General features: G+C 52.7%; 2 protein-coding genes across 8 annotated transcripts; one reads left to right on the top strand and one right to left on the bottom strand.

The window, feature by feature from the left end:
• The first annotated feature begins 25,619 nt into the window (after positions 1–25,619).
• LOC101844510 (maestro heat-like repeat family member 5) lies at positions 25,620–102,599 on the top strand. 6 transcript variants are annotated; one of them, XM_040736302.1, is made up of 30 exons: positions 25,620–25,760; positions 35,185–35,366; positions 36,397–36,542; positions 37,299–37,427; positions 54,525–54,684; positions 56,018–56,070; positions 61,543–61,650; positions 61,937–62,053; positions 63,468–63,587; positions 64,450–64,596; positions 65,146–65,268; positions 65,944–66,023; positions 67,123–67,258; positions 69,131–69,226; positions 70,304–70,408; positions 72,218–72,353; positions 72,595–72,764; positions 74,144–74,293; positions 74,951–75,105; positions 89,965–90,124; positions 91,074–91,255; positions 97,776–97,913; positions 98,345–98,459; positions 99,176–99,319; positions 100,175–100,351; positions 100,884–101,039; positions 101,509–101,631; positions 101,782–101,884; positions 102,068–102,142; positions 102,386–102,599. In XM_040736302.1, exons 1-30 carry the CDS (start codon positions 25,681–25,683, stop codon positions 102,484–102,486), a joined length of 3,867 nt encoding a protein of 1,288 aa, XP_040592236.1. In that variant the 5' UTR covers positions 25,620–25,680; the 3' UTR covers positions 102,487–102,599. The 6 variants fall into 6 exon arrangements, with proteins under 6 accessions (XP_040592236.1, XP_040592232.1, XP_040592233.1 ...); XM_040736298.1 differs by having other exon boundaries at positions 64,372–64,596; positions 72,598–72,764; XM_040736299.1 differs by having other exon boundaries at positions 64,372–64,596; positions 97,779–97,913.
• A 1,652-nt stretch (positions 102,600–104,251) lies between these two features.
• Positions 104,252–135,412, bottom strand: Ptp4a3 (protein tyrosine phosphatase 4A3). Of its 2 annotated transcripts, none has more exons than XM_040736304.1 (6): positions 135,305–135,412; positions 109,703–110,604; positions 107,567–107,659; positions 106,071–106,201; positions 105,395–105,469; positions 104,252–104,698 (listed from the first exon to the last, which is right to left on the bottom strand). In XM_040736304.1, the coding sequence occupies exons 2-6, from the start codon at positions 109,805–109,807 to the stop codon at positions 104,581–104,583; spliced, it is 522 nt and encodes a 173-aa protein (XP_040592238.1). In that variant the 5' UTR covers positions 109,808–110,604; positions 135,305–135,412; the 3' UTR covers positions 104,252–104,580. The 2 variants fall into 2 exon arrangements, with proteins under 2 accessions (XP_040592238.1, XP_005085505.1); XM_005085448.4 differs by lacking the exon at positions 135,305–135,412 and adding an exon at positions 113,039–113,147.
• Between the last annotated feature and the right edge of the window lie 6,577 nt (positions 135,413–141,989).

The following is a 141,989-nucleotide window of genomic DNA, read 5'->3' as shown; positions in this document are numbered from 1 at the left end:
TGCGTCAAGATGACAAGAACTAACTGTGACAGGTTGATTCGTTGCAATGCGGTGATGACCCTTTCCCTGTCATCTCTCAGGCAGAATTCTGTCGACTGCTTCCGGGATAGGTGAGGCTGGGTGCGATGTGAGTGGGACAGGGCGCTATCTGGAGCAGCGGCTTCCGTTTAGGGCACAGCTGGTGTGCAGTCATCCTATAAACACAAGTGCCACCGCAATGCTGCCACCTAGAAAGAAAAGGCTTGCGAGGAAGGAAGCCCACGCCCAATAATGCCTAGCTTCCTTCACCCGAAGAGGAGTCAACCTTCCCACTCCCAACTCCTGTAGCTTTGAAAGGAGAGACATCAAATGCAGCGCCAGGCTTTGAGGGATTTCCACACAGTGTGCTGTGTGTGCTCAGAGGCTCGCGCTTCCACAGGCCCTGGGGCAGAGGGGCCCTGCTTGCTGCCCTCCTCAGACCCAACCATCAGGTGCCAAGGACAGTGCCCTCGGTTGGGCAGGAAAGCCCCAGCGCAGGCTGGGACCAAGAGACAGGCACTTCCTGCCTGATCCTCATTTATCTCCCTTTCATGGCAGATTTCCGCCTCAACTGTGGTAATTACTCTCTACTCAGCTGCATTCTTCCCTTCATTCAAGAAGGGGAAAGCACACCAGAGTCTCTTAGAGGAGGAAACTCTGAGAAGGAGCGTCTGTTCTCTTCACGGGGTGGCGGGGTGGGGGCAGCGCCTCAGCTCCACCCTCCTGTCCTTGTCCCTTCTCCATGTGGCTTCTAGTCTGCCACCAAGCATCCTTCCAGCCCACCGCCACCCAGCTCGCAGCACCAGAACCGACCACACCTGGGAACTGGCTCCTGAGAGCTGTGCTCATCAACTGGAGTGCCCTTGCGCTCACCGCACTGCGAGGGAGATCAGGTCGCACATTCGCAAGCTTGGCCAACAGTTATCAGGCACTTAGGTATGCTATGTGGGGAGCATGTTGGGGACTCGGTATCCCCCAAGGAATGTACAATCCCGGCAGGGAAGAAAACAGAAATCACAGCCGCACCCCCGGAAGAGGTGGCATCACAGAGCAGGTACTACAGGAGCCAGGCAACGGTGGTCAGTGGACGATCTCCAGCGTAGAGATGGCGTTTAAACAGGCCAGGAACAGCTTGGCCCAGACCACTCAAGGCAGCCCCTGAAGCCATCACACATCACCTCCTACTGAGACTCAGACCTCTCAACACACTGCGGAGCTCCGGGCCACTTAGTATGATTTATTAATCTGCCAGGAGCTTTTGGGATCTTAATGTGGTGTTTAAAATCTATTTAACTGTGCAACAAAAACCTCCAACACCAGGCGAAAGCAGATCACGTGCACAGGGCCTCCCAGACCCTGGCTGCCACACCCCCTCTGTACGCTCCATAGCCCTCACTTGGAACAAGTGTCCAGTGCATCGAGGAAGCCATCGCTGTGGTTGGGGGGTAGCATAAAAGGACCCCGCACATCTGTGATTAGAATGCAGGAGGGATGGTCAAGGTAATTAATTGTTTTTAACTTTGAAAAAATTAGTCTTCCATCAGCTTCCACATGCCTGCGTGAATCCTATCTGCTTATGTAAATAATGCTAACAGTGATAACATTAATTAGCAGAATAAGACTTGTGCTCACCCGGCTGCAGATAGCAGGTAGTTGGGGAGAGGATTAATTTCTATTTTAATTAGAAATGTATGTTTTCGGCAGCTTGGCCTGCAGCACCAAACAGTGTCCATGTCCTGAGACAAACTCTGCAGCCTTCCAAATGTGGTGGCTTCCTAAAGGACACTGGGGGACATTTGCTTCTAAATGGCATCCCTTTCCAGCGTAGAGCTGGCTAATGACAAAGGAAGGGACAGGATAAAGGCCGTCCAGTCCAAGGGGCCAAAGGGCCTGTACAGGACCAGCTCCTCAACTGCAGTGTCTGCCTTCTGCATTTCATCTGCAGCAGTAGTTTCAGGGTGGCCGGAGGGCAGAGGTGCAGCCAGCCCTATGGAGTCGTGATGGAGGAGCTGCACGGATGTGGAGGGGTACCAACCGTGGAATGGGGTATTTGCTTCTGAAGCACTCGATGCGGAAAGGATCCATGAGGTCAAGACTGGATATAACAGATCAGATGGCTGCAGAGAACCCCTGCCCTAAAGAGTAAAGGGTCATGCTTGCTCCTATGCGCTCCTCGTGTTGTGCTCACATAAAGAAGAGGCCAAGACTCCCACAGGCTGTGTCTGCAGCACTGTGCTGGCATGAACGCTGGAGTGTGGCTTTGCATGGGTACAACAGGAGCGGGCGATGGGCCTGGAGTCTGCAGGTGCACAGGAGGGGTAAGGACTTGTTTCTGTTTGATACTGCAGCATACAAAAGGCTACACGGTGCCCAATGGACAGTGATGGTCAGGTAGAGAATGCCTCTCGCCTGCCCACTCCCTAGGGGAAGACTGAGCGAGTGGGTCCCCATTCTTAGAGGGGGGAACTGCAAACCACACTGTGCTCCTCAGATTCCCACGCTGAGCACCAAACAGCTGGTCCCCCAGGCTGACACTGGATTTTGAAACTAAGCTTTAAGGTGGTGACAGAGGCATTATGAGGCTACTGGACTCCCATCTGTTACATTTGTCTCACAGCCCGGTAAACCATACTGGGATAGGAATCTGCCATTCACAGACCAAAGAAAACTAAGGTGCCATGTGGCAGGAAGCGGATCCCAGCGAGGGCCTGCCAAAGCAAGATGGAGGCTGGCTGGCAGGAGAGAGGCTGACCTTGGGATGGTACTGGTAGCCAAGATCCAAGTATCCACAGGGACACTCCTGTTCAGCCCGCCCTGGAGTTTGTCACTCTCCACCTGTAGCAACTCTCCAACTGTGCAGGGAACCATGGAGCCACTGAGAATTACTTCAGCCAGCTTCTGGGCCTAGTCATTGTCCCTCACAAGGTGGGCAGCCAAGGGACAAGACATCCTGGGCCTATTGACTGGTACACTTAGACCCTCAAGCATTCCTGTAGGTATGTGCACCCATGGATATTTTTGTGTGGTATGTGTACATGTGTCTGAGTCGGTGTGAGTGTGAGAGATGAGTGTGTGTTGTTTGTGTTCATTTTGTACATGTATTAATGGGTGTGTGTGTGTGTGCGCGCGCGTGCATGCGCGCACGCACACATACGTGCACGCCCACACATCTTCATGAGTCACTGCCCATGTGGCAGGTGTGAGCTTGGGGTCCTGACTGCCTAAGAACACACCACTCTCTCCACTCCACCTAGAATTAAGTGACTGTGGTCAGGCCTCACAGCCCTTGGCCTTCTCCTTCTTGTATAGCGTCTGAGTCTGGGTGCCTAAGACACCCCTTGTATGTGCCTGGCTGCTAGGAGGAGACCAACCCTTGCCCAAGACTCTCACATACACAGTCCCTTCAGACAAAGGGACAGCCTTGACCGCTTCTGCTGGACATCATCCCGGACCAGCCATCTCGGTAAGCTGCTGGACTCTCCCTGATGATCCCTCTCAACTCTTGCAACCTTCACATGAACCTCAACATCTGGCTGGGACCGGAACACATCCAGTGTTCCCAGGGGGCTACATCACACCCTGATCTAACACCTTCCATGGCTCCTCATCACCCCAGCAAGGATATAACAGACATGTGACGTGACTTCCTTCGGAGAGGATGCCTGGCATTGGATAGGGAGTAACGGGGAGCCCCCACATCTGGCCATGAGGGGCAGTGCTGTGTTTGATTAGCAGCATACACAGAGTAAGACACCCCTTACCAACCTGTCCAACAAAACCCCAAATTCCTCATGCGTCTCTTTGGGTGACCACTCACTCCATGGTCCACCTACCCTACACCAAGTGCCAGGATGTATAACACCACCAGTTTCCTCTCACAGAGCTGCAGTGACTCCCACAGAGCTGCTTGCTGCTGCTCCCCATCTCAACACCTGGCAGAAGGTAAGAGAGGCTGAGTGGAAGCCCCTCCTAGAGCCCTATCAACCAATCAGGTTCTAAAAGGAGGCTGATGGCTACCGCAGCCTAATGAGAGAAGGGACCCTAGAATCAGAAAGGGGTGACTGATTAGAGCCTCAAACCCTGATCAGGTCACACAGTATTGGTCATCTCAAGCCTGAACCTTTAGACTAACCAAGATACTGGCCTCACACCTGAGGCTCAGAAGATGAAGACTCAGCACTAGGTCCAGCCCTACACAGAATCCAGAAGGTTCTGACCACGAGAAAAAGCCCATCCCTGAACTAGCACATGCCAGGCCCTCCTGTCCCCAGAGCCTCAGATCCATGGCCTCCTCGTGTAACCCTTTGGAGATACGGGACCTTTTTGTCCCCCACTTCACAGATGAGGAGATTGAGGCCCTGAGAGGTTGGCTTGGTGGAATCAGGAAGCTGCCTCAGACACCTGGCTCCACGTCAGGCCACCTGTGCGGGAGTGAGCAGGGATGGAGGGGAACGAAGAATGGGCAGGAGTCACCGCACTGGTCTGGGTTCCACGCAGCCCCAGATGTGGCCAATATCCAGGCTGAGGAGCTGGGCAGCCACACGTGTGAGCCAGCTAAGCTAAAAGGGGCCTTTGGGGCAAGCCCACCCATTGCAGTTCCTCTATTTCACACATGGGTAGACTGAGTCCCTAAGACGGACCCAGCATAGCCCTCACTGAGCCAGACCAAGTACAGGTGAGAATTCGGCCCCCAGCAAGATAGCCAAAGAACAAAGGAATGAATAAATGAATGCGCCTGCTCCCCACCCTACCAAGGCAGTGCACACGCCACGCCTTCACTTCAGGCCATGCCATTCCGGCTCACCTTCTTGGTCTCACTCCCCAGGTTTCCTTACCTAAGGAGGGAGGCGCACACCTGCCAGCTAAGTCCTTTGGGATGCCCTAGGGACAAGTGCAGCCGCTGACACAGGTTAGTGCCTCCTAGCCTCAGGCCCTGTCCTCCCTCCCTTCTACTGCGAGTCAGTGGCTCGCCCAGCAATGCCAGGGCCCATCGTGCTCAGGCTGGCAGCTAGAGTATTCCAGAGAACAGTCCAGCCCCTCCCGCTGCTGGCTGCCTGCCGCCCCCTGGAGGCAGCATCTGTTCCCAGCAGGGGTGGAGCTAGCCCCCAGCTGCTATTTTTGTGCGTACTGGGCTTCTGAGAGCTTTGTCTAGACATCTTGGGGCACACAGAAAGAACCCTGCCCTGCCCTGTGCCATCCTAGCAGGAGGAAAGGCTCCCTCAGAGCCACATTTCAGGTTCAGAGCCATTTTTGAATCCCCAGGCAGGAAGAAGGAAGCACGGTTATAAGCTCACTCTCTGCAGGCCTCAGGAAGAGCTGGGAAAAGAGCCCGGAAAACACCCGATTCTATCATGCTACCCTCAGCTACAACCCTTCCTATCCATCCATCCAGTCCTCCCTCCAACATCATGCAGCAGTGAGAGAGCATGAGAATGGCTGGGCTGCCAGCCCCAAGATGGGCGTCACTCGACATGCTGCTCTGCAGAGGCCTGAGCTGCACAAAAACTGGCCAGTTACTCGCTACGTGGCCTTGGAGGAATCAGGCCCTCCAGAGCCCCAGATTCCTGTGCAACACAGAGGGAGATATCTATCTTGGCATCCTCAGTAAAACTGTCACTCCCAGTAGGCACTGGTACCCAGCACTCTGCAGACACCCAGGCCCAGAGCAAACTTTCTAGCAATATGGCAATAGAGCCCCAGCGCCACAGGCTATGGGCTTGGTGTCTCCTGAACACAATGTTACCAGGCTGTGGTCCATAATTTTAGGTCCATCATTCTCAAAGCAGTGGCAGGCCATGGAAGAGGCAGTATACAGAACACTCCCCTGTCCTCCCAGAAAAAGACCACTGCTGCTTGTGCTTGTCTCTCAGACAAGGACATAAGAGCTCTCTGAGGACTTCCACTCTCATGGGACGCAGCAGTGTCCTTGTGCTTCAGAGAGCTGGGGACAGGGCTGGAATGTGTCTACCTACTTGGTTTGAGCAGAGAGGGGAGGACCCTAGGAAGTGAAATGGCTGGGACCTGCCTTGAGATAGAAAAATGCCCCCACAGACCCAGGCCCAAGGTCAAGATTTTGTGAAATATATTTTTCCATGAATCTTTAAAAGCAGCTGTAGGTGAAACGGACCACTTTTGTTTTGTTGGATGTTTGCAAGTGTGTGTGGCTGAGGGTGTGCTGCCTGCCTGAGGCACCACTCCAGGCCACCACTTTGATCTCTCTCCTGCCTTGGAAGCTTCACCTGCCCTTGCTCCTGCTCAGGCCATGGGCAGGCAGCACCCAGCATGGGCACAGAGAAGGGCAGGGGCAGAGGAACCCACCAGGACAGCGGGGCTGGCATGCCAGAGAGAAGCGACGTCACAGGGGTCTCAGGCTGCACAATGTGAGTGCTGCATGCTGGAGCTAAGCAGACCTTGGGGTGGGGAGACCAGGTGGCGCTGTCCGAATGGTCACTATGCAGCTCTTCCCAGGGTATAAAGACAGAATGGCTCTGGTACCGTGTCTGACCTGGGACCCAAAAGTCACCAGGAACCTTCAGGTGAAAACAGGAGAGGGTGTTCCTGGCAGAGGGGACGGTGAAATGAAACACCGGGAAGTAGGAAAGGGTAATACGGACTGAGAGCTTCCAAGCCCTCCATCATACAGTAGGAGGGTCACGGAAGATGGGGGGTCCTCCACAACAGTGTGATTACTAGAGCCCCAGGGTCTTCAGGAATCTTCAGGCTGCCAGAACCTAACATCAGCATACTAGAAGAATGGCCAAGGAGACCACCATTCATTCACACACTCAGCCAACAAGTACCAAACACTCCATCAGAAGACCACCCCCGGAGGAAGAAGGGAGACATATGCACCCTGAAGAGGAAGAACTCAGCAGGCCAGGCGATGGTGGTGGTGCTGGCTTCCTACTCTGGACCCTGGGAGCCGCTAAAGGTCCATGGGTGAATAAATACCCCAGTAACTTCACCGCTGTGCAGCAGTGTCCTTGGGCTGTGAAGTCAGGAGCCATGCCAACAGGCCAGCACCATAGGGAGCATGGTCTGCCGTGCCCTGCTGGCTCCGGTGCCTCAGGGGAGCAAGCTTGGGGAAACCCTTGGGATTCCAGCTGAGTCCCCACTCAGAAAGGTGGCATTTTTGTGAAAAATGTGAAAAGGGAGACTTGTTAAAGAGTCAACTGCGCCAATTAAAGCAGCTTTTCTTTGGGCAAAAACTCATAAATATGACACTAAAATATGTAATTTGTATAATGTCTTCATTAATTCGATATTTTCATTATTGCCACAAAATAAAAGTGACATATCCCAACAGTGGAAGCCTTCTGCCAGCACCCAGCTGGGTGGAGTCCCCGTGACCATCTCCCAGCACCCACCAGGCACAGACCATGACGTCGTCCTCTGCCAGCCAGACAAGGTCCCTGCAGCGTTGCCTTCCTCCAGGTGACCTGGCGACAGTTCCTCCCATGCTTCCTGGCAGGTAACCCCCTGGGTAAGGCAGCAATAGGGCCACCAATCACAGCAGCCTGTTAGACAACGGCAGCTGATTGGTCCAGCCTGTGAGCATACTACCTAATATGGACCAACCAGAGACCTTCCCTGGGAGCCCTGGGCCTCAGAAGCCTTCCGTTTTTCTTAACAGAGCTACTGTGGGTCACTTTTCTCGCTGCCCTGCCCTAACACAGCAGGAAGCTGTCAACTTTCCAAAGGCAGGGGTGGTGGGCTCAGAGCAGGGCTCCAACCCGCCATAGACACTCTCCAGAGTGCTTCCCCAACACTTGTACACCCTCCAGGGGTTCACTGAGCACCTGGGTATCCTTCCTGCTGTCTGTCTTGGGAGACTGGAACAAGACAGCCTGCTGGCCCCAGCTACAATCCTGGACAGACTCCATCTCCCAGAACCAGTATTTTATGGTCTGCCTGCAGACAGTTGGGGAGGTCAGAAACAGGCATGTCAAGTTTGGCTTGGTTGTGCAGGCCTCTAATTCTGGCCATTTAGGATGCTGGGACAGGAGTGTCACACACTCAAGGCACACCTGAGCATTTAATGAGAACCTGTTTCAAAAGATAAAAGAGGAAATGAGCCTATAACTAAGGAGTGGGTGTATCCGGGACTCCTGGAAGAACTGGATGTCAGTGGTAACTCCCTCTCCTTCCAGCCTGAAGGGACCCGTACTGAATAAAAGGTGAGAGGCTGTGGATTGGACAGAGGAGAGAGCATCAATACATCTCACATAGTGGTTTGAAGGACACCCTCCAGGGATCCCAGCCCACCCCAGCCACCTTCCCTCAGCCCACGTCATCATTCCAGAGCCCACAGGTCTTTCTCGGATGTCCCACCCACCGTGTTTACCTGCATGAGAGTCACTAGCCAAGGGCCCTGAGGCCTTGGTACATATCTTATGTAGCCAATATCTGTTCCCCTGAGGTCAGAGCTCAGACCATAACCAGCAACTGAACTATGTTTGTAGCCAAGACAACGGTAAGATGGCGCCCAAGATCGGCAGCTCTCAGCCTGTGGCTGACATCATGGCTCAGCCTAAGACCAGGATCAGTGCTCAGTAGGCTACAGGGATCAAGCCTCAGCCTGTAAGCAGGGATTAGGGCTCAGTGCATGGCCACCATCAGGTTTAACATGCAGCCAGGATCAGGGCTTAGCCAGTAGCTGGAAAACAAGTCTTAGCAAGAGGGAGCCACCTCTCCCCAACCCCAGCACCCAGCTCCAGGGTCTGTGTGCCATAAAGGCAACATGAAGAGACCCAAACACACTGTCACGTCTAATGGCCAGCCACACTGTTGTCCTATTGTCTAAACAAACTGACTCTCCTGTCTAATGGCCAGCCACACTGTTGTCTGATTGTCTCTCTCCCTTTCTCCCGCTCCCAGCCCAGTCAGGCAGCAGGAGAAGGTGTAATTAAAAATCAGGTTTGTTAACACGAGCACAACGTACATAATATTTAAAACATCTGAGCGCCTTTAACTCGCTACCAACGTGCGTTTGCTCATTAAGCAGGCATCTTTTTTTTTAACAGCAGCAACACTGCAAATAGCTCTTATTAAAATGCTCAAAACACCATCTGGTCCTTCAGTGAGACTCCAAAACTGGTGGAGGTGGCCCAGCATGCTTGGAGACACGGAGATTCCTGGCTTTATCTGCTCCTGACCCTAACAAGTATGCTGGGTTCTCATCTGCAACCTCACCCTCCCACCCACCCCATCCTCACAGCTCCCGGCCTTACATGCCAAGATACAAGGCTAGGCAGGGAGATGTCTGCCCCAGGCGACAGCTGGAAGAGGATGTGCAGATCTGAGCCTGGGTCCTTCTGACTTTCGTCCAGGCTCTCACCAAGAGTATATGAGGCAGCAAAGAGGAAGGAAAGACATGAGAGCCTCACCGGTCTATGCATCCAGAAATAAAGATAGCACTGTCCCCTGCGGATGTCCGCACCAGCACTGAGGCTGGGATATGTGGATTGGGAGCCCACATCTCAGTCAGACGGTCAAGCAGGCACATGTGGAAGTATTTTGCAAACTGTACAATGATAACTGTACTCCAGATAAGGCCAAAGGCAGTCTGCAGCTGTCCCTGGAAACGAGGCCATAATCTGGGAGTGTCGGGAGGCATTGGGTCTAGTCACAGCTGCTGACCTTCCAGGGCTGGACCTCGGCAGTGGGAGCAGTGGGTAGGGTCACTCTGGAGAGGGACCGATGACAAGGTAAAAGAGACCTGACAGGACCCAAGGGCTCGTGAGGCTAAGGGGGCACCTCAGAGCAACGTGTCCTGCCTGTCGGCTGCTCGGCAGCTTGCTAACTGTGCCACCGTGTGAAATGCAGTTCAGGACTAAAATCCAGGGATCCCAGGAAGAGTCCTATCAACACAATGGTCATTTCACTTCCCAGGGAGAACAGGACTCAGACTCATTTTCCCAGGGATTTGGGACCCCAAAGTTGGTGCCAGACACTCTTCTTGTCTTTGCTGTGACAATGGGAGCCACCATAAGGCCTAGAGCTGGAGAGTTACTTGCCATCGAATCCCTACTGTCACTCTGGGCCAGTCCTCTCCTCACTCCTCAGTCTGTCCTCAGCATGAGGGTCACAGGGCTGCAGCGACAGAGTGTGAGACTGCATGGGGAATCCAGAACCACAAAGACCTCCATTACTCACACAGCAGACGGCATGCTTGGGAGCCCAGAGACACAAGCTCACATGCATGTATCACACTGACTCTTGTGTACTGGTGTTTACACAAGCAAGAACATGCATTTACACACAGGTACACACATGCACACATGCAGGTTAATGAAAGATATGGCAGTATACGTACATCAGCAAATATACTTGTACCCATGTACATATGTTCTTGACAAAGAGGCATGTTCTTGCAAAGAGGCATAGCAGTGTGTATTCATGAAAGCTAAAACATACGCATATACATGCATGCATACACAGGCACATATGTGTCCACATACACAGCATAAGCAAACAGACACGCATAGAGCAGCATTATGCACACACATGGGTGCAGAGTACGTGGGTTCCATGTGTGTTATAGCCCATGTTCCCCATGTGTATGGCTTCAATCAGCGGTGAGTGACATCAGGAATGACACTCTGTTAGAAAATAACAACCTGGCCAGGCAGTGGTGGTGCACGCTTTCAATCCCAGAACTTGGAAGGCAGAGGCAGGCGGATCTCTGGGAGTTCCAGGCCAGCCTGGTCTACAGAGGGAGTTCCAGGACAGTCAGGACTGTTTCACAGAGAAACCCTGTCTTGAGGGGAAAAAAAAGAAAAGAAAAGAACAGCCAAAATTTCAGTTAAAAAAACTGGTTTAAGACATGCTCCAATGAAACAAAAGTATAGAAAGATCTTTTAAAGGACAAGATGCAGAGATCCTCTCCTCATCCGATTTCTGTGTCCTTCCAGGGGAGCTGGCCTCAAATCCTACAGGATAGCACACACACATAAACCCAGCCCTACCTAAGCCTAGCCCTACATAAACCAGCCCTACGCCCCTGTGCACCATTCCCCGGTCCCTACCGATCACCTAGAAAGCCTAGGGCCCTGGCCACCAGCTCTAGAGATCCCAAAGACAGAGTAGAAGTTGGCTAGAGGAGGGGATCTGGGACCATGGACTAGCAAGCGTAGGCCCCCTTTTCCTGCACCAGCCCCCAACAATAAGTGGAAAGTCTCAACTTATTCCCAGCTGTTGTTGCCAAAAAAAGAAAAGGAAAAAGCCCTCAGGGTTTCAAGAAACTCACAACAACTTTAGAAAATGTGAGGATAAGATGGATGTTCTGTTTCTCTGTGCATTCAGCCAAAGCCAGGAGCCTGAGTTTGTCACATGCATTTTTGGAAACCCCTAGAAGTGGGCTGGGCCAGGGGACCTCCTTCAGGCCTGGCATTGTTTCTCCTCAGGCCAAGCTGCCTTCCTGAAGGGAGGCATCTTTCACTTCTCTTTATTCCCAGGAATAATGGCTCTTGACAAGAACGACTCCCACTAGCAATTAGCAGTGATTAATGTTGGAGTCCACTGCAGCCTGGAGACGTTCTTCAGGAGGGTGGGCACCGCGGGCATATTCATGGCCTTGGCACAGGTGCTGAGTCCCAGCATGGGCAGTGTGGAGATCCCAGCCCCTTGTCAGTGCTCTGGAATGACGAGGACTGGGCAGAGGGCATGGTGGAATCGCAGGCTGGGATCAGAGGCTACCACGGCTCCTCCAGTCACACACACACATACACACACACACACCCGCGCGCGCACGCATGCGCACACTTACACACGCACGCACACACGCACGCACTGAACATGCAGGCAGATGCAAGCTCTGAATGTCTGGGATATGTCAGGCAGGGTCCTTCTTTCTACACAATGGTCATTTCACTTCCCAGGGAGATCAGGATTCATTTGCTCAAGGATTTAAGACCCCAAAGTCAGTGCCAGACACTCTTCTTACCTTTGCTGTATGCCTCAGTTTCCCCAACTGGGACAATGGGAGCCACCATGAGGCGCCGGGAATAGGGAGTTATTTGGCATTGAATCCCTGCTGTCACTCTGGGCCACTCCATTCATCCCTGTCACCGGGGCCCACAGCCACACACACCTGAACTCCAAAGGCCTGGTAACCCACACACACCCAGCCCCACTGGCCGTGAGGCACCTCACCGGCCCCGCCCTCCTGATGTTCTTGTTCCTCTATCAAAGCTCAGAGGGAAAGGACACAGGGTCATCAGCTCCTTCTCTTAACTGAGCTTTAGGGCTCATTATTAGTGCTCAGTAATTAGGGGCTTGGGGGCACTCACCACCCCAGCAACAGCCCAACTATTTGGGCTTGAACAGAGCCTCAACCAACTGCCAGGAACATCCCGGAAGAGACATCCACACAGGGACTAGTGTTTGACAGTCCATTTCCCTGATGAGAAGCCGCCAGGGGCCTGCCTGCCCAGAGCAGGGATTTGAGGACAGTTATCCTGGAGCCTTTTAGCACCCGGCCACATCTGCAGCACTCCCTCCCAGGGCTCAGGTCTCCAGCATACCCAAGAAGGCCTCCGAAGCTAGGACTCAGCGGCTCATCCAGCCTTAGCTGCCCCACCTCCATCCCAAGTGTGGTGATGACCTCCACAGAGACACCTTTGGGCATCAGGACATCACCCTTAAGCCAACCGTCCTTGCCATCAGGTAACCGCTGGTGGCCCCAGATCCCTCCTCCACCTGGTGTGACAGCCCAGCCCAGGCCCTGCCCCACAAGCTCACGAGCATGACTCACAAATACCCTTCACTCTCCCACCGATCCCCAAGTCCGGTCTTGCTCTGAGCAGCAAATCACCCTTCCAGTCTCCAGATCCGCAGACCCCAGCCTTGCATGTGCCTTCACTGCCCTACTTAGAAGTCCTCTACACTTTTTACCCCCTAGAAAACTGTGTCGCTGACTCTGTGGGGGGCGGGGTAGGTGGGTGCACATGCACTGTGCACAGAGTGGATGTCTTCAGCTCCCAAGACCTCAGTGCTCCCTTAGGGGTGGGACACCCTCAGCCTTAGGAACACAAATCCTAGCCATCAGTTAACGTCATTGCTAGGTTCCACCCCCACACCCCTTGGGAAGTGCACTCCTTGCTTCTGTTCAGCATTCTAGAAGCTGCTGGCCAGCGTCTGGGCACCTTGCCTTTCCTTCCAGAGTTTCCTCTCCTGTCCTCTGCTCTGCTTACCACCTGCTAGGGCCTATGGGTGGTTGCAGTGACGCAGAGCCTCCTCTAGGGGGATCCTGGGTTCTTCCTGGGGAGCCAGAAGGGTTGGAGCTATGGGCTTAAAAGAGGCCCCTGGGATTCTGTTCCGTGTGCCTGCATGCTACCTGCCACACCCTCCCATGGCCAGATTCACGGGTGAAGAAACCGAGACAAAGAGAAGGGAAATCATAAAAAAATAAATAAATTCTCAAATGGGCGTGAGGCAGGGCAAAGTCTGCTGCATGAGTAGCCTGGTAGCCACGCAGAGGCACAGCCCAGAAGGACCCAAGCTGCTTTAATGATCCCTATAGCCAGAGTGTCCTCGCTCCAAATGCCATGCTACCAGGAACAAACCTCACATCTCATAGGTTTATTTCCTACGCTCGCTACAGGCTCTAACCCCAGGCAACCCCAGGACTCAGACTATGGGGATCCTGGGCGCATGTGCCATCAATCACCAAGACAGACGAGAAAGGGGTTTCCACGTGCTTTCTCCAGTCACGGTGCCTGCATTTCAGCAGCTGTCAATGGCTACCAACCCCAACTACCCAGGAGGAGCAGCCACACCCAGAAATGCCAGCAGATTTAACTAGGCCACTCCGTGACCTGCAGCGGTGACCATTCACAGCGGTGACCACATGGAGCCCACCTGAGCATTCCCAGCAGAGCCACTCACCATCAGTCTCAGCCTTGGCCTGAGGTCTTTATCCAGGCATTAGTGTCTGCCCCACCCCGCTTTCTTGTCATCCTACTCCCCTGCCTTAGCCGAACACAAGCTTTGTCTTCAGGAGGGGAGTGCAAGGTAGGCCCTCACAGCAACTCAATTATGCCTCCATCGGAAAGTCTAACACAATCAATTCAGGGAGCCAGCCGACATCATAACACAGTAATTAGGAACAACTTCCAACCCAGGGCTTCCTTTGAAGATTGTAATTGCAATTAATTAAACATCCTCACTGCTCCTCAGAATCTGCTCCTGAGGAAACCTGGGGAGGTGGGTCCCACCTCTCTTCCTAGCAGACTGGGAATGGAAGCACGGACCAGTATCCTTTGAATGTAGCAAGCCATGGGGTCATTTGGGGGTAGCTGTGAGGTGAAGGGACCTGGCCTCTTGTTTCTACATCTGTACCCTGGACTCCTTCCTCCCTCTTTCCCTTCTGTACCACTCCCAGAGTGGAAAGGGCCCCAGGATGCCCCGCCTTGTCTCTATAGGATATTCCAGACCATACGACTGCTCAGGATACTGGCTGAGCACCTGCTGCGTGCAGTCCTGCTGCGTGTGCACCACGACAGAGATCCTACTGCGGCAGGGTGGGGGCTTCATCCAGGGGGCAGATCCCCCATTAGGTGGGTGCAAGCATCCTGAGGCTGAACCAGATAAACAGCAGGCAGCTCAGGCTCCAAGAGGGGAGAATGAAGGGGCCCTGGGAGACACTGCTACACTTGGGTCAGAGGACTAGCTAGACCGTAGGATACGGGAACATGCAAGGAACAGCTTAGGAACCCCAGTGTGGCTCAGCACTCTAGCTCCTAAAAGTGGGGATAAAGTGCTACCATTCAAGGCCATGCTCTGGGACCCTAGAAGAGATACTTCCCCAATTTCTGAGGATAATTTGGAAGCTTATTTGGATTTTGAGGGGTTGGTTGGTTGGTCGGTTTGTTGCTTGGTTGGTTGGTGGGTTGGTTGGCTGGTTGGTTGGTGGGTTGGTTGGTTGGTTGGTGGGTTGGTTGGCTGGTTGGTTGGTTGGTTGGTTGGTTGGTTGGCTGGCTTATTGGTTGGTTGGTTGGTTGGCTGGCTTATTGGTTGGTTGGTTGGTTGGTTGGTGGGTTGGTTAGCTGATTGGTTGGTTGGTTGGTTGGTTGGTTGGTTGGTTGGTTGGCTGGCTTATTGGTTGGTTGGTTGGTTGGTTGGTTGGTGGGTTGGTTGGTTGGTGGGTTGGTTGGCTGATTGGTTGGTTGGTTGGTGGGTGGGTGGGTTGGTTGGCTGATTGGTTGGTTGGTTGGTTGGTTGGTTGGCTGGCTTATTGGTTGGTTGGTTGGTTGGTCTGACACAGGGTATCACTATGCAACCCTGACTGGCCTGGAACTCATTATGTAGACAAGGCTAGCCTTGTACTCACAGAGATCTGCTGCCTCTGTCTTTCAAGCTCTAGAATTTAAGACATGGACCACTATGCCTGGCCTTGGTTGAGGCCTTATGGTGGCTAGCTTTGTCAACTTGACACAAATCGAGGATCACCTAGGACAAGTTGCCTACATAGGGTTGACCTGTGGCTTGTGTGGCACACGGGAGAGTTGTCTGAATTAAGTTCACTGATGTGGGGTGATCCAGCCCACTGTAGGCAGCTCCATTCCCTAGTCAGGGGCCTGACTATGTAAGGGTGGAGGACTGAACTAAGCACGGGTGAGCAAACAGTCTTTTGGTTCTTGACTGTGGCTGTGATGTGACTGGCTACTTAAAGTCCCTGCCTCGAGTCTCCACAATGATGGACTGCAACCTAGAGTTGCTCACTGAATAAACCCTTTCTCCCCTAAGTTGCTTTTGTCAGAACTTTATCACAGCAGTAGAAATGAAACTAGGACATGCCTCATATATTTATGATCCAGACATCATGAGACTTGGAAGGCAGACAGCTGGAGGCAGCATCAGTGCTAGAGAGGAGGGGCCAAGAGTCCTGGAAGATGAAGCTCAAGGAAAGTCATGCCTGTGGCCATAGCAAAAACAGCGCTATGAGTGCTCCCCTGGCAGGCCTGTGAGTGCTCCCCTTGACAGCACTGTGAGTGTTCCCCCTCACAGCACTGAGTGTTCCCTTTGACAGCACTGAGAGTGTTCCCCCGACAGCACTGTGAGTGATCCCCTTGACAGCATTGAGTGTTCCCCCTGACAGCACTGCGAGTGCTCCCCTTGACAGCACTGAGAGTGTTCCCTTTGACAGCACTGAGAGTGTCCCCCCTGACAGCACTGCAAGTGCTCCCCCCTGTGTAATAAGAACAGGGGAAGCTGAGACCAGGAAGGACTGCCCAAGATTTCCCAGCTCCACACCCCCACCTAAGAGCCCCTAGAGGCCGAAGCTGCCTTCCCAGTCCCAACACTGCCGAGCACATGTGCACAGGTGTTTGGCCAGGCTTTACACAAACCACAGAGGCCCACTCCATAGCTTTTGGGGACAGAATGCTCCCTGAGGGTACAGGGGAAGGTGGGAGATTTAGCAGGAGCTGGCCATGGAGTCACACCCTTGAACTTCTTCCCAGGGCTCAGCTCCCATCACCCTTTGCCAGACCTTTCCCACTGTGGACAGGCCTCTAGGGAGACAGTAATTGCTTGACTTCCTGTTCCTGAACGCATGGCTCTGTGGCATACCCAATATTTCCCTGCCTTCCTGCCAAAGTGCCTGACTCAGATGGCACAGACTAGCGTCAACCGGTGTGCGGCACTCCCTGGACATGGGAACACATTCACCATGGGCCACATTTGAACCCCTGCAACTTCTAAAGACGAGGCTGTTGTTTCTGAAACAGCTCGTGGAAGCCAGGGGCCTGTGGCCAGGGTGAGGGTGAAGGCAGATGGTGTGTCAGTTGAGCTAGCCAGGTGGGGAGGCAGTCTGAGGGCACAACCAGCAGGCTGGGAGACGGGCATCCATGGCAGCCCGGGAAGCGAAACTTCCCTGAAGCTGGTGCTACTGCCCATCCCAGTTACCCGACCACACCAATCCCTTCTGGGGTTGAAGCCAGGCTGAGCTCAGCCTCTACCCTTGCAGCCACTCTTTGGGATTGCCTGGCCTTTGCCTACACCGGGAGTCCCCTCTGCCTTCAGCTCCCTTCCCTACCCACAGGGCAGGCTCCTCCTGGCCCCTTCGTTCTTAACTAAAGTGCCACCCACTCCAAGAGGCTTTCACATCCTGCTTGAAATAGTTTGCACCATTATTTCTCACCCCCTGCATCTCCTTGTGATGGTTAGTTTCCTGTATGATAACTCAATGGGGGGGTGTGTCTTGGTGCCATATATTCTTGGATTGGTCCAAGGCTCTGTCTCTGAGCTCTCAACCACATTTCTTTGAAACCATTTTGAAAATAATTTGCTAGGAAAGTGAAGTTAAAAACATAAAAAGCACAACCCCAAAACTTTCATTATTATACCGTAGTTATAAAATGACTCCATCCACCTGTAAGAGAGGAGGTGTGCACTCCTCCGCCCACAGGGCAAGCTGACCTGGGGGACTTAGTGACCTAGAGGACTCCTCAGTATGACAAAGAGGCAGCGATCAAGGGCTTGGCTTCCTGTCCCTGGGAGCATGGCTCTGAGGCACATTTTTCTCGGGACCTCCAATTGCCACAGTGTGATCTGGTTTACATCCAGTCCCCTCCCCCTACCCAGTTGGCTTCCTTGATGCTCAGAGGATGACCTCCAAAACCTAGGTACTGCTTTGAAGACACCTAAACAGCTAGGCATACCATATGGACACACAAACGCTGGCACAGGCGTCAGGACAGATGCAGCTCCTTTGGGAATCAAATGCTGGGTAGTGTTACATACAATGACACCGCTGGACATTGCTGTGGAGTTGGAGAGATGCCCAAGGAGAGAAGGAGCTGGTACAGGGGAGGAGAAGAGAGCCCTTCCTGCACAGCCCCAAGCTGTCTCTGGTGCTGTGCTGCCTCCTACCCCCCCTCCTCCCCCTTCCCCTGCTTCTCCCCCTCACCCCCTTAAGTGAACATTCCATCTAACTTGTTCTGCCAGCTCTTGGGAATTTTTTTTTCTCCCCAGCACTGGGAAATTATAAATAACTCCTGGATTAGAAGAAATAAACAAAAGCAGAAGCAAAATCTGAGTCCAGATGCCCTTGTGTGGGAATGGGCCTGCAATCCACCAGCCTCCTGTACCAGGAACCCAACGCCTCCCAAGCAGAGGGGAGCCTGGTCATTTCACTAAAGGCCACTGGGCCTTACTACCTGAGGACTCCTGCCTGGAATTTGCAACCTAGAAAGGGACAAGTTGGGAGCCCTGGTCACATGTGCCACATTCCAGGAAGTCCTATCACATTATCAAAGGAGACATAAACAGCACCCTCTGGGAGGGGACAAAGAGGAAGGCAGGTTGGAGACTCTCACAGCCGCTTCCTGACACTCTCCATGCTTATACCCTATCCCTGGGCCTCTCTCGACGCTGTCATGGAAACCAACGACGCTGTTGGCACTTGGAGTGATGCACACACAGACAGCAACCAGCTACTCCTTGGAGGCCAGGCTGTCCTCGCCCTCCTATCTGCCCCGTGAGGCCGGTCCCCATCCTGGTGCTGCGTGAGAGAGCCAACACTGGGGTGGAAGGTCTGGCCTCCGCCTTCTCCGGCTCTTCTTCTAGAAGCCTGCCTGGGTCACCTTTCTCCATCTGGCTCGCCGACTCACTAGGCAGTTGAGTTCGTGCAGGCATCGTGTCCCGCTCCCCTTCCCCGGCTTCCCTGGCCCAAGGTGCAGGGCGGCGACGCGGGATCAGGGGACAGGAGAGGCAGAGGCTTTATTCGCTGTCACGACCTAGGGCGCGCCAAGAAGGACGGCCCGCCTCGGGCGGGAAGGCGGTGGCCGCAGGCGCCAGCAGCACCAAGCCTGGGGGCCGGCCCGCACCCGCGTAGCTCAGCGCCAGGCGCTCCAGGCGTCGCTTGCGCTCGGCCGCCTGCGCCGTGGCGTGCAGGGGGTCGCAGCAGCGCCGGGGGCGGCGCACCGGGGCCGCGCAGCAGGAAGTCGAAGCCCGCGCGGTCCCGCGGGTCGTAGAAGAGCGGCCCGGTGGCCGGGTCGGGCCCTGGCGGCCAGGCGAACGGGAAGGGCAGCGTGAAGTCCTCTGTGAGCACGCGGATGGCGAAGTCGTCCTCCTTGCCCAGCGCGCGGTAGGCGCGCCCGATGCCGCGGAAATGCGCCTCCCAGAGCTGCGCGTCGCCGCCGTAGATGTCAGGAAAGCGCGGCGCGGGGGTCGCAGCGGGACCTGCGGCGGGCGCGACAATCAGCGGGGCAGGGGGGGGGGGGGGGGGTCCCATGCTCATCTCCACACGGGGAGGCTAGGGGCGCAAGGCGCCCGGGACACGGAAGGAAGGGCCACCGGGACGGAAGGACCAGGTGAGGACCACTCGGGAATGAGAGCTGGGGCCCCCTCAACACCGAGGACAGAGCCTGCGAGGCTGAGCCGAGGCTCTCAAGCCCAGATGGGACCAAGGTGGCCTGCCTCTGTCCCTGACCCTTTTCCTTGGTCACCTCTCCCTCCAAATGGGGAAGCTGTCCGCTTCGCAGAGAGGCAGCATCAACAGACTGATGAGGCCAGCAGGATCCTGAGAGTATGAAATAGTCAGACCCCTGGGCAGAAAGTTCAAGATGGGGAGGGGACCGATTTGGCCAGGCAGCTCAAGATGGTAGGATTCACCCAGCAGGTGGTGGGCAGGCAGCAGCTGGGGCAGAAGGTGACTGAGTCACTCAGTAGAAACCACTGTGACTGCTGTGGAAACAGCAGATGTGGGCCTGGCCGGGGGTCTTCAGCTTGGTTCCCATGAGGAGGAAGTAAGGGTAAGGATAGTGGAGCACTCAGCCCGAGAGATGGGGTGCAGAGCCCGGCATGACAGCAGATGCTGGGGCCCCAGGACGGGGCCAGTCCTAGGAGCTAAAGGACTTCAACCGTCAGGTTACGTGGGTTCCCACAATGCAATGGGGTCCACATTCCATCTTTGCTACAGGCAAAGGTCTAAGAACAGGACAGTCATGCAGCAGGGCTGCAGTGAACCCCCTAGTACCGGACCCATGCCCAGGAGCCCCTTGGTTATAATTCTTACATAGTGCACTTACTGAGCGCCTGCTGTGTGCAAGCAGGCTCTGTACTGGGCACTTTCTGCAGCCATGAGCCAGTCAACTAACCCTGTTTGTCCACCAGTGAGGTCCTTGCAGCCTATCCTGTCTCCCTGCTGTCTTCTGAAGCCCCAGTCTTACTGCGCAGTACCAGGGTGGTGGGCGGGGTGCAGCCTCACAGGAGGGGCTGTGGGAATTCCTGAGGTGCTGATGGAGATGTGCTTTGGTGAAGAGAGGGGGGCGGCCAGAGGATTCCCCGTCCCAGCCCTGGGCATGGACAGGGTGGTTTTATCTGACTGGCGTTGTCCAGGTAGGGAAAGGGAGGACAGTGGCAGGGAGACCCATGAGGCAGCAAGCAGCCTGGGGTCTGGGTGAAGGCATCTGGGGCCAGCAGTGAAAAGAGCCCTGCTACTAAAGATGTCTTGACGCTAGTTAGTGCGGAGATGTGGAATGGGGAGACTCCAAGGCCTGCAGAAGAGCAGCTACTGAGGTAAAGGAATGGAGAGTTTGACTGGGGGCAGGTTGAAGCCTTGAGATGGACCAGTGCAGAGCTGGAGGCAGACCTGGGGGTGCAGAGCTAAAAGAGTGGATGAAATCACCAGGGGAGGGGGAAGGGGAGGGGAGGTCAGGGGAGGGGAGGGCAGGGGAGGGAGACCCAGAAGTGCCATCTGCCCTTGACAGGTCATGGAGAGGAAAAGCCAGGGAGGGGACCAAGGAGGAGTCAGTTACCTAGAAACGGTGTGGGAGGTTCTGGAAGCCAGAGGGCCTGAGTCCCATGCTGCCAGTGGGTCACGCTCGGATGAGGCCCGAGAGCTGGCCTCAGATTTAGCATCATGGAGGTCATCAGTGACCTTGACCTGAGTTGCTTCAGGGTGGTACAGAAATTAAGCCTGGCTAGAATGGGTTCAAGAGCAGCTGGGAGAGAAAGACTGGGAGGCAGCAAGGATAAGTAAGCTTCTGGCAGATTCCGTTATAAATGAGGAGCAGAGAAATGGGGGCAGTCACTGCTAAGGGAGTGAGGTTGAGAGCAAGAGCAGGAGCCAACCACCTCTGAGGAGACCCTGAGGTGGGAGTTTGGGGTGGGGCTGAGAGGAGGGTGGGCTTGACTGGGGGTGTGTAGGTGAGCAGAGCCGGGGTGGGGCTGGGTGCTGCTGTGATGGCTTCAGTGTTATGGGGAAAGGGGTTCAGAGACAGCAGCTGTGCTGAGGAGGGGCGCAGAGAGAGAGAGAGAGAAAGCCCCTGGCTGCTGCTTAGGACAGCGACAGGCAGTCAGGGAGGTCGCGTGGGACCCGGCCTGCTGGAGGCTGCCGTAAAGAAAGGAGATTGAAGACATGCTTCTGCAGGCTTAGTGGACACAGGCAAGGGCGGGGTAGCATTGGGGAGGCGGGGTCGCCAAGCAAGGGCATGAGCCAGAGAAGGCCGGGTGGGAGGGAGGTAAGGAAAGCTGGGGGTGCGGGGAGATGTGTGAAAACGGAGTGTGGTTCCCCGACATGGGCCAGGAGCTCCCCCAAGAGAGCAGAGCAGAGAGAGCCTGAACCCTGAGGTGGGTACAGAGGATGAATCCAGAGGCCTGAGCCAGCCAATGGGATGACAGGGAAACAGGCAGTGACCAAGAGGGCCGTGTCCCCACAAGCAGGGAGGGCTAAGGTCCTGGGGTCCTAGAGGGCCTTAAGGAGGTGTGGCCGGAACAAAGAAGGGCGTGTCTGTTCTCCCCCGGGAGGGCTCCTAGGGCAAAGGAGAGACTGGGAGCAGGAAGGAGCTCTGAGGAAGAGGCCTATGCCCGCTGCTGTCCGGACCCCACCCCCGCTCTCTGGAAGACAAGGGACCCACTGCCCTGCCTCAGACATCACCCTTCCCACACGTCTCACCTGGAGTGGTGACAGGGGGCGGGGGCAGACTAGTGGGGCTGAGGTCTGAAGAGCAAGGGGAAGCCATATCAGAAGCTAGGGTCCCACGTCTGTTTACTTCACTGCCCAGGAGACTGGGAGTGGCCTTCTGGAAGACAGAACCTTGCATTTAAAGGGGCCCCATCTGGAAGGGGTTCATGGGAGTCGGAAGGTGACTGCATATCCTGTCTTGTCTCAGCTCAAGCTGGTGTTCACATCCCAGCCTGTGCCCACAGGACTCCTGAGAACTTGACTCCCCCTCGGGCCACCCTGCCCTGGGCACCCCAGGAGTGTTCCCAGAGCCCAGGAGACAAACCATCAGCTCCCGTCCTCAGAAACTCTGAATCTGAGCCAGACTAAGTCTCCCGTCCCAAGAAGCCTCTGTGGCAGTGGACATAGCACGGTAGAGGGGTCTAAGATGTGGGGCTGCGAAGGTAAGAACTCTAGCAGGAACACTGAGCACTGTGGTATAGCCTCTCTAGGTGCCACCCTAATATTCATGGTCCGGGCTAGCCATAATCCCTGAAGGAGGCTGGGATGTGTCACTCCCCTCCGTATATGCCTGCAGGCTGTAAGAAGGCCCAGAAGCCAAGACAACTTCAGAAAAGCGAACACCCAAGCTTGTAGCTGGGTCTGGGGCCTGGGGAAGAGGAGGCCCAAACTGCAGCCATCCTGTGAGCAAGCTCACTGCCAGGGGCTGCTTGTTACAAGGCCGCACTGACTCATACAGCAGCACTGCAGTGGTGGAATGGGACCTGTCCATCATCCCCATCGCCGGCATTTTTACATCTCCTGCGGGGCTTTGCCACCCCCTGCAGGGCAAGCACACTCTTGTCCCTCAGCACCACTCTCTGTCCCCTTCCAAGGAGCCCCCTGGTCTGCTGGGCACCTCCAAGCCCATGTGCCTCCCTGTCCATCTCCCAAAGCCGTGGGCCAGCAGCTCCCATCCTTCCCCAGCCCTGGCGTCTGGGTCCCACTACCCAGCTGGCCGTCTACGGACTCCAGACCTGTTGTGGGAGTAAGACCAGCCACAAGGTCTGCTGTGGCAACTCTTCACTCAGTGCAGGGTCTGCAGGGGCAGCCAGGGGTCTGAGACACCCAGCGGCTTCCCTGCTTGTTAAGAGCTGGATGGTATTCCCCTGGGTGCCTACTCATGGGCCCCACCCATCCAGTCAGAGAGGGACGCAAGCTGCTCCCGCATCCTGGCCGAGCGGCTACCTCGGCAAGCAGGGCATGACACCTCCTGAGATCCTTCCTAATCTTGATGCTTTTGGACGTGTGCCCAGAAGGGTGATCACCGAATCAGATGGCGGTGCCATTTTTAATTTTCTGAGGAACCTCCATACCGTTTCCCTCACCGGCTGCACCACGTCACACTTCACCCATGGGGCAGGAGCGTCCCCCGCCCCCACACCAGAGTCTTGCTTTCTGACAGTCTGTCCTGACAGGTGAGAGCTCTGATAGCCCTGCCTGGGCTTCCGGTGATGGAGGCACCTGTCTGGGTACCTGCTAGCCAGGTGTCTGTCCACTCTGGAGAATGCCACCCATGCTGCCCTGCCCTTTTGGTGGGGCTTGGTCTGTCTGTCGATGAGCTGGACATTTTCTTTACTGTTTGATGGTTGCCAGTGCCTTCCCCTGGCTGAGGAGAAATGCCTTTTCATCTTCCTGGGCTTTGCTGGGCTTTCTGCTTGGGCGCTGTCTCCCCCATCCATCTCCGCCCTTTTACCTGTGCTTTTGGGGTTCACATCATCCCCCCACCCCCGCCGCCAGATTTTCTTCCAAATGGCTTCCCAGCCTGAGGCTGAGGTCGGTCAAAGGGGCCGCACTGTATTGCTGAGAACAGGGGCCCACGACGCCCCCCGCTACTGGCGTTGGACCTGAGAGGGTGCTGGGGATAAGCAGCTCACTCCAGGGTCGCAGGCAGACTCAGGAGTCCCCTCCTCCCCCTCCCCTCCTCACACTGCCCCACTGCGGCCCTCTGACCGCAGTTCTGTCTGTGACCACAGCGCCACCTGCTGGCTGCATGAGGGAGCTGGGAAGCCCAGCAGGTGAGACACCGAGGCAGGATGAGGAAGCTAATACCCAGGAGAGAGAGTGCCAGATGGTCACGGGGCCTCATGCCCACGCTGGACTTATCTAGCGGCCTGAGGTGACATCCTGCTTCCTCCACCCCTGACAGCGGTGTGACCTTGAACGATTTATTATGACCCTCTGAATGTCATCCCAGACCAGGACAGTGGGCACATTTGACTTTTGGGTAACAGGAGGAAGAAATGGCCCCTACTAGACAGGGAGCCTATGTCTGGCAGAAGCTGGTGGTGCCCACAGGCAGGCCAATACCAGCATGGCACAGCCAGGAGCACAGCTGGATTCAGGTTCTCATGAACACCATGGGTGATTGTGACTCGCACAGACACCAGCACATAGCTCCCCGCCCACGCCGGTGTAGTGCACAGTAACGGGCTTAGCAGCATGGAGGACAGTGACATGGCCACAAAACCAGGAAGGGATAGTGTGGGGACGAGAGGCAACCTGTTTTAGCTTTCTGTAGCTTTATTTAGCAACCAGCACACGAAATTCCTAAAACTTCAGGAGTCGCCCAGGAAGCCTGTAGGGCCACACACCCTTGGTCGAGGGCCCCAAACAAAAATCCTCACTGGGGCTCTTGGAGCCACCACACACTAATGAAAGCCCCGAGCCAGCTGAACTATGACCTCCCTCGTGAGTAGTTAAGTGTGAGCCTTCCTGCTGTGTGAGGAAGTTTCAGGACCTCCAACAAACCTACTCCGCTGCTGAAGCAGGGCACATGGCCTGGGGGCTCGTGAGCACCAGGAAGTCCAGACAGAGCACTGCCCCTCTTGAGGACTGGTTTCCTGCTTTGCGCCCCACACTTTGGGGGGTGAGGGTGAGTCCCAGGAGCCCCCAACACTGATCACTGTGACACTCAGCGCCATCGGCCAGGACTGGGATTGCTGCCATCCTGGCTGACTATTGGACTGGTGTGGTCCCTCCAACATCAACAACACAGCTCCCCCATCCCTCTCCCACCGGGTCCAGCATACTCCAAGGGGCTGCAGCCCTTTTGGCAACAGAACCAAGACACAGTGTACTCTGTCCTCTCATTGAGCCTTGAAGCATCCCAAATGTGCTCCCATTTCACAGGTGGGGAAACCAAGGCATGGTGGGTTGAATGGCTTGGGTCTCAGGGTCACTGGACCTCAGCATCATCTAACAGTAGGCTGGGGCAGGCTGCCCCACCCTTTACTTGGAGCCTCAGGCTGCCCTCACTCCAGTAGTTGTGTCCTTGAGGGGCAGCTGGGGGCAGGGTAGCCCCAGATGGGAGTGTGTAGCACCTCGTAAGCTCAAGTGGAGCCCTCAAGTCACAGCTCCACCCTAGGCCCTGCTGTCACCACAGGGCCCTGGACTCCTGTAACCGATGGTCCCCTCATCCACAAGTCACAGAGGATATCTGGCCTGAAGACAGAAGTCAGGCACGAGGCCTCCCAGGGACGCACATCCTCTGCATATGTAGACCCAAGCGCACACCCCCAGCCTACCACCCCCAGACAGTGCGGGCTCCACACCACTGTTGCCGGAAGGCCGTTGTGAACACTGGAGCCATTGTGACGTCAGGGTGAGGTCAGGGCACCAAGAGAAGGGACAATGCCCGGGACAGAGCTAACCTGTTGGTGTGGACAGGGCTGGCAGTCGGGATCTGAGTGTCTCCTGCTCTGAGCCACAACATGGACGGGAAGCAGTCTGACAGGTCACACAGTCGCAGCTCAACTGATGGGCCCTCATCAGCCATGTCCTACGACCCCAGGTCAGTCCATCCCTGGAGGGCATGGGGGAGCCAGGGGCCACCCAGCCTCCAGGCACCTGGCTTTTTCACTTTCCGGGCAGCAACACCACCCCAAAAGGCGAATTCTGGGTGGGCTGTGCCAGCACAGTGTCTAGGGTTCTCACCTCCAAGAGCAAACCCAGCAGGACCTCAGTGTGATGGGGGAGTGACAGAACTGGACCACAAACTGTACCCTTCTATGGGGAGAAAGGGCAGCAACTGCTCATGAGGACCGGAAATGAAGATAGACCAGGGCCACAGCACAGTTAGCCAGCGATGGACGTCTGGGCAGACACCACAGGCTGCTGCCTGCTTCTGTGTCAGCTTCTTCAGGGCAGAGTGGGAAGAATGCAACAACTCGAGTTCTTACAGGCCTGACTGAGGAGAGGAAATGCTACTGCTCACTCATTCTACACACGCGTGCATGTACACACAAATACACATGTATACCCGCAGTATACACATGCACATGTACACATATGTACGCATACATACATGTATACACAGGTATATACATACGCATGTATATACACATATGCACACAGGTATACACATGTGTGCACACACACGTGCATATGCTCATGTATGTACACCCGGTACATATACACACAGATGAGGCACCCGCAGGGTGGCTTTGCCCGCCGGCCATAGCCTTGGCCTAGCCTTCCAGGCCTGCTATTTGAGTTGACTCCCTCCTCTGCCTCATGGTCTCCCACATCTCGGCCTGGCCAACAATGTCCACATCGCTGCTGTCTGGTCGCTCGCCTCTGTATCCCACCGCATTGCAATGTCGGCCCCATGAGGGCAGGAAGTTGAGAGTCACGGTTGCTGACAAACTTCGGTCTGCTCGCAGAGGTCAACTCTGCCTCAGTGAGGGCTCAGGCCGCTCTGTGCAGTGGCAGAGCAGCAAGGACTGGACACCTCCCCCCAGACTCGTCTCCCTCAGTTTCAGAGCTCATGGTGTGATGGCGTCCGATGAGTCCAGTTCCCGGCTCACGGACACCACCCTCCGGCTGGGTGCTTCCCTGGGGGAAAGAGACAGCCTCCTATGGAGGCACCAACCCTGTGCTTGGGCCCTGTCCTCAGGACCCACCTTAGCCCCAATCATTCAGATAGTCCAACCTTCAAGGATACAAGCTGTAGTAAGGCTTCCTTCAGCCCTGGAGCAGGGGCAGCAGTAAGTTCACAGCAGGGCTACAACTCACCCCACAGCCCGGGCCTCACCTCTGTTCAGTGGCCTGCCCCCTTCTCTGCCTAACCTCCCAATAGTCTCTTCCCCAGCTTGATCTCAGGACCAGGGAGGCAGTATCTCCCAAGAGCATCTGCCGGGTCCGGAGGGGAAGTAGAAGACAGGCCAGCCTGAGGTGTCTGCTTGAGCGCCCCCTGGAAGCGTGCCCCCCCAAAGCTAAGCTTCTGGGCCCTGTGATGGGGATCTCTGTGCAAGGATCCAGAGGGGCTAGGTTGCCTTAGAGATGAGAGGCAGTAGGGTCCTGTCAGTTATGCCGTCTTACAAGCTGAAAAGTGGCGGAAGAAACTGGGGACAGAAGATGTAGAGTGAGGGTCAGGCTGGAGTTTCAGAAAAGTTCGTCAAGATGACAATTAAGGGAGAACTGATGAGCAAAGGGTAAGACTGGGCTGGTTTAACCCACAGAATTGGTTGACCTGAACAAGGAGGAGCTCTTGGCCCCCAGATTGATGGCTGTGTGGAAAGCATGGGACTGACCCAGACCCCCTGAATGTGGGTGTCAGTGCGGAGGCCTAGGCAATCGATGGGGCCTTGGGTAGTATTTACCCCTGGGTACAAATAGACTTTGAGTGCCCATGCCACAATATGGGAGGCTCTCTCAGCCTGGACTCTTGGGGGAGGGCCTAGGCCCTGCCCTGGATGAAATGACAGACTCTGGAGATCCCCCATGGAGGGCCTCACCCTCCCTGAGGATCGGAGTGGAGGTTGGGTGGGGGGTGGGGGGAGACCTGGTGGGGAGGGTAGGGGAGGAGGGGAGGGAGAGGGAGCTGGGATTGACATGTGAATCAAGCTTGTTTCTAACTTAAATTTTAAAAAAAGGATGGCAACTAAGTGAAACTTGGAAAAAGCGAGCACCAGGAGCTAGCTAGCAACCGGCTCAGAGTGCACACCGCTCTTGCAAAGGACCTGAGTCTGGTTCCCAAGCACTCACATAAGGGGACTCACACCTTGTAGCCCCAGCTCCGGGCAATCCGACACCCTCTTCTGGCCTCTGCAGGCAGGAGAGAGGCATGCTTATTAAGTAACTAACTTAGACTTAACAGAATAAAAGCGATGGACCAGGAGAGCAGTGATTTGAGGGGGGGCAGAGATCTCTAGATAGAAGGGAGCAGCCAGTGCAAATGTCCTGAGGTTGCAGCTTGCCTCTCCTAGACCACAAATGAGACAAGACACAGCTGTCTGCAAACATGTCCACACAGCCTGGCAGTGAGTGAGTCCAGCCCCGCTCCACCCTGGAGCCACGGACCAATGTTACTTTTCCCATTTGTCAGAAAAACACATGAATGGTAGCCTTGGGGTCTGGCTTCTCTCACATGTCACACTGTGTTTCTGATGTCTGTGTCGTGATCGATCTGTTGCCCCTGGATTTCTGGGGTGTGCTATGGCTTATTTAGAAAGCACATCTGTAAGCTTTGCATTTTTAGCTGCTGTAAATCAGCACTATAAGCATTTGTGTGGGCATTTGTGTGACTATAACTCACTTGAGTAAGTGCATAGGGTTGCAGGGGGTTGAGTCTCGTGCCCTCTGTGTGTTTAACTTCACCCCACTTTCTTCCTCGAGTGTGGGGGTGTAACCTCCAACACTGCAGAGACTTCCCGCTCCCTCACTTCCCACTTCCACAGGGTTTTCCTGATGTTATTATTTTAGGCATCCACAGTGCTCCCCTGCTGTGGCTTTGGTTTCTTTCTGTCCTTCAAGAAGAACAGTATGGCCCCGTTCATCCGCTGCTCGGCCATCTGTTTCTCTCCACAGGTGGCCATCCCATCCACTCTTTTGCCTGTGTTTTGTTCAGTTTCTGTGTTTGGGTTTGGCTCAGTTTTCTTGGTCTATTTAGGATTCATCCCTCTGTTACCTGTGTGATCTGCAAGGATTCTTCCGGACCTGCCCCTCACCTTTCCTTCTGGACACCCTTCGAAAATTCTGTTTCTATTAAATCAAGTGTGTGTGTGTGTGTGTGTGTGTGTGTGTGTGTGTGTGTGTGTAATGCTTTTGTTGCACACCTGTCAAAAGTCAGTAGCCCTTGCTGGCCATGGTGACACACGCCTCTAACCCCAGCACTCAGGAGGCAGAGGCAGGCAGATCTCTGTGTTTGAGACCCGCGTGGTCTACAGAGTGGGTTCCAGGACAGCCAGGGATATAAATAATAATAATAAATATATATAATAATGTATACAATAATAATAATAAATATTATTTCCCTGATCTGGGTTGCTCAATGGTTGGAGCACTTGTCTAGCAACCATGAGGACTAGAATTTGGATCCCCAGAAACCCATGGATATGCTGGGTAGTCATGGCAGCCTGCCTGTAATTCCAGCCTCAGGAGGCAGAGAGGGAATCACCTGAGAAATCTGATAGCAAAACTGACCATATCAGTGAGCTCTGGGTTTGACTGAGAGAAACTGCCTCAATGAATAGGGTGGAAGAGTAAGCAAGTATGATTCTCAGCATCAACCTCAAGCCACCACACGCATTTCACACAGGTGCAGTCACACACATGCAAAAAATGCATATGCATACACGCATACCACACATGCACACATGTATGTGTGCAGAACTTTTGCTGAATGTCATGTTGTGTTCCATTTATTTATATTTCTTGGTTATATTGGGTTTTTTCTCATTGCTAAGACTATAACCACAGAAGAAGCAACTTAAGGATGTTACGGTTTGTTTTGACTCATGGATGAAGAGGGCACAGTCCCTTGTGGTGGGGACGGCATGCCTGTGAAATCTGCCTTGGCAGTGGCAGCAGGAGCATGAGGCTGCTCACACTTGAGTGGACCAGAATGCGAAGGGCAGACAGGAATCAGGCCAGGCTAGGAAACTGACAGGCTGATTCCCAGTGGTCCACCCACTCCAGCTCCAGCGAAGCCTGGCCTCCTAAAGGTTCCAAACTTCCTGAAACAGCACCACCAGCTACAGGCCAGGGTTCCAAACTCATGAACCTGTGGGGAACATTTTACATTCAAACCATATCACATTCTTCTGCTAATTCCACAATACATGGTTGCTATAGCTTTACATGTATTGAACAGCGATATGAAAGCCAGTGCCCCAATTCTACCATCTCCAAAACTGACTGCCCACATAACTGTTAGAAGCAGCTTTGTGTTAGCTTGAAACAACTATAATCACTTAGGAAGAGAGTCTGAATAGAGGACTTATTAGACCAGGTTGGCCATGTCTTTGTTGAGAAATTATCCTGATTGTTAATGGACCCTGCCCGGTGTGGCAGCATCATCTCCTGGTAAGGGCATCCTGAGTTGTGTAAGAGTGGTAAGATAAGGGCATCCTGAGTGGTAAGGTAAGGGCATCCTGAGTGGTGTAAGAGTGAAGGGAGCTGGCTGACAGGAAGCAAGCAGGCAGCCTGGGTGTGTTCGTTTCTCTCAGATTTCTTGAGCACTGTTAATCTGTGATTGCGTGTCACATTTGTGCTCCAATACCTAATGATACGGTTAGCCCCTCTGTGCCTTCAGTACCTAATGATACGGTTAGCCCCTCTGTGCCTGGCTTCTTTTCTGCTCAATTCCAAGTTACTCATCACTGGTACATAGAAATATGACTGGCTTTTATACACTGATGAAATGTGCAGATTTTCTGAATCTGTTTCTTAGTTCTACCTTCTTTGTAAGTTCTCTGGAACTTTTCTTACATAGACAGGCTTCTACAGACAGGGTTTGTCTCTTCCCTCTACATAGATTTTATTTCTTTCTCTTGATTTTTTGCAGCAATGTTTCATGGAGTGACAAGAGCAGATACCCTTGCCTCCGCCTTAATTGGGAGGGAAACAGTCTGTCTTTCATAGAGCGTGGTATGAGCTGGGGTGGCGTTGTGTTCTCTCTGTCAAGTTGAGGGGTCTCCTCTAATTTCCCTTTCTATTGTGAAGAGTTGTTACATGTTCAAGCATGTCTTCTGAATCTGTTTGTGTGTGTGTGTGTGTGTGTGTGTGTGTGTGTGTGTGTGTGTGTGTGTGATCTTCTTCTTTAGTCTGTTAAGGGAAGCTACGTTGATTTCCTCTCATTCTCAAGAGAAGCCCCACTTGGTTCTCCATATTTTTAAGAAAGCTTGTGTCTGTAGATGAAGTATATGAGCCTATATTTTCCTTTTTTGCAACTTCATTGATGGCCAGGTCTGGTAGCCCAACACCCTTAATCCTAGCTCCAAAAGAGCAGAGGCGGTTGGATTTTGTGAGTTACAGGCCCCAGGGCTACACAGTCAGACTCTGTCAGGAAAAGAGAGGGAGGAAGAGGAGGAGAAGGCTTGAACATCTCACAGAATGAATCGGACTGTTAGTCATCTACAGACATAAGCTTCTATTTTGCAGATGAATGCCATTATTATTTCTCCCCAAAAATCCTGTAAAAAGTCAGGAGCTTTTAGACCTGAAGTGTTCATTTTAGGGAGTTTCAATATAAAGTAATTTTTATCATATATGAACTTTCCTTCTTATTTGCCTCTTGAATGAGTGTTAGCCTTTCGTGACCTTAAGGGATTTACTCAGTCTACTCTGTCACCTTAGCTTAAGTAAAGTTATTCATGGTATTCCCTTACCATCCTGCAGACACCTGTAGGCTTATGCACCACTCTTTCAAATTATTGATTTTTATCTTCTCCGTTTTGCTTTTTCCCCTCCAATAACCCCACAAGGAGTTCATTGATGAATTTGACTTTTCAAAGAAAAAGTATCAGGATTTGTTGGTTTTCTCTCTTGGTTTTGGGGAGGAAGGGCTCTGCTTTTTATTTTGAGGTTTGTTGTTTATTTTTTCATACAGCATATTTTGATCATATTCTTTCCCTACCTTAACTTCTCCCAGATCCTCCACCCCTTGGTTTGCTGTTATTTGTTTTATTTCTTTCTGCTTTACTTTTCATGGTCCATTCTCTCCTTCTCCCATGTGGATCTCAGGGTTAATCTCAGGTCTAATGGAGAATGTCCTCGCTGCTCGGCCATCTCAACGGCCCTCTAGTTCCCACCATTTTCTTTCCTTGGTTTTGATATGTCCTGTTTTAGTTTTACATGTAGATGCTAGTCACTGGAGATTTCTTTATTCTGTGCGCTGAAGCATGCCTGGTGCCCACAGAGTTCAGAAGAGGGTGTCAGGAATCCTTGAAACTAAAGTTATAGACAATAGTGAGTCCCTATGTGAGTCCTGGGAGTCAAACTTGGCTCTTCTGCAAGAATGACAAGTGCTGTCAGCTATCTTTCCAGTTCCTGTTTTATTTATTTTTAGACAGGATCTCTATCATGTAGCCCAGGCTGTCTTGGGAGTGCAGATTACATCTGCGCATTGCTGCTCACAGCGCAACCACAGACTTGAGTCCCGCCATCTCCCTTCCCTTTGACCGTCTCTGATACTGGACTTCAGGGTTTGAATGGCTTGCACCGGGCGTGGCTGTCGGTGTGACGTGGCTTGCACTGTTCTAACAATGACACTGAAGTCTTTAATTACTTTTAATGGGTCCTTTTTACTCTTGGTGGGTTTTTTGTTTGTTTGTTTGTTTTTCTTGTCTTTCTTTTTGGGTGGTGTTTTCTTGATATCAGTTGGTGTATTCTTTTTGTTTCCTTGCTTGAGGTTCATTGAGTGTCCTGGATGTGTGTATCTGTAGTCTTCATCAAGCCCAGAAATTGTTGACATATTGTAAGTTGTCCCACAGCTTCCAATCCATCTTTTCCATTGTTCATCTGTGTTTCATTTTTTTGATCTTTTCAGTTTCCCAGTTTCTCCTTCCAAGGTATCTAGTCTGCTGTTCAAGTCACCCACTTGAGTGTTAATCTGAAACGTGTTTTTCATCCTTTTTTATTTCTTCCCTGCATCTCCTCAGCATCCTTTTGTCTCACTGTATCATGTTGAACACACCTATTCTACTGATTCTGTGATTCCTGCATTGGTATGCATCTGTTTGTAGCCTTGGCTTGCACAGAATTTACCGTGTAGACCACGATAGTCCCAAATTTTCTGAGACTTCCCCCCACCTCAGCCTCCCTAGTGCTGGATGTACCTCATACTTGGCCCTCCATATTGATTCTGGTCTGTTAATTTTCTTCTTTTTGTGTATTGCTTTCTTGCTATGTTACATGCCTGGTAAGTTTTGAGTGACTGCCCAAACACCAGGAACTAGACCTTGCTTGGTATGACGCTGTTCCTACACACATAAATATTCTTCACCTCTGTCTGGAATAGAAAGGTTAAAACAGTTGGTCTCTTTGACAGGGAGAGAAAGAGCATCCTTGTTTGGGTAGATTTTCCCTGTGATCTGTGTGACTTCTTATGACTTCATTGTGGATTTGGGAAAGGAATGCTTCCTAGTACTGCATTAGCCTGTTTCTTTTGCTGCTACCTCCGCGTGCACCAAGTGCAGATGTAGATGTCATTGGAGGGCACTCTATAGACCTTCAGGGTTCCTCCTAGGCCTCCTCCCCTCAAACACTGGCCACTGTGATCCCCCAAAACTATCACCTCCAAGTCAGCAACTCACCAAGCTCACAGGCTTTCCTGGTCCCCACTGGGAACCCTGTAGGTTTCCCATCTCTTGGGGACCGTTATCCTGCACAAATGATGTCTATTGCCTAATGACAATTATATTGTGTGTCTTGTGGCAGTTTCTGATTTGCACAAGGCAGGAAAGAAGTCTGGTCCTGGTTGCTCCATCATGGATGCATAGGTGACAGGAGTCAGACATGCTATAACAAGTGTCACATACAAAACAGTGAATAAATAAACGTTAGAGGCTGCTGCCTGCTAGGATAGCCATGATGGCTTCTTTCTAATACACCTCATGGTCCTCTTAGTTAGTCTGCAGATGGGTTTGTTCTCCTCATTTATGGACCTAAGGAGCATCTTAGAATAGGCCTTCTCCTTGGGACGTGTGCAGAATTGAGAATTACACATGAACAAGCAGACAGGGTCTTGAAGCAGAGAACAGAAGCCAGGATAGAGTCATGGGAGAACCAGATTTGGGCAGCATCCAAAGCAAGAGTACCTTTTCTTCTGGCCCTTTACAGCAACTTCCAGTCTGGGGAACTACTTTTCCTGTATCCTCTGTGCTCCTACCCCTACTGCTCCTGCAGATCAGCCCTCACAGAGATCCCTCAAGGGGTACCTGGGTCGTCAGGACATCCCCTATGCCACTCTGAAAACCCCGGCCCTCCAAGCCCATAAGAGAGGTAGAGCTGAGGTGAGACACTCTGAGCCTTTCTGGACCCGTAGCATGTCTGTCCACCACCCCTGTTGGGCCAGGCTTCTTCTCCAGGCCTTCATGAGACTCTTTTACCTAAGAAACTTTACGAGCCCCCGGGGATACAAGTGTATACAACACCCCCATGGACAGGTACGCACAACAGGCATACAAGTCGAACACTGGCTGAACATACATTGCCATAAAGTAATTTGTCTTAATCTGGCATGTAGGATCTTACCGCTTATCAAGATGAAAGAAAATTAGCTACTAATTAGATGGATGGGCTTGTTTGCCCAACACAATGCAATCCAAAGCTATGCTGATTTGATAGTTACATGGTGCATAATGCTGACAAGGAAATACCCAAAGCCTTGTTTTCCATGACACTGTACAGCGCAGAATGTGTGGGTGATTTGTTCAGAATGTAGGTTATGGTGAAGTCACGCAATGCAGCGCAGGCAAACACTTTCAGAAACACCTCCAACTCATAGCATGCTTGACTTTGAATTTGTTTTTGGTGTAGTATGTTCAGAAATCTTTTACTAATCCGGGTGCTGATGGGCTCACACCTTTAATCCCAGTATCAGGAGGCAGAGGCAAGTGGATCTCTGTGAGGTGGAGGCCAGCCTGGCCTACAGAGTGAGTTCCAGGACAGGTTCCAAAACAATTTAGAGAAACCCTGTCTCAAAAAAACCATAAATAAATAAATATACACAAACAAAATCTTTTACTGTTATCAAGTGTTTTGAGGCTACAGCATGCTGTTATATGACCCCTATGTGGCGTCAGACCCAATTGCAGAAACTTTGGCTTATTCAACAGTGTCCTGGAGTCTCAAGGCTCCCGCCTCCGCTAGGCTCACCAGCCAACTAAACAGAAGGACAGACACATGGAAGGACATTGCAGAGTCTGACCCAGAGCAGACTGAACACACATAAGTGCACGTGATGCTTACACACAGAACTTGCTCCTTTTCAGAATCTTCTCCCACGTTTCTGCTTCTGCGAAGGAGTCATTGTGCACCAAGGCACCTCAGGACTCTGCCTCCTGGGACAAACAGTCCCATCCTGCCACCATTGTGCTGTGCGGGTCCAAAAGCAGCCAGACTACCCTGGTGCCCAAGGAACGCCAGATGTTTATGGAGGAGGCCTACAATTCAGGTGAGGAGGGCCTGGAATACAGCCTGACAAGAGGTCCCATCAAGACCCACCCCCAGAACTGGGCGTTGGTGGCGCACACCTTTAATCCCAGTACTCGGGAGGCAGAGGCAGGCGGATCTCTGTGATTTCGAGGCCAGCCTGGTCTACTGAGCGAGTTCCAGGACAGCCTCCAAAACAATACAGAGAAACCCTGTCTCAAAAAACCAAAAAAAAAAAAAAAGACCCACCCCCAGAAGCAGTTCTCAAGGTGAGGACTAGGAGGAGGCCCTCTCCAGGACTCTGTGTAGCGCAAAGGCTGTGGATAGCTGTCTGTGAGACCCCTGGCTTGTTCCTGCCTTCTGGAGCACCAACAAAATAAATTAAAAATGTCCCCTCCTCCTCTTAAACACACTTCCTCTCTAACCACACCATTTTACACCTCGGAACTTCAATGTAGACCTGGACGCCTCTTTCTGGAATTCTTTCCTCTTCCCTCTAATGCCAAGGAGTGTCAGATGACTGGATAAACAGTGGGGAAATCAAAGAATTGATACATGTAAGAATAAAGAAATGATTTTTGAGTGAATGTATGGCTGTGTGTGGATATATTGTTAAACTGTTCAAAATAGGTATGAATAGATAGTAGTTAGCCAGGTGGATGAATGGACTGACTTGTGGGTGGATTTGTGAGGGCGCCAGGGAATGGGTGCTTAAACAAATGTGAAATAGACAGACAGGTAAATGCAGAGCTAGGTCACTTGGTATACAGAAATAGGGATGAATGGGTGGATATGTGGGTCAATGGATGGGTGAATGAATAAGAGGGAAATATGAATGAGAGAATAAGAGTATGCCGATGAGCACACATTTCTGCTCTGTCCTATCTTAAACCCAGGACGGACCGAGCAGAAAGTGAGACTATCAGACTGCTTCCCGATACATCCAGCTCTTGCTTTCACTAAATGCTTGTCCCTCCTTACCCACCCAACCCTCTGACCCAACATTGCATCCCCAAGGCCCACCATCCTCACACTCCTCTTGTCAACTTCAGCCATCTGCTTCAAGATGCTCCGGGACGTAGGCACCTCAGACCCTCTCCAGCTCAAGCACATCACCAAGAAGATGAAGAAGATGGCTCAGAAGTCCCCCAACCTGGTGATGGAAACCATCCATGACTACTTCAAAGACAATCCAGAGGTGATACTGCTTGGGCCCCTGCAGCAGGGATGGGAGCATAGGGGAGGGTTTGATTCTAAGTGGGGCTTAAACTCTGAATCCTACATAGGGCAGTTGCACCATTGGGGTAAAATCTCAATCTCTTTGCATGCCAATAGGCTAAGGAGGGAGGAAGGAAAGTGTACTCACGTGGTCCCACCATGCCCATAGCTCTTTGAGGTGGAGGTTATAACTATCAAAGATGAGAAGCTATGCTTAGGGAAGAGGGGGTTTACCTAAGGTCACAGAACCAGTAAATGGTAGAAACTGATGAGTGACTACATGAGGAGGGGGTAGCGGAGAAATGGCTGGATGATGGATTGGTGGGCAGATGGATATAGTGATTGATGGAGGGGTCACTGGATATAGGGAAGGAAGGAGGGATGTGTGGGTGACGAGAACGTGGGGATGGATGCATTCATTTGCTAATGCTTGGATGCATTAATGCGTAGATAAGAGAAAACCTGTCTGAGTGCTGAGAGAGAGACGACCTCCCTTTGGAGGTGGAGTTTTTAAATCCCACAGCTGTTCACTGAGAACAGAGACAAGCTTGTCTTCCTCTCGGGTCTGTAGGTCAAGCTCAAGGTCAGCACAAGGCGGGTGTACACCCTGAGAATTGCCAAATGAATGTGCCCGCTTGTGCCCCTCCCTCCAGCCTCCTTGCATACCCCTGCGGTGTTCTCCTTGGCATCCCCTGTGCTGTCAGAACCATGGTCTGACATAACCTCTGTCCTCCAGATCTCCAGCCGGCACAGATTCCGACTCTTCCAGGTCCTGCAGGCCGTCCTCAGAGTCCCTGATGTCTTGCAGGAGAAATGGCAGAAAGACTTCATGCGGCTGTCCCTGGAGCACATGACCAAGTCCACGGTAAGCCTCCCTCCGCTGGCACATAGACTAGTTCCCCAGGGGCTCAACGCATGTGGGTGCACACGGTTTCTGAGCTTTCCTGGGTGATTTCTGTATGTTTGTACCCTTGAAATAACTTCTTGGTGCAGGTCCACTAGGGCCCCGGGGCTCATATGCAGGAACCAACCATCTGGTTGCAGCCCCATCTCTCTCTCAGAATGTCTCCTCCTCACCATCCCTCCCTGATGCCCATACACTGTTGCCAGTCTCACCCACTCCTCGGGCCCTAACTCAATTTCAACTCCCTCCTCCTGCGTTCCTGCTTGATGGACACACGCAACCTTGGGACTCAGCCATCCCAGCCCACCAAACTAGGTGTGAACCAGAGATCTCAATGGCCCTCCTCCACCAGCCTGTAGGCCATAATGGACAGGTCGTTTCTCCAGATCTCCCGGCTTTAGGAACCCTTGTGTTGAACTACTCTACATGCATGGTACAAATGGTGTTCAGGGAACAGTTACTGTATACCACAGCCCAAGCTCTAGCCTAACCCAGGTTTATTGCCCTGTCTGTATTACACTGTGGAGCTCAGAAGGATAATATCAAAACCATGGCCCAGCACAACACCATACAGGGCTGTGGAAACCATCCCCACACAAGGGCAGGGAACCGACAGAGGGAGGTTCTGACTGAGAGACTCTGGGTGTGGTAAGTAACCAGATGGAGACAGTCCCCAGGCCACTGATGAGAAGCAGGTTGGCCAAGGCCCATGGTTGCAGAATTATAATCCAAGTGCAATACAACGCTCACACACCCATCAGGATAGGGGTGTTTTGCACAGCCCTGTGCTCAGCCAGCTTACCAGGTGGTTATTATTACAGGAATAGGGGCATCTGCCCTACCAAGAGGTTCTTATGCCCCAATTTTACAGAAAGATGGATAGGAGTGCTCACAGAGATAGGGGACTTGCTAGCCGGGGGGGGGGTAGAGAGCAGACGTGATGAGCTGCCTGGTTCCCACAGAAGTCAGAACAGCCTCAATGTGCAGAGGAAAATGGGAAGCAAAGGCTGTGTCTGCCTCGCTCTCTTTTTTCAATGATTTTTAATTATTTCATCATTGGGAAGTATGTCGGACTCACAGCAAAGCCAAGATGGGCAATGCCTGTCATACCAGCATGTAAGAGGCTGAGGCAAGGGGATCACCATGAATTTGAGGCCAACCTGGACCACGCAGTGTGTTCCAGGCCAGCCTGAGCTGTGGAGCAAGGGCCTTGTCTCAAGAAATTGAAAGAAAAGAAACAAGCAGACAAAAAGACCACACACATGCAGCTACAAGCCTATTGCAGTAGGGCTCCTTGGGCGGGGGCCATGGCTACAAGTCAGCTTGAGGTATGGTCTCGCTTCCATCTCCCCAGAGTGGACATGGTTCCTCCCGAGGCTTTCTGACACAAGGCTGGGGTTTGGCAAGCTGTGTGTGGGCGTGGTGAGGAGGGCAAGGCCACTCCACATTCTCTGCCTCTGAGCATGCCCAGAGGTGCCCCCATGGCTGCACTTCAGGCTTGTTCGGGACTTGTCATGGGCTTGCATTGTCAAAGCCCAGGCTGGTGTCCTGGGGTCACCCTGGCTCTCCATGTCCCTGGCCCTTCCTCGTTAGTGCCTGTTCCCTTCAGCCCACGCCTCCTTCTTCCCCATCTGCTCTTAAGTTAGGCTCACACACAGCCTGGCAGCTTCTTCACCAAGAGCGTTTGTAAGGTACAAATTTGAGTTCTCTGTTTCTAAGAGTCTCTCCATTCTTTTGCGCCATGGACTGCCCCCATCCCATCTTTGTGCCCTCAGTGAGGTTGTTAAAATCCAGGGCCGTATGAACCCAGGTCCTTCATATATGTGTACTGCTTTTCCTCCTTTCCAAGGCGAGCGTGGCTTTGCCTTGCATGCTCCAGACCTCCACATAGTACATTGAGTCTAATCATAGCCACACCTCCTAATGCTGCCATTCCCTGTGGTCCTTTGGGGGTCATTTCTATTCAAGCCACCGCATCATGTGTCCTCAATCTGTCACCAGAATTCTTTGATTCTAGAAAACTGCTCAGCATCCTGCACTGATGATGCCATCCCTCTGCTCTGTGTCAATGCTGAGACAGAACTCCCTCTCCATGGTTCTCACCTCTCTTCTCTGCTCCTCTCCTCTCCTATTCCAACTTTCTGCACTTGGAGTTCACAACATTTCACCTTTCACCAAGTATTGTGGCATTCATCTAGAACTTTTGGGAGAAAAACCATCGTATTTTTATTAGTATATACATCAGTATATTCATTGTACAAAACAATAGGTTCTGCTATGACACATGGAAACACATGTATTTTGCATTTTTCTTTTATTCATTCTTGATATTCTTTCCTGCCCAACTCCCACTAATCATCTTTCTCTCCTCAAGTAGTCTCCTGCCCATTTTCATGTGTTTTTTCCAATCTAGATTCCACATATAAGATGGAACAGGCGATATTCATCTTTCTCTGTCTAGCTTATTTTATTTGATCTCCTGTTCCATTCCTTTTCCTGAAAAAAATGGAAATTTTTATCTTTTGTATGTCTGAATAAAGCTCCATTGTCTGTTTATGCCACATTTTCTTCATCTGTTCATCTTCTGGTGGAGAACAGCGCTAAGTCCATATGTTGGCTATTGCACACGGTGCCAGGTAAGCATGGGTGTGCACGTGTCTCTGTGGTGTGTGTAAAGATGTGGTATATCTAACTTTCAGTTCTTTGGGGAATCGTCTTACGGATTTCCACAGGTGCTGCACGAGCACAGCTTTACATTATCACCAACACTGCATAAGCCCCACCCCCCACTGCCATCCGCACCAGGACTTGTTTTATTGATGATACCTTGTACTGGTTAGATTTTATTGTCAACTTGACATAAGCTAGAATCGGCTGGAAAGGGGGCCTGCGAGCGTGTTTACGGGACCTTGACTTGATTGTTACTTGATGTAGAAGGACACAGTCCGCTGTGGGCAGTACCATCCCTAGGCAGAAGACAGCTGAGCAGAGGCCAGTGTTCCTCCACGGTTTCTGCTTCAGTTCCTGCCCTGACTCCCCTCAGTAATGTATTGTGGCCTAGGAGTACAAGCCAAGTAAACCCTTTCCTACTCTAAATTGATTTCAGCCAGTGATTGCTTCACCACAGCAGCAAGAAGACCAAACTAGAACACAGCCATTCTTCAGGGATGATAGGGAAAGCATCTCAGTGTCGTTCTGACTTGAATTTCCCAGACAGCTGAAAATGCTGAGCATTTTTTCACATTCTTATCGACCATTTGTGCTACTGCTTTTGAAAACTGCCTGTTCAATTCATTATTGGATGATTTGTCTTTTGGTGTTTAATTTTCTTAGCTCCTTAAATGCTCTCAATATTAATCCCCTGTAGATGAATAGCTACCAATGATTTTCCCCATCCTGTGGGCTGACTTTTCACCCTGGTAATTGTTTCTTTTGCTGTGCCAAAGCTTTTTAATTTCATGCAATCCCATTTGTCAATTTTTGCATTTGTTTCCTGAGCTATTAGAGTCCTTTTCAGAAAGTCCTTGCCTCTGCTGTGTGGACAAGGATTCCTGGAAAGAAACTGTGTCTGTGAAGGTTGATACACTAACTAAAACTGTAGCCATGAGGAGAGAATGGAATGTTACAGACCCAAAACCTAATTACAGTTTATCTTGGGCTATCTTCAGCCTACTCAATAGCCATTCCTTGAGCTATGTCAGAACAAATACTTCATCACTAATAGACCTAATATCCTAACAGATTAAAAAAAACTTCCACTATATATTAACTTACCAAAACCAATCAAAGGGATACATGTTATCAGATGCATCTAAGACCTAAAGCAGAGCTCTGTCTTGCTTTAGCCCACCTATCCGCTGCACCCACAAACCTATTTGGAAAATACCTTGACTATAACTTTCCTTTATTCTGTCACTATAAAAAGTTCATTAAGATGCTACCTCATTTGGACATGGGATTTGGAGTAACCTAACTCAAGATTCCAGAGCCATGATCACTCATAGAATAAACTATCTCTTGCCCCTTTGAGATTACATCTGTTTTTGTGTCAATACCTGTATCGAAGTGTTTCTTCTATTCTTTTTTCTTCTAGAAGTTTCAAATTTTCAGGTCTTTGATCCATCATGAATTGATTTTCATACAGGGTGAGATATGGTGTTCTAGTTTTAGATTTCCAAGATAACTTGTTTTTCCCAACATCATTTGTAGAAAGACATCACTTCTCTGATATATATTTTTGCCATATTTGTTGTAAACCAAAAGGCTATAGGTAGCTATGTGGGTTTATTTCGGGAGACTCTACTCCATCGGTTTGTTTGGTTTTGTGTGAGTAACATTCTAGTATTGTTACCGAGACCTTGTAGTATAATTTGAGATTAGGATGATATGGCGGCATTGTTGTCACTGCTTAGGGTTGCTTTGGTATTCAGCGTCTTTTGGGACTCCATATAAATTTAAGGATGTTTTCTCTTCCTGTAGAGCATCATTACTTTTGATAGGGATTGCACTGAATCTGTAGACCACTTTTAGTAATATAACCATTTTCATAGCAGTAATCCCGCCAGTCCATTAAGAGTGGAAGGCCGGCCGGGCAGTGGTGGCCCACGCCTTTAATCCCAGCACTCAGGAGGCAGACACAGGCGGATCTCTGTTCGAGGCCGGGCTGGACCGATAGCCTCCAAAACAATACAGAGAAACCCTGTCTCGATAAAAAAAAAAAAAAAAAAGAGTGGAAGGCCTGCCTTCTAGTGCCTTCTTTAAATTCTTAGGCACTGTTTCTTTAAATTCTTAGGCACTGTTTCAAAATTTCCATGATACAAGTCTTTCAAGTCCTTTGTTGGTTTTATGCTTGTTTTGAGGCTATTGTAAGATTTGTTTCCTTCTTAGCATGTGCATTATCAATAGAAGGGCATTATTGATCGATAGAAAACTGCTGACTTTGTGTGTTGACTTTGTATGTGTCCTACTATTTTGTCAAGGGTCTGTTGGACTTGAGAGTTTTCTAGTGGAGTCCTTAAGGTTTTTAGCATAGAATCATGTCATCTGCAAATAGGATGGAGATAATTTGAGTTCTTAATTTCCTCTCTGTGTCACGTCTGTTTCTTTATCTTATCTTTGTACACTAGCAAGTCATTCAAGCTCTGTATTGGATACAAGTGTAAAGAGTAGGCATGTTTATCTTGTTCCTGATTTTAATGGGAATGCTCTCAGCTGTCTTCATTTATTGGATGTTAGTTCTAGGCTTTGCATGCATGGCCTGTGTCATGTTGAGGTGTGCCCCTTTCAGTCCCGCCTTCTTCAGAGCTTTCATTATGGAGGGATGTGAACATTATCAATTGCCTTTTCTGCATCTATTCATATGATCATGTAATTTCCACCCCTGACTCTGTTTATAGCCTATAGACATTTTATTAATTTCTATATATTAAACTATCCTTCCATCCCTGAAGTGAAACTTCATTATGAAACTTGATTATGATGTATGCTTGTCTTAGTTACTGTTCTGTTGCTGGGAAGAGACACCATGACCAGGAAACTCTTATTGTTGGAAAAGCATTTAATTAGGGGCTTGCTTACAGTGTCCCAGGGTTAGTCTGTTACCATCATGACAAGGAAACATGGTGGCAAGAAGGCAGCCATGGTGCTGGAGAAGGAGCTGAGCACTTTGCATCCTGATCCACAGGCAGCAGGCAGACTGGCCCTGGAACGACTTTTGAAACCTCAAAACCCACCCCCAGCAGCACGCCTCGGCCAACAAGGCCACACATCCTCCAACAAGGCCATGCCTCCTAATCCTTCCCGATAGTCTACCAACTGAAAACCAAGCCGGCAAACATATGAGCATATGAGCATATGGGGGTCAATCCTGTTCAAACCACCACATTCCACCCCCTGGCCCCCCATAGGCTTATAGCCATGCCATATTGCAAAATTCATTCAGTCCGACTTCAAAAGTTCCCAGTCTTTCACTGTCCCAAGACTGCTTATAAGTCCGAAGTCTCTTCTGAGACTTAAGGCAACTTCTCATCCGTAATCCCCATTTTGAAAATAAACAGGAGGTCGCATACTCCCAACATGCAATGGTCCAGAATGTGCACCACCATCCCAAAATGAGAGAAAGGAAGCACAGTGAGGAAAACTGGACCATGGCAAGACCAAACCAGTGTCCAGGACCCCTGCTCCTCCCAGCTGGTTGACAGGCTTCTCCCGCTCCTGGGCTGGGGCCCTCCCTGGCAGGTGCACCACAGCTCAGGCAGCTCCAAGTCTCCAGTATAATCCAGGCTTCCCCTTCATGGGGTCACACAACGGCCTCTCCAGGTGTCCGAGGGGCCTTCCCTGACACACACCTGGCTTCAGTGGCTTCCTTAACTAGAGAGGCGAATTCCACAACCCTTTTCCTGTATCCTCTACTCTAGAGCCAGAATCACGTGGCCAAAGTTGCCAAGTTCTTCCTAGTGCTGGGGCCCGACTGGACCCCCTCCTTGAGTTACACTTACATCATCTTTCCTCCATTGCTGTTTTCCTTTGCTGTGTGAGCATTCCTTTCATTCCTCCTCACAAACTGGAAGCTAACCCAGGTGGGATCTAGCCCTGAGGTCACCACACTTTTATTTCATTTAGCCTCAGGCTTTTCTTTAAATTTTTATCTCCTTGAGCGTAGGACGTCACTCCAATATTACATTTCATTGTGCATTTTCTGTTTTTTCCGCTGTTTGCTATTTCTCATTATAGATCTGCATAAGAGTGATCACTGATAACCACGTGACACCGCCTATACTAGCGTCTTGAAGTCTCCTCTGCCAATGACATTAACCCAAAACTCTCCAATTTAGCCTCTGGCAAAATTTTAGGACAAGGGCAAAAAGCAGCCACATTCTTTGCCAAAATATCACCAGAATGGCCTCTAATATTATCCTCTGAAGCATCCTGAGCTGGGCTCCAATTCTCTACATCACCCTCAGCACCACTGCCTTCCATGCTCATGGTAAGACGGCCCACTACGTCCACTTAACACGCTCAGCCACTTTCCAGTCCCAAACCCCAGCGGCTTCCACATCCCTGCGAGTAACAACATGATCAGGCCTATCACAGCAACACACCACTCTCTGCTACCAACCTCCGTCTAACGCACTGCTCTGTTGCTGTGAAGAGACACCATGACCAAGGCCACCCTTATAAAAGGAAGCGTTTAATTGGAACCCTGCTTACAGCTTCAGAGGATTAGTCCATTGTCGTCATCATCATGATGTGGGGAAACTATGGCAGGAAGGCAGGCATGGTGCTGAAGAAGCAGCTGCGAGTTACACATTCCAAACCACAGGTAGCAGACAGAGAGATATACTGGACCTGGTGTGGGCTTTTGAAACATCAAAGACCATCCCCAATGGCAAACTTCCTCCAGCAAGGGCCCACCTACTCCACACAAGGCCACATCTCCTATTCCTTCCCAACAGTCTACCATCCAGGAACAGGGCATTCAAGTATGTAAACCTATGGGGGCCAATCACACTCAAGCCACACAATGATTTTAATGTGTTCTTGAATTTGGTCTGATAGTGTTTTATTGAGAGTTGTTCTATATTCATTTGGGAAATCAGTCTGTATCTCCCTCTCTCCCCCCTCACCCTCCCCCCTCTGTATGCCTGTATCTGATTTAAGTATTGTTACAGTTTGAGTGTGAAATGTTCCTCACAGGCTCATGTGCTGAACACTTAGTCCCTAGATGGCTGTGTGACCTTTATAAGGTGGGGCCACATTATAGAAAAGGGGCCATTGGAGATAATGGAACTGTCCTACACAAGCTCAAGTTCTCTCCATTTCTAATCCACCCAAGATAAGAGAAATCCCACCCACATGTTCTGCCATGCTTTCCCCACCACAAGGTACTATATATACCCTCTCAAACTGAACCAAAGTCAATCCATCTTCCCTTGGGTTGGGTATTTTCATCAGATATTGTGTCATGGAAATGTGAAAAGCAACTAATTCAGACACCAGGATAATATTGGTTTCATAGAATGAGGTTGGAGTATTCTCTCTCTTTTTATGGAATGGCATAATTTGAGGAGCCCCGATGTTTATTCTTTAAAGGTCCGTTCAGCTCCGAGAGACCCTTGTTACAAGACTCCTCAATACTGACCCACCCTCGCTGCTCAGTCTGCTTAGATTCTTTCTGGCCACTTGGTTTAATTTTATCAGGTCGTGTGTTTCGGGGAATTCATCCACATCTTCTCAAGTATTCTGTAATGACCCTCTGGATTTTGTTGATGTCTGTTATAATGTCTGTGCCCATCTCCCCGCCCTCCACCCCTGCTTTTCGTCTCTAATTTTTTAGTTGTGTCTTCTTTTCTTCTTTGGTTAGTTTTGCTAAGAGTCACAAGGGTCTCTGTAACCTTCATGGCAGCAGAGTAAGGAGCCATGGGAGGCGAGAAAGCAGTTCACAGCTCGGAACGACTCAGTGTCCAGTGTTGTTTCAAACTTCAGGAGTCTGACCCCCAAGTGGTTTATTTCAGGCTTATTTAAGAACAGCACAATCTGTTAAAACTATTTTTGTGATGATTAAATAAATCCCAAGTGAACAGCAAAGCGTACGCAAATTTCTCTGAGAAACAAAGGAAGCTAAATACATATCTGATGTGACTGCATCAAAACTCTCCATAAGGTACATGTGATAGCCCCTGTAAAGATGGGTCCTATAGATTGACTGAGAAAAACAAGTTCATGAGAGGGGTCTGAAGGAGGGTCTGGTGCCAAGACAGCACCTGCCACACAGGTTTCTCAAAGGTCACCAGGCTAGAAAGCTCATCTGCTCCAGACTTCTGGGAAGAAAACAAGTTTCTAATTCTTTCCCTTGAAGGAACAACACTGTGTGCTTAGCGCTCCGGGCTTCCCTAGTGCGCATCCGCGGGCGCCAAGACCTCTGTGACCCTTACGCGGAGTTTATAATACTGTCTATCTTTTCAAAGAACCAACTCATCAACACACTAATTGTTTTTGGTGGTTGTTTTTAAACATCCCATTACATTTATTCCATCTCGTTGCTGAGTGGCTATTCCTCTTCCTGCATATTGTTTTAATGTCAGTACTCACCCAGGGGCTTCCCTTATAGAACCGCTTTTGCTGACTTCTGGGAAGACATGTTTTCATTTTTATTCTGCTTTTAGGAATCTTTAAATTTCCTCCACAGTTTCTTCAGCCACTCCTTTAGGAGCGTGCTACTTAACCACCGTATGTTTGTGTAGTTTCTGTAGTCTTTTTTTAAATATTTACTTCTAGTTTTATTCTATTATGGTCGGACAAGATAAAATACGTTTATTCCGGACCTGTCTGTGTGTCCTGACTTGCTTTATGAACTAAAGGTGGAATCTGTTTTGGAGAAAGCTCCGTGGCTGCTGAGTATACGCAGTTATGGCTGCTCCTGCGTGCCTTGGGTCTCTGCTGCCTGGAACATGACCCTCTGCCCTCTCACTGCTAGCCTGTGTGTGTCTTGGCCAGTGAGCATGCTTCTTTTTCTTTCTCTTTTTCCCAACAGGACTACGTTCTTTATTAGATTGCTTGCTTAGGCTTCCTGTATATCAGACTTGCATTTTAAATTTTTTTTTATTTTAAATAGCTTGTTTTACATGTCAATCCCAGTTCCCTCTCCCTTCCATACTCCCTCACCCCCCACCATCACCCCCATCCTCCCACCCTATTGCCAATTCCTTCCGCATAGGGGATATCTAGAGTCTATCATTTCATTCAGTGCAGGGTCCAGGCACTCCCCTAAGAGTCCAGGCTGAGAGAACATCCCTCTTTGTGCTATGGACACACGATGTCTGTTTGTATTCCAGGGATAAACACTGATCCACTGCTCAGGGCCCCATAGGTTGACCTGGCCTCCTCACTGACTCTCACATTCAGGGGGTCTGGATCGGTCCCATGCTGGCCTCCCAGCTGTCGGTCTGGAGTCCAAGAGCTCTCCCCTGTTTGGATCAGCTGTCTCTGCTGTTTTTGCCAGCCCATTCTTTGCCAATTTGCTCATCGCTCCTCTCTCTCTGTCGCTGGGTTCCTTGGGTTCAGTTCAGTGTTTAACTGTGGGTATTTGCCTCTGCTTCCATCAGTCACTGGATGAAGGCTCCAGGATTGTTATAGACATCAAGTTCATTATCAGGAATGGGCATTCAGGGTGGTCTCTACCCTATTGCTTAGCTTGACAATTTAGATCACTAGAGGTCACAATGGTGCCTGATCTGTCTTCTAGCCTATGATTCCCTCTTCCCCCTATCCTACCCCCCCAGTCAACCTTCCTGTTCCCCCATGACCTACTCTCTTCCTCTTCTCCCCCTCTCTATTTCCCAGGTCCCCCTTCCCCCCACCCCTCGCCGTGTTCCCCATCTGTTCAGAGGATCTTGCCTCATTTCTCTTCTCTTGGGTACCATGCATATCTTTTATGTTCTTTCCTGTTTCCAAGACTCTGTCATTGGAAGTGCAGACTGGCACTCTCCTGATCCATGTCTAAAATCCATATATGAGTGAGTACATACCATGTTTGTCTTTTTTGTGACTGGGTTACCTCACTCAGGATGGTTTCTTCCAGTGCTATCCATTTACCTGCGAATTTCAAGATTCCATTGTTTTCTTCTGCTGAGTAATACTCCATTGTGTAAATGTACCACATTTTCTCTATCCACTGTTCAGTTGAGGGGCATCTAGGTTCTGGCTATTACAAATAATGCTGCTATGAACATAGTGGAGCAGATGCCCTTGTTGTATGAATTTGCCTCTTTTGGATATATGCCTAAGAGTGGAATTGCTGGGTCTTGTGGTAGATTGGTTCCCATATTCCTGAGGAGTCTCCATATTACTTTCCAAAGTGGCTGTACGAGTTGGCACTCCCACCAGCAGTGGAGGAGTGTTCCCCTCTCTCCACATCCTCTCCAGCATAAATTGTCTTTGGTGTTTTTGATTTTAGCCATTCTGACAGGAGTAAGATGGTATTTCAAAGTTGTTTTGATTTGCATTTCCCTGATGGCTAAGGATGTTGAGCACTTTCTTAAGTGTCTCTTGGCCATTTTAGTCACCTCTATTGAGAATTCTCTGTTTAGTTCTGTACCCCACCTTTTAATTGGATCCCTTGGTGTTTTGGAGACTTGCTTCTTGAGTTCTTTGTATATTTTGGAGATTAGCCCTCTGTCAGATGTGGGGTTAGTGAGTATCTTTTCCCATTCTGTGGACTGCCTTTTTGTCTTGTTGACTGTGTCCTTTGCTTTACAGAAGCTTTTTAGTCTCATGAGGTCCCATTTGTTAATTGTCGATCTCAGTGTCTGTGCCACTGGTGTTATATTCAGGAAGTGGTCTCCTGTACCAACTCGTTGAAGAGTATCTCCCACTTTCTCTTCTAAAAGTTTCAGTGTGGCTGGATTTATGTTGAGATCTTTGATCCATTTGGACTTAAGTTTTGTACAAGGCAATAAACATGGATCTATCTGCAGTCTTCTGCATGCCAGTACCCAGTTATGCCAGCACCATTTGTTGAAGATGTTTTCTTTTCTTTTTTAGCTTCTTTGTCAAAAATCAAGTGTTCATAGGTGTGTGGGTTAAAATCAGGGTTTTCAATTCGGTTCCAATGGTCAACCTGCCTATTTTTGTGCCAATACCAAGCTGTTTTCAGGATTATAGCTCTATAATAGAGCTTGAAGTCAGGTATGGTGATGCCTCCTGAAGTTCCTTTATTGTATAGGGTTGTTTTGGCTATCCTGGGCCTTTTGTTTTTCCATATAAAGTTGATTAATGTTCTTTCCAGGTCTGTGAAGAATTGTGCCGGGATTTTGATAGGGATTGCATTGAATCTGTAGACTGCTTTTGGCAAGATTGCCATTTTTACTATGTTGATCCTACCAATCCAAGAGCATGGGAGATCTTTCCATTTTCTGGTATCCTCTTTGATTTCTTTCTTTAAAGACTCAAAGTTCTTGATATACAGGTCTTTCACTTCCTTGGTTAACATTATCCCCAGATATTTGATGCTGTTTATGGCTATTGTAAAGGGTGAGGTTTCTCTGATTTCTTTCTCAGTCACTTCATCGTCTGTATATAATAGGGCCACTGATTTTTTTTTTAGTTTACTTTGTATCCTGCCACTTTGATAAAGGTGTTTATCAGCTCTAGGAGTTCCCTTGCGGAGTTTTTTGGGTCACTTATATAAACTATCATATCATAAGTTAATTTGTCAGAAATGAGTCAGCCAAGAAATATTGTCTCTGTTTATGGAATTGTTGTGTTCAAATTTTACACACATGTATCTACTAGAGAAAACATAACAGCTCTAGTATAAGTCAACCAACACCGTGGGGCTGAATTATATACTTGCCTTCTCTTCTTCCTCACTGATTATGAAATTAAGTCTTTTGAACTCTTTAGTTTTTAAACTGAATGCAGCCAGTTAGTGACGGCACATGCTTTAATCCCAGCAATTTGGGAAGTAGAGGCAGATGAATCCCTGAGTTCAAGGCCAGTCTGGTCTCTCGGTGGATCCCTGAGAGCAAGTTCCAGGACAGCTAGGATCACACAGAGAAACCCTGTTTAAAAAAAATTAATGGAATGGCTCTTCCCACTTTGGCCATGTTGAATACATCTCTCCTTTTTTATTTACACACACACACACACACACACACACACACACACACACACTCACACACACACAAGAATGGAGGAACTTAATATTTCCTAAAGCAGTATCATTCACATATACATAAAAATAATTGCCGGCAAAAGGAAGTTAATAACTCCGGCTTCTGCAGGCTCTCTCACCAGGATTGACTTAACCATAATGTAAACTCTGAACATTTGGCAGTGTTCTCAACTTGGCCATATTATCTTTAAGAAGAATGCGTCTCACAGGCAACAAAACAGCCTTGTTTGTAAATCCAATCAGCAAGCCTGTGAAACCATACATTTCAATATAATTGAAACCATTTATATTTAGTTTATTATTGAGATGTATTTGCCGATTCCTACGTTTGACTTTTTGTCAACATATTTGGTTTAAGCAGTGTTCTTTTCTTCTCCCTTATTCACCTCAGAGCTTTGTTTGCTTACTGAGCTGGGCATGTCTGATCATTTCCTACTTACCATTTGTTCACCCATTTCTCTGATGGAGTTAACTCTGTTCTGAGCGCCTGGATCTGTGACTGTCTTTTCCTTCTTCAGGTATCTTCTGCAATACTACCTAGTAGTCACTGAATCCCTTTGGTTTGTGTTTATGTTGGAAAGTCTTTATTTCTCCATTGTTTTTTAAAGGTAAAATGGGTGAGTATGGCAATCTTGGTTGACAGCTATTTATTCTCAGAGCTTAAAAAAAGGTTTGAAGCCTCTGCCCTGAGAAATCCAGTGTTGGTCTGACCAGATGGTCTTTGAGTTGGCATTTTCCTCTTGAGTACTCAGAATTGTGTCTTCGTTCTCTACTCCTGGCTTTTTGACTATAACGACACTGAGTTATTCTTTCCTAGTCATGTCTATTTGGGTTCTAAATTACACTTGTTCATGGCTGCCCTCTCCTTCCCTGGATTTGGAAGTTTTCTGCTGTGTCCCTCATCAAATATGTTTTCTTTCCCTTCCATTTGTAGTCAGGCCTTTTTCCACCCATAGGCTCTTATTTTTGGTTTTGTGATTGGGCCCCAGAATTCCCACAAGCTGTGGCCGTGTATATCTTTTTCTTTTATTAGTCTCTGAATATAATATCTCCTCAACCTCAAGTTAAATTCCTAATGTTTTTTTTCTACTCCTTGCCCTAACCTGATGGTGGCTTTTCCTTTCCAGTGCTCTGTTCCATACGCTAATGGCAGCTCTTCCTTTCCAGCGGGCTCTGTTTGATATGCTGAGCTTTTCATTTCCGGCCCTTCTGCTCAGCTGTTGCTTTGTTTGCTGCTTTCAGACGCTCAGATTTCTTGGTGAATTCCTTGGTGGTGCTGACTTTTCTTGCCCAGGTTCTGAGGTTCCTTCTTACTTCTTGATCTGCTTGTTTGAATCCACTTTGATGACACTTATTATTTTTGATTAATACTTTGACATATCAGCTATTTCTGTATCTTTGATTTAGTAATTAAAGAGATGCAGTCTTATGGAGGAGTTACGACACTTTGTTTTTTCTTGCTTCTTATGTTTCTGAGCTGTGATTTGCTCATCTATTGGAATATTTGTCTCTTTCAATTTTATTTTTTTCCAAAAATTTCTCCCTGAGTGTTGGGGAAAGCCGACATCTTGTCTGTACTTTCCCACTTCAATCATTGCAGGTGTTTGTGACCTTGGAGAGGTGTGGGTGGTTCTAAAATCAAGCCGCTGTGTGGCTGTAGCCAGCCACAGGGTGTCCCTCAAACCAAGGATACCCTGACACTCTCTCCCTGGAGGTGGCATCCATTTCCACAGGCTGGGGCTAAGTTCCCAGACTGCCCGCCCCCTTTAGATACTGTCACAACCCAAGCTGTCATGCCCATCCCCCTGGCCAACAGTCACAGATGGGAACTCCCATGACCACATCCTCATCTTCCCTTCGTCTCCTAAAGCAGCTAAGGGAACTCAGGGGAAGACACTCTCAAGCATTCTCATTTTTACAGAAGATATTGCAAAGCATACCGATGAAAATGCGTAGAGGGGGGTGTACAGAAGGAAATAGGCATCCTTGCCCTTTCCCAACCTCCAGAAACATCTCTCTGTTGAGCTATCAAGGAAACTCTGTGAACTCCGACCTTTCTAGTTCCCGTGCAGACTCTATTTAATGTGCAATGGTCTAGCTGGGGAAGCAATCAAGGGCTGTCTGCTCAGGGGCCCCCTGGCCTCTGTGCGTGAGTGCGTGCGTGCGTGCGTGCGTGTGTGCATGCATGTATGCAAGGAGAAAGCCAATAAGCAATATTTTTCCATGGTTTCTGTTTCAACCTCCTGCCTTGAGTTCCTACTTTGGCTCGCCTATGTGGCAGACTGTAACCCACAAGGTGAAATACACCCTTTCATCCACAAGTGCTTTGGTCATGGTGTTTATTGCAGCAATAGAAAGCTAACTAGGACATGGAAGATAATTCTAGATTTTGTGCCCTGCCTTGGGGAGAGGCCTGTGAGCCAGGAGCCAGGGATTAAAACAAAAGGTGTATGTTGTCACACCTTGAACTGCTTGCAGCAGCATTCAGGGATACCATGTCCTCTCCTGGTTGAGTACATCAGTCTTCACTTTTTGTTTACCGTGAGTACATATATGTTCGTTTGCAGGTGCCCATGTGTGTGTACACACATACCCATGCGCACGGAGGCCATAGGTCAACCTCAGGAGACATTCTTCAGGAAGACACTGTGTTCCTTGAGACACACTTTCTCACTGGACCCTGGAGCTCACTGATTAGGAAAAGCTGGCTGACCAGCCAATTATAGGGATCCACCCCTTCCTCCCTAGCACCGGGGTTATAGGCATGGATCACCACGCCCTGCTTTTTTTTATATAGTTCTATGACTTGAACTCGGTACTTGTGCTGTCCACAGTGAGTATTTTGCCAACTGAGATGGATCCCTGAAATTTTTGACTGTGTGCAGCCTCTAGCTTCTCCACACAGCTGTTTCCTGGGTGTACTGGGTAGCGGGTTGAGTGGTTCCGTCCCTATGACATTCAGAGTTCTGCCCAAGTTGTGCCTGGACACACTGTTGCCCGCTGTACCAGGGACCTCCTAGTGCCTGGGATGCTGCAGTCCAGGGTTAGACACAAGGCCCAGCAGAGGGGGTTAACTGCTCCGTGATCAAGAGCAGCTGTAGGGAGCAGGCAGGGCCAGTCCAAGCTTCTTCCTGATGGACAGGCAGGTGGGTCAGCCAAGCTGAGGCACTGGTGGAAAGGTACAGGACTTGGCCAGAACATCTGGAAGCCAAGGGACAGTGTAGACAGGTACCAGGGTCGGCCTCACGTTGCAGGCCAGTGAGATCACCAGGGAGCACGGGGACATCCTGGCTGTGGAGTGTGACCTGTAGAAGAAGGAAGCAGTATTGTGCCATGTCCGCGGACACTTCCCTCCTACCTCAGCTCCAAAGGTGAGGGATCCAGGACCACCCTTCCCTCCAGACGGAGGGGATGGTGCTTCTGCAGCTGGCATCACTCTGTTTCCAGTTCCCTTGTCCTTCAGCTCCTAGCTTCCAGAACATGACCACTGTTGCTCCCTCTTTTTAATCTCCTAAACATAGCTTTAGATGAGGGACTTTGTGTGTGTGTGTGTGTGTGTGTGTGTATGTGTGTGTGTGTTTCGGAAGGGCAAAATCAGATTCAATCGAGTGTATTAACAAGAGGCTCTTGCAGCCGAGCCTATAATAAGCTATAAGTGGTATATTGATTTCACAGGACAATTTCCTGAATCACGGGGAGGGGGCTTGGACATCTGCCCCTACAGATGCTGCCCAACCATCAGATACACACGGGTAGCTGTGTCCTGCAGCCTCTCCAGCCCCACCCAACAGCACCCTGAGCGGGTTGGAGACGGTTCTGCCAATCACAGCACACTTGTGGAAAGAGTTGTGTGGTACCCACCAGACACTGGGCTCCTGGCCGTCTGGGACTGGCCCTGGTGCAGCAGACAGGGAGCTGGTTGGCTGGATTCTGCTGTGGAGCATTACACACCTACCTTGGCTGTCTAGGCCAATGTCTTAGGGTAGAATGTGGCCTCTGCTCAAAACTCGTGGTGAAAGAGAATTAAAGGGGGTGATTAAGCAGCCTAGGCTCTGTGGAAAAGGTGACTTTAGTCAGAGGCCCTGTGAACGATGTCCTGAACACAGGCCTGCCAGTGGGTTTTAAAAAGGGACTAAGGTTTAGATAGACCAAGTGGGATTGGAGCTCCAGGCGGAGACAAACTGGCAGCAAAGGCTGGGGAGCGAAAACAGAGCTTGTGTTTGTGTTCTGAGGTTCTAGCCCAGCGTCAGGCTCCCTTAGCCGGTGTCCCATCCAAAAGATGGCTTGGTGAAGGCAAAGCATGTGCCCAGCTGGGCTGGTGCATGCCACTCTCACCCTGTCCTATCTGTCCCCCTCCCCCTGACCACCCTTCCTCCCCGGCCCAGGACCTGGACGACATATACCAAGATGCAGCCAGCAATGTGCTACTGGCCCTCTGTCGGCATTCGTGGTCAGCGGTAGCCAAGCACTTGGAGACAGAGCTCCTGACGGGTGTCTTCCCACACCGCAGCCTGCTGTATGTGCTGGGCGTCCTGTCCTCTCAAGGTACGTGCTGCCCTAGGATGAGTCGAAGACCAGGCAATGAAGGGAGACCGTGAAGGGCCTCTGGGATCACTCCTCCCCATGGCCATGGCTACACGTGCCACCCCAAGCCCCTGCAGTCTAACCAGCCCCCTCAGCAGCTCTGAGCCCATGCCTCATGACCCTTCAGCAGCCCTGGTCATGCTAGGGACCTTCCCACAGAAGGTCCTCTGCACCACTGTCTGATAGAGTCCAGGAGTTGGCCCAGACCCTGTGAAGTTGCCTCTCCGCTTTGACCCTTCCATACAGTGGCTGTTTCACTGGTCCCCTCCCTTAGCCACACAAGGAAGATGAGAATCCCAGCTCAAAGAGGTGGTATTGGTGGTCAGGCTCACCCAGGCTGCCCTGGACCCTCCCCTTCTGCCTGATCTCATTCATTCACTCTTGACAAGCATGTGCTGTCCTTATGACCGCCCAGTTGGGAAGGTGCAGAGCTGTGACAGGGGACCAGCTGCCCAGAGGCCACTGTAGGGCTACCCAGAGGGCTTCCTGTAAGAGACAGCCAGTATGAGCCACATCCAGCCAGGCCTTGGTAGCAATAGGTCAGCAGCTAACAAGTTCAGACAGAGAAGAGGCAGAAGTTCTGGAGATTTTATGCTCAAACCTGGGACCCCCCCCCCAAAGCAAGCCCTTCCTACCTGGTGGAATTTCCAAATTTCCCAGAAGACCTTCCTGTAGACAGAAGTTTCTGTCCCACTAGGTTCTAGAGCCATTCAATCCCAAATAAACACACAAAGGCTTATATTTATTATAAACTGCTTGGCCTGTTGCTCAGGCTTATTACTGTCTTTCTCTTACAACTTAAATTCACCCATAATTCTTATCTATGTTTAGCCACGTGACTTGGTGCATTTTCTCAGTAAGGCACTCTTATCTTGCTTCCTCTGCATCTGGCTGGAGACTGCCTCTCTGCCTTCCTCTTCCCAGCATTCTCTTAGCCTGGTAACCCTGCCTATACTTCCTGCCTGGCTACTGGCCAGTCAGCATTTTATTAAACCAATATGAGTGACAAATCCTTACACTGAACAAGAGCATTATCCCACATCACCTTCCAACCCCACAAAGCGTCCCTTCCCAGCCTTTTTTCCCCATACTTAAAGGGACCGCAGCCCATCCCAAAGGACCATGCTCCCTCCAAAGGGCCCCTCCAATAACTTCCAGCCCAGATCTCTGGACCCCGAACTCCATTTCAGCTCATGTCCTACCCTACCCCCAGCCCTGTGGATCCCACCAGGCAAGAGCAGGCTGGTGTCTGGGGGGTGTAACCTGGCCTGTAACCCACTCCCTTCTCCCACAGAGGAGCTTCTCAAGAAAGAAGACAGAGAGAGCTGGAAAGATCTGCTGTCCCAGGTATAGAGGTATCTCGTCACCCCAGACTTTCTGAGGGACATCAGTGAGGGAGAGACAGCTGTGAGAGTTCACACGGGAGCCCCTGCTGTGGCCTTGGAGGAAAAGGGGAAAGGGAGAGGTGGGGAGGATGAAGGGGCGAGAAGGAGGAAGGGGAGATAGGTATGGCCGGGGCATAGACAAACAATTTCCACTTACAGATAAGCACATAGCCCAGGGGCAGGAGGTAGCTTGACCAAGGATTTAAGTTGTGGTCACTAGACACTCAGCACAGAGATGTGACACTCTGTGTCAGCACAGAGAAGACTCTCAACACAATCAAACCCTTGCCACTCATACCTGGGGGACCAGAAAGGACACAGGGGCCAGAGTTAAGACTGGGAAGGACAGAGACCAGCTAAGGTCCACTGGAGGTGTGATAGCATCAGAAGCAGTGTCGGGGCAGACCTATCTCTGACCCTTTCCCAAGTGAGGGGCTTGTCCTGGGCTCATGTCCAAGGTCAACTCCTCACAACTGTGGCCTGGGCTGACTTCCTTTGCCTCTCTGGGGCTTAGTTTGCTGATCTGTAAAATGGGGTTAGAGGCAGTTGGGAAGGGATGTCCCTCGGTGTTGGTCATCAGCGCTGTGGCAGGCAGCAGACCGAGAAGCTGGAGTAGGGTGAGGAGATGGAACGGAGCAGCAAGACTGGAAGACCAGAGGCATCGTTAGCCACGTTCATGTGATGGGCGCTCCTCGCTACTGGGAATAGGACTGGCTGTGTATCAATGCCTGATTAAATTTAAAGGGACTGAAACCAAACAAGACTTTCTATGACCGAAACATAGACGAGGTCAGTGTTAAAACACGTCTGAAAGCATTCCAAATGCTTGGAGATCAGTCAACTCACTTCTCAGTAAAATACGGGAAAGACATCTGAAGGAAAAGTAAATAATATTTTTAGTGACCATTAATGAAAGCATTTGAACATCCTGAGACACAGAAAGCTTTTTGTATTAGAAAGGGCATACAGCTTCGTTGTTGGAAGCTACCAGGGGAGAGCAAACTAAACCCAAAATAAACAGGAGGAAGGAAAAATGCACTCAGAATGCCATAAGCTTGAGACCAGCCTTGTCTACCTAGCAAGTACAGAGAAAGGAAAGATGGCTAGACTGATTAAGAGGGGGAAAATCGCTTTCAGCGAAGAATAATTAACGACGGTACAAGCATATTACTTATTAAAGGATTCCCTGCAAAACACAGATTACCAGAACTAAAACAAGAGGAAAGAGAAGGTCTCAGTAGTCCTGTTTCTGTCGAAGAAATGAGAATGACAGTGTGGGATCTTCTCATTCCAAGGCAAGCCAGCTGTTGCAGCAAGCACACCAGTCCCTGGACAGCGTGTTTGCACAAGAGTAAAGAGCTTACTCGCTGGCTGCCTAGCAAGTGGACACAGGAAAGCAGGTCTGAACTCCACCAACAAGGCCTGGGGACAGGTGACTGGGTCACACGTCACCCCAAAGCATGTTAGGTGTCACAGTCGCATGACAGTGACCGCAGGTGGAATGGGATGTCTGCTCAGGACAGCGGTTTCCCCCTGGGTTTTGTGCCCAGCGAAGAAAACTCCCAGTGATACTTAGAAGAACTCCGTGAGGCTCTGCACACCCTGCACATGCCTGCACAAAGTGCACAGCAGCCATCTTGCTCTAGCCTCAAACTGGAGACGCCTGGAGCTGGCAGATCCCCCAACTCAGTGTCTACCTCAGGGAGCCAGGCAAAGAGAACACTCCTGAACCCAAACCAACCCAAACCAACCAAATTCTACACTCAAAAAAAAAAAAACAGGAATGAGGTCCTGGTGCAGGCAGCAGCATGGATGGATCTCAGAAACACTCACCCTTAGTGCAATTCCAGAAATTCCACTGACTTAGGATATCGGGAAGGGTCCTGCTGGAGCTCTATGCAGACACCAGTAGCAGGAAGTAATGAATCTCCCAGTTCTAATGTGTGTTCAAATCTCTTACCCTTTGCACTGTGAATTCTACTGTATGTGAACTACGCCTGAAAGTTTTAAGTGATGAGAGCACCCCGTGAGTAAAGGTACTTGCACCAAACCTGGTGAGCTGAATTCAATTCCCAGGACCCACATGAAGGAGAGAATGGACTACCTCAAGTTTCCATCTGACCACACACATGCCATAGCACAAGTACACACTCACACACACACACACACACACACACACCACACACACACACACACACACACCACACACACCACACACACACACACACACACACACCATCATCACCATCATCACCATCATCACCATCATCACCATCATCACCATCATCACCATCATCACCATCATCATAAATTAAGAGCATTTTTAATTTTATTTTCATTTTATGTGTGTGGATGCTCTGCCTTCATGCATGCTTGTGTACCAGGCATGTTTCTGCAGAAGTTAGAAAAGGGCAATGGATCCCATGGAACTGGAGTGACAGATGGTTATGAGCCACCATGTGGGTGCTGGGAACTGATCCCAGTTCTTCCAGAAGAGCAGCCAATGCTCTTAACTACTAAGCAACGTCTCTGACCTGTGTGTCTGTGTATGTGTGTGTGTGTGTTGTATGCAATATATATATAATATATAGTATGTGTTATACATGCAATGCATGTTGTACATATTATGTACTGTATAATACATTGCATATTATATACATGATATATCCATATATACATTAATTGGGAATAAAAAGGCTTCAGCGTTTCAACTAGTTAGGTTTTTCTAAGTGCAGTGGTGCCTGCCCTGTATCATCCCTGACAGCTCAGCTCTGAAGAGAATGTACAGCACACACACACACAGACACACACACACACACCTGCTTCTGGGTAACCTGGAGGCTTCCAAGCACAAGCAGCCACTGTGCTCTGAGATTAAGCTGGCATCTGTTCTGTATCCTAGAGTGCGGGGAGAGGACCAAGAGTAGGACCCAGCCCAGACAAGCACGCTTTAATCAGGTTCTGCCATCTGTAGAGAGCAATTGCCATCTCAGGGCTGGGAGCTAGGGATGACACAAGCAGTCCTACCTACAGGGGGCGCTCTAAGTTAGTCTTCTTCCCTGCAAGGCAGTCCCCCTCAGGTTCACGGTGTCTCTAATTTAGGACTTCTTTAGGGTAAATTCCTAAAAGTTTAGTTGCTTAGACAAATGTATTTCAGGTTTTAATTGATGTCAATGTTGTTTTTTTATTGCTGTTGCCAAAACCTTCGCACATACACAAAGAGCTGTCAAGTGCTGTAATTAAAGAGCACTTTAGTTACAGAACTGTTGGGCATCTTCAGTGCTGTGCTCACAGGGCCTGGATGAAGGAAGAGACAGTACACACAAGCTGTGTGGGGCTGACACTGTTGTAGAGACTTCTTTAGTAAGCAGCGCACATACTCAGCGATCAAAGGACTAGATGCATGAGCCAACAACAGAGTCATTTACCGTGACCAAGGACTACACACATCACCATAATTGTGTGTGTCAGATTGGACAGTTCTGGTGGTTCTTATCCTGTTCCCACCAGCATCACCACATTACCACAAAAAAAAAAGAAAAAGAAAAAAAACACATGAACAAAGAAAGACACTATGACAGCCACAGTAGAAATTTCCCAGATCCATTTCGACTTAATGGGACCATATTGTCTGTGGTCCACAGTTGGTGGAAATGACATTATGCATCTAGTCTTCGTGCAGTCTTGGCTCAAGTTATGCCATTACTTTAATTTCCATTTTTTTAAATATTGTCTATTTGTTCGGGGGAGATTATAAAGCATCACATGAGTGTGTCTGTGTGCACGGCCATCTGAGCATCGGCTGTCTTTCTCTATTGCTTTCTGCCTCAATGATGGTCTCTAACTGAACCTGAAACTCACCATTTTTGAAAAACTAGCTGACTAGCAAGCTCTCCCCGAATCCACCTGGTTTTACTCCCCCCACCCCACCCCACACACACCTCTAGTGCTAGCATTACAGACACATGCAGCCATGCCTGGTTTCTTTGTTTGTTTGTTTGTTGTTTTGATTTTTATGTGGATGCTGAGAATTCAAACTCAGGTCCTCAAGCTTGCCCAGAAAGCTCCCTTAGCCACTGAGCCATAGTCTCAGCCTCCAGTTTCCACTTTTTAAATATTTGACGGGTTGAGCTTTTGCCACCTTCATCAGATGTCCCCTTTTGTCACTTTCAATCAGAGTGTCATAGATACTTATCTATTGCTGTGAAGAGACATTATGAACAAGAAAACTTATAAAGGCAAACATGTAATCGGGGGCCCGCTTGAGGTTTCAGAAGGTCCGTGACCACCATGGCGGGGCACGTGGCAGCGGGCAGGCAGTCACACGCCGCAGTAACCGCTGAAAGCTCACATCTGCTCCACAAACAGGCGACAGAGAGAACAAACTAGAAATGGGGTGGGCTTTTGAATCCTCAAAGCCCACCCCCAGAGACACAGCTCCTCCAAAAAAACACAACACCTCCTCCTAACCCTTCCTAAGTGGTCCCAGCAGCTGGGAGCAAGCGCTCAAACACATGAGCCTGTGGGACCATTACCATTCAAACACATGAGCCTGTGGGACCATTACCATGCAAACCACCACAGGCTCACAGCCATATCGTCATGCAAAATTAATGTAATCCAACTCCAAAAGACTCCATAGTTTTCACAGTCTCAACGCGGCTGAAAAGTCCAAAGTCTCACCTGAGACTCAAGGCAGTCTCTTAACTGTAACCCCTGTAAAATCAAAAAGTAAATTACACACTCCCAACAGGCAACGGCACAGAATGGACATTACCATTCCAAAAGGGAGAAAAGGGACACCTTTTCTCAACTGTATGTTTCAACTTAGTTTATTTTTTTAAACAAATTTCTTTGAACATTTGTCAGTATTTTATAAGATTTGGGGGTTAAGAGGATATCCCTAACACCAGAAGAATGTTGGAAACAAAAACCTCAGAGTTGTTGACTTGTGGAATCTGGGGATATTGGAAACGAAGATCTTTACAGGCATCCTGTTGACCTAGGGTGGGGACTTCCAGAATCCTGCATCTAGAAAGGGCATTGCATTCACTCACTTGATTGTTCATCTCTCTGAGAAACAGTGGAGTACCCACCAGAGTCTACCACCCTGCCAGGCACTGGCACACACTTCAGATGAAACAGACAGAGTCCTGCCTATGGTTCCCACCCTGTCTCAGGGCCACTTTCACTGACAAGGCTGGTCTGAGCCCTCTGCTTATGTTGGGAATCCAGACTCCCAGACTTGTGGATGTCCTGACATATCTGGGGGCACCTTGAGGAGTGTGTTCCCCGTCTCTGAGATCCATCCAATGAGCAAAAGAGCTGAGTCCTGGAAGCCCAGGGAGGGGTAGACAGGGCATGATGGAGTCAGGGCTGTTGGGCTGGGGGCGGGGGTAGTGCCTCCAGCCCTGCCCGCCCCACCTGCTCACAGATGGCCAGAAAGTCGGTGCCATTCCTGAACACAGATGTGTGGTCCAAGGAATTGCTGTGGACCCTTACCAAGTCTGGCCGGACACAGCAAGAGCACACCCCAGAAAAGGTAGGCCCACTGCCCCCAGAGACCCCAGCCTGCTTGCCGCATAGGCCCATGGGCTCGGTCATAGAACACATGGTCCTTGAAAGAAATATGGTGGGGCCTAACGGGAATAGGAACCAGGCCTGGGCAGCTAGACTAGAAGTGTCTCCCTCCCTCACCAGAGGCTGGGGTTTAAGGCCACCCTGGGGCAAGATGGGAAGGGAAGAGAAGGTCAGGGAACCCAGGGAAGTTGGTCACAGGAGCTCAGGCCAGGTGTGTCCCACTCAGGACAGTATGTTGAACCCCACAGGACTTCCTGTTCACCTACTATGGGCTAATCCTTCAAGCTGAAGAGAACAGCGCCACCATCAGGACACACCTCAAAACCCTCTTGGAAACGTCTCACCAGTGGCCCAAGCAGAGGGAGGTGAGGGCACAAGCGGCGGGGGGCGGGGTAAAGGCACAAGGTGGGGGTGAGAAAGCCCAGTCTCCTTCGGTCCTCTAACTGCCTAGCCCAAACCTTAGCTTTGGCCATGGTCATATACTGCGCCCTGATCCTGATCATGAAGTGACTTGCGCTAGTCACCTACTGATCCCTGATTTCCATCACACATTGGAATCCTGTCACACACTGTGCCCTGACCCTGGTCACACATTGAGCTCTCCTGAGTCTTGTCACACTGAGGTCCCCATCCTGGTCATACACTGGTCCCTTATAAGTCTCATACAATGGGCTCTCATTCCAGTCACGTTCTGAGCCCTGGTGCTAGTCACATCCTAAGCTCTCGTCCTGGCTACATGCTGGGCCCTGGTCCTATTCATGGGCTCCAGTCTTAGCCATACTGTCAGAGCCCTGATCTGGTCACACACTGAGCCCTGGTGCTGCTCACAACCTGAGACCATGAACACTCACTGAGGCCTGATCCTTGTCTTATACTAATCCCTGGCATGGACTCTAATCCTGGTTACATTTTGAGCCTTCATCTTGCACATCCTGATCTCTGCCATCATCTCACAATAGTCACTGATCCTGGTCACACCCTGAGCCCTGAGCCCTGAGCCCTGAGCCCTGAGCCCTGAGCCCTAAGCCCTGAGCCCTAAGCCCGAGCCCTGAGCCCTAAGTACTGAGCCCTGAGCCCTGAGCCCTGAGCCTGAGCCCTGAGCCCTGAGCCCTGAGCCCTAAGCCCTGAGCCCTAAGCCCTGACCCTGAGCCCTAAGTACTGAGCCCTGAGCCCTGAGCCCTGAGCCCTAAGTACTGAGCCCTGAGCCCTAAGTACTGAGCCCTAAGTACTGAGCCCTGAGCCCTAAGTACTGAGCCCTGAGCCCTGAGCCCTGAGCCCGAGCCCTGAGCCCTAAGTATTGAGCCCTGAGCCCTGAGCCTGAGCCCTGAGCCCTGAGCCCTAAGTCCTGAGCCCGAGCCCTGAGCCCTGAGCCCTGAGCCTGAGCCCTGAGCCCTGAGCCCTGAGCCCTAAGTCCTGAGCCCGAGCCCTGAGCCCTGAGCCCTAAGTCCTGAGTCCGAGCCCTGAGCCCTGAGCCCTGAGCCCTGAGCCCTGAGCCCTGAGCCCTGAGCCCTAATCACAGCATAGACCCTGACTCAGTCACAAACTAAGCCATAACCTCGTCCCTGGGTTCTCGTACATATCTTCATTCCTGCACCTGAGCATGTCTGTTCAGAGCTGTCATGAGAGACAGCCAACCCCAAAGGCTTCCTCTGTACCCCTTCCCTCCCCAACCCCACCCACAGACTCCACAAGAGACACCTCACGGGTGTCTCAGCTCTGAGTTGTGTGTCCTAAAGTGTGTGTGAGTCCAGGGCGCAGACTCTGGGGCCTCGCCCACAGGGCATTGCTCTCACAGTGGGCCTGGCTGCAGTACGCCACTTGGATGATGCCTGGGCCGTCCTAGAACAGTTTGGAAAGAGCACACCCATCAAGTGGAGCCTGCAGAGCTTCTCCCTGAAGGTATCAACAGGGCTCTCGGGCTTGCAGGGAAAGGAGAGGCGGGGCATCAAACCCCACACTGCCTGAAGGAAAGCATAACAACCACTGTGGGGTTCTGGCTGTCACTGAGGCTAGGATTTATGGACAGGGGACACCGGCCTGAGAAGTGCTTACGAACACTGGGAGGGACTCCATGTCACTCCATGCACCTCACTGCACTCTGCGCGGCTCCCCCTGGAAGACACAGTGCCCAGGGCCCGCTGCACGGGGTCCTTGGTGGGGGAGGCCTCTTGATGCTTTGCAGATCTGCTCATGCGTAACCCCGCATCCTAGAGAAGGCCGGAAGCCTCCAGTGGGTCTTCGCATCTGGCAGAAGCGAGCCTACAGAACCGAGGTGCCTGCCTCAGTGTCTCAGAGGGTACCTGGCACTGATAAATAATATCACATGCTAGTGCCCTGGTGACATCTGAGAGGAGAGGTGACTCTGGGCCACACCCAAGCAGGAAACTCCCCTTGGCTCGTTACTGTCTGTCTGGGTAGGAGCATGGTATTTTCAGGGACCCCGAAGTCCACAAGGGTGTGATGTGCCAGACTCTTTAAGAAAAAGGTGCTGGACTATAGGGAAAGGGCTATCACAGGAGACTCCCCAGCTCTTCAAGTTCCAACAGAACCAAGTGCCCTACACATAGCCCTTGGTGTCCTAGTATAATCAGTCCAACCCCCTAAAAAGCCAATCCCACTTCTGCTGTTCTCATTTGGTGAACAAAGACCCTCTAGACACCCCCTCCCACCTTGCTGGGATCAGGGTATGCCCTGTCACCACTCCAGTAGACTGTGGGCAAGGCCTGACACCGAATCCACCCCTGCCCGGCCCCACGGCCAGAGCCTCGAGGACCTGCGGTGGAAATGGGCTGGCAGCACCATCCTCCTCTCCTATGGCCAGATGGCAGCCAGGGCCAAGAGCCACATCCTGCCGTGGGTGGACAACATCCTGTCCAGGATGATCTTCTACTTCCGCTTCAGCTCCTGGGTACAGGTCGCCTTGTCCCCGTCACCCCAGTCCCACACACCCTCCACAGCAGAGCCGGGTTCCAGCTCCGCTCTGCCCCAACTGCAGAGTCAGGGACCCACGGCCACCTGTGGCCTATGCCCACCTCCCCACTTCCCCCAACTCCTGGAATCACACCAAAAGGGAGCTCTTACAAAACAAATGCTGGGGCCTCACTTGAGGAGGGGTTGTATACTGAGAGGCCTCTAAGGCTCTCCACAGCCCGGATTGTTGCAAGGGCCACCAGCAAGACTTTCCCGTCAAGGCTGTAGCCACCACACCCCAGAAACCCTCACAGGCCCCTCTTGTGTTTTGACCAGGCTCACATGGCCAGGCTCATGTTTGAAACAAGAGCATGTGCCCCTTCCTGAAGAAAGCCCCACCCACAAGTTCCCAGCCCAGGGTCTCTGCCACATCCCTCTCACCCTGACCAACTGCACCTGGAGATGGTGGCCTTGGCCTCCCTTCTTGCTCTCTCCACAAGCTCCTAGGCTCTCAGCCTAATCTGTGCCCTGGGGCCTCACTACACAGGATGAGACCCTGAAACAAAGCTTCCTTACGGCCGTCACGATGCTGGTAGGGGCCATCAGCCGGAGTGAGGGTGCCCACAGCTACGAGTTCTCCCAGACTAGCGAGCTCCTGGAATGTCTGACGGTGCGTGCCAAGCCCTGCGCTCAGGCAACCCTCCTAAGCAGAGCCCCCTCCCTCAGACCAGCAGCTACTCCGGGTACAGGAAGCCCCCTCCTCCGGCCCATCTGGAAATACTCCAAGTCCTCCCCTCCAGGTTCCATGGGTCTTGCTGGGACCCTGAGCCGACCAGGGATCTCACGGTACAGCCGATGCCACTGAGGCCCAGAAAGGCTAGTTCATGCTATTCCGCATGCTTTCTTGGCCCAGGTCCCCCAGACCAACCTATCTTGCTTCCTAGATAGACCCTCTGGGACAGTGGGAGAGGCACAAAAGACTGGGCAGTAGTATCAGGAGAAAAGGACATTGATCAAGACAGGTGGCTCCTGTCCTCTGCCTGACACCCAACAGAAAAGGGGAATAATTTCAGAGGAAGCCAGAGTCAGCAACCTGGAGCTAGCACAGGGTGGGGCAGGCAGCTAGGACTCAGGATCCAGGACTTGGACTTGGCCTGTCTAATTCCAGAGGCCACACTGGCTCTCTAAGGGGGGAACCAGGTCTGACTACCAGATGGATAAAGACAGACAGCATCACCGCCCCAGTGGCATAGCGTGATGAAATTCTGAGGTAGGGCTAAGACTTGGTATCAGAGGTGGAGTCAGTTAGGCCTGAGCCTCTGTACCGTCTCCCGGGGACTTACAGATACTAATGGAGAAAGAGCCCCAAGACACACTGTTCACCAGCATCCGACAGCAGACCATCCACGTTGTCTCCAGCCTCTGGTAGGTTACAGTCTGTGGGGACTGCCTTGGCCCCCTGCCTGAGAGGCTTTCTGGACGAGGTGGAGGGAGGTCACACACAAAGGCCTTGCTGGACACAGCTTGGAGCTGAGCCGCTGGAGGCCAGGGGCAGGAGTGGGACTGGAGCATTAATCCTGAGCACAGACACTCCAAACAGTGAGCTGACTCCCTCCTCCAAGTAGGGAAGAATCTAGGAGGAGGCCAAAGAGAAGCTGTCTCTAGACCCAGCCAAGCTCCAGGAAGAGGGAGGGAAGGCTGGTCCAGAAAGCTCAGGAGCCCCAGAGCCAGAGACGCAGGTCCCAGTTTGTGTCTCCACGCACAGATCAGGGAGGAGGTTGGACCGGGAGACCAGAGGTGCCTGCTCTCAGACCACGGCGGGCAGTCCACATGGCCTTTGGCAGGGTGGCAGATGCAGCTGGGTGGACATCCACTTGGACTACCGCATCCCCAGGTGCCTCTCCTCTGCCAACCCACACATTCACCAATGCACAGTCACTGTTGATCTCCGGGTGCTTGGGGACTGTTTGGTCTCGTCGGACCCAGCTGGAAGCCAGCAACAAGCACCGCTGTTCTCCAGACAAGCTCCTGGAAGTGGAAAGGCACACCACACACAGGGCTGGGAAAGAGACGGAAGTGAGATGGGGAGGGAAGTAATGCCCTCATGAGGCAGAGGAGTACGAGAGCCCAGCACTGTGTAAGAGAGGCTGATTGACAGCTGACAGAGTGTTGATTCATAGAACGGTCCTCTAAGCCCGGAGCTCTGCTAGAGCCCAGGGCATGGCCTGAGGCTGACTTAAGTTGGCTGAAAGGGGACAGTTAAGCCAAGTCTGACATGAATGAGTCGGTGAGCCCTGCAGGTACTTGGCTGCAGGAGCAGCTCCCTCAGAGGCCCTCAGCTGGCACGTGCTTGAGCTGATTCAGCACCAGTAGAAGACCAGGGGGGTAGATGTGTGCACCAGTCCTGGTGAGAAGCAAAAGGCTGTAAGGTTTGCACCGTCAGAAACACATGCAAGGGGATGCCGGAGCCCTGACCACTGCCCTCCCGGTCCCAGGCCCTCAGGACCCTTCACCTTCCCAACAGTGCTCTGAGGCCACCCATGGATGTGGACAGGAAGTCCCGGCTCCTCTCCGTCTGCTTCCGCAGCGTCTTTGCCCTGCCACTGCTGGAGGCCCTGGAGAAGCACACCTGTCTCTTCCTGGAGCCACCCAACATCCAGGTACAGCCTGCACTTAAGCCCAGGGACACCAGGCTCCGTCTTCTGTGTGTGGCAAGGTAGAGAACACGGCCTGGCCACTCCACAGGCCGGGTAGGGGTCCTAATGGCCCTGGGTCCCCGTTTGTCCACCTGGGACATGGCCCATTCTCATCATTTGGGCCGTGCTAGGGTAGGCGTCTTACTGGATGTGTGCCTGTTCAGGAGTCCGCATGGTCTCCTTGCTGACCTAAAATCCATGTCACTCACCACCGTGCTTCCCTGCCTCCAAACCCTGCGGTCACCCAAGGAATTCACAGAGGAGAGGGGATGGCCCTCTCAAAGAGATGAAGTCCCTGCTATGGCAGGGACTCAGGGACTGGTCCTGCCACACTAAGATGATTTACGGAGTAACCGTCCCTGCAGGGTGGGCGGCATCTCACTCACACCTGCCTGCCTAGGGTTAGTTCTCACCTGTTTAACACTAAGCAGGCCCTGCGGGAAGATGCTTGCCATGACTCATGGCTGCCACCAGAGGGCGCGTGAGATTGTCAGGCATAGTCCCAGCCCCGTGTGTCAGGGGCAAAAGGCAGGACAACTTTGTAAAGTGAACTCTACAGGAATTTAAGCATGGTGAGCCCTCCCCACCTCCCCACAGTGACTAGGGAGCAAGAGGAACACATTTCAGAAGAATAGACAGTAGGAATGCCACCTTCTGAACCCCCTGCCCCAGGACCCCTACTTATCTGTGAAACGGGGCTCAGGCTGCATCAGGACAGATAAGCACTGTGGTAACGGGAGGAGGAGTGTCTGCCTCGACATCTTAAAAAGCACACAGTGACTAGAAGACTCCTTGACCCTGCAGGAAATGCAACCAAGGACTGAGTGTCAGCACTGGGAGCCAGGAGCATTGATCCAGGTCCCTGTTTGTCCCCACTCAATCTGTCTCCTGCCCTGTCACATGGGACTAGCTGCCTGTCACCCCTGTGGAGAAACACTAGCCTAAGAAATGAAGCCATCAAGCCGGGCATTGGTGGAGCACGCCTTTAATCCCAGCAGAGGCAGAGGCAGGCGGATCTCTGTGAGTTCAAGGCCAGCCTGGTCTACAAGAGCTAGTTCCAGGACAGTCTCCAAAGCCGCAGGGAAACCCAGTCTCAAAAACAAAAAAGAAAGAAAGAAAGAAAGAAAGAAAGAAAGAAAGAAAGAAAGAAAGGAAGGAAGGAAGGAAGGAAGGAAGGAAGGAAGGAAGGAAGAAATGAAGCCATCCAGATCACCAAATAGAAAATGGCCAGAGCTCCCTCATGAGAGTCTAGCTGGATGTTTCTGTGACACACACACACACCTGAGCATACTAGCAGCAAACATTGCTGAGGGTCCCTACATGAGACCGGAAGTCACATCAGCCATACCCAATAAGATGCTACTATGCAAAAGCACTTGCCACTCAAGAACAATGACCTGAGTTGAATCCCAGAACAGACTCCTTAAATTTGTCCTCTGAGCTCCACATGTGCGCATGCATGCATACACAGACACATATGCTAAATAAATAATGGAATTAAAATGTACTAAGATTTTCAGGATGAAAAATGCAGCCCATTGCTTCCAGTAAATGTTTCCCTTTTACCCTGAGGTCCTGGGGCCAGGCAGGCCTGGTCACATGTCTACATCTCTATGGGACTGCTGGGACTGAATTTTCCCTAGGGTAAATTCACTTGGGTGGGTTCCCAAGGCTGTTCTGGCCAGTCTCCACGACTATGTGGCAAGCCCCTTTGCAAACACAGTAATGAGCTCTGTCAGTTTCGGGAATCTGGCCTGGGGACATGCAGACAGTGGATATTGCAGCAGGCTTGGGCCTCATCCGTACAGGGCCTGGCTGACCTCCTCCCTTCCGCAGGGACTATACAACCAGACCATGGAGGCCATGGACCACATGCTGCAATGCTTCATGACGCAGAACCCCACAGCCAATGAGCTGTACTTCCTGTTGTCGGTGAGGGCTGGTGGCAGCTGGGGGGCGGGGCGGGGTGCACAGCTCTGGCCCAAGGATCCCAAAGAGGGCACCCCACAGGAAGCAGACCGGGCCAGTAGGCTTCCCATGCCTAGAGGTTTGAGTGTCTGGAGGGGACAGGGAGACATCAGTCAGCCTGGCCAGAAAGGGATCTGTTGAAGTGGCTTCCCTGCCATCTGTGCACAGACCACAGTGTGCCCCGAGGGTGTGGATCCCACAAACCCCCTCATGTGCCCACTGGGTGTCCATGGGTGGGGGGAGACCACTCAGCAAATACTGAAGGCCTAGCAGCAGGGCCTGTGTCCAGTGGAGAGGGCAGCTCCATCCAGGCCAGAGGTCAGGGCCCACTGGAGTTCCCAAGGAGCCCTGAATGAAAACCTTAGCAGCCATCCCTGAGAAGAGGACCCACAAGAGGGCCTGGGGCCAAGGAGAGGCAGGAGTCAGCTCCTTAGGTCACAGCAGAGGTAACTTTGGAGCCTGGAGGGTAAGGGGTTAGGATAAGGTTCAGTAGAGCAGGGGCAGGGCCTCATCAAGAAGCCAAGAGCAGAAACAGGAGCGCCAAGCCCTGTGGTACCCAGGTGGAAATCGGGAGGGAGAACACAGACGAGGGAACCCCCAAGCAACAAGCATGCCAATCTGGGAATGTGCCCAGTGGCGATGGCTTCCACCAGCGAGAGCTCACAATGGCTTCCCCACCCATTGCTGAGCCACTCCATCTCCAATACCCTACGTCTAGGTCAGCTGACCCCTCAACTCAAGCCACGCAGGGGTCTAAAATCAGTGGCCACCCTGTGCCAGAGGCAACCGCATCCCTGTTTATGCGTGGAAGAGCATTCTAGAAAGGGCATCTGGCACACAGCGGGCTGAGAGCTTGGGGGGGCGTGTCTCTGCTGCACAGGAAGTGGCCAGTCATGAAGGGTGGCTCTAGAGACAGGGACTAGCTAGGGAACAAGGAAAGCTGGACATGGAAGTGGTGAAAACCGGGGAGCTTTACTGAGGGTTGGGCGTGGGGGGCCATCTCTGGGGCCTGGCACAGCCTTGACTACGCCCACCCTGCAGCACCTGTATGTCTGGCTGTCGTCAGAGAAGGTACACGAGCGGCAGCGGGCTGTGCACAGATGCACGACGCTCTTCAAATTCCTCAACCATAAACGCTGCCTAAACGTAAGTACCATCGCCCCAGCTCCTCACCTCCCTAGACCCTGCCTACCCTGTTCTCTCCTCCCTAGACGCTGCCTACCCTGTTCTCTCCTCCCTAGATGCTGTCTACCCTGTCCTCACCTCCCTAGACCCTGCCTACCCTGTTCTCTCCTCCCTAGACGCTGCCTACCCTGTTCTCTCCTCCCTAGACGCTGCCTACCCTGTTCTCACCTCCCTAGACGCTGCCTACCCTGTTCTCTCCTCCCTAGACCCTGCCTACCCTGTTCTCTCCTCCCTAGACGCTGCCTACCCTGTTCTCACCTCCCTAGACCCTGCCTACCCTGTTCTCTCCTCCCTAGACCCTGCCTACCCTGTTCTCTCCTCCCTAGACGCTGCCTACCCTGTTCTCACCTCCCTAGACCCTGCCTACCCTGTTCTCTCCTCCCTAGATGCTGCCTACCCTGTCCTCACCTCCCTAGGCCCTGCCTACCCTGTCCTCATCTCCCTAGACCCTGCCTACCCTGTCCTCACCTCCCTAGACCCTGCCTACCCTGTCCTCATCTCCCTAGACCCTGCCTACCCTGTTCTCTCCTCCCTAGACGCTGCCTACCCTGTTCTCTCCTCCCTAGACGCTGCCTACCCTGTTCTCTCCTCCCTAGACCCTGCCTACCCTGTCCTCACCTCCCTACATCCTCACCTCCCTGGATCTTCGCCTCCCCAGGTTCACGCCTCCCCAGGTCCACGCCTCCCAATCATGCCTCCCCTGCTCCTGGCCTCCCCAGCTCCCTAAACATATGCCTTCAAGGATAGGGCCTCCTGCTCGGAAGAACACCTATGCCCCTGCCTCCAGGCAGGGTGGACCCTGAACATCCTGCTATCTGACTGAGCTCCAAATCAAGGGAGTCTCAATAATATCCTTTTTGTTGTTGTTCTTTTATTTTTAATGGAGTAAATAACTTTTTAAATTTTAATTTTCTGGAATTGAGCCCCCCAAAAAAACAACTCCATAATGAAGATAAATCACATTTTAATGTGGTCAGATGTGGCTGTGGGGACTGGAGAGATGGCTCAGCAGTCAAAAGCACTGACTGCTCTTGAAGAGAACCTGGATTCAATTCCCAGCATCCTCGTCGTGGCTCACAATCCTTCATAACTCCAGTTCCATGGGATCAGGCACCCTCTTCTGACCTCTGCCAGAACCAGGCACACATGTGGCGCACAAATATACAAGCAGGCAAAATACTCATACACATAAAAGAAAGATAAATCTCTTAAGTGTAACTATGGTCCACAGAGTGGCTACTTATTTTGTAAATATTTTGGGGGGGTTGTTTGTTTTTGGTTTTTTGAGGCAGGGTTTCTCTGTATTGTTTTGGAGGCTGTCCTGGAACTCACTCTGTAGACCAGGGTGGCCTCGAACTTACAGAGATCCGCCTGCCTCTGCCTCCCGAGTACTGGGATTAAAGGCGTGTGCCACCACCACCCGGCTTTGTCAATGGTTTTATTAGCTCCAGAATTGAGATAAAGAAAGAAAAGCCAGATAGTTGGGCGTGTCTCAAAAAATCAAGAGAAAGGATAGAGAGGGAGGAGCCAGATAGTGTCCTACAAGGTCACAGTTGGATGCTGTCCTAAAACCTTGACACTCTGCAGTTTTTTGTTTTGTTTTGGGGTTTTGTTTTCTTTTGTTTTATTACATTACCCCATTCCCTTCCCTTGATTACCAACCCTGCCACACAATTGGAGGGATCCTCTGGCAGAGGCCATTCTGGGGACACAATGAGCCAGTGGGATGCTGTAGGTATACCTACCATCAATGCTATGCTCTCTACATAGACAAAGGAGACCTTCAGAAGGTTTGGGCAGCTGGTGGCCATGCTGGGGATCCTGTGCCAGGATGCAGACAGAACCATCCAGTGCTTCAGCCTAGAGGCCATGAGCCATGTCTATCAACTTCTGATGCACTGGAAAGGTGAGTGTTCTCAGCGCCCCAGCACACCTGACGCCTCCCTCCCTCCCTCAGCCTGAGCAGACACATCCCAGTGTTCCTGAACTCCACCTTTCCCCAAGGCCACCCTCAGGCCAACCTTGACTTCAGCCATAACCTAGCAACACAACCCCTGAACCCAAATACACACAGGCCTGATGCCAGTTACTAACGGGCCCAGCCTGACCCACTCTGCCCTGCCCTTACCCCTGCCTGCCCTGACCAGCAGGAGAAGTTCCAGAGTTGGAAACGGAGAACCTTCAGGAACACCCTCTGCCTGACGCAGTTGGAGCTGCCCTCTGGAGCAGTGGAGACCAGAGGGGCACTCTTCTGATCCCCCAGGATGTGGCATCCAAAAACAGCAGTGTCTTCATGAGCAGCAACCAAGCCATCAAGGTCAAAGCCTTTATAGTCTCTCTGGATGGGTGGGCGCATAGCCAGCGCTGACTGCCACATCTGTGGGTGGCGAGAAACACATCCTTTTCTAAGCTGTTGTAGGGGAGCCAGGCAGGTTGGAAGGACACCAGCACACACTAGACCATGTGTACCTTGGACGGGAGCCTCCATGGTTTTCTCAGATCCCTTTCTGAAGTCTATCCAACCTTCTCTAGACTGTTTTCCTAACTACAGCCCCCACCCCTTTCACACCAGGGTTTGAAGTGTGCTATCCTCAGAAGCCACAGCGGAGGCTGTGAGATGGGGACTGGTGTCAGCTTCAGGGCCCATGCTAAAGCAGGATCCGACCTGTGAGTTCAGGAAGTCTGTGAGGCGTGAGCTCGTGCTTGCTCAGGTTGGGCGTGAGCTCGTGCTTGCTCAGGTTGGGTTGACCTCTGGCTAAAATGGCCTCTGGGCTCTGAGCATCTCACCTGCAGTCCAACTTGAACTTTATGTAAGGTTGAGCACGGTCTACATCTCTGTAGATCAAAGAAGCCACTGCCCCAATGTAGCTGCTGAGCTCCTGGAATGAATATAAGGCTGCCAAAGAAATGAAACTTTCGTTTTACTAAATTAAATATTGATAGATTTAAGTCTATCATAGATCTAAACTACTATGGGTGGCAGGGCTATTGTGTTGAACCGCCATAGTCCAATTCTTTCCAGAAGGTTCTGTCTGTGTTGTGATCCAACCCAGTTTTACTCTCCAGGGCCCCAGGAAGAAGGATTTAGAGACTTAAACCTACCACCTTCATGTTTATCTCAAGTGTCCTTTCCATCCCCCTGAGTAACTCATGAGCTACATTCAAACAAACATGAGACTCACCATTAGACCGACCCTGGAGAATGTAGTTGCTAAGCATAGATGGAGGCTCAAAGGGCCCTACATGAGACAGTAGCCCTGGATTTCACACCATCCTGGTCCCATATATTCTCTCTGGGCCTACAGGTCAGACCTAGTGGCCTGGAAGGTCCACCACAGTTCCCAAGTTCAATTTGCTTTCGTTAAAACCCTCCTAAGTAGAGAGGACTGGTCTTGGGCAGCATTTCTCTGGACTCGGGGTAACATGTGGGACCAAGATGAGAACAGGACGGGATGAGACAAAGCTTCCAGGGCCACCAGAATCCAAGAACAAGCCTATTCTGGTTAAGGAGGAGAGACCTTCCCATCTCTAGGCATTGGCTGGGGCAGAGAGATGTGGAAGATACTGTGAACTGGGCCCACACAGAGAGCCTAGGAAGTGGGTGGCCAGAGATTCGGGGAGTCTGACAAGGAGAAAGGTAAGGGGACAGGCACAGGAATATGAAGTGATAAGGTGACACACTCTCTACTCCCACAGGAGCTCATGAGTCATCTTGCAATGGCAGAGTTGACTGACCTCATCTGGACAGCTGTTGATGGTTTGGGCTCTACCAGCTCTTCTTGGGTGCAGGCAGCTGCCAATATGCTTTTCCTTGCCATCCAGGAACACGGGGACAACCTGGCAACAGTGAGGGGTTGGGGCCCCACCCAGGACCAGGGAGGAGAGGGGCAGAGTTGAGGACTAGGCAGCAGGCAGCAATCTAGGGACCTTCTCTGGACCAGGATGGAAAATACTGGGATCCCACTAAGGCAGCAGACAACCCAGTTAGTGGAGAGATGGAAGGGGGATGGATGGGGGGTAGAAGAGGGATGGATCAATAGATGGATGGACAGACAGACAGACGGACGGACGGACAGACCGATAGATAAATGGATGAATGGGTGGGTGGATGGATGAATGGATGGATAAGTGGATGTATATGTTGACACGGGGACAACTCAAGGGAGCCCTTGTGGCCCTGGTGACAATTGCAGGGTTATGAGGTAAATGTACATTGATTAAGTACAGCTATGGACCAAAGAGGAATGCGGTGACACAGGAAAAAGCAGGCCAGAACTTCCAGAGCTTGTGGTCTGATGGGGTGACAACGTACAAACAGGGGTGGACAGAGCAGCTTAGTAGGTGCAGAGAGAGAGAGAGAGCAATGAACCCTTTGGGGTGAGAAGGGCGACCCAGCCGGGGATAGCCAATGCAAACTTCTCCCAACACCTTCCCTTCAGGTCAGATGTGCAGAGTAGGGGCTTCCCCATCAGACCCCTCCCACTACTGCCTACCCCTGAACAGGTTGGTAAAATGGGCCAGGCCATCCACCACCACCTCTGTGCCATCCAAATGCCCCAAGCCAAGGACAGTGCACTGCGTGCCATCACCCTGCTGGCCCGGAACCACATCCCAGAGCTGGTGGCTGCCTTCCTAGACTTTTCCACTACCATGGACAGGTACCTAGCCCTACCCTCCTCACTAAACTAACTTCCATCCTCGCCCAAGTCAGGGTCACAGCCCACTGGACCCCCGGGTCTAGGGGATAGATCAGGGTTCTCTTTGCTGTTCATGTCCCTTCTACCTGAAATCCTACCTCTGGTCCCATACCCTCAATCCAGAGTGCCCACCATTCACCCACCATTCCTTGTACAAGTCACCCCTCACTTCTTGATAGTGTAGCATCTGCTCAGATAGACTCCACTTTCTCAGACCCTTTACAAAGTAGAATTCCCCTCTGCCCCTCACTTCTGATTGGATCTCTCACTCCCTCCAAAATCCACCATGCCTCTACCTGGTAGGACCAGCCTACCTCCTCACCCTCCCACCCCTCCACCCCACCCCAACTCCCCCACCCCATCCCCCACCCCCGTCCTCACCCGGTTCCTGCTTCCCAGGTCGGTTCCACCGATCAGTCCCACCTTGCGTACCAAGGTCCTTGTCCTGGGTGCCGACTTTGCCACACACTGCTCTGGGAACTCTGGAAGCCTGTGAGAGCTCTTCCAGAGCCTAGAGTCTTCTCCAGGGAGAATTCTCACCTCAGCAAGGAGGTGTCCTGTTTCCATTAGCAAGTTGCCTTCAAATGCCATTGCTGCTCTCTCATCTCTCTGGACTTTCTGGTTCCTTTAAGATGTTGTTAATGTTGCCTAGGTCCTCGAAAGAAAAGAACGTTTCTATCATCTCATTGTGCAGTTTAATATATTTGCCAGCAGAGGACAGCTTGTTGGAGTCAGTTCTCTCCTCTGTATTAATCCTGGAGCTAGCACACGTCAGGCTTGTGGGCAAGCACTTTCCCTGCCGAGCCCTATCGATGGCCCGGGTTTTACCTCCCTTGTAAGTAACTTGGTCATGTTGCCTGGATGATGTTTTTTCTCTCTTGGAAACCTAGGTTTTTCACTAGGTGAGGTATTCCAGCCTAATATTTCCAAGCAGCTGATGCATCTTTGATTATGTCACCAAGCCTTTTCGTTCTTATTTCTGGGGTGTTTACTTGACTGTGTTTAAATACGGTCTCTGCCCACGTCATAGTCTCTGGTGACATGCTACTCTTCACCTCCTTCATGGTCATGCCTGCTGATGTTCCTGGCTTCTCCCTAACTCACCGTCCTCTCCATGTCGCTCTTCTGCCTTGTCTGAGTGTCCCTTACTAAATGTTCATCTGAGTCGTACCTCTCTGAGCTTTTCTATGTGTGTGATACACACATGTGGTGTGTGTGTGTGTGTGTGTGTGTGTGTGCTCGCCTGTGTGCACGCACATGCCTGTGGAGGCTAGAAGCCAACACTGAGTCTTCTTCAGTCTCCTACAGCTTTCTCTGAGGCAGGGTCTCACACTTAGAACCAGAGTTCACTGACATGGCTAGCCTCTGCCTTCCAAGGACTGGAATTACAAGTGAGCTGCCACACCCACCTGGCATTTATGTGGGTTCTGGGTCTCTGAACTCTGGTCCTTACACTTGTAAAGCAGGCTCTGTTGTGCCCAAGTTGCAAAGATCCCCAGAGACCATCAGGAAGACAGACCCACCAAACTTCAAAGGCAAGGTTTTAATTGTTCATCCAACCATGACAGGGACCCCGTCTAGCAAGCTGACTCAGCAGCCTCCAGAGGGAGTGAAGTTCCCTGTCTACTGTTAGGTTTTAAAGACAAAAGTTACAGGTACGGGTTGGTTTCTGGTTGGTTGACATTTGGGAACAATTAGAAGAATTTCTCAAAGCCATATTTTGGCATGAAATACCTGTGTACCAATTATTTTCATTGGTCAGTGCTGAAAGAGGAAATTCTGTGGTTTTAATGGCATTGTCTTGTTACTTGCAGGTGGTCTGTTGTACATAGATACCAATAGTTTTCAGAACTATATCCTGGAGACTACAGGGTAGGTTTTGGTCTCCCCTATAGTTTCTTTTGTGGCCAAACAGTTCCCAGAAACCAAGTATCTAGGAGACTGGGGTGAGGAGGTCTGGAATGTCTTTGTGTTCAGTTTTGGCCCTAGACTCCAGGAGGCCAGAGGATCTGGAGTTTCCTTGTGCCAGAGGCCTATGAGTCTTTCCTGTAGCCTGTCATGGCTTCTAAAGCAGGGGCTGAGTGAGGGTCTGGCCCCTTCATTTCTAAATTACTAGAAGTGAAGCCTTTGAGTTTAGTTTACCCCTTTCAGCTCTTGAAAGTCTGACTGGCTTGCTTGCTTGCTTGTTTTTAAGACAAGTCTTGCCAGGCTAGCCTTGAACTTATCCTCCTCTGTCTCAGTCCTTGAGTTCTAGGATTGTTGTGCCCAAATTCTGAATTCCAAAATCACCAAGAGACCCGTTCTGATGCAAAAACAAAAGGCAGGTGCTGTGCTCTGCACGTCACTGTTAGACCACTTTTACCATAAAGCACCCCAGAGCCCGTCAGCTAACTTCTGATTGGTTCCTTGCCACGTGGAGGGTGTCTGACATCATAGTGACTAGAGCAGCTCCTGCAAGGTCAGAAACTAAGCACACACGCTGAGTCAGGGGCCTTTGTCTTGCTGGGTCTTTCTGCAGCCTGTCATGGCTGCTAAAGCAGGGGGCTGGGTGAGGTTTGGTCCCTTTGGGATAACCTAGCTGAGGTCATTGTTTTATTCTTTCTCTCCCCCCCCTCTTTTTTTTTTTTTTTTTGGTTTTTCCGAGACAGGGTTTCTCTGCGGCTTTGGAGGCTGTCCTGGAACTCACTTTGTAGACCAGGCTGGCTTCGAACTCACAGAGATCCACCTGCCTCTGCCTCCCAAGTGCTGGGATTAAAGGTGTGCGTCACCAACGCCCGGCCTCCCCCCCTTTTTTTTCTAATTCCTTTCAGGCCATACTGAAGAGTTGTCCTTTCTTGAGCATCTTCCAGGTGACTGATCTTGTAAGCACTTGCCATGGAGTGGGTCCAGGATTCTGCTGTAGTACCAACACTCTGTTGACTCATAGCGTCTAGTTTTTGCAACAAACTGTAGAGCTATTTGTCTCGGCCGGTGTTTTATTGCTGTGAAGAGACATCATAACCAAGACGACTATTATAAAAGAAAGGGGCTGGCTTACAGTTTCAGAGGGTTAGTCGATCCATTATCAGCATGGTGGGAGCATGGCGGCAAGCAAAAGTGGTACTGGAAAAGTAGCCGGGAGCTACCCCCTGATCCGCAGGGAGCTACCCCCTGTTCCGCAGGGAGCTACCCCCTGATCCGCAGGTCAAGAGAGAAACTGACTTTGGGCCTGGCTTGGACTTTTGAAACCTCAGAGCCCACTCCCAGTGACACACCTCCTCCAACAAGGACACACCTCCTAATCCTTCTCGAGTAGTGTCACCCCCTGAGGACCAAGCATTCAAACATGTGAGCCTGTGGGGGCCACTCCTATCAAACCACCACACTGTTCATGTTGGAGCTGCTGGGGTGTTTCATGGCAAGTTTCGTGGCTCCGTCTTCTGTCGGTGCAGCAAAAGCCGGGCCGTCTGGAAGACTGTGGGCCAGGTGGTAGGCAGTGTACATGCCCTCTAGGTCTTCTTTTCTTCCTCGGACCTCCTCCTCCTCCTCCCCTCTCCCTTTTCCCTCTCAAAGCTGTACATTTGAAGATGACAAACTGATTAACTCCCTCCCCGTGTCCTCCGGGCACTAAATGAGAGGCAATGATGAGGAGTAAGACAAACGTAACACAGACAGACGGCAGACAACGTAAGCAGTGCTGGTGATGAAGGGAGGTGCTCTGACCTCCCTGAGCAATCTCTCCTTTGGTGTATTTTAAGACTTCAAGGGGATTAATCTTACTGAAGGTGGCTTTGACCTAGTCTGAGCCCTGTGTCCACTTCCCAAAAGTTTCTCTTATCTTCCTTTTATCTGCCTGTCACAGAGCCTCGAGGTAGCAGGTGGAGCTTGCACAGGAGGGCTGGTGTCTGTGCTGTCTGCACTTTCTGGGAAAGTGCAGGTCCCAGCGAGCAGCACCTTTTCCCTGATGCCTAGCAGTTTACAGTTCCATCCCACTGCTGGAATTTATACCTTGCTTCCTCAGTCCCAAGCACTGTCCCCATGAGTACCTTTACAGAGCCTGCGTGTGTTGCACACCAGTGGAGCCTCGAATGGCTGGATTTATCTGGATTTGCATCAGCTTCTACCAGTCGCCTGGTCATTTGTGATGGTTTTAAACATAAAAGTCCCTGCCTGACCATTTGGGGGCTGCATTGGTGGTGGGAATTTAGACATCTAAATAGGATTTATGGTTCAGATTCCCAGGACAGCACCCTCTTCCTACCCAGAGTGCTAAAGCGGGGTACCAGGGAGCTTTTTTCTACAGGGCAGAGATCTGTTTGTTAATTGATATCTTCCCTAAGCTATGCACATAATTATATGTAAAGATCACCTATTAGGTGCCCATCATGGACAACCTTTCTTTAAAAAAAAAAAACGGCATGTCATAGCTAGATATGCGTGTGACACTTAGAATCCCAGCACTCAAGAGGCTGAGACAGGAGGATTACAACTTTAAGGAGAGTCTATGTGTAGACCCTGTCTCAGAAGGAAACAAACAAATAGCCACCTTGCCTCAGGAGGGAGGAACGTCAGGAATGGTAAGACAGGATTTCCTCCTTCTCCAAGTTCAAAGACAGCCAGATCTGTGTAGCAATTTCCAGACCCGCCAGGGAGACAAGAAAGACCATCCCAACCATGCAGTGTGTGCTGAAAGGCAAACAGCCATGCAAACTGGACTCTTGCAATGTCTTTCTTCTTACCTGGCTTTGCCTCTGGCTCCATACAGCTCCCTCCTCTTTACGACTCTGTGGTGCTGACGGTATGAATGCCAAGGGCTCTCTCTCTTCACTATAGGTGAAACATTAATTATTTCCCATTGGAGACCTTGACTAACAGTGTGTCTGTGAACTTGCTTGTGTGCCCTAACACACTTGAAAACTGGGCTCCCCGTGTGCATGCGTGCATGCGTGTCCGTCCACTCCAGGGACAGAAAGCTCTTCTCTGAGCATCCCTCTTGGTTCACACCTTCACTGATGCTCTGCGCCTGTGTTTCAGTTAGTCATCTAGTTTGTCCAATTTGGTGGGTGCTGGTCATCTTATAATCTTCATTATTACTTCCATGATTGAGCTTGACTTGACACCTTCCTGTTTCTTTTTTCTTTGTGTGTGTGTGTGTGTGTGTGTGTGTGTGTGTGTGTGTGTATACAAAAGAGTGTGCGCATATTCCCATGGGCACATATGTGGATGAACGTGAATGTGGAGTCACCTTTAATCACTCTTCCGCCTTATTTACTGAAGCAGCATCTTCTCAGTCAAGCCAAAAGCTCACTGGCATGACTAATTTCATTAGCCAGCTTACTCTGGGGACCTTCTGTCTCAGCCTTTGGGGGCTGGAATGACTGATGGATCAACCACACCCACCTGGCATCTCTGTGGTTTCTGGGGACCAAAATTCTGGTCCTCACACTTGCCTGGCAAGCATTTAACTACCAAGTCACCTGCTGTCTTCCATTTTTTTTCTTGACGTTTGGCAGCGAGCCTATGAAAAGGGCCTGCCTAGTTTTCCCCTGGATGTCCCTCTCTTAAGATACAACATGAGAATCTTTCCTAGAAGCTGGGCACGGTCTCTTCTTGCCTGTGATGTTAGGAGTATCGTCTGCCATGCAGCCGCCGCTTTGCCACCCCTACCTCGTCCTTTCGTGAGCGGGTACCAATTCACTGTCCTCGTGCTCTGACATCTTTTTTGTTTGTTTGTTTGTTTTGTTTTTGTTGGATAGGGTTTCTCTGTGTTGCCCTAACTGTCCTGGAACTCACACTGTAGACCAGGCTGGCCTCAAACTCAGAGATCCACCTGTCTCTGCCTCTCAAGTGGGACTAAATGTGGGCACCACCACGCCCAGCTATGTACTGTTTTCTAAGGGCCCCTTGTTGGCCTTTAAGTTGACCACTCCAGCCCTTCCAGAGTGACTCATGTATAATGCAGATATGGTCCCAGAATCGCTGGTTCACCCCTCTCCCTGCTCAGCACTTCTCACAAATCAAGCACCTCCTGTCCTCAAAGGACTCTACTTCTCCATCCTCAGGCCAACACTCAGCATCCTAATTGTGATAGCTTTGTAGCAATTGACCTTTACAGAGCCTCCCCTCTGACTTTCCAAGAACCATCTCCTCTACTCTTGGCCCTTTGCATTTCCACAGAACTCTTAGAGCTGGGTGTGCAAATGCCTTTTTTCTCTTCTGCCTCTGATGGCTGCTTTTACTTGAAAGTTCAGAAGCACCAAGGAAGGGGCCAGAGAGATTTGCTGGTTTTTTGGAGGACCACAGTTTGGCTTCCAGCACTGGTGTTGAGTGGCTCACAACAACCCCAGTTCCAGGACACCTGACACCTTCTTCTGGAACTCCTTGAGCACTCAATGGCATGTGCATAGTCACAGATACATACACTCACACGCGTGCACACTGGAACAGAATTTGAGTCCACACACTGCCTGGTTTTTAGACTGATCTAACTCTAGCCTAGACAAACGAGTTCCTTCTGTTGGTATTGCAGCTTTGCCTTTTAATATTTCCATATTTTTGTTTCAGACTTGTCTGTTTCTTTACTTATTTTAGTGTTTGTGTGCGCATGCACGTGTGCATGCGTGCGTGTGTGTGTGTGTGTGTGTGTGTGTGTGCGCGCGCGCTCGCGCGCATGTAGGTACCTGTCAAATCCAGAAAAGGGCATCTCATCACCTGATGCTGGAATTATGGGTGGCTGTGAGAGGTCCCATGTGGGTGCTAGGAACCCACCTTAGTTAATCTGTAAGAGCCAGGGCTCTTAACCATGGAGCCATCTCTCTAGCACCCAGACCTGACTATTGTAGACAGAATTTTATCAAGTTTGTCATAGCCAGACTTTGTCTTTGGTTGGTGTACATGTTCTATATGTACTACAACTGTCAATTGTGTTCGGGATTGACTGCTACCCCTACGCTTTCCATCAATGTGTTCGGAATTGATTTTGCTATCCTTACTCTTCCCATCAGTGTGCCCAGGATTGACTTTCCTATCCATACTCTTTCCAGACAAGTAAAGGATCTTCAAAGTCCTCATGTGAACTGCTACGGCCTGTGTTAATGCCTAGACTATCTCCTGGGTATTACACCATCCAAGTTTCCTTTATGCTAAAACACATGTCATAACTTCATTCTTACAGCTGGGCAGTGTTCCCTTGTGTGTGCTCTATGGTGGGTGTGTGCATGTCATTGTGTTTCCGTGTGTGTACTCTATGGTGGGTGTGCATGTCATTGTGCTTCTGTGTGTGTACTCTATGGTGGGTGTGTATGTCACTGTGTTTCTGTGTGTGTACTCTATGGTGGGTGTGTATGTCATTGTGTTTCCCTGTGTGTGCTCTATGGTGGGTGTGTATGTCATTGTGTTTCCGTGTGTGTACTCTATGGTGGGTGTGTATGTCATTGTGTTTCCCTGTGTGTGCTCTATGGTGGGTGTGTATGTCATTGTGTTTCCGTGTGTGTACTCTATGGTGGGTGTGTGCATGTCATTGTGTTTCCCTGTGTGTGCTCTATGGTGGGTGTGTGTGTCATTGTGTTTCCGTGTGTGTGCTCTATGATGGGTGTGTGCATGTCATTGTGTTTCCCTGTGTGTGCTCTATGGTGGGTGTGCATGTCATTGTGTTTCTGTGTGTGTACTCTATGGTGGGTGTGTATGTCATTGTGTTTCCGTGTGTGTACTCTATGGTGGGTGTGCATGTCACTGTGTTTCCGTGTGTGTGCTCTATGATGGGTGTGTGCATGTCATTGTGTTTCCCTGTGTGTGCTCTATGGTGGGTGTGCATGTCATTGTGTTTCTGTGTGTGTACTCTATGGTGGGTGTGCATGTCATTGTTTTTCCCTGTGTGTGCTCTATGGTGGGTGTGTATGTCACTGTGTTTCCGTGTGTGTACTCTATGGTGGGTGTGTGTATGTCACTGTGTTTCCGTGTGTGTACTCTATGGTGGGTGTGTATGTCACTGTGTTTCCGTGTGTGTACTCTATGGTGGGTGTGTGTATGTCACTGTGTTTCCGTGTGTGTGCTCTATGGTGGGTGTGTATGTCACTGTGTTTCCGTGTGTGTACTCTATGGTGGGTGTGTATGTCATTGTGTTTCCCTGTGTGTACTCTATGGTGGGTGTGTATGTCACTGTGTTTCCGTGTGTGTACTCTATGGTGGGTGTGTATGTCACTGTGTTTCCGTGTGTGTACTCTATGGTGGGTGTGTGTATGTCACTGTGTTTCCGTGTGTGTGCTCTATGGTGGGTGTGTATGTCACTGTGTTTCCCTGTGTGTGCTCTATGGTGGGTGTGTATGTCACTGTGTTTCCCTGTGTGTGCTCTATGGTGGGTGTGTATGTCACTGTGTTTCCCTGTGTGTGCTCTATGGTGGGTGTGTATGTCATTGTGTTTCCCTGTGTGTGCTCTATGGTGGGTGTGTATGTCATTGTGTTTCCGTGTGTGTACTCTATGGTGGGTGTGTATGTCACTGTGTTTCCCTGTGTGTACTCTATGGTGGGTGTGTGTATGTCACTGTGTTTCCGTGTGTGTACTCTATGGTGGGTGTGTATGTCACTGTGTTTCCGTGTGTGTACTCTATGGTGGGTGTGTGTATGTCATTGTGTTTCCGTGTGTGTGCTCTATGGTGGGTGTGTATGTCACTGTGTTTCCGTGTGTGTACTCTATGGTGGGTGTGTATGTCATTGTGTTTCCGTGTGTGTACTCTATGGTGGGTGTGTATGTCATTGTGTTTCCGTGTGTGTGCTCTATGGTGGGTGTGTATGTCATTGTGTTTCCCTGTGTGTACTCTATGGTGGGTGTGCATGTCATTGTGTTTCCGTGTGTGTACTCTATGGTGGGTGTGTATGTCACTGTGTTTCCGTGTGTGTACTCTATGGTGGGTGTGTATGTCACTGTGTTTCCCTGTGTGTGCTCTATGGTGGGTGTGTATGTCATTGTGTTTCCGTGTGTGTACTCTATGGTGGGTGTGTATGTCATTGTGTTTCCGTGTGTGTGCTCTATGGTGGGTGTGTATGTCATTGTGTTTCCGTGTGTGTGCTCTATGGTGGGTGTGTATGTCACTGTGTTTCCGTGTGTGTGCTCTATGGTGGGTGTGTATGTCACTGTGTTTCCCTGTGTGTACTCTATAGTGGGTGTGTATGTCATTGTGTTTCCCTGTGTGTGCTCTATGGTGGGTGTGTATGTCACTGTGTTTCCCTGTGTGTACTCTATGGTGGGTGTGTATGTCACTGTGTTTCCCTGTGTGTACTCTATGGTGGGTGTGTATGTCATTGTGTTTCCCTGTGTGTACTCTATGGTGGGTGTGTATGTCATTGTGTTTCCGTGTGTGTACTCTATGGTGGGTGTGTATGTCACTGTGTTTCCCTGTGTGTGCTCTATGGTGGGTGTGTATGTCACTGTGTTTCCCTGTGTGTACTCTATGGTGGGTGTGTATGTCACTGTGTTTCCCTGTGTGTACTCTATGGTGGGTGTGTATGTCACTGTGTTTCCCTGTGTGTGCTCTATGGTGGGTGTGTGCATGTCATTGTGTTTCCGTGTGTGTGCTCTATGGTGGGTGTGTGCATGTCATTGTGTTTCCGTGTGTGTGCTCTATGGTGGGTGTGTGCATGTCATTGTGTTTCCGTGTGTGTACTCTATGGTGGGTGTGTGCATGTCATTGTGTTTCCGTGTGTGTACTCTATGGTGGGTGTGTGCATGTCATTGTGTTTCCGTGTGTGTGCTCTATGGTGGGTGTGTATGTCACTGTGTTTCCGTGTGTGTGCTCTATGGTGGGTGTGTATGTCATTGTGTTTCCCTGTGTGTACTCTATGGTGGGTGTGTATGTCATTGTGTTTCCGTGTGTGTGCTCTATGGTGGGTGTGTATGTCATTGTGTTTCCGTGTGTGTGCTCTATGGTGGGTGTGTGCATGTCATTGTGTTTCCCTGTGTGTGTGCTCTATGGTGGGTGTGTATGTCACTGTGTTTCCGTGTGTGTGCTCTATGGTGGGTGTGCATGTCATTGTGTTTCCCTGTGTGTGCTCTATGGTGGGTGTGTATGTCATTGTGCTTCTGTGTGTGTACTCTATGGTGGGTGTGTGTGTGTCACTGTGTTTCCGTGTGTGTACTCTATGGTGGGTGTGTGTGTCACTGTGTTTCCGTGTGTGTACTCTATGGTAGGTGTGTATGTCACTGTGTTTCCGTGTGTGTACTCTATGGTGGGTGTGTATGTCACTGTGTTTCCCTGTGTGTACTCTATGGTGGGTGTGTATGTCATTGTGTTTCCGTGTGTGTGCTCTATGGTGGGTGTGTATGTCACTGTGTTTCCGTGTGTGTACTCTATGGTGGGTGTCTATGTCATTGTGTTTCCGTGTGTGTACTCTATGGTGGGTGTGTATGTCACTGTGTTTCCGTGTGTGTACTCTATGGTGGGTGTGTGTATGTCATTGTGCTTCTGTGTGTGTGCTCTATGGTGGGTGTGTGTATGTCATTGTGTTTCCGTGTGTGTACTCTATGGTGGGTGTGTATGTCATTGTGTTTCCCTGTGTGTGCTCTATGGTGGGTGTGTATGTCACTGTGTTTCCCTGTGTGTACTCTATGGTGGGTGTGTATGTCACTGTGTTTCCGTGTGTGTGCTCTATGGTGGGTGTGTATGTCATTGTGTTTCCGTGTGTGTACTCTATGGTGGGTGTGTCTATGTCATTGTGTTTCCCTGTGTGTGCTCTATGGTGGGTGTGTATGTCATTGTGTTTCCCTGTGTGTGCTCTATGGTGGGTGTGTATGTCATTGTGTTTCCCTGTGTGTACTCTATGGTGGGTGTGTATGTCATTGTGTTTCCCTGTGTGTGCTCTATGGTGGGTGTGTATGTCACTGTGTTTCCCTGTGTGTACTCTATGGTGGGTGTGCATGTCATTGTGTTTCCGTGTGTGTACTCTATGGTGGGTGTGCATGTCATTGTGTTTCCGTGTGTGTGCTCTATGGTGGGTGTGTATGTCACTGTGTTTCCCTGTGTGTACTCTATGGTGGGTGTGTATGTCATTGTGTTTCCGTGTGTGTACTCTATGGTGGGTGTGCATGTCATTGTGTTTCCGTGTGTGTGCTCTATGGTGGGTGTGCATGTCATTGTGCTTCTGTGTGTGCTCTATGGTGGGTGTGTATGTCACTGTGTTTCCCTGTGTGTACTCTATGGTGGGTGTGCATGTCATTGTGCTTCTGTGTGTACTCTATGGTGGGTGTGCATGTCATTGTGTTTCCGTGTGTGTGCTCTATGGTGGGTGTGCATGTCATTGTGCTTCTGTGTGTGCTCTATGGTGGGTGTGTATGTCACTGTGTTTCCGTGTGTGTACTCTATGGTGGGTGTGTGTATGTCATTGTGCTTCTGTGTGTGTACTCTATGGTGGGTGTGTATGTCACTGTGTTTCCGTGTGTGTGCTCTATGGTGGGTGTGTATGTCACTGTGTTTCCGTGTGTGTACTCTATGGTGGGTGTGTATGTCATTGTGTTTCCCTGTGTGTACTCTATGGTGGGTGTGTATGTCACTGTGTTTCCGTGTGTGTACTCTATGGTGGGTGTGTATGTCATTGTGTTTCCGTGTGTGTGCTCTATGGTGGGTGTGTATGTCACTGTGTTTCCGTGTGTGTGCTCTATGGTGGGTGTGTATGTCACTGTGTTTCCCTGTGTGTACTCTATGATGGGTGTGTATGTCATTGTGTTTCCCTGTGTGTGCTCTATGGTGGGTGTGTATGTCATTGTGTTTCCCTGTGTGTGCTCTATGGTGGGTGTGTATGTCACTGTGTTTCCTTGTGTGTGCTCTATGGTGGGTGTGTATGTCACTGTGTTTCCGTGTGTGTACTCTATGGTGGGTGTGTGTATGTCATTGTGTTTCCCTGTGTGTGCTCTATGGTGGGTGTGTATGTCATTGTGTTTCCCTGTGTGTGTACTCTATGGTGGGTGTGTATGTCACTGTGTTTCCGTGTGTGTACTCTATGGTGGGTGTGTATGTCACTGTGTTTCCGTGTGTGTACTCTATGGTAGGTGTGTGTATGTCATTGTGTTTCCGTGTGTGTACTCTATGGTGGGTGTGTATGTCACTGTGTTTCCCTGTGTGTGCTCTATGGTGGGTGTGTATGTCATTGTGTTTCCCTGTGTGTGCTCTATGGTGGGTGTGTATGTCATTGTGTTTCCCTGTGTGTACTCTATGGTGGGTGTGTATGTCATTGTGTTTCCGTGTGTGTACTCTATGGTGGGTGTGTGTATGTCATTGTGCTTCTGTGTGTGTACTCTATGGTGGGTGTGTATGTCACTGTGTTTCCGTGTGTGTGCTCTATGGTGGGTGTGTATGTCACTGTGTTTCCCTGTGTGTACTCTATGGTGGGTGTGTATGTCATTGTGTTTCCGTGTGTGTACTCTATGGTGGGTGTGTATGTCACTGTGTTTCCCTGTGTGTGCTCTATGGTGGGTGTGTATGTCATTGTGTTTCCGTGTGTGTACTCTATGGTGGGTGTGTATGTCACTGTGTTTCCGTGTGTGTGCTCTATGGTGGGTGTGTATGTCATTGTGTTTCCGTGTGTGTGCTCTATGGTGGGTGTGTGCATGTCATTGTGTTTCCGTGTGTGTACTCTATGGTGGGTGTGTGCATGTCATTGTGTTTCCGTGTGTGTACTCTATGGTGGGTGTGTGCATGTCATTGTGTTTCCGTGTGTGTGCTCTATGATGGGTGTGTGTATGTCATTGTGTTTCCCTGTGTGTACTCTATGGTGGGTGTGTATGTCACTGTGTTTCCCTGTGTGTGCTCTATGGTGGGTGTGTGTGTCATTGTGTTTCCCTGTGTGTGCTCTATGGTGGGTGTGTATGTCACTGTGTTTCCCTGTGTGTACTCTATGGTGGGTGTGTATGTCATTGTGTTTCCGTGTGTGTACTCTATGGTGGGTGTGTATGTCACTGTGTTTCCCTGTGTGTGCTCTATGGTGGGTGTGTGTGTCATTGTGTTTCCCTGTGTGTACTCTATGGTGGGTGTGTATGTCATTGTGTTTCCGTGTGTGTACTCTATGGTGGGTGTGTATGTCACTGTGTTTCCGTGTGTGTACTCTATGGTGGGTGTGTGTATGTCACTGTGTTCCCGTGCCACATTTGGCTCACTAGTTCATCTGTTGATGGATACCTAGGTGGTCTACACCTCTTTTCTGCATGAGTAATTTGCTGTCAACACTGGCAAACAAGAATTCTGCCCTCTGCATCCACTGCTCCCTCATCCCCAGAGCCAGAATATTTCTTCAAAAACACTATGCCTATGCTGACCACACACAGGCTCATCCTTACTCCCCGGGTGGTGCAGATAATGACTGCTTGCGTGGGATCTGCCTCATATTAGGTAGTTCATATAATGGAGATGGCAGTTAAAAAGTGCATGTAGGGTATATGCAGAGGTCACCATGTCATACAAGGGTTTATTTTGGTTTGGATTAGATTTTTGAGACTTTCGCCTAGAGCTCACTGTGGATCCCAGACTGTACTCACAGCCTTGCCATCCTCCTGTAGCAGTTCCCAGGTTCTGAAGCGACAGGCACAGGCCACCATGCCCAGCTGGGCGTACACAGGCTTTCTTTTTCACCAGCTCCTTGCTGACGTCGAGGGACAACTGTGTGTGTTTGACCTGCTCTCTGATTTCTGGGGTGCACACATCTAGTGAAGGTGCAAGGCTACGCGTCACATCCAAGCCCCAGAGGGACTGCTGCTTTACGCAGCGCGTGGATTCTGGTTTCTCCGCATCCTTGTCAAGGCTTATGCTGGCCGCTCCTGGCACCATGCCGGCACAGCGGGAGAGAAGTAATATGGACTGGTCCTGCTGGTGTCCACGTCTTCCGCGTGCTTCTTCCTTGTCTTTCTGAGGGGTGTCCCCGAGTCTGCTGGCTTGTGGATTCTGGCTGTGCGTCCTTTCTCTATTCCTCTCTGCCCCCATGCCTCCCAAGGCTGCTTAGCTCTGGAGCTCCCCACTGCAGCTGAAATAAAACAGCTTCTCGTGGCCGGGGAGGGGTGTGTCCCCACCTTGGTTAGCCAGTCGACTGTCAAGCTCTTATCTTGCAAATGCTTTCCCCATCGGCTCCTAGGTTTTCCTCCATCCTTTTCCCATTTCTCTTCCTTCTTGTCCTCAGCACTTATCATCTAACATATCTGTGTTTGTCACTAGGCTGTCACCCCTAAGACATCAAGAATTTTTGTCAGTTCTCAGTTCTACATGTCTTTCTCTCCTGAGCATTGCCTTCAAGGTGCTTGCGCCGTGGGGAGACAGCAACCCCAGGGAGCAGATTGAAAGTCTCACCCTCCAGGCTTTCAGACTCAAAAAGGGCTCTCTCCCTCTGGTTTCTTGAAATAGCCCCCTGTGGCCACACTGTAGAAGATTCCTAGAATCTTCTGTGCCCACCTAGCAAGAATCAGCTGGGACTGAGGTGATTTCCACGGGGCCTTAGAGGTGACTCCCCCATTGACATTTATGAGGCCACTCAAATATGTCCTTCCTGGTCTTGTCCCCCAAAAGCCCTTTCCATCCAACTCTAAAACCCAAAGGACACTAAGACAAGGCTCAGGGGACATCACAATTCCCTCTCAGGCCACCTCTTACCTAGCCTCCCTGCCCTGGGCCTCAGATGGCTGCAGGGACGGAGTCCAGATACCAGACAGGGCTATTATCTGAGCAAGCCTCTCTGCACGCCTCAGCGTCCACCTCCCAGCAACGTAAACACAGGGTCACCCTGTCCTTCCCTGGGGCCCTGGACCTCGAGCCTACCAGCCGCATCAAGCAGGCTTGAGCACGGCACTCACAGCACCCCCTCCATCCGCAGCCATGCCTTTCGCCTGTGGAGAGCCCTGGGAGCTGAACAGCCTGCAAGCCATTTGGTTCTTACTGTGCTGATAGCGTGGCTGCAGAAGAGGCCTCTGCCGTCTAGTGCCTGCGACGGCAGCTCCTGTCCGAAAGAGAAGCCTTACTTGCGTTCACTGGCTGTGAGTCTCTGACCCCATCCCTGGCAGGCAGCTGTGTGAGCACAGAGTCAGTATGCCAGGCTTCAGGGAGGAGGATTGAGACCCAGTCCACTCCCTATTTGGAGGAAGAGGAGGGGCATAGGGCAGTCCAACCCAAAGATTGAACCCACAGTCCTTGGCCCCAGGCGCAGTTCCCAATGACCTGGCTCAGGACTCTGAGCCCTCAGGAGGTAAGTCAGAAGGGTCTGCCTGTAGGACTGCTAAAAGACTGTAAGAGGCAGCCTCGGAGGGGAGGGGGGCCTCCAACAATGTACAAACAGAAGTCCAGTGTTTGGGGCTCAAAGCCATGCCCCATATTGTGATCATAGATTCTGGATGAGACGTCGAGTTAGCAGCAACACTGTCCTTGGGACCCTCTCTCCAGTTTTCTCCATTAGCCCACACTGTGTCTGCAGACCCTGGACCAGGACACCTGCTTGCTAGGTGGCCATGCCTACACCTCTCCCCTTTGTCTGGACTCTTGCAAGGCAGTAGTTGTGCCAAAGTCCATGTGGCACTTTCTTAGGCAGAGCCCTGGTCCCAAAGGCCCCTGTGGGTCGGCAGCACACAGCTGCCGACCCACACCCAGCACTCAGACACAGTGCTGAGAATATAGGAGGGCTTAGGTTGGGGTGCACTGGTTAAGGGAGCATCGTTGGGGAGCATGGGTTGGAATGCACCAGCTATAGAACATCAGCTAAAAGAGCACAGGTGGAGGAGCACCATTTGGGGAGCACCCAGGAGACTAGAGCAGCAGGTCCAGAGGCTCTGTTGGAGGCTGCACAGGTGACATAAGCCAGCACAGGTCAAACGGCATTGCCTGGACACTTAGACCTGGTCTTGAGCCATCAGAACATGGGGAGAGGTGTGTTTGAGTGTGGGTTTTGGCTAATCCCAGAACGTCAGATCCAAACTCGCCCGTCTCCAACAGGCCATGAACACAATTCACGAGCTACAGTTTGCGAGAGAGTTCAAGAAAGCCGTGCGGGATGCCTTTCCCCAGCTATTCCTGGCCCTTCTGGCCCAAATACACTATATCCTGGAGCTGAACCAACCCACAGAGCCTGAGCAGGAGCAGAAAGCCCAGGAAGCTGCCACGCCAAGCCCCCAGAGGTGAGCCCAGGACCTTACACACACCTATAGGAACCCAGGACTAAGTTAGCTTCCTGCCCAGCCAGGAAACAGCACACACACACACACACACACACACACACACACACACACACACACACACACTGGAGTTGGGGGTGGGGCTTAGATAGCAGATATTACCTTCTCTTCAGAGGTCAGAGGTCGGAAGTCTAAATTCAGAGGGTCTGCAGCCTTGTCCTTTATTTTTTTCCTTAGCTGTGTCTGTTCCCAGGATATGTCTGTAGCTTGAAGCTGCATGAGTTTAATCTCAGTCTCCAACATCCCATAATACTGTCCTCTGCCTGTGTCTAAATGCCCACTTCTTGTTAGGATACCAACAACTGAGTTTGAGTTGCCCTAATAACCTCCTCTTGACTGGAGGGCATCCGCACAGTTGGTGAAGGGTGATGGGGATTATCTCCAACACAACTTTCTAAAAGGGACAATTATAACAGTCATGATCCCAAATGTCATTCGTAGCTGGGATAGCAGCCAGCACAAATGATCTCAAAGACAGGTATGTGCCTATTTTCTTTGTCCCCTAGGCTACCTGGCCCCACAAACACTTATCAAACAGGGGCCCCTGAACACAGCTACCCAGTTATGGCACAGGGCACATCTTTTGGAGGGAAAAGGGGTTTAATATAGGGTATCTCTATGTAGCCCTGGCTGTCCTAGAACTCACTCTGTAAACCAGGCTGGCCTCGAAATCAGAGCTCCACCTGTCTGTGCCACCAACGCCCAGCAGGGCACCTCTTCTTGATCCATATGCTCCTTGCAAGGGCCCAGGACATAGACGTCCCCTCCCCACATCACACACATGGAGCAGCAGAGGTTCATGGTGGCTCGGACACTTCTGTAGCCAGGAGGCACTAACCTGGACCACAGACGATCATCCAACCCTCGCTCCTCATAGCCAATGCCGTGGCTGCCGGAGTGGACCGTGGACACTGTGTAATGTCATCAACCCACCTGACCAGGGTGTGAGGGACATTCTGTCCTGCCACAGTAGGGGCTTACTGAATTGGGCTTCCCCTTTGCACCTGATCATATTTCCCAAAATCCAATAAGCAAGTCTTCTAAACCCACCTGGGCTCACTCTTTCCATTTGTGTGTGTGATGATAGGCTTCATGCAATTTGTCAGTTTTAACAACTCTCCCCGAGGCACATCACAGGGAAAAAAAATGTCACTTCTCAGATTGCCTCTGAATTCCAATATGCACAAAATCTCTTTTTTATTCACATCAACCATGCAAAACGCATGAATCTTGCCTAATAAGCTAATAAAACATTCTCCTCCCAGAGCACAGCAAGAATGCAGAGACGACTGTCTCCTCCCTCTGCTTCTCTGCCAACCTCTTCCTGCAAATCCTGCTGCCCTCAAGGCTCACCTGAGCGTTCCCTGTCAAGGCCCCCATGGCCACCCTTATAATCAGCAACACCTCCCTCAGCCCCTACCCTGCCTTGGGCCCTCAGCATCTAACAACAAAGATCTCTGCTTCTTTTCTAGTTTGTTGCCCCCACCCCATGGGGTAGAAGGTTCTAGAAGACAGGGGAGTGTGTTTCCATGCCCCGTGGGTAGCTTTCCATCCACCTCAGCTCTTCTTTCCCCACTGGCCATCCTGTAGACAGATCCTAGGGGTAGTCCCAGCAGTCAAAGGCCCTGAAACACACCCTGAGGGGAACACACGAGCTCTAATTGGCCCAGACTCCTGAACCAATGGAAACATCCACGGTTCTGATTGACGCCTGAAGCTTGAACAAGACTTTGACCTCCCTCTCCAGAGGAAAGAACCATGGCTGGAGCTAACCTGCTTATGTGCCTGCTGACAAGCCACTCAGCAGGCACGTGTGCAGGGGTGACGGGGGAGTCAGTTCGGAAGCTGGCTGGCACTCTCTACGCCTCAGAGAGCAGGTGGCATCTGCGAGATGTGAGATGCAGCAGCTGTGTGGTCCTCAAAAAGGACAGCTGTGACATGAGGTGTGATGTCACGTGCTTGTCACGGGGGGCAGAAGGGTCATAAGCGTGGGGACAGCCTGGGGTATGCAGACAGTGTGTCTGGGGAGGGAGGAGCTATGAAATGTCCATGTGACCCAGCAATCCCTCTTCTGCTCTGGATTTGTACCTGAAAAAAAATTATTGAAAGCAGACACTCAGAAAAGCCTGGAAAACTTGCTGACAGACACTAATCACCGTGGCCGAAACTGGAAATGTGCCGAGTCAAGGGTAGATGGACAGATGGACGGACAGACAGAATGTGACCCATCCAAGCAATGGGATAACACATTAGCCACTTTTCTCACTTCTATGATCAGATACCTGGAACACAACTTAAAAGAAGGAATTCTTTACTTTAGCCCATGGCTTCAGAGGGTTCAGTCCATGGCCGCTCAGCCCCGCGTACTCGGGCCGAGTGTCGTGGCAGCGGGAATGTGTGGCTAGGGCTGTTTTTCATTGCTTGGTGGACAAGAGGCAGAGAGAGGTATAAACCAGAAGGAACCACAGCAGCTAGAGGCATGTACTAATCTTCTAAGATCTTATGAACCCAATCAAGACGGCCCATCACAGACAAACCTCAGAATTAAAGGGACATTCTAACACTTGGTGACAGTGGCAGGAGGATCAGGAGTCCAAGGTCATTCTCAGCTACAGAGCAAGTGCAAAGCTAGCCTGGGATGCATGTGACCCTGTCTCAAAGAAAACAAAACAAAAAAGACAAGTATTGTAGGATTCTACTCACATCAAGTCCCTAGAGGACTCAAAGACAGGAAATAGAATGATGGGGTGGGGGCAGGGCAGGGTGGGGGATGGCGGCCAGGGGTAGGAGTCGGTGTTTAACGGGAGTTTCCACATACACAGGCACTCACACACACACACAAACACCATATGCATAATCTACTTATTAAGCAAATAAATAAAAACAAAGAAGGCAGTTTGTGACTGTGGAGGTATGTATCTGGCTGGCTGTTGGGGAGCACACAGGCTTTGCCTCCTCCTGAGGGCCACAGCACCTGGGAGCTGGAGAGTGCAGAGTCTGAAGACAAGACAGAGGAACCTTCTGGATCGTCATGGGGACTATCCTGTGGCAGGTGTTACCTCTAAGGACTATTCTTCACTGGATGCATGTGAACTTCAGATGGGACAAGAGTGTTTGGAGCTCTGGACTGGGAAACGAGAGCTGTAGGGATCCCCAGAGACTGTGACTTCCTCCTGGAATCGGGCAGAGATCCCCAACAATTCTCACATCCGCTGATGGCCATCCTTCAGAAGCCCTGGCTGTGGCCATGAGGACAAATCGACCATGAAGATTAAGCTGTCATTACGGGCCCAAGGTGCCCCAAGACTAGAAGATTCCAGAATGTCACAAAAGGGACAAAATGCCCTCTCACCCGCTCCCCTTCTGAGGGCCATGATGTCTCTCTGGGTGTGATCAGTGGCTGAGGGGAGATGTTTTTAATGGTGCTTCATTTTAATGCCAGCTGTGGACGAGAGCTCAGCAAGCTTGTGCACTCCCAGCCACCAAGCCAGGGGCAGCAAGGAGCTGCCTTCAGGAGCCTGCATTCCCCAGGTTTCTGCTTGAATTCCGTACTACACTGAGTACTCTGGACTGTGGCGCCAGCGCCACAAGCAACTCCAAGGTATCAGGAAAAGAGAGACAAGACGTCCATTTGTTTGTACTAAGAGAATGTATGTGCTGCCTTTATTACCAGGAGAGAGAGAGAGAGAGAGAGAGAGAGAGAGTGTGTGTGTGTGTGTGTGTGTGTGTGTGTGTGTGTGTGTGTGTGTGTGTGTGTGTCTTCATTGCAAGTGCTAAGAGGTCTTTTCTTTTGTAGGAGGGAGGAGCTTTTTATACAAGTTTACAGCACAGTGGAAAAAACCCCAGGTAGAAGAGATCGTTGTTTTCCTCCTGCTGGATGTTGATGTCAGAGGGTCAAGGCCAGGGCAGTAAGCCAGGACTAGAAAACAGAAAGCACTTGGACTGGAAAACAAGTTGCACTTGTAGGCTGACCAGCAACTCACAGAGACCCCATGGGGCTGGGGCCCAACATCTCCCCCCTTCTTTATATATAAATTAGCACCTATCTCAGGTGACAAGGATGTTAATGTCAATCTTAGTATACAAAAACAAACATTTATAAGCAATATTTGGGAATGTGGGCGTCGTTCTTTCCGAGCTACTTCCTGCTGTAAAGGGGCGCTGACATACCATGGGGATCATGACAAAAAAACAAAAACAAAACAAAACAAAACCCAGAACCTGTTGACGTTCTTGTTTTTGTGGTCTGTAAGGCTGCATCATCTCAGCTGTTTTAGGTGTTGGATCACCTGGGCCACTGCTTCAGGTGGTCTTGCTTCATCAAACCATACTAGTCTGGAAGGAACCCACAGCTTTTTATGTTCTGTGGAAACAAAAGCAGAAATTATTTTCCCAAGTAACCTGTCCTTATATTTAAATTTAGAAGTCAAAGCATTTTCAAAACATGCAAGTTGGATTAATTTAGCAATATTAATAATCAAATGTCTTTTAGCAGTTTTTGTTCCTTTCTTAGCAATTAAACAATTTAAAGACAACACAACTGTACACAGTATCCAGACTCTCTGTGTATTTCTCATTTTATATACTTTTATCTTTTCCTTTTCTTTTACTTAATACCAGTACCTCCTTTATTAACCGTTACCAATTTTTAATTCACCCACTTTTAATCCATCCTCCAACTGAGGGTGATCTCTCAGGGTCCCCTTACTTTCCTGACCTTTGTCAGGCCAAGGCCTGGAGATTTAATCCAATCCACCCTCCAACCTAGGGCAATCTCTCAGGGTTCCCTTACTTTCCCAACCTTTGTCGGGTGAAGGCCTGGAGATTTAATCCAATCCACCCTCCAACCTAGGGTGATCTCTCAGGGTCCCCTTTCTTTCCTGACCTTTGTCAGGCGAAGGCCTGGAGATTTAATCCAATCCACCCCCCAACTGAGGGTGATCTCTCAGGTTCCCCTTTCTTTCCTGACCTTGGTGTCAGGCGAAGGCCTGGAGATTTAATCCAATCCACCTTCTCCTTAGAAGGTGATCTCTTAAGTAAAGCCTGGAGGTTTGACCATTTAATTTTACTGTTAGAAGCTGAGGTACCTGTTTTTGATTCTTTTCTTTCTCGAGTCTCTCCTTTTCGAGTCTTCTATCTGGCCAATCTTTCCCAGTCTTTCCAAGTCTCTCTGGATCTCGGTGGGACGTCCAATTGCGGCGCCAGCGCCACAAGCAACTCCAAGGTATCAGGAAAAGAGAGACAAGACGTCCATTTGTTTGTACTAAGAGAATGTATGTGCTGCCTTTATTACCAGGAGTGTGTGTGTGTGTGTGTGTGTGTGTGTGTGTGTGTTCATTGCAAGTGCTAAGAGGTCTTCTCTTTTGTAGGAGGGAGGAGCTTTTTATACAAGTTTACAGCACAGTGGAAAAAACCCCAGGTAGAAGAGATCGTTGCTTTCCTCCTGTTGGATGTTGATGTCAGAGGGTCAAGGCCAGGGCAGTAAGCCAGGACTAGAAAACAGAAAGCACTTGGACTGGAAAACAAGTTGCACTTGTAGGCTGACCAGCAACTCACAGAGACCCCATGGGGCTGGGGCCCAACACTGGACTGAGGCCCCTCACAGGTACCCTGCAACTAGCAAACACCAGGTCATGTTTTTCATGGACACAGGCAGAGGAGCCTCGGATATGGAAATAACCTCTCTGAACTCCCACAGTGTTCAGAACTCCACACCCTAGCTCACCTCCTTCCCAGGGGCTCCTTGCTCATTTTTCTTTGGAACATATGCATCCTTCAAGACTTATCTAAGACCCTTCCCAGCCTGGGTCATGGGAGAACCTAGAGCCCAAGACCACCCAGAGCTCTCTCCAGCCGTCTCCTGTGCGCTCTCTGCCCCCAAACAGCAGCTGAGCAACTAAAAACTCTGCCTACTGCAAAAGCGTAACTGTCTCCACTGTGGTGGTTCCAATGAGCACGGCCCCCATAGCACTGGGACATCCGAATGCTTGGTACCCAGCTGGTAGAAATGTTTGGGAAGGATTCAGAGGTGTGGCCCTGTTGGAGGAGTGTCACTGGGGGTGGGCTTTGAGAATCCTTCCCCGTTAGCACCCACTCTCTCTCCTGCTTGTGAATCAGACGTGAGCCCTCAGCTACTGCTCCAGCACGGTGCCTGCCTGCCACCGTGCTCCCCACCACGATGGCCATGGAATATCCTCTCTGGAACCATGATCCCCCAATTAAATCCTTTCTTTTACAAGTTACCTTGATCATGGTGTTTTGTCACAGAAGTAACGAAGACAGTCACCCTAGTGATAGACGTGCTCTCCTGTGTCCTTATGCCCAGCACATCCCTCCTCACCCTGGGCCTTAGCAGGAGGTAGGCTCCAGAGCCGACACAGCCTGGGGCCCCCGTCCCAGGGACGGAAGGCTCAGGTGGCACCTGTAGCTCTGGACAGACCCCGGCCTTTCTGCTTGGCTGCAGCAGGTCCCTGGAGGCACTGAAGAGTCTGCTGTCCACCACGGGACACTGGCACGACTTTGCCCACCTGGAACTGCTGAGTGCCTGGGAACACTTCGCCTCCATGCACACCTACCCACAGGCCGTGGGCCTCCTTGCCAGGTACTAGTGGGGCAAGAGAAGGGGAGGCGGGGCATATGAACCACGGTGGTCAGGCCCTAAGCCTCCCCTTGAGGCCTCCCGGGTCTGCGTGTGTGTGTGTGTGTGCGTGTGTGCGTGTGTGCCTGTGTGTGTGTTGATGGCACCCTGGAGCACAAGAGGCGTGTGCCCCGCTCCCAGACACACGCACTCAGAGTGTGCAGGTGCAGAGTCCTCCCCCAGTGCCACCCTGTCCTGGCACCTCAGGAACAAAGGCTGCCCGGTCCTCCTCTGCCTCCCCCATGCTTAGCCCAGGCTGGCACTTGGGAGAAGAGCACAGAGACACATGCCTGCTCCTTCTCACTGGGATGGAGCTGGCTGCCCAACCTGCCAGCCTGGGAGGCGGTAAAGGTTTACTCTTGGGCAGTGACCACAAAGCCAGGCCCTGCCCCCAGGGCCATGGTGCAGAATCGCTGCAAACAGATCAAGGCCGTTCTCAGCCACTTGTTGCCCAGCCTGCAGAGCCAGCAGGAGCGAGACAGGAAGACGGCCATCCTGGTCCTCATTGAGGTAGAGTGAGGAGGAGGGAGGGGAGCAGTGGGCCCAAGGTAGCCTATGCTCCAGCCTTCTCAACCCATGACAAGATACCCACCTGACTCACCTCGTGAGGACAGCTGCCCACTCTGCAGGGGCCACCACCTCTCAGCCTATAGCCTTGGGGGGGGGGGCTTTCTCTTTACCCTTCCCTGACCACAATGACCCAAGCAGAGTTGAGAAGCCCTGGACTCGTACTCAGATGTGGCATTGTTCTGCTCGCATGTAACTCAGGGACCCCTCCCACTCCCACCCTAGAACCTTGAGCTACAAGGATAATGACCCTCCAAGTGCTAGGATGTGGGCTCTGGAGGAAGGATCACTTCCATGACTGGTACCAGCTACCATGTCTCTAAGCTGAGAGGGGGTCTTATGCCTCCTCCCACCACACTGGAAGGATTTGTCAGCTGCCTTTTCTGGTGTTTCCACACTTCCCAAGGGCCTTCCATGGATATAAGTTTGCTCCAGGCCAGCTAAATAACTGCTCTAGGCCCCAGTGTCACCAGCCGCACACAGGAGGGTTTGACCACTGAAAAGTTACAAATGCTCGTTGACCCTGGTACCCTGGGGATGCTGGTCAACCATCCTCCTCTAAGCAAGCCCTGCACAGACCCCCCCAAAGCCCCCAACAAAGACATAGGCTGCCCAGGACAGAGTGCCAAGCCTGAGGCAGCTGTTCTCTGGGCCCCCAGTTCCTCTACAGCCCTGCCCTGTTGGAGGTGCTATCTAAGCAGGCTGTGCTGACTATACTGGCTCAAAGCCTCCAGGACGCCAGCTCTGAGGTCCGCGTGGCCAGCCTGCAGGGCCTCGGAAACATACTCTTCCACGCAGAGAAGGTGAGGGACAGAGGGCCATGTAGCCCCAAGCGTCAGGGGTGGGCAAGGTCCAGTGGGTTGGAACCCTAGCTCTGTCACCCGGGACAATGACTTCCCCCATGGGCCACAGCTTCCTCATCTACAGAAATGGACGTATTTGAGGAGAGTGCATTCATGTTCCCCAGGAACATGTCTCCTTACCCTGAGAAGGGATGGATCCTCCTGCACAACCCAGAGGAACCAAGTTCCAACCGGCAGGCATACCGTGCCTGGTTTACTCCCTTGGTTCCTCTATCAGAACCCAGCCTACGAGACGAGACCCCAGGTCCCAGCACACTGACTGCACCCACAGGTGCCCAAGTCTGCACTGCCATCAAATAACTGTGAAGGTGAACTTAACGCTTTAAGCAAACAAAGCATAGGAGGCAAAGTGTGTTTAAACCCTGCTTAGAAGTTGGGGGAAAGTCGCCCCGATAAGAGGTGAGAACATCCTGTTGCTTTCTGGCCATTCATCTGGAGTTCAGGACACACAGCCAACAAGGACAGGCTGGAAGAACGAGCAGCAAAAGCATAAAAATGGCCCACAGTGGCCCCTTGCAACAACAAAGTCCTGGAGACACACCTCAGTAAATGCAACCTGGCCAGCCAGTCTTTCTTCGTCCGGCTGACCCCATCTTACCCGAAGGGGAGCCAGGCATGGAGGTGGAGCCCAAGTGGGGCTCAAAAGAAGAAAACAGTGGCCCCAGGTCCAGGAGTGATAAGGACCTGGGACCCAAGGGCGAGGGAGCATCAGGGGCTCTACCGGGTACCCGAGCGAAGCAGAGTGAAGTGGGCAGACCTGTGCCTCCCGCCCACCAGCCACTGTCTTCCCCCTAGGGAGCCCTGCTCAGAGGTCAACTGCCAGCCTTCGTCAATGGCTTCTTCCAGAACAACGAGGCAGTGGTGGCAGGCGTTATGGGCATGGTGTCAGATGTACTGCACCGCCTGGGCACAGAGGGCGCAGGTGCTCAGAGTCTCAGCATCGCCATCAACGCCTGCCACTTCTTTGATGACGTGAGCATAAGGACAGCATGGCTGGGCTTGCTCCCCTGCCCCCCCCAACCCCCCGTGCTTCAGGACTCCTTCTGCCCTCCCCCTGCACCTGACACTGAGCCCAGGGGAACCGGACCTGTCGGCCAAGCTGTGAGCCCACAGGGGCACCAGATCTGGCCAGGGTCCGCCAGGTGGTGCTCTCCCCTTCCTTGTCCAGCCTCTCTGTGCCCTGGCCTCCTACAGACCACTCAGGCAGGTCCCTGTGTCCAAAATGACTTCCCCACCCCACCCCCCGGCCACTTCACTAGAAAATGAAAGTCACCCAGCTGCCTCAAGGTCCTGGCCGTCAGGTGACAGTGGGCACCAGAGGACAGGGCGCCTCTATGTGAGGATGACCTGAGGCCTTGTCCGAGAGAAAGGCCTGGCCCTCCTCTGAATCTAAGTAAGGAGGACCGGCCTTACCCTGGGCCCCTGAGCCTGACTGAGGAAGTCCAGGGAAGTAGGGGCTCCAAGCTGGGGAGCACCGGGACCTCTCTAAGTCCCTGCCTCCTAGGAGCGGGACAGTATCCGAGCTGCAGCTATGGCACTGTTTGGGGACCTGGTGGCAACGATGGCAGACAGGGAGCTGAGTGGCCTGCGGCCCCAGGTGTGCCAGAGTATGGTCCCTCTGCTCCTACACCTGAAGGACCAGTGCCCAGCTGTCGTCACGGTCAGTACCCAGCCGCAAGCCTTTCACCGTGGTCAAGGGACAGGGCGGCCAGGTCAGGTTGCCTGAGGGCAGCCGAGAGGGCAGTGGCAGGAGGTCTGGTCATCCTCAGGGCTCTCCAGATCACTGTCCCCTCCCACATCCACTCTGGCCAGCCGGGCCTGTGGGTCTCCCGACTGCAGCAGAGCATGGGGGGACACGGGCACACAGTGTACCTGCTGGTACGCAGACAGAACCTCTGCTCTCTGCACCCCCTATGGTCTGAGGAGGAGACAGCAGCAGCTCCCCAACGAGCTCAGACAGAGCTGAGTACCCACCTACCTTCCGCAGGGCACTGTGACCCTAGGTAGGCACAGCTTCCCAGCGGGCTGCCGAGGTGCCCGCTGCAGCTGTGGTCTCGGGGAGTGGAAAAACCCTGCTCTGCCACACCCGGGGGGGGGGTGGGTGACCCCTCCCATGGCTGTCTCCACAGCAGGCCAAGTTTGCTTTCTACCGCTGTGCCGTATTGCTCAGTTGGCAGCCACGGCACACCCTGTTCTGCACACTGGCCTGGGAGACCGGCCTCAGCGCCCGCCACTTCCTCTGGACCTGCCTGGTGAGGGGCCAGGGCTTAGGGTCAGTAGTGGGGACTTGAGACAGCTGCACCCCACAGACTCTCCTTCCCAGGGCGGTGAGGCTGACAGGGGTAAAGGCCAGCAGTCCCCGAGGCCCCTGGCGGTGACAGGTGGCTCTCCCCTCTGGCCAGATGACCCACAGCCAGGAGGAATTCAGCATACACTTGTCTCAGGCCATCAACTACCTGCACAGTCGCCGCCGCCACATCAAGACCTGGGCAGCTCTTTTTATAGGTGGGCAGAGTGGGCCAGGCTTGAAGTCCACACTCACCCTGCCCACTCACCTCAGCAGAGAAGAGAAAGGGGGAAGGGAAGGAGGGCGTGGGGCTAAGGAGTTTGGGGTTTCTGGAAGCTCCTGGGGGCTGGGCCAGGGCAGCCTCCATCCAGCAGCCATGGCTCTCCATCTTGCTTGTATAGGGTACACCACCTGCTACCAACCTCAGGCCGTGTCACAGATGGTAAACGACATGGACACCAAGCTGCTATTCTCCAGTGAGCAGCCCACATCCTGGGCCTGCCTCCACACCTCCCAGCTTCCTGCAGCATGCCTAACTTAGATGTTGGCAAAGACAAGGACCCAGGCCTCTTGAGCAGACCCCACCCGCCAGGGCACTCCATGCTGGCAATGGACAGAAAGAGCCCTCCTACCCTCCTGCCCAAGTTGAACTGCAGTTGTGGGGCTGGAAGGTTGCTCCCAGGCTGGGCTCACCTTTGACTTGTCTTTCTCTCTTGAAGCTTTTAAAGATCTCAAAAAAGACCCAGATCCTGGCATTCGGGAATTTGCCACCAGGCAGTTCGCATTCCTTCGGGAGGTGTTAGCCAGATCCAAGAAGTGACTTCGAGTCGTCCTCCCCCACCTCCGCTCCCAGAACAGCCCTGCCCCACACCTGTCCACAGAGCTCGGTTGTATAACATTTTTTTCCGTTTGAAAGAAAAATCTAGATTCAACAAAAAAGTGTAATAGCTGCCGGCTTCCAGTGGGCAGGAGCACACACAGCCCACTGCTGTGGCCAAGCCAGTGCCCTCAGAAGATACTGGCAAGACTCGGGGACACAGACAGGGACAGACAAGGAGGGGAGGGGCAGAGACAAACTGGTAGGCCTGTGACAGACTCTGCTAATGACTGCCCGGGGATGAGATCGATGCCACCTGACCAGAGCCCAGGCCACAGCACCCGTGGCTGAGCAGACCGTTCACTGGGAGCGGTGCCCAAGATGAAAGTCTCCAGTGACCCTAGCTGAGAGCTCTGCGGGGGATGTGGGGCGGTGGGGGTGTGGGGCGCTCCAGCAGGCTTCTCTATCCCAGGGCAGAGTCCTCCTCCAGCGGGGCCAGCCAGCTGCAAAGGAAGAGCTTAGATATCTGCCCCAGCTGTAGACCACCCAAATGTGCAGGAGTCTAAAAGAGGGTAACTGACTCCCTGAGGGTGCCCCCAATCCCTTCTCAGCCTCTGTCTCAGGAACGGCAGAGACGACCTGTGGGTGAGCTTAGGGGGCTTCACCACAGCTTGTCATCCTCGGGACCCATTAGATCAGCCAGCGCCAGCAAGGGACCTTCTAGTTAGCCCTCAAACCCTGGGCCATCCCAAAGCCTCCACACCACATCCCCTGGCCTTGGATGGAACTGGCAGGAGGTCTGGTGACAGGGTTTGTTGGGTCGGCTCTGCACGCCCTCATCCAAATGCTGGGGCCCATCTCTCCCAGCCCGGAACTATGTGCACCCTGGGGCAGGTCACTGTGCTGAAAACTTGAATGGCAGGCTGAAAAACGTGACTCCGTGCAAATATGCCACAGGTGCGGTGAGCTTCCAGTGCACACAAGGTCCCCACTGCTGAGTTAGGGGAAGCCCAAAAGGCTGTACCTTGCCGCAAGGCCTGCCTTGCTGGGACAGGCAGGAACAGAGATTGCTGGGGCTTTAAGCAGGCCCCTATGGCTTCTGGGACCTAGTCCAGAGCTAGGTAGGGTAGGAGGCCACTGGGCAGACATATGGGTCTTAAAGAGGGAAGGATCCAAGGCAGGTGACAAGTGCAGGTGGGAGGTGCCCTGGGTCTGTTATAGGCACCAGGGGACAGGGCTGGTGCCACAGGACAGACAGCACATCCACACTGGCACCTACAGCCGCTCTGTCCCTCCCCATCCTCAGCTAAAGGAAGACCCAGGCTGCTGCTCAGAACTTGTGAGCGGGAAGGTCAGGCCCTACACAGGCCCCAGCTTTCTCACACTCAGATCTACCCGCACCCCACACCACTCTGCTGCCCTACCCTCTTCCTCCTCTGGGCAATGGAGGTCATTTTCTAGGCCAAATCTCACGGGGTGCAGGTGGTGGGGGAGTGGAGGCCACTGAAACTTCCAAGTGAACCCCACTCTGTCCTACAGAGGTGGCCCAGCCTCACCTTCTAGTGTTCCAACCCCTAAACTGTCACCAGTCCAAGCTGGGACCCCACACTAGTTTGTCAAGAACTTGTAGAAACAAGGCAGGTGCAGAGCATTACGTGGCCACCAGAGGGTGCCAGGGAGACACGCAGCAGCAAGACTACACAGGCCAGCAGAGATGGCCTCCCAGGATGCTGACCCCAATCCCCTGCTCAGCAACACTCCTCACACATCCACAGCTGCTGATTTATTGCCTTGAGAGTCCAGAGCACCTGAAGGCCCAGGATCTGGTAACAAAGGTGCCGAAAACGGGTTAGGGTGAGGGCAGCGCTTCTGAGGCACTGGGCCAGTGGTTAAAAACACCCACCTGCAGTCCACAGGCCGGGGTGAGGCCTGAGCAGGGGGTGGAGGGGCTGGATGGAACTGGCAGGAGGTCCAGGGACAGCCTCAGAAAGACGGCCATGGGCACTGACAGGGACAGAGCAGGAACACACGCGGCCACTGGACGCCTTAGACACAGGTGCACTGAGAGACAGGAGTTAAGGGTGTACAGGGCCTGAGCTACATGACGCAGCATCTGGTCTTGTGCGTGTGGGGGTCTTTGAACCGTAGTCTCTGCTTAGGTCGGTACTTCTCCAGGTAGGTGAGTTGCTTGCTGTTGATGGCCCCACGGCGCTTCCTGCAGGCAGGAACAGGCAAGAGGGGTCATAAGGCCTGGCTTGGACACCTTGCTTTCCCCTGTGGGACTCCAGGGGACTGGAGCAGGAGCCCTCTTGTCCTTATCTATGTGGCCTTGAGCGGACAGACCCACAGGAGGTAGGTTAAGCTGGGGCTCCGGGGCGAGGCTGGGAGGCCTGGGCTTACTGAAGGCTGGGGAGCATCTCACCCCAGCTGGCCAGCACCTCCTCAGTGTCTGCATTTAGCAGAGCTCTTTAGGGTGCACACCCATCTGTATGGCCCAGGCCTCTCTAAGGACACCTACAGGCTGGTAGGCCCACACTGCGGCGGCCATACAGGGCCTGCCCCAGGGAGAAAGAGGTGGGGGCTGTGCCTTTTTCAGGCAGCACAGAGGTGTCCACATATCCATGGTGGACATGTCACACGCATGCACACACAACCCACAGGCTGGGGTCCTTGCCCGGGACGTCAGGAAGACGCGGTCCCCCAGGAAGGCTACCCTAGCACAGGGAGGTACTGGCTGGGGAGCAGCCAGGGTTAGGGGAGAACGTCTCAAGGAACAGCTACAGAATTGGGAGGTGAGGGGCAAGGAGAGCCCATAGCGACAGCTTAAGCCCCGTCAAGATCCACTAAGTCTCTCTCTCTCTCTCTCTCACACACACACACACACACACACACACACACACTGGCTGCTCACTGTCGGATGAATTGGATGGCGTCCTCATACTTCATCCCGCTCTCGATCAGGGCAAGCGCCACAAGTACCGGAGCCCTGTGGGGACAAGAAACCTGAGGTTACCTGAGGCCCCACACCAAATCCCGTCCCTGCCTCGGGTCACCTGACAAAGCGGACGCATGAGAGCCTGGTTACCCCCCAGTTCCTTGCTCACGGAAGACACAGACTCTAGACAGCACAACTCCCTGCTCTAGTCTGGCCCCTCCTGTGCAACCTGGAGAGAGGCAGACAACCTCTCTGTGCCTAAACTAGAAAAACAGCTGAGCATACTGGCCTGCCCTTGCATACTGGCCATTAAGCCTGCCCTCCAACCCTCCTGCAAGGGGGGTGTCAGGGGTGCTCCCCCGCCGGGCTCACTTCCATCTAGTGTGGGCAGCAGTTCCTCCTCGAACAGGGATCGGGCCTGGGTGAGCGGCCTGTCTTTATGACAGCTCTTTTCTGCACGAGGTGCAGTGTCTGGATCATAGCAGAAGCCCTCCCTGCCAGGCTGTGAAAGGGCTTGCCTGGGAACCCCAGGCCTTAGAAATGTCAAGCGGATCTGGCCCACATCCAAACTCACAGAGCAATAAAGTCAGGCCACAGACGCACAGGCTGTGCTCCCAGCAGCAACAGAGTCGCGAGTGCCACCCTCACTCACCTTCCCAAGCCTGCTACACAGTGCACAGCCACACAGCTGCCCGGGTCATTGTAGAATTTGGCCTTCAGCAGGCTCAGCCAGTCCTCCACCACCTTGCCAGGAGGGGGCGCCCCGTCATCAAAGGGCCAGTCCTGCAGAGGAAGATGCTTAAGGACCTGTCCTATGAACGTTAGCCTTCCTTCCCCTGCCCCTCGGAGTTCTAGGTGGGAGGGGGAAGCCAGCCTTCATGGAGAAGGCCCCAGCCCAGGCTATGCAGAGAAGACAGAGGTGGGACCCTGCTGCTGGGTAAACATGGCTCTGCAGCAGCTAGCTGATGCAGGGTAGCATCTTGGGGGTCTCTCTACCTCCCTCTGTCTCCAAACTAGACCTCTCCTGGGGGCCACCAGTTAATGTAGCTGTCCCGAGCCTAACCCATGTCTCTCCTGAGGCTTGGGCAACCTTGGACCAAGATGCTGCCATGTCTTCATCCTATACTCACCCTCCCCTGAATACCCACACTGCGGGAGGCCCGTGAGTGTCAGAACAGCCTGTGAGGTCCCACAGCAGGGAAGGGTCAACAACAGGAGTCCTCCCAGGCCTGTGACACCCCCAGCTCTTCCTCCCTCTACAAACTGCCAGGCAGTGGATATGGGAGCCCATCAGCACAGGGTCCTCACGGGGGAGTAACCTGGAGTCACTCTGGTGCTGAGGACAGGACCCCAGGGCCTCAGCACAGCCCGCCAGGGTCTGCTGCACGCACGAGGCCCGCCTCATCCAGGCACTGCACCTTATGCCAAGGAACTGGCTCTGCTCTGAGACTCCAAGCACCATGACCAGTTCTCCAAGGCTGCCCCTCCTCCACTCAGCTGAGGCCCCAGGGTCAAGAAGCCAAGGAAACAGCAACTAGGATCCCTACCCATGGCCTCCTCGCAGGGTCTCTTGGGACCCACTGCTGCCAGGAGACAGGCTCCCACACAGCAGGCGATGCGGGCCTGAGGAGAGGCCCCTGGGAGCGGTAGGGGAGCCAGGCAGGCACTTTTCTGAGCCCCACTTCTTCTGAACAAAAGGGTCTCCATCTTCACCAGCCAGGGCTGACAGGTCTCCAGCCCCAACCACAGCGCCAGATACACCCAGCCGGTGGAGAAGCGGCACAATTGGGGATTCGAATGCCACACCCCATGGGAGCCCTCCTCCTCCTAGCCGGGGTCTCAGAGAACGTCTGATTCCAAGCCTCAGTTGCTCCAAAAAAGGAACCACACACAGGCTACGGGCTGCCAATGAACCTGGAGCACCTAACAGGACCCACAGGCCCCAACACAGACAAGCCAAGAGCGACAAGTATGTGCAGCCCGACCTCAGGAGATGACTTTCTCAGAGTCATCTGCCCCACAACCAGCCCAGGCAAAGACAGCCCAGGATGCATCAGGCAGCAACAGAGAGCCCAGCATCGCAGTGAAGAGCCCCAAATCTACTGTCTAGACGTTGCTCGGGGCAGCCCAGAGCCCCACGCCCCTCACCACAACAGTGATGCCGTCCTTCTCCAGAGGGGTCTTGTCATAGGTCACTTCGCACACGCGCACCACGGTGGTCGCCCCATACTTCTTCAGGTCCTGGGGTAAAAAGAGGGGATGATGGGGCGGGGCGGGAGGGGGCGGGCTCAGAACCCAGAGCTGGCCAGCCCAGAGCTCTACCCCTGCTGAGTCCCCAGGGGCCTTACCCTCTGGAGCTCCTAAGAAGAGCTGTGTCCCCTCAAGCCACCTCCCCCTGAGACAAGCAGACCTCATAAACCAGCCGGTGGGCTTGGATGCTTGGCAGGGTAGCCTCTGCTGGTACTTCCAGGTCACTTGCCCCTGTTCTACCTGAGAAACTGAGGAGCCCACCTGTGTGGACTAAGTCACTGTGATCCCAGCCCCGTCCTGTCCCTCATGCAGCCTCTGCAGCACCCAGGACTAGGGGTCTCAGCAGCAAGGCCTGGCTCTCCAGATAAAGCCACTCAGTTCCCAGCAGGGTAGCCCAGGCCTCAGATAGCCTCCCTGCATCTGCACAGTCCTCCCTTCCTGGGCTGTCTGAGTGTGTTCCATGAGGCCATTTGGAGTCTCCAGCAAGCAGACCTCAGGGGTTGGAGACCAGAGTCAGCAGGGTGGCAGCAAACACCACTGGGGAAGCCCCATGCCTTCAGAGCAAAGTTCACTCAGCTCACAGCCAACATGGGGTATTTATAACAAGCAGGGCCAACCCTCACCTACCTGCTCCCGGTGGTTATTTTGGGAGTGGTGAGGAATGACTGGGTCTTGCTGGCCATGTGATGGGAACACCAGACACAGCAAGGCCAGGCCCTACTATTCTGAGAGTGCATGAAAAATGAGGGTGTGTCCACCTCAGAGACGATGGGGACGCTGCGGGGTCCATCAAGGAGAGGGCTGCCAAGGCTGACCCCAACCCTGCTCCCACATGAGCCCTCGTTATGCCTGCGTTGAGCCTGGACTCTACTCTCACGCTGGGCCCCTGGTCACTCACTGCTTTATGTCCAGTCCCTTCTTGGGTCCTGCTGTTAACTCAAACATCTCATCCTGGTCACACACTGAGCCCTCATCCTGCTTACACTCTGATCCCAGACGCTAGTCATATACTGAGCCCTGATCCTCCTCACAAGCCCACCCTTATCCTTCGTTCTGGTCACCAACCCTCATCCTTGTCACAGACAGAACTTCATCCTGTCACACACTGAGCCCTTGTCCTGGGCTCTTTCTCTAGTCCCTCATCAGGCCCTGCTGCTATCAAGGTTCTTGCTGGCGAGAGGGGCAGTCTTCCTTGGTGTAGAACCCAGCTATGTGTCCAGAACCCAGGTTCCCTGGATGCCCACTGTCTTCCTCTATGCATTCTTTCCTGGTGGTTTTTGTGTGTTTGTTTGTTTTGTTTTTTCTGAGACAGGGTTTCTCTGTGTAGCTTTGGAGGCTGTCCTGGCACTCACTCTGTAGACCAGGCTGGTCTCGAACTCAGAGATCCACCTGCCTCTGCCTCCTGATTCCTGGCCTACATTCTTTCCCGTTTTGAGACCCACAAGCCCATAGGGCTCCAGCTCCTGCCACAGAGGAAAGAACTAAGAACCTAAAGCCATAAAAGTCCTTTCCACTAACTTCCCAGCACTCAGCTGCTGGCTCTTCAAGCAATTTCAGGTCTGCAGCAAGGAGCCCTGCACGGGGTCCTCAGTAAGGCCTTACTGACAGCCACCATCTCTAGTCCCCACACAGGCTCTGAAAAAATACCTGTCACGCATCTGGTTGGAATGAGTGTGGCTACAGGCAACAGACATCTTCCACATGTCATTTTCCTTTCCCCAGGACTACCTGGAGCCTGAGCTTGTGGGCTGGACGAGCCATGAGGTAGCCTGAGCTCGTGGGCTGGACGAGCCATGAGGTAGCCTGAGCTCGTGGGTTGGACGAGCCCTGAGCCCGTCTTCCATCTGTCTCCAGGCCACTTCCCATCAGCCCCTTTCTTGCTCAGTTTCTGTAGAGGCTGAAGGTTGGGACAACAACCTCCCAGTGCCCACAAGCCTGAATGCAGCCAGACTTCCAGAAAGCCCAGCTGACCACCAGCACCCAACACACCCAGAGCCACCCAGGACTCCCGGGCGGCCCCGACAGCGCACTCACCTCGATGAAAGTGCTGAGGGTGGCGTTGCTGGGGTTGTGCGTGATGAGGAAGCGCATGTTGCGGTAGCTGACCTCCACGGGCGCTGGCCGGTTCACGCGGGCCATGCCTCCTCCGGGGACCCGGAGAGGACCAGCCAGCAAGGGCTGCACGGGGGTTCCCCCGGCCCCCCACACCAAGTCCAGTGAGATCCCCGTGCTTGTCCAAAAAAATAAAAGATTTCTTAAAACCTCGTCCCCACACCCCGCACAAATATTGTGCAAATAACTTGGGAGGAGAGGAAAGCTGCCTGGTGGTTAGTAATTCCAAAAGAAAACCCAATTCTAAAGAAGAAAAGGAAAAATAACAAAACCCCCTCCCCCAGTAAGATGGGCAGCTCCAAAGTCCTGTCTCTCAGAGTGGAGTAGTTACAAGGAAGCGAAAATAAAAATGACAACAACCAAAAAAACTGAGCAAAGAGAACTTCAAGTTGGTGACTCTGGCGGCAGAACACTGTCCTCTATAGGGCCGTCGCTGGGGACACCCTCTCTGCATGGGTGAATGGAGGAGAGTCCCCTTTGCTCAGAGCTGGGCCCCAGCACTCAGGATCAAAAGGGAAATGAACTTGAACTCAACCAACTCTGGTGGCCCTGGGTCGTGGTGGGCAGGCAGCCTCTGATCCGGGGTGTCTGTCACGTTACCCCATCAGGGAACGGCAAGTCCTGGAGAGGGGCAGCTGGCTCAGGCAGCAGTGCTGGCCCCTGGCCTGGCAGCAGAGGCCATTGGGAGGCAAGGGCAATGGTGAGGGCCAGAGAGGCACCGGCCTCCTCAGCAACAGCATCCACGATGTTGGGAACAGCAGTCTTTAGAGCTGCCTTCCTGGAGTCCCCCCATCAATCAAACACTGGTCTTCAGAAGGCACAGTCTATGGGAGGAGAGAAAGAAATGAGAGGTTCCTGTTGGGCCTCACATTCTCCGTGTGACAACACAGGACAGACATCTCATGTCAGGGCTGCCCCAGGCTCCTGGGGTAACACAAGAGTGAAGAGGGTACCAGGGTTCACACCAGGAGCAACGAGAACCCCACAAGGGTACACCCACAGCAACAGAAGCCAGGCCACCAAGCCTGGCTCCCACCTCAAAGCCCACGAGAACAGTGGCCCTTCCCTTAGGACTGCTAGCCACAGCACAAGGGACAACAGGGACTGTCAGAGGGACAGGGGCTGAGTGGCTTCAGTTGCTGCCACTCAGGATTTCTGCAACCTCCACCCACAGCCACCACTCACTGGGACTTGCCAGGCACGAGGGGTAAGCAAGATAATTCTGCCCTGCGAGAGACCACAGTCCAAAGGGCCAGCTGCCAGGCTCATGCCAAGGAGGTGACAGCACAGGTGGCCAGGAGAGGGGTCACACCACAACAGGGACCTGGGGAATGGAACCACCCGGGGACTCCAGCCTCAATCCCTCCACCCCATCGTCACCCTGGGTCTCTCTGGACCTGGTTCCCACCTACACAGCAAGGGGTTGAACAAGACGGCGCCACAGACCCTTGGGCTACGACCCAGTGTTCAGTAGAGCCTGACCCCTGGATTCAGCACATGCCCCTACCCAGCATTCCTCTGTCCAAAGGAAGGCCCCTCCTGGACACCCACCTGGGAGAATTCTGCCCGTACCTCTTACCTCTGCCTTTGCCTCAGTACCCACTTCTCCAGATGCCCGCACCCAGGCAAACCAGGCCCTGGGATCCTGGGCCTGGCTGCAGGAAGGGCCCAGTCTGGGAGCCTGGACTCTTGCCTCAGACTGTGGGCACACGCCTCACCGTCCAAGGCTCAGCTGTACCAGGCAGTGCAGGCTCCTCACTCACCACCTTCTACACCTGGGAACAGCTCAGTACCCCACTCCAGGGCAGGGCCACAGCTCACAGCTAGTCCTTGCCGTCATTTGGCAGGGCTAACATGGAGGGGCACCTTGTGTGGGGGAGCAAAAAGGAGCCCTGTGCCTGCTTTGGCTGGCCAGGTCCGCAACCCCTATGCACACAGAGCCACGACTAAACCAAGGATAAGCAAGGAGAGCCTCATGCTATGACACAAACACCTGGGCCTCCTGGGAGGAGCATCCCACGTGTGCAAAGCCCTTGTGTGCACAGAAGAAAAGAGAGGCCGCAAGAAGCCAGAGAACACTGGCAGGCTCCTGTAGGGTCGACTGTCCCTATCAGCTGCGGTATCGTGGTGGGGCTGTGAGACCCTAAGAGCAACAGCCATGGTCTAGCTCTGCTCCTCATAGCTACGGCCTAGCCATCTGAGCACAGGCCACTTCAACCGCCTATGATGCTCCCCCCAGGCCTCAGGGGATGGACACCGGGGCTCCAGGTGTAGAAGTCTCTGGGCTGGACTCAGTCTCCGGGCTGGACTGCGCAGTCCACTGCAAGCTGGGCTACACCCCCAAGTAAGAGCAAAGGAACATGCGAGCCTCAGTCACCTATACCCAGGCTCAACCACACTGTGGCTGCCCTCCCCCAAAAGGAGCCCCTCCCTTGACACATCACCTCTATGGGGTTGAGAAGCCCAGGTAACAAGGAAGGGGGCTTCCGCCAGAGCTCTGCCCTACTGCACCCTAACAGACCTGACCCAAGGCTCGTGGGTCACCAGACACCTACACCCCCTGTCCCAGAAGCTCCCAGTGAAAGCAGATGCAGAGCTCAGCTTGCCGCCGTTGTGGAGCCAGGCACTCAGTCAGGCCACCGCATCCTCAACACTCCTCGTGCTTATGAGCCCTATAAGCCCTGGGCCTTTCTCTATCCCAGCCAGCCTCCTCTTGCAGTAACCTAAGCACTCTGCTGCTCCCAGAACCCGCATGTTTTCCAAGAACCATTTTTGTCCCCGTTTCCAGATGAGGACATGGGCCAGAGGGGCATGGAAGGACCTTCTCTGGACTCTGGCCAGCCCCCACCGTCCAGCAACGCGGGTTTTCTCAACACGGAGTCTAATAATCGGAAACACTTGAACCCCAGGGAAAAAGAAGACACGGAGGTTCACAGAGGCCCCACCCTCTGTGATGGAATGGGAGTGCATCTGGCTTCAGAAGGGACCTAAATGGGACCCTGTGTGACACTCGGAGTCAGGGGTCGCAGTTCAGGGCTTTGCGCCGTTAGGAAAAGTAAGGCTGCTCGTGGATGGGCTAGGGACCCCAAGGACCCGTCCGTGGTGGGTTGTGGTGAGGGCGCACAGCTCTCGGACCTCAGCGGAGCTTCCCACCCAGCCCGCCAGGGAGCCGCCATCCCATGTAGGGCCCATCCCAGTAGGGTTAGGGTCTGGAAGTGTCCTCGAGGCCGGGTCCCCGCCGCCCTTAGCCCGGCTCACCCGCGCCCACAGGCGTGCGGCAGCCTCCATACGCCGGCCGGCCGGGCCGGGACCCGCGCGCGCCCTCCGCAGCGGCGCCGGCTCCGGGCGGATGCTGGGCGCCCGCGGCCCAGCTATTTATAGCGCCCGGCGTCACGTGGGGGGCGGTGACCGGCGGGCGACCCGACTCACAGAGGCTCCCGCACCTGCTGCCTAAAGATAGCGCGCCGGCGGGGCAAACAAAGGCGCGGCCAGCAGAGGAAGAGGAAGGAGGAAGGGGGAGGACCGCCGCGGACCCGCCTGCCTTCCCCTCCCTGCATCCTGCTAGGGCAGAACTTCCCTCTGCAGAAGGGTCACCGGCCTGGGGGTCCCCTCCCAGCTCTCCAGCCTCCTATGCATTTACTGAGCAGCTACTGTGTCCAGCACCACCAGTCCTCACTTCACCACCACCCCAGCCTACTGCGGAGGAAACTGAGGCACTGAACCTAGGCATACTCCAGAGTCACACGGCAGTGTAGAGCCGGCTCTACACTGGCTCATCTCCAAAGCAACTGACACCCACCCAGCTCTCCTGCAGCCTTCCTGGGCACTCGCCAGCAGGGTCTTCTAGGATCCACTGCCTCCACCCATGGCACAGAGTCCTGGTCTTGTCCTGGGGCATCCCAGGCAGGAGCCCTGTGCTATCCAGCCCAAGAATGGAGACAGATGTCAGTCCACGCCTGCTCCGGTGGCTGCATCACCCTGGGAGCATTCTGGAGCAGGGTTTGTTGAGCTCCAGCTCTCAGAATCCCTAGAGGCCTTGCCTTGCTGGGAACCCAGCTCCAAGCCTGGCTCCCAGACAGAGGCCCGGACCTGCGATCAGTAGCTGGTGCTAGGGAGAGGAATGGGCTCTGAAAGGTTGGACCTGGGCCAAGAGAGGGCATGCCCCACCCCATACTACCAGAGAGCAGTCTCATTGCCAGACAGGCACAGCAGAGCCTGCCGCCCACCTCCCCACTCTTGCCTGGCTGATAGTGTCCAGGCTGGAAGGTCCCAGTGGACCCAGGCAGCCACAAGAGATCCCCCAAAAGTAACAGACCCAGCACAACCGGGCAGTGGGGGTACACACCTTTAATCCCAGCACTAGGGAGGCAGAGGTGGGCAGATCTCTATGAATTTGAGGCCAGCCTGGTCTACAGAGTGAGTTCCAGGGCTGTTACACACAAAAACCATTAAAAAAAAAAAAAACAGAACAGTAATTGCCTGGACTCTGGCTTCCAGTATCACGGTCTCAGCTGTCCCACCAGAACCTGCACCACACCACAAGGCACCAGCATCCAACAGCTCAGAGGAACTGAGTAAACTGTCCAAGACTCCCAGGCAGGAAGCTGGAGCGCGTCTGTAATCCCCAGCCATCCTGCGGGTCCCGGCCCCAGGTGGCTGGGAGAAGGCACAGACAAGCCGCCTCCGGTAGCCCACCACAGTTTCCATGTCTGGAAAAGGGCAAGCCCAGCAATTTCTGGAATTATGCACCCAGGGGAGGCTGCAAATGGGGCCCCGAGTGCTGCCCCCAGCTGGGGCCTCTAGCTAGGCCTGGGGGCACCTGCTACAGCCGGCACAGTCCCAGGCCTTTCGGAGAAGTCTATATATACCACACCCAGAGCCTTCTTGGAGCCCTCCCAGAGCGCCATCTCTCGGGCCAGGAGGACAGACCCTAGCAGGCTCCACCCACAGCAGTCCCTAGGAAGCCATCCAAAGTTCTTGCATCCCTGCGCCCCACAGCTCTACGGGTGCACCCCCTCACTAAACATTCACCCTAACCCCATGCCACCCCCACTCTCCTTGGCCATGTGCCCAGCCCCAGGGAAGGCATCTCTAACGGGAGGAGGAACCCAGCACTCAACTCTACCTCCCCCACCCCACCTCCTACCCAGGCCTGGCACCAAGAAGCTCCCTCTTGTTTATGGAAGGAACAAATGACCCAGCGTTCTAGGCAGAGGTCCAGATTGGGGAACCATCCAGAACCTATCACGAGACCTCAGCCCTCGAGGTTTGGGGCACCTTAGAGGAGAGGACACCCATGCCACCTAATGGCAGCTGCATGCCTTCCCGGAGGAAGCCACCATGTCAGCTGCCCCTCGGCCTCCTGCCTGTAGGGGGTTCCCCAACTCAGTCCCTCGAGGATACTTGAAACCATGCACAGGATGGGGACCACGGGAGAGCCTCAAGTGGTGGGTGCTCTAGGGGGAAGGAAGGGTTCCCAGAGGAAGTCACCCAGAGGGAGATGACACACTCCTGGTGTCTACATTGACCGTCTTCCCTGTTGCCCTGTGCCACCTGAAGCTGGTCCCTGTTGCGCCTAAGACCAACCCTATAAATGGGCACACTGCCAGATGGAAGCCACCTTCTCAGGTGGTGCCAGCACCCTGCATGTCATGGAGCTCTTGACCTGGGAACAGCTATGAGGAAACAGACCTGGGCTTCCAGCGGGCAGGCGCCTGCTGTCCCTGTAGCGATATATTATTTATGATGTATTAAAGTTTGCCTGAGGGTTCAGAAAAGCAAAACCAACCACAAGCCATAGAAGTCAGGCACACACCTTTAATCCCAGCAGCCAATAACTAGGAAGTGGTGGTACACACCTTTAATCCTAGGACTCAAGATTGAGAGGGAGACGGATCTCTGAGTTCAAGGACACCCAGGGACACAGGAGATTGAATCAGTCTAAAAGAGCAACAGATCACACATCTTTAATCCCAGCACTAGAGGGGTATAAAAGATAGGAGCAGGGTCTTCCGTATTCAGTAAACATTCATTCTCCAGCCACACTGAGGATTCTGCAGTCACGCCGAGGAGAGGCAGCAGCTTGAGGCTTGGTGAAGAGCTCGAGCATGGATCAGCCCTTTCAGCCTGAACTTTGTGGTAAGAGCTAGTGGCCGGCTGCTTTGCTTTGCTGACCTTTGGCTTGAAGTTTGAGCCCCCAAATCAGTCTCTGGGTCTATTATTTTTCGTGTTACAGCCCCCGCCAAGGCTCATCGGAACAGTGCCCCGTGGGGCCTGGCGGTGATCTGCTGGCCCAGGCTCCCACTTTCCACGGGCACCCTCATATTGTGAAGCTCCAACTCCACCTGTACCACTGCAGACCAAAGGCTGTGTCTGTCGCTCCTAAGGGCTGGCAGCACACAGCGCACCTAGGTAATCATTCATGAGGTCTACCAGACATCATAGGGCTCAAGACCTGGGACCTCTGACTCCCAACAGTCCACCCTCAGCTCTGTGCTCCCTGAGGGCATCAAGTGGACCCAGGAGGTGCCTCAGACAGTCATAGCTGACAGGGCACCTCTTTCCTCCCCTTACACGGTCCTCCACCTCCCAAGAGCTCGGCCCATGTGAGCCACAGGTGTCTTCTGCCTTTTACTACCTATTATCTCCCCTACACTAACACGGACCTCGGAACTCTTTCCCCGGAGCAAGGAGAATCGAGTATTCATTCACTCATTCATTCATTCACTCACTCACTCATTCACTCAATCAGTGTGACAAGCATATTGAGCAGCCCCTGGTGCCAGTCACAGGGCTGAGCAGGATGGGGACAGGGACGACAGGGAGAGAAGTGCTGAGTTGCCAGTGCCAAGGGCAGGCATCACTAATGACTCAGAGTGCCTCAGTTTCCCAGTGCTGTCTCTCACTGGGCTGTCTGCTCCCGGCCGAAGCATCCTGGACCAGATCACCCTACCTCTCCCTCTGCAGCTGGAACACCAACGCCCCCCAGCCCCCTGCCCTGGAACCCTGGCTCTTTTCTTCCTGCTCCTGATGTCGGGTTAATCTGCCCCAGAGTAACCCTAGCAGGAACTCCATGCCTCAGTTCCCTCACCTCTAAAGCAGGATGAAGACAGCAACTCGCCTCCCTTACAGTCACCAGAAGCAAGCAAGCACCAAGCCACACCCACACCCGCAGCAAGCACAGCACTGCCTGCTGGCCCACCTCCACCTCCATCCAGGAAGTAGAGGACTATTTTGACCTGGAACTCCCCCAAGGCCATGTGCCCTCAACTTTGTCATTAGTCCCTACCCCACAACATCCAAGTACCCCCAGGAGGCTCAGGAGTCTGCCTGGAGACCCAGCTGTGTCAAAGGACAACGGCCATGGCTTCTGCCCCTGTCAATGGAGGGAACTTGAGAGGCCCCAGGTGAACACAGGCCTCCATCAGGGACTCCTCTCCAACGAAGGCATTGGTAGCAGACGTGTGTCCATCTGGAAGGGCAGCTTGGAGTCTCACCTGCTGCATATATTAGCACCAGGACTGAGAGCCTGTTCCTGTGCAAACAAAGCCACCACAGCTATCCTCAAAGTTTGGCTCAAACTGCCAGGTCAAATGGTGGCTCCCACCTGTCATAGCTCATACACCTCCCATGACTCCTGTAGTCTACAAAACTCACTGGCCTTCAGTGGGAGGATGAAGGGGATATGGGATTCACATGTCCAGGTACCCCATCCTCTCCCCCAGAATGCCTCAGATACCCCCAGGGCCAGGGCCTCCTTCTTCAGGAACACCAGCCGCTCTCAGTGCCCCAAGGCCCCAGTGACATAGGCACTACTTCTGGGCTCCAGGCCCATGGCTGCACTGGGCTATGGGGAAGAAAAGGCCATGACCAACTCCCAGAGGTCACAAGGATGGGGGCAGCATGCAGAAAGCATGAGATCCTAGCACAGGAAAACATGGGCTGGACATAAAAAGGAGAAATTGTGAAGACAGAGTGGAAGTAGACTCGGTTCCCAGGGTAGGGACCAACCACATCCTCCTACAGCAGCAGGCACCAGCGTCTACCTGGCTGGCAGCTCACAGTCTGTACCATGTCTTTCCCCCAACACACACACACACACACACACACACACACACACACACACACACACACGCACGCATGCACGCACGCACACACGCACGCACGCATACGCACACACACACACGCGCACACACACACGCACACCACCTGAGATCCAAGACTGAGGATTCCCATTTTACATGTGGCCAGACAGATAGACAATGAGGAGCAGGGCAGCCTGCATCCTGCTTGCCTGGTCCTAGCCCAGGCTTCCTTCCCATCTCCCATTGTGTGAACTGCACAGGCTCGGAAGCTTCACACCCACAAGGCCTACTGGGAAACCGACGGAAATGGCAGGAGGCCCACTCCACTCCAACCAGCCAATAGCACCTCAGACCTTCTCCAGCCACCCCTGGGAGCCCAGAGACTGTCACTTTGTACATAGCTATGACCAGTATGAGAAGACGTGACTCTTCAGTACCACACAGGAGGCCCAAAATGGTAACAGATGACAGACCAGGCTCCCACATGTTAGCAGTGGAAACTAAGAGTGACACCTGCCGCTTATAGAGGACCCGCAGCCGTACAGTCAGACAGACGCTATGGCTGACCGGGGTGGGGTGGAGGAGGCTCTGGACCTCACTGGTCCTTCTGTGCTACAAGGTGAGGAGGGTGTCCGTGGTGATGTCACCACATCGCCATCTACAGGGGTCCTGACCCACTGTCTGACGGTGTGGCCGGCATGGAAGTAACAGGAGACACGGGGATCGGCCTATGCTGAAGCGTGGGTGCCACAGTAGGAAGGGCCAGGCACCCCACAATACACAGAGGGTTGGGAGAAAGGCAGAACTTGGGTCCTGCAGGGAGAAGACGCCACCCTGCTACAAGCGCGTGACACCCTTCCCCACGTGGCCTAGGGAGTGCTCCTACATCCTCCCCTCCGGGGTCTGCTTTTCTACCCTGCTGGCCTCCACTGAGGCCCCACCCACTCAGGGCTGGTGACACTCAGCACCTGGGTCCCCAGAGCTTCCTCTTCACTTGAAGCTAGTTTTATCTTATCCCCTCCGTGATGTCACGGGTGGAGGCAGGCTCCAGCTCAAGGGCAGTCCAAACAAGGTAGGGACACAGGGTCCAGGGTCACAGCCTGGTACAGTTTCCTCTGCTGAGCAACGGAGGGGGACAGGCAGTCCTCTGGGGACCTGAAATAGCAGAGGCATGGGAGGTTAAATGGTAGGTCATCGTGGCCCAGTTGGGTGGGCAGCCTGCCTGGTGCAGGCCAGGAATACAAAGTTTCAGTTCACCCTCCCCGTGAGCAGCTCCATCCCCAAACCACTGGCCAGATGTCCCTGCAGGCAGAAGGCTGGGTTTGGCCTTGGGCCGTATGTCCCATCAGTTCCTCCTGGGGTCCACTCTTCCTCTAGTAGGAAGTGGGAGAGGACCAGACCTGCACACCAAGCCTACCCAGGATCAGCCCAGGGGTTCACGCATGCTCCCTCCTGCTCAGCACTAGCCCCCACTCCCATTCATTCCTCATAACTCCATAAACAAGGGAGGGACTGGTTCTGCCTCTCAAGATCAGTCACTTGCCCCTCCCCAACCAGAGTGCGGTTCCAACCACGGTAATGTAAGGAAAGCTGTACACACACTTCTACACATGGATATGCACACACACATGCAACGTGTGGGGATGTATCACATCTGCACACACAGACACATGTACACACGGGTATGTGCACACTCAAGGACCTGCACACATGGGACATGCACATGCACATTTCTGGGGAAACAGTGATGGTCCACCAGATGCCTGTGCCGGGACAGTGGACAGAGTATCTGCAGTAGCTGGACCCACCAGAGTCTCCAGGGGTGTGCAGAGCCTACCAAGCTCTCCTGCCCTCAGCCAACAGCCCCTCTTCCACTCTGCCTGCCCCCGCCCCGCATGGCTAGGAGCCTCACATCCTTGTAATGCCACCCTTGCTGCAGTCCAGGCCCACTGGTCCCACTGTACCCCTCCCTCCCTGAGGCAGACAGCCTGGCTCAGTCTGCCTGGGACACTGTGCCATCGAGATACACGGACTCTCAGTCCGCTCACACATAGGGGTCACCTGCATTCATGCTTGTGACAGGCATGAGGGCAGGTGGGACCCCAACCCAGACCTGCAGCCCTGGAACCCCAACACTGCCCTATCTGGGAAGTCCAGGTTCTTCCAACGGGACACTGGCTGCCACAGGCCTGGATTCTGGGGTACCAGATGCTGAGACAGGAATTCTGCAGGTCCAGGATCCCAATGGGAGAGCCAGATTTGAAAGCCTTAGTGTAAGATTCACTTCTTCACGGTCTTGGCATTTCCCTCCTTGGAATCGTCCAGGCTGGTGCCAAATCCTGGCACAGTGCCACCCAAGTTGTAAGGCCTCCAAAGCCTAGTGCCAATGAGTGGGCACAGCATCCCAGAGGGTACAGACTTTCTGGGACTCACTTGGTGCTAACAACCCCTGAGGGAAGGACCCCACTCTCACAAAAAGCCCCCAACAGGAACACTAGGAACCCTCCAATGGATGTTTTTTCTTCAGTGTTTATTTTTATTTTATGTGCATTGGTGTTTTGCCTACATGTATGTCTGTGTGAAGGCGTCAGATCCCCTGGAACTGGAGTTACAGGCAAGTGTGAGCTGCCGTGTGGGTGCTGGGAATTGAACCCAGGTCCTCTGTTACAGCAGCCACTGAGCCATCTCTCTAGCCCAAGTCCAGCGGATTTCAACAGGTGCAACCCCCTAGGAAGGGACAAAAGCCGAGTAGGTCCCTGACCCAAGGATACCTCCTTTCAGTTTTGTTGGCAAACAGATGACTCCCACTTATGGGAGTCATAGGTCCCAAGCAGACACAAAAACACACAGTAAGTGCCCAATACAGCCCCTGCCTGGTGCCCACCAGGCACTGAGACCACCTGCACAGCTAGGATGCCTGAGGAACAGGGCCCACCTCCAAGTGGGACACAAACCTATGTTTTGTAGAGCTGTCACCGTGGCAAGAAGGTGCATGATACAAACAGATTCGAGGAGCGCTGATGCAGCAAAAGTTACCTGCCTGCAAGGTGCCAAGCCACAGGCCACAGCCCCTCTCCACAAGGGACAAGCTACAGCAACTTGGGACACTCCTCCAGGGGTCAAAAATCCCAAAGCCATCAGCACACAGCCAGCAGCCAGCTGGCCATGTGGCCCTTCCCTCGTACACAACCCCAACACTGAAAACAGCTTCCAACCCATTCGGCATCCCCACAGACAGACAAGAGTAATCTTGGGTGGGGACCCAATCTCCACCGCACCTCCACACAGCCACCTGGGAAGTAGGAAGCTAAGCTAGCCTGGCCTTTTAAAGCAGGACCAATCAGCAGACTAGCCGGTGACCCTCCGCTATGGGAGGATGAAGTCTATGGTTACTTCTACTATAGGAAGCACAGCAGAAGTCCCCAGCAGGCAACAAATATGCACACCCAGGCCACACAGTAAGAGACTGTGGCCCAATGGGAACTCAAGTGTCTGAGTGGTTCATGGTCCAAAGCAGGATTGACTAATGACCAGCTCAGAAGCTGTGGTGATACATTGTTTATGATCTAATAAAGCTTGTCTGGAAATCAGAGTGCAAAGTTAACCACAGTCATAGAAGCTGGGCAGCAGTGGCGCACGCCTTTAATCCCAGGATTTGGGAGACAGAGGCAGGTGGATCTCTGTGAGTTCAAGGCCACTCTGGGCTACATGACAGTGAATCGCTCTAAAGGAGGAACAGTTCACACCTTTAATCCCAGCACTAGAGATAATATAAGGAGCTCAGTGAAGTCTTAGGAGCAGTCTGAGACTTTGTGAGGAGCGGTGCTGCCTGGAGATGCAGTCTGAGGGCCGGTGGATCGCGGTGGATAGCGGTGGATCGCTCCTTCCGTCCGAGCATTGGCAGAGGACAGAACTCTCAAGTGTGTGGTTGTTTTGCTTTTCTGATCTTCAGCTTGAACCCCAATGTCTGTCTCTGGGTTTTACTATTTGTACAACAGGAGCTGTATCCTCCCCCCCACCCCAGCCCCACGCTGGCTGCTCTCTGGGCCTACTATCCAGGCCTAAGAGATGAGAGAAACCCAAAGCCTCTCCGTGTGGTGGTCATATACACCACACCAAATCTCAGAAGAGTCCTGGAAGGCGCTCATCACCCCATTTTCCGGATGAGGAGACTGAAGCACACAGGGAACCAACCCAGAGTATCACTTCCTACGTGTTTTCTCCTTACAGGAGCCAAGCCCATTAGTGCATGACAGACTCGGACAGTCTGTCCCTCACCCAGAGTCTGCTGCATGGAATCCTCCTCAGTCACACCCAGAGCCCAGAGCTCTGGGGCCAGACGGGCATGGGGAGGGGGGGCGGGCTGGAGATCACGTCGGGAGCCAGGGCTCCATGCCAAGGTCCTGGGATGCACGTCAGAGGGGCCCAGGAGCCGCGGGAAAGAGCTCTGACCTGGCCTCAAGAGGCCATGTCCAAAATAGCTGGCCTTCACGGTAAGACAGCTCAGCCTGGCGCACGTAGGCCTCTAGGCTCCAGCACTGCCAGGCTGCCCACAGAGGTCACAGCTATTTCTGGGCTAGCATGGTGGTAAGACACAGCGCTGACGCCCCCCCAAAGGGTTAGTGTGTGAGGGACAGCAGAGGCCCAGCTAAGCAAGAGCCCAGGACACAGGTGGAAAAGACCTGGTCACTACAGGTCCTTGATGAGCGTTGGAGACTGGAACATCAGTCTGTTAGTCTCACATTCACCCGCTGGCTTCATAGGCCACCGCGCAGGCCAAGCCCACGCCAGGCATGTGGGTGTCAAGGCAGCCTCCTCCCTGAGACAATGAAGTGACCACACCATGGGACTCAGCTGGCTGTCCCCAGCTGCTGTGAATCTGAGCTCACAGCAGGAGGCTGGCGCCACCAGGCACATGCATCCCATACACATGCTCACACAAACCACCTTCCTGGAGGCCACACGGTGGCAGAGCCAGTGCTGGCCCCAGTGTACAGCCTCTGCTGGGCCCTACTTATCCCTAAATCATTTCCTCCCCTTTAGCCTGGCCAGCCCCTGTGACATCATATGACACTTGGGGAAACTCATCCTCTAGCCCCCCTTAAAGATTTATCTCAGTCCACAGCAAGCATGCAGATGAGGGAACTTACCCAGTGGCTGCCTCACACCCTTGCCTGGACCTCCGCCTGGTTCCCTACTACCTATCGCTAGGATGAGCTGCGTGACACTGAGTGGTATCCTCTACCTCTCTGTGCTCTGTCTGCTCACCTATGAGATGGATGCTCCGGAAGCCTGGCCCTGACAGAGATGCCTTCAGTGTCCAGAATCTAAGAGACACCCCCCCTTTCCCAGAGCCCTGAAAGCTGAGTCCCTGGAGCTTTGACTTCAGGCCAGGTCTCGCTACACTCAAGTTGGTACTCCTTCCAGGATTTTCATGGAAACAGTCTAAGTAACATCTCTCCTGCAGGACTTCTCAGAGTCCTCAATCTGGACACAGAGACGTCAGGGGGAGACGGCCAATAGGCTTTCCGGAGTGTGTCTGACACCAACTTACGTACGATGGAATGATATAGAGGCCCAATGCCCCGTATTTGACACCCAGCAAGAAGGCACCAGCCATGGCTTACTGATGCCCATGCCACTGCCTGGTCACCCTGCCCAAGCCAGCAGGGCCGACTTCCCATACCCATAGAAGGAGTAGGTCACTCAGCAAGTCCGGGGAGGTAACATGAACACTGAGCATACTGGACCTAGACAGCCTATGTGGTTTATGCATAAACACCTTTCCAGTTCCCTGGATTGAGGTAAATTCCTCCCAGCATCTGGGAACCACGTGTAGGCTGGGTTTGCTGCGGGGGACCTGCAGGCACTTGGTGAACCACCCACATCCTCTGGGCTGCCTTCCCTCCAATGAGTCCCAATACCAGGTTTGAGGCAGATAGGGTGTCATGCACTGAAGGGGCGCCCAGCCCAGGACCAGAGAGCAGGAAGGACCCCGTGACCCAAGAATGGCTCTCAGGGTAAGCTGGGACTTTGGCTCTATTTGACATCACTGTGGCTGGACCACTCACCATCAGCCAGACTTGGCCAAGGCTCTCAGGGACCCAGGGCGAAGCCAGTCAGACTTACAGAGGCAACACTTGAGGACCACAAGCTAGGGACAAGAGCCCCTAGCTGCTCTTGTCATGGCTAGACTCTGGGGACCCACAGGGCAGTCATACAGAAGCAGGTACCCTGCACTGGCCACAAGGACAAAGAACAGGTCCCCCTCACGGTGTCAGGCTCACCACTGTGTTCACTCCAAGCTCCTCCAGCAGGAGGTGGGCAGCAGCCTAGGCCCAGCACCCCAGTCCCTAGCACCAAACCTTTGTAAACTGAGTCCTATCACAACCACTAGGCAAAGCCAAGGGCACCTCAGTCCTTTCACAAACCTAGAACATATGCTCAGCAAGCCCGTTAGGTGAGGCTGTTTTCAATGTCTCCTTTCTGATAAAATCAGTAACACGAAATCCACTGCCTTGTTTTATAATTTTTGTTTGCTTGTCTGAGGCAAGTCTTGCTAGCACTGGCCGTCCTGCAGTTCCCTATGTAGCTGAAGCTGGCCTTGAATTCCTCCTACCTCCAGCTCACAAGTGCTGGGATTCCAGGCACCCCCACACCTGACTCGTGCTGACCATTTTAAAATGGATAGCCTCCCTCCAGGCATGGTATGCCAGGCATAGTGATGCCCATCTGTAATCTCATCAGTTGGGAAGCTGAGGCAGGAGGATTTTCATGCGTATGAGACCAATCTGAGCTACACAGTAAATATCAAATCAACCTAATCCAAGACGCTGTCCAAGACATCAAAAGGCTGTCAGTGATGATGCTGATGATGCTGCTGTTGTTGATGATGCTGATGGTGATGATGCTGATGATGCTGTCATTGATGATAATGATGTGGATGATGATGCTGATGATGCTTTCAATGATGATAATGATGATGCTGATGTTGATGATGCTGTCAATAATGCTGCTGCTGCTAATGATGATGATGCTGATGTTGATGGTGATGGTGATGATGCTGATGATGATGTTGATGATGATGCTGATGTGGATGATGCTGCTGATGATGCTGTCAATGATGATAATGATGATAATGATGATGATGGTGATGATGCTGATGCTGATGATACTGTCAATGCTGCTGCTGCTAATGATGATGATGGTGATGGTGATGATGGCCAGGTTCAATCAGGAAAGTGCTTGCCACACAAGCATGAAGACCCAAGTTCAATATCCGCCATCCAGGGAGAAGTATGGTCACATCTGTTTTCCTAGCACTTGGAAGAAAAGGACAAGCGGACCCTGGGGGCAGCCAGCCTAGCTTAATTGGCGAGCTCCAGGCCCAGGGAGAGACTCTGCCTCAGAAAACAAGGTGGATGACTCCTGAAATATTAACTACACTCAAGGCTGATCCCTCTGGCCTACACACACATACACACACACAATGCAGAAAGTGTGCGGTCACATGGTTGTTAGTACATTCACAGTATCAGGCAGTCATCACCATCACCCAATTCCAGAATACCTTCATCACTAAAGAAACTGCAGCCAAGTATGGTAGACACACCTATAATGTCTACACTAAGAGGGCCAGCAAGATGGCTCAGCAGACAAAAGGTGCTTGCTGCAAAACCTGATGGCCTGAGTTCAATCTGCCCAACCGTGTAGTGGGGTAGACATCCCTAGGATCAGCTCCTTTGGGGACTGTTAGATGCACTCCAAGAGGACAATGACAGGCACACTTCTGTTAAACGGAAGTGAGTGGTAGGGGTCCATGGGGGAACCCAGACTGAGCGCAGCCTGGGAAAGGGGACAGGTGAGATGCCAAGCCACCTGCCTGAGAGCCAGGCCTCCTGGAGCGGCGCAGCCTGGAGTGTGGCAGCCCCATATGAGCATCCTGGGTCTTCCATCTTCCCCAACACCCTCAGTCAGACCATGGCCACCTCGGCCCGGTCCTCCAGCTGCCCTCAAACCCGGAAGGAATGCCCCAGAACCTGTGACTATCCCCTGGCCTCTGCCCTCCCGGCCCATTGCTCTCCTCCTTTGCACCGGCCTCCCAGCGTGCCTGCAGACTGCCAAGCACAGTGAGCCTCCAGCCTTCCTGTGCATGTCCATCCTGGCTGCCTCCGTGGCCTCTCTGCTCCTCCACGGTTCCTCACCATCGCTTGACCCTCAGGTCTCAGGACTCTTGGGCTAACACCTGTCTGTCGGCTCTGCCTGACCTGTGATCGCCACTCTTACCTGTCAGTCTGTCTCCCCACTGAGTGAGAGCCACACTGGGGTGCTGTGCCTGTCTCCCTGATTCTGAACACTGCATATATCCATAGGTATACACAAATGCAGGAAGTTCCCGGTGAGATCTAAGGAGGGCGGGGACTACAGACCCAATACACCAGTCCTGGCCAGGACCTTATAGCCAGTGAAGTAGAAGACTGCTGGCAGACTTGTCCCTTCCTGCCAACCCTCCCAACCCCAGAGCCTGAAACAAAGATAGGGAAAATCTAAAGTCACCACTATGGACCCCTAGAGAGGGAAGGCTCCAACCCCAGTATGCCCTCACCAAGATTACCCATGGTCCCCCCAGAGCACAGCACATGCCACGAAAGAACCTGAACTACCTGTGTATGGGAACACAAGGCGGGGACCGAGTGGACCGAGGTATGCGTGCAGCAGGGGAGCCGGGTGCCGATGCAAGACTGCACCATCAGACGTGCCAGCAGCAGGGGGCATGCAGGTTTCCTAGGCACGCCCCTTCCTCAACTGATAGAGGCCTACCCGTCCCCACATGGGCTGTGAGCAACGGCTGGGGCAGGCTGCAACTGGTGCTAGCCCCTAGAGAAGGGGTCCCCGGCGTCTTCTACGACTGCCCGGTGACTCTTCAGCAGTGTCTAGTCAGCGCTCGGTGGAGCTGGCACTGGTGGGGAACAAGCATTTCCCAGTACTTCCGGACACAGCATTTCCTACATGACTGACAACGGGGAGGTGAAGGGCACGGAGCATGTGGCTTCCTGTGCATGTCTATCCTGGCTGCCTCCCTCTGCGGGCCCACCGGGGTCCCTAAGGATGCTGCCCCACCCTGGCAGAGACTTCCTGAGCAATGCCTCTGGACCCTTTAGGAAGCACACTGGTCACAGACCTGCTGCGACGATACTAAGGGACAGGAACCACACACACTCTGCAGACCTCCCTGACCTGCATCGCTGTCCCTAGAACCCATCCTTCTCCCGCCATGCTCGAAGGGATTACACGGTACATCCTGTGGATTTTCCGAGCCTTGCCTTCGAGCCCTGCGCACATGGGCCAGGACCCCTAACTGTCCTAGCTCCGCCCACCCAAACACCCTCTTCTTGGCAGTTCAAGGGAGAAGTGGAGGGAAGAGCCCCCAAGCTGTGGTGTCAGTGAGGTATACTGGGAAGGCATCACAGCTAAGGTGGCTCTGCCCCAGCCAGTCTGGGACAAGGTGGGGCCCAGGCTCTCAGCCCACAGGCTAACACCTAGCCCACTGTGCTTGATGCCCATGCTTCCTGGCCACGCTTGGAGCTGGCTGTGGTTTAAATACCCCTGCCCATCCCGCTGGAACTTCTACTCCATGTCACATTCATTCAGTATCTTGTGGGAAGGCAAGCTTGACGGTCTGAGGAACCAGGGTTGACTCCACTCTGTCCACCTGGCCTCACGGAGACAGCCGATCCTTCGCGGGTCGTGCCGCCGTCTCTGAGGTGGGGTACTCTCAGCCCAGAGCTGCATGGGGCTGGATCAAGGACGGCGTGTCCCAGCGTACACAGCAGATGCTCTGGACTTGCCAGCAGCCCTCCTGGGACAGCCGGTGGTTACCACTGTGCCCAGGGACAGCTTCTATTCCCACTCAGACTGGCCCAGTCTCCAAGTTCTCATGCTCGCTCCCTTCAGCACGGGACAGTCTTGGAGGATACTTGTCTGGGAAATCCCAGCACATCTAGGGCTTTGGACAGGGTCTTAAGCCACAGCCTCCCCAACTGGGAGGGGAGAAACAGATGAGGGAGCTGTACCCTGACCTCCCCATAGCTGGCTGGGGCAGGGATGTGTGACCCCAGGGCCCACCCAGCTCCCTAAGGCAGGAGGGAAGCCAGGATAGGCACAAGGCTGCCAAGAACCCAGGCCACAGGTCCCACAGGGTTCGAGGTCCCTCCTGGGGCAGGGCAGACCCAGCTGGCAGTGTCCGTGGGAACGGTCCCCAGGCCCTGTCAGTCGCACTTAGGCTAGCTACTAGACAGTGGAGCTGCCACAAATGCCCTAAGGCATGTGGACTCGCATGGCCTAAACCCTGGGCCTAAACAGCCAGGCTAATGAGCTGACAGGAAGTTCTGGGAGAACGGAAGGCGGGGCAAAGGGGGTCTGCAGGGCCAAAGCCACCAGGGCTGGGTGGTGCCGTTGGTGCCTCCAGGTCTGTCTGCTCCTCTCTTCTCTACCCTCAGGCCCCTGTCTGAGAGTCAGCATCTCACTCTCAGGCCGCGCCCTCCCAAGGCCACATCCTCCTATTCTGAGCTCTCTTCAGCTCCCTGCCTGCCCCTAGATCACTCCTCCCCCCACACAGCCTCCACCTACACAATGTTAAGAGTCCCCACCAGCTCTCAAGACCCCACACACATTACACAGACCACCCTGGGCTGGAGTCCAAGTGGCTTTGCCTGTGTCCTGTAAGTCTTGAGGGCAGGGCTATTGGGCCTCCTCTGGGTCTCGGGGAGGGGTGGATGGGGAGGGGACAGATAGACAGATTGCCCCTGGGTGATTGGCTCAACCCTACTTCAGCCCAAATATCCAGCTCCCAGTCCTGCCTGGCTGTTCTCCTGGCTCCCTGCCCCCCTTGCTCTACCAGGGGACTCCACAGCACAGACCCTCAAGCCACTGGCTGTCCTCACAGGCCTGCTGGGGCCCCTGGGGACAGCCCTTCCGGTGACTTCCTGCCAGGGAGTCTGGGGGAGGGTAAATAAGCCCTCCAGATGTCTTCCGGCACTGGGTAGTCGTGGGAACTGCGGCCAGTGGGAGGAGACAGGCAGGCAGGGAAGCAAGGAGGCCTCACATCAGCAGGGGCCTCCCAGTGTCCCCAAACAGAGGCTTCACACCTACTGACAGGGAAGGCAGCTGAGGCCCTGACAGTCAAGTGACAGCAGAGACCAGCAGCAGGACCTCCCATGAGCTAATCACATGCCCATCACTGTGAGAACAGGAACCACAGCCTTAAACACACACACAAACACCCCTGCACACACACACCTGCACACACACACCTGCACACACACCTGCAAACACACACACACACACACGCACACACGCACGCAGGCACACCTGCACACACACACACACACACACACGCACGCACGCACGCAGGCACACCTGCACACACACACACACACACACACACACACACACGCGCGCGCACGCACACACACATGCACGGACACCTGGAGGCTCCCCTCTCTGGCTCTTCATACACAAAGGGGCCAAGCTGGGTCAGGCCACACTGCCTTCCGCTTTACACTGCCACCTCCCAACTGTGCCACCTGCAGGAGGCCAGTCACAGAAGGCGGCTCGCTGCCTAAGAAAATGGGAGTGGGGTGGTTAGAGCAGCCACTCCCCGGTTACCTTGAGGGTTACAGATACCCTTGGACTGGCACCCACCACCAACCCAAAAGGGCTCAGGTAATATGGGCTGCACCCCACTAGCCCCTCCGTCCATACCATGATACCACACCTCCCAGAAGCCCATCTGACTACTGCGCAAGAGGGGGAATACCCTTCCTGCCACACAACAATGTGGTCATAGAGCCACATGCTCCAGGAAGGTAACTATTGTCCCCTGTAATCCTGCTCAGTTTGTGTGGGTCCCTCTAGGACAGGGCCACCCCCCCTCTACTTTTCTATGATGTCAATGCAGACCAGGACACCTTCTAGAAGACCTTGGGAGGCGGTGCAAGGCCAAGGCCTGTATCCTCATCCTCCATCCAGCCGCCAGGACAGTGGCAATGGGTTGATGCGGGCTCAGAGCCAGGAGATGGGACTAAAAGATTCACACAGTGCCCAAATGCACGTCCCTAGCTGTCCAGGACGTCCACTATAAATGGGGGTGGGGGTGGGGGCAGGGAAGCAGGCAATAAACAACAATCCTTCTAGACCCAGGGACCAGAGGCCCACTGTCAAGGCCATGGGAAAGTCCGGGCGCAATGCTGGCATCCTGTTCCTGCAGAGCTGAGCATTAAGTGGAAGGCCAGCATCCAAGGAAACTTCCCTAGGCTGTTTACAACAGACGCGCCCAAATCTACAACCTGAGCAATGAATGGGCTTTCACTGTTGCCCTCTTCTGTGTGAGCTCTGGAGCCCACTGCAGGTCCACACCAACCCCAAGAGCGTCACCCGACAGAAAGGGAAATCAAAGCACCCGCAGACAGCACCTCCACAGGTCACAGGCCTATCTAGGGACATCCAGTCCAGTGGCAGCAGCCCAGCTCAAGGTGGCCAGGAAAGCCTACCAGGCCAGCTCTGTAGTGACATGCCACCAGTCTGCTACGGGGGCCTGTGTTCCCCCTCCGAGCTCCTATCTGCAATAGAAAACTGAGGCCAGTATATTCAGGGCTAGGCCTGTGTTCCCCAAGGTCAGTGCGGGGGGGGGCAGGGACGTCACTGGGGAGAGACAACTGGGAGTCCTAGTCACCTCTACGCTCTGCACAGCAATTCCCAGCACACGGTAGGTCTCTGGGGCAGCCAGCCAGAGGAAAGCTGACCCTGGAGGAGGGGCCTCAGTGTTGCCCTGACTGGGAGATTAGAGGGAACTGCTTGCCTTGGCAGAGTTTCAGGGCCAGTGGGCATTGCCAGAGAGGGCTGTCAAAAAGGAGAGGCATCCTCTCTGGGGCACGGGCAGCAGGGAGCAGCAAGTGACTCTGTGAGCCACTGCAGAAGCCATGATGGATGGGTCAGGAGGGCATGCCCTGGGTGGCACAAGGGATCCTCCAAATTCAGCTGAACTTCTTCCGGGAATCCTGAGTCAGTGGGAGCCCTGTCCCACGGGAAGGGGACATGACAGGCTTCGTTCCTCTTCTGGGACAGTCCAGGCTTTGAGTGTGTCTGGTAAACCCAAGGCCTTGGGAACAGGCTTCCACAGATCCCGGGGGGGGGAGGCTGGGGAAGGAAGGTCCACAAGATGCCACAGAGAGGAAACTGAGGCCCAGCTGGAGCCTCCCAGCTAGTAAATGGTCATCTCTCGCACTACTCAGGCCTGAATACTGAGGCAGCCGGGTGACCTAGACCTGCAGTGCCCTGGCCCCGATTTCCCAGTCAGACCTGTGCCAGCCCAGTCCTCCGTTCATCTGAACGCCCTCCGAAGGGCCTAAAGAAACCCGCTGCCCACAGATCGGGCTCCAGCCCACCCACGCTGCTCTAGAGCACTCTGTGGCTCCCGCTGCCCATCACTGACTCCAAGGAGAAACTAAGGAATGAAAACACAGTATTCTGAGGTCCAGGGAACCAGCCGCCTACCTGGCACCACCTGTGAGAGAATGTTAGGCCCCTGAGGGTATGTGCCTCAAACCACATGATCCATGAGAGATGCTTCTGGCCCACAGCCAGTCATGGGTATGGTCCAGCCTTGGATCTCCAGTAAGCGGATACTTACCTGAAGGCCACCCACTAGGGGACCTGCACCTGAACCCACCTTCCAGGCCCCGATCACTGGCCCATTCAGCCCCTTGTGCTCGTAAGGACCCACCAGCCTCCACCTGTGCCTCAAGCTGGCCCTGTCTAGGGGCTCCAGCCCAGCACGGCCAGGCAGGCCTCCTCCATCCCTCCTTAGTCTGCATGGACTACCCAGGGTCAGGAAGAGCGAGCAACCAAGGTGGGAACTAAGCAGAGTCGGGCAAAGGGCAGGGCAACAGGAGGGGCCGTGTCTAACTCGGGGCTGACTTCTGGAATATATTTTCCTAGACCCCTCTGGCCCCAGTGGCAGAGGACAGCAACACTTCAGTGTAGCACCCTGAAAGCTCACTTCCTCTAGAAGGGCAAACAGCAGTCTGGAAAGACCGGGCGGGTTACCCCACTGCAGTGCTCAGGCTTGGAGGTAGGCTCATGCGATCCAAAAGCCATTACTACCAGGAGCCATTTGACCTGAGGATGTGACAGCCTTGCCGAGGCCACACACCTCAGGTTCCGCAGCAGGTAAAGGATGTGTCTTTCGGTGGCAGGCATCACCCAGGACAGTGTCAGGAAGAACCTGTAGACATTCCTGTACGGGCACCTTCACCAGCAGTGACGGGGCTTCCACACAAGGCTAGCAATCAGTCCCTGCTCTGGGCAGGGCAGAGGGGATCTACAGCAGCTGGGCCAGGATGCTGTGTGGTCTGCAGTAAAGGCCACACAGCATCATCCCGATTCTTGCGGCAGACTCCACAGACTCAACACACATCTGTGAGGCACCAAGGCCTCTCGTGAGAGACAGGCAGGTGGGCATCAGGGAGCATACCAGGGAAGATGACTGTGTACGCACACTGTCACCCCAGTGTCCCTTTCAAAGGTTATGGGGAAAGACCTGAGTGCTAATGCCGCCGGGCTGAGAGTTCCATGCCACATGGACACCAAGTGGTCAACAGACCTCCCGAGACCCCTCTAGGCCACCGTCTTTGCTAGACTAGTAGCCTGTCCCTTGTCTGAACTGTCCCTGGCCTAACAGCCTTGCCCCAGGACAAAATGATTATGATGAGATTTTGGCATGCTGGCCTGAGGCACCCCTTGATAGGAGACAGGCAACCCCTATCAGGTGAACACCTATGGAGCCTTCAGAACCCCTCAGCCCCATTCTGTCCCTCAGACCCTCAGCTATGCTTCATTACCCTGTTCACTGTGACGCAGCTTAGGACTGTGTTGTTGGTGGCCCCAGGACCATCAGCAGCCCCTCTGTGTCGCACCGCCTGCAGGGCCAGCCTGTCCAATTGGGGGATACAGGGCAGGATTTTCACAAGTGCACTGCCAATCCAAGACCAGTCCAGTCCACTACACTCCAGGTCTGAAAGGTCCACCAGACCACACCACACCCCGGCCCTGTCCCAAATGCAAGATCTCCTCTTGATCCCAGAAGGTGTTGGGTGGCAACTATTGACTATCCTTATACCCATCTTCCAATTTTAATATAATATCCGCCACCCAATTTTACAGGAGCCAAAACTTCAGGACTAGATCAGTCATAAACTAGGAAGCCAAGCCAGGCATTGGTGGTGCACGCCTTTAGTCCCAGCACTCATTAGGCAGAGGCGGGTGGATCTCTGTGAGTTCAAGGCCAGCTTGGTCTACAGAGTGAGTTCCAGGACAGCCCCCTACACAGAGAAACCCTGCATTAAAAAAAAAAAGAAGAAAGTGAAGGGGGAAGGGAGAAGAGAGAAGACAGACAGACAGACACACAGAGAAATCAGGAAGCTCTGGGGTATATACCTCAAACCATACAATCAGGGATGCTTCTGATCCACAGCCAGGCAAGGGTTTGGCCCAGCCTCACACAGCAACACATGCAGATGCTGAAGATGCCACTGTGGGCAGGGAATGTGCAGGGACCAGAGGAGCAGGGCAGTTAAGGTGACTAGGGTGGAGTGGGTAGGCTGAGATATCTTCCTTGTAGGAGATGACCCTCACAAGCAATGGTGGGAAGGGCAGCCCGGACAAAGGAGGCAGCATGGGACAAAGGAGGCAGCATGGGCTGCCATAAGGGAGAGCCACGGCACACCATTCCATCACAGCTATCGGTGTCAGGTCTTCGGGAGCAAGGCAAGGCCACAGGCTTGGGGATAATCACTGCTCTGCCAGTTCCAGCCCCAGCAGCTCCTGGCTCTGCCCCTGGACAGGTGCCAGCGGGACACGACTTCACCTTCCCAGAGCCTCACCACCACCACCACCGGGCATCAGGAGGCTTGTGCCACCCTGGAGGCCAGCTCTGTGCACTATCCCAACACCATGGCAGTGAGATCAGGCAGGCAACTTGGCAGTACTCAGACCCCAGGAACTAGCCAAAAGTTTGAGTCAGTGAGTTCCAGCTCCCCTGGCCAGAGGTCCTCCTGTCATTTCCAGCCACCACCATCCAAGCTATGGGTCTATGGAAGAGAACCTCCTTCAGTCCTTCTTCTTGTCACTCTCAGCCAAGCCCTGTGCTGGCAGGAGACACTGGGGCAAGTCCTCCCCGGTTGGCAGGGAAGAGGTCCTGGTAGGCTCCCGTTTCAACATCTGTGACCCATCCATCCAGACTGCTTGCTTTGGCCCTACCCATCAGACACCGGGGTCCTAGGCCTACCACCAGCACCTCCAAGTCAAGCACCAGGCCTGGCCAAGAGAGGTGGCCAGCTCCTTCCTGAGGGGGCAATTAGGAACATTCCCATGGCATTAGAGCAGCTTCCCATTCACAGTAAGAGTGCAGGGGCAGATGGAAGGGCCCCAGGGCCTCCCTCGGTGCAGGCCGCAGGCTCCATGAGCTGCCTGCACGCTCTTCATCACAGGCTCTCTGATAAGGCCCACAGTCTTCCAGGTTAGACCTGAGTCCATTGCTCCGGTGCCTGTCTCGTCTGAGAACTGCGGTTTATAATCTCGTGGGAGGATCTGAGGCCACGGGCACTGTGTGCAGCCAAAGAGAGGTGCACCGCTCACCCATGGGACACTGCACACTGTGACAACTGCCAGGAACAGACTCTGCCCCTCAAGGATGGGGGTCAGTGGGATGGTCACTCTACCTGCCTTAAGGTTAAGCATGTCACCTAGTCCATGCTTGCAGGTCCCTGCCAGGAGACCTCTGGCCCATCAGGAGTCACCTGCTTAACCCGGCTGCACCTGGACAGGCTGCAACACCCCTGCTCACGTTGCAGCACCCAAGGACAATGAGGTACGGTCCCACTGGCCTGGGCCAGGATGCCTGAGGCAGGACTCGATTGCCTAGGGACCCATGACCTGGTGCCCAGCTTCTGAGTGTGACCCACTGACATCCACGCGGGAGGCAGAGACGGCTATGGAGTCCTATGCTCCAAGCTATGCAGAGAAGGAAACTGAGGGGACCAATCCTGGATAGGGACCTTGGGGAAGATGAAAACCGGGCAGATGTTAGGGGAATCCTCTGCACCCCTAGAAATGGGATCAGAGTCACCCCTTCCACCCATGCAAGTCTGGTCGACACACCGAGGAAACAGCTGGCTACATCCCCTCGCTTGGCCTCCCTGCAGCTCCGGCCCTGCACGTGGCAGCCACCAGCTGGGTTCACGTAGGGGCGGCAGCGGGGTGCGGCCCCCGCCGGGAGCAAGCACACAGGCCGGCGCGCGCTCCCGCCTGCGCGGCCCCGAGGCGGCGCCCCCGCCGACGGCCCCCTGCGCGCCCCCGCCCGAGCGGCGCGGTGGAGACTGACCTGGCGGTCCGGGAGCCGGCGCCGGCACGACGCGGAGGGCTCGGCGAGCGCGCGCACAGGGGCGCGGTCTCGGCGTCGTCAAGACGTGCGCGCGCGAGGGCGCGGCCTCGGCGTCGCCGTCTGGGTGCGCGAACCGGGTCACGTGGGGGCACAGCCCAATGGGAGCGCTCCTGTGCGCGCTGTCGCAGACGCGCGCGCCTGTACCAGGTCTGGGGGCACCCACTAGAGAGGAGCTTCTAGAGCCCTCCTGTTTCCCATAGGTCTCGTAAAGCAAAGTTCCTCGTCCAAGGAAAAGTTGGCTGGCGCACGGAACAGCAGGCAGCGGCCATCAAGCCTGGGGACCTATCAGGTCGAGTTTGAGACCCCTCGTGCTAAGTGGATCCTGGGGGTGAGGCGCCTCCGAGAACGGGCTGGGAGACTAGCTCCCCTACCTGGATTGTCCCCTGCCTCTGTGCTAGATGTCCTGCCCAGCCTGTGGAACCTTCAAGATTCACCCTTCAAAGCGCCACACCCACCAGTCCAGCCCTGCGCCCCAGTGCACCAATCCAGCCAATCAAAGTTCCAGATTGTAGTCTTCCCTGCTCCAAAGTCACCCATTCATCCGCTCTTCCCCAGTGGCAGGACAGACGCTAGAAAGCTAAAGTGGGGACCCTCTGTGCAACATCCTGCAAGGACACCTTGACACTGGTGAAGGACAGATACCCCACCTTGTCCTCAGGCCACCTAACCGAGGCCTCGGCTACTGTCACCTCACCCTCTCCAAAAGCCCTTCCCGCAATACATAAGCTGCCTTCACATCTCAGGGTCCTCTTTGTGGTGTATTTCATCAAATATCCACAGAGAGGGCAAGGCGAATGGGGCGTGTCCCAGTGCGCAGCCGTAGGAGAAAGGCCATGCCCCAGATCTCCTGTGGATTCAGTACCTGTTCCAGCGTCTCACAAACCATCTCTTCATAGTGCTGTGTGTCTTTGAGTTGCTGGAGGGAGGGGGCCTGTGTTTTGTTTTGTTTTTCAAGACAGAGTTTCCCTGTGTAGCCTTGGCTGTCGTGGAACTGGTGATTGTAGACCAGGCTATCCTCAGACTCAGAGATCAGCCTGCCTTTGCCTCCCAAGTGCTGGGATCAAAGGCACACACCATCACCATCCATCAAGTTGCTGATTTTTAAAATTGACTTATTCTCTCCTGTACAGCACGCTCCTCCTCCCTTTCCCCCCAACCTTCCCTTCCTCTCCTACCCAAACCTTCAGGTGTCTTATACCAGCATTTCTGCTGGGGATAGTGGTTGGGTTTGCCTTTCATTTGCCCTCTGGAAGCCTAGAGTTTCCATCTCACCCAGGCCCTAGCAGCCAGTGGCCAGGAGGAGACACCAACCTGATGGATTCCAGCCCATGCTTCTTCAGACACTTCTCGATGCCAGACCACGTGCTCAAATCCAAAGTCTGAAAAAACCACGTCCTTCAGTGGAGGAAGCTCTGCAGCCTTGTTTCATAGACCCCCCCCCCGCCCCCGGCAGAAGCTCAGGGGATGCAGCGTGACCTCGCTCGCCAGTACTCGCCACCAACTACCAGGGGACTGGAAGCTGCTGGGGCATGGGAGAGGGGGGACAGAGTCCTGAGGTTTCCTGCGGGAAAGGGGATCGCAGGCTGTCTTACTCTATACAGGGAATGGTGAGACGAGGGTTGGGCAAGGGGAAGGTAGAGGCTGAGTCAGATGCTTCTCAAATTCCAGGCTCAAGCTGTTCGTGCAGAAGTTGTACACATAGACGTAGGTCCCCTGAAAGCATCCTGCCCCTCTGCCTTAGACCTGTCTGGAGCAGAAGGACCCAGAGCCACCCACCCTCGGTGGCGACAGCTCAGCAGATTAGTTCAGAGGACAAGGATGAGGTCAATGCTAAGTGGATTTCCAGGAAGCCACCTCCAGACACCAGGCCTGGCCCCAGGTCAGCAGGTCTGCAAAGGAGGGGCCCTGGCCGGGGAAATGCTGGGCCAGCCATAGGGTGTGGGGGTAGCCTGGTGCAAAGGAAGTACCTTTTAAGCCCCCTCCTTGGGCTGCACGATGTAACCTCTGACTTTGTTCATTCTCCCCATCCAGGGAGAGAGTGGCTGCAACAGTTATATCCTAGGGTCTTGGAGAAGCAAGACAGCACTGGCCATACTCGCTTGGTTTTGCCTGCCCAAGACACACCCTTTCAATGTTAATCTACGATAAGGATCCTTCCTGAACAGCCATGAACAAAAAGAGAAAGGGTTTGTGGTAAAAGGGAGATGCAGAGAGCACCCAAACTGAATGAGAAGCCACCATGGGGCCAGGTTCTGGGCCACCTCACATCCGGATTACCCTCCGTGGCTGTCTGGAAAGCATGGTCCTTCCCTCACTGACAGAGCCTATCACCACCTCTGATGGTATCGAGCCCTGAGGGGTGACCACAGGCTAGCCCCCACCAGCAGGGAAGCTGGTAGAAACACACACCAGCATCTCGTCCTGCTAGCCTGGGGTATCCCCAGTCTCCTGTCCTGCTACCCTATGGTATCTGGCTTCCTCACTTCAGAGCCACCCAGAGCCAAATCCCATCACAGACTCCGCTGCAAAAGGGACAGAAGTGTCTCTGGCAAGAAACAGTCAGAGGGAAACAAGGCCTAGGGGCCCCTCCTGGGTCCCCTGCTGGCTGACTGTGCCAGGGAGATGGCACACAGTTATCTGCGGCTCGGTTGTGTGGTGATTATTCAGGGTGGCAAATAAACAGCATCTGAAACCCTGAAATAGACCGACTGTTGTAAGCTGGGGGTCTGTGGCCAAACAGATCAGTTCTGCCCTGGGGTTCCATGATAAGCAGACAGGGCTTCAGTGGATCGTCTGTAGTCTCAAAGGCCCCAGGGACATTCCCTCTAGGGATCACTCAAGGACCAATGTATTCCGTAAGTCAAGGGGAAGACTTTGGCTACAAGCTGAGATGTCCATGCATGATCTACCTTCAAGAAACTCAGGGTCTTCTGTTGGTCACACTGACATGGAGAGGAAGCATGGAACCCATGCAGGCTGAGACTGAACTAGGAAAACAATACAAGAGCACGTGCTTCAGCAACATGACTGGTTCCTGTGTGGGACCAAGATGCTTTCCTCCCCAGATGGGACCGAAGGCAACTGCTGTCCCAGTGAAGCTCCTAATGCCACCAGAGGAGATGGTAAGGGGTGGGGGACATCAGAGTGTGCATCTTGGCAAGGAGAGTGACAGAGGCAACTCCCTTTGCAAGCTTAGAACTTTCTGGCTCTCAGCAACACATTTGTTGAGCATTGTAACAGGCTGTTCAGTTCGGTATATAGATGGGAGCCAGGGAGCCCAATCAGACATCCCAGGTGCAGCAGTCACAAGCATCTAGGAAGGCATATGGGCCTAAGCCTCAGAGTGGACCGTTCCAGGTGTCTGGTCTAGAACCAAGACCTGCCAACCAGCAGACACAGCAGATAAGCGAGAAAGGATACCGAAGACAAAGGCCAGCCTCTCGGGAAGAAAGCTGACACACACAGGCAGGGAGCAGAGAGTCCCCAGAGGGTCTCCTGGTCAGAGCGACCAGAAAAGAAGTGGGGTCTCTTATGGGAACAATAGAGCCCTCTTGAGGGGAGGGGAGGTGTGTCCCCACATCTGATCCTCCTGGTCCCTTGGCCTCATCTGTCACCTGCTGCTGTCTTTGATTGCTCCAGCACTTGGAAGACCCCAAGAAACCAAGCTGCCCACTACATCTCCTTCCAGGAGTATCAGGCACAGCATGTCAGCGCCCCCTTGTGGTAGCTCAGGTCAGGGTTGATCATGTGGGCTTTACCTCCCGTCATTCCCCTGGATTGAGCAGTTCTGTGATTCTGACCTGGAATCTTATGGTTTCACGATCCCTGAAAGGGTGTAGAGGGTCTTGACTCAGGGCCACTTGCAGCCTGCCCCCCGGGCTAGAATTTGAAGACAATGACAAACAACATGAAAACACGATCCAGTCAGGACAGGAGGCCAAGGTGCAGGGAGGTACAGCCACAAGGCACACCACCACTCCAAGTACTCACCGAGACAGAGCCCATTGGCCCCAGAACTCCAGGCTAGTCCTTGCACGGTCCTCTAAGGCTGAGCAGTGAGAGACTTAACCAAGATCTGTGAATACTACATGGCCAGAAAGAGGCCCTGAAGTGTCAGAGAGTCTCTACCCATTCCTGAGAGCCCCCCAGGCACCACGGAGTTCTCTGAAGTCCACCCTCCAGCCTGGAGCAGGTGGTACAAAGCGACACAGGCAGAACCCAGTGAGGTCTTAAGAACCCAGTGTTAGAATAGCAATAAATGCCCAGTATCTTGCCAGATGGTGGTGGCACACACCATTAATCCCAGCACTCAGGAGGCAGAAGCAGGTGGATCTCCGTGAGTTCAAGGCCTGCCTGGTCTACAGAGTTCCAGGACAGTCAGGGCTACACTGAGAAACCCTGTCTCAAAACGAAGATGGGGGGATGGGAGAGGGAGATGGAGGGCTCAAGAAAGTAGAAGCTCCCGTCTGGGTGGAGATTCCCATCCCCATTTCAACGGTGCCAGATGAGTAAATGACCTGGTCAAAGGGCTACCCCTAGGAAGGCAGGCTCGCTTTCAGCACTGCTGAAGAGACAGCAGAATACGTTTTCATTTAATGAGATACTGTACTTCTGCTTCCCAGAATCCCCTCCCCAGTACCGAACTTACCAGACCACAGCCGTGCAGCTTTGTAAGCCCGCCCACCATTCATGGTTTCTCCTTTCCTAACACTCTGTGCTTCCCCAACATTTGGGACTGTCTTACTCTTTCTCTAAAACCTCCCTCCCCTCCATGTCCACCGTGTGGATGACCTCTGCGGAGCTCTTAACTGCATAGCTTGTCCCTGCTCTGAGCAGCTGCTAAGATTCTCAGCTTGCCTGCTCTGGCTCTTTGTTTGGTTTTAACCCTAGTAAAATTTGTCCTCAAGCTTCCATTTGAGTTTTCTTACATTATTTTATGAAAGAGACAAAGAGCAGAGCCCTAAGAGGGGACTCCCCGTTTTCCTTTTATCACTGGGATCTCCCTCCCCAGGGCAGTCTTTTTCTTTTTTCTTTTTTTAAGTTTTATGTATTTATTATGCATACAATATTCTGCCTGCATGTATGCCTGCAGGCCAGAAGAGGGCACCAGATCTCACTATAGATGGTTGCGAGTCACCGTGTAATTATTGGGAATGGAACTCAGGACCTCTGGAAGAGCAGCCAGTGCTCTTAACTGCTGAGCCATCTCTCCAGCCCTCTGCCAGGGCAGTCTTAGCTGCTGGTAAGTATGAGAGAGCTGGCCACACCCCTGTATCCTACCCACAGAGACCAGACCCCTGGAAGAGCTGGAGACTCATTCAGAGCTCCTAGGTGACAGGGGACCAGATGTCAGCCACAGACATGCCACAGGCACAGCCTGCTCTCAAGTGATTCCCACAGGTGTCCAAGCAGTGACTTGAGAGCCAGCTCTCCCATGCTGCCCACAGGTGGGCATTGCTAGGGACACCTAGCCCTCAGGTTGGTGTCAACGCTGGGGGGAGGTGTTCACAGGAAGCTGACACGTGCACCGGGCTCTAAGGGCGAATGGGTCCGGTCTGTTCAGGACGGGAGCAGGAGGGCTCGGTGTGCCCCTGCTGATCTAGAGGGTCCCACAGAAGGATCCTCCAATGGATCTGCAAAGGGGGACCTTAAAGGCTCAGGGATCCGTGGCTGAGATGGGGACACCCCCACCTTCCACCTGGCCCCACTCACCTCACCAACCTTGGTTCAGAAGGCTCTGCCTCATACCATTCAACTCTCCAAGAGCACACCACTGCATGCCAGTGCACACATGGAAATTCCCCATGTGCTTGGCCCCAGCCACGTGACATGGGACAGACCACCCGCCTCCCTGAGCTGTTTTCCTCTGCTGTAAATGTCACAGCTCGGCTGCATACTCAGAGGCATCTAAGTCAGCACATCACGGAGGCACCTGCTCATCTGTGTCTACTGTCCATCAGCTGCAATATCAGAGTCGCAGCTGAATGGATAAAGAAGTGTGGTGTTTACACACAACAGAGCTGTATTCCACCGTTGTCTCCTGTAAGCAGGCCGCATTGAGGACACCGAGAAAGGGGGTGTCAAAGATACTTTATTAGAGAGAGAGATCACTTACATGAGAAGCTGAGAACTGGGGTCAGCGCTCTATGGTCTCCGAACCTCGACCGGAATCCAAGAGAGCAGGGGCCCCTCCTGTACCTTCTTTTATCTGTGGTTTCTCCCATGTACCTGTGACCACGCCCCAGCGGGCATGGTCAGTGCTGCAGGTACGTGATCTCTCCCTACACACCATGAAGAACAAATGTGTCCTCCGCTGGAAAGCGGAGATCATCTTGTTAAGTGAAATAAGCCAGGTCCGGTGCGGGGAGTACGATGGAATGAGAAGCTGGGCTATCAGAGAATAGGACGAGGACCCATGAGGAGAGACACTTGTGAGTAATAGGAAGACAAGGCACAGCCACAGCGGCCCAGGGGCGCGTATGCAAATGACATAAGGAAACTGGCTACTCTGAGAATTAATAACCACTGATGAAAACGGGAGGGAAAAAAACATTACAACAAAACAGTCCCTGCAACTCCACAGAGTCACTGATGTGTCCTACCCTCAAACCATATACAACAAAAC

This window comes from Mesocricetus auratus, unplaced genomic scaffold, assembly GCF_017639785.1.
Source record: "Mesocricetus auratus isolate SY011 unplaced genomic scaffold, BCM_Maur_2.0 Super-Scaffold_100055, whole genome shotgun sequence".
NCBI lineage: Eukaryota > Metazoa > Chordata > Mammalia > Rodentia > Cricetidae > Mesocricetus > Mesocricetus auratus.
Note: the sequence above shows the minus strand (reverse complement) of the source record. Positions and strands in the feature narration are given on the sequence as shown.

Bases quoted from the DNA above. Each gene is read 5' to 3' on its own strand.
- Ptp4a3 (XM_040736304.1), bottom strand. From the start codon at position 109,807: ATGGCCCGCGTGAACCGGCCAGCGCCCGTGGAGGTCAGCTACCGCAAC. The intron at 106,202-107,566 runs GTGAGGGGCGTG...CTTCCTCTGCAG, and splicing joins AGGACGGCATCACTGTTGTG to GACTGGCCCTTTGATGACGG. The intron at 105,470-106,070 runs GTGAGTGAGGGT...TTGTCCCCACAG, and splicing joins TGTGTAGCAGGCTTGGGAAG to GGCTCCGGTACTTGTGGCGC.
- LOC101844510 (XM_040736297.1), top strand. From the start codon at position 25,681: ATGGACGGGAAGCAGTCTGACAGGTCACACAGTCGCAGCTCAACTGAT. The intron at 36,543-37,298 runs GTGATACTGCTT...TCTGTCCTCCAG, and splicing joins ACTTCAAAGACAATCCAGAG to ATCTCCAGCCGGCACAGATT. The intron at 101,632-101,781 runs GTGAGGGGCCAG...CCCTCTGGCCAG, and splicing joins ACTTCCTCTGGACCTGCCTG to ATGACCCACAGCCAGGAGGA.